The sequence below is a fragment of the Girardinichthys multiradiatus genome, chromosome 22, assembly GCF_021462225.1.
Source record: "Girardinichthys multiradiatus isolate DD_20200921_A chromosome 22, DD_fGirMul_XY1, whole genome shotgun sequence".
Taxonomy (NCBI): Eukaryota; Metazoa; Chordata; class Actinopteri; order Cyprinodontiformes; family Goodeidae; genus Girardinichthys; species Girardinichthys multiradiatus.
Genome location: NC_061814.1, coordinates 12,900,477 through 13,022,372, shown reverse-complemented (window position 1 = coordinate 13,022,372; position 121,896 = coordinate 12,900,477). Strand labels below are relative to the sequence as shown.

The 121,896-nt window shown below is 38.4% G+C and overlaps 5 protein-coding genes across 8 annotated transcripts; 3 read left to right on the top strand and 2 right to left on the bottom strand.

Annotated features, from left to right (window-relative positions):
* The first annotated feature begins 461 nt into the window (after positions 1–461).
* Positions 462–40,768, top strand: ppp3r1a (protein phosphatase 3, regulatory subunit B, alpha a). The gene is made up of 6 exons (XM_047351746.1): positions 462–740; positions 13,902–13,941; positions 32,525–32,701; positions 34,014–34,073; positions 34,497–34,681; positions 38,514–40,768. Exons 1-6 carry the CDS (start codon positions 738–740, stop codon positions 38,559–38,561), a joined length of 513 nt encoding a protein of 170 aa, XP_047207702.1. The 5' UTR covers positions 462–737; the 3' UTR covers positions 38,562–40,768.
* A 4,210-nt stretch (positions 40,769–44,978) lies between these two features.
* Positions 44,979–47,672, bottom strand: pno1 (partner of NOB1 homolog). Its single transcript, XM_047351138.1, has 7 exons — positions 47,383–47,672; positions 46,322–46,468; positions 46,116–46,199; positions 45,733–45,793; positions 45,502–45,619; positions 45,331–45,401; positions 44,979–45,232 (listed from the first exon to the last, which is right to left on the bottom strand). Exons 1-7 carry the CDS (start codon positions 47,578–47,580, stop codon positions 45,165–45,167), a joined length of 747 nt encoding a protein of 248 aa, XP_047207094.1. The 5' UTR covers positions 47,581–47,672; the 3' UTR covers positions 44,979–45,164.
* Positions 47,673–47,851: 179 nt separating this feature from the next.
* On the top strand, positions 47,852–53,483 carry dnaaf10 (dynein axonemal assembly factor 10). Its single transcript, XM_047351137.1, has 8 exons — positions 47,852–48,147; positions 49,179–49,279; positions 49,536–49,666; positions 49,785–49,886; positions 50,661–50,776; positions 51,622–51,756; positions 52,315–52,412; positions 52,881–53,483. The coding sequence occupies exons 1-8, from the start codon at positions 47,962–47,964 to the stop codon at positions 53,086–53,088; spliced, it is 1,077 nt and encodes a 358-aa protein (XP_047207093.1). The 5' UTR covers positions 47,852–47,961; the 3' UTR covers positions 53,089–53,483.
* Positions 53,484–53,501: 18 nt separating this feature from the next.
* LOC124858857 lies at positions 53,502–73,929 on the bottom strand. Of its 3 annotated transcripts, XM_047351133.1 has the most exons (20): positions 73,645–73,929; positions 73,353–73,560; positions 73,035–73,201; positions 72,620–72,750; positions 71,635–71,801; positions 70,018–70,103; positions 69,674–69,754; positions 68,694–68,808; positions 64,116–64,291; positions 63,636–63,857; positions 62,845–63,047; positions 61,693–61,815; positions 61,322–61,459; positions 60,179–60,428; positions 59,853–60,054; positions 59,500–59,713; positions 58,220–58,347; positions 56,161–56,315; positions 54,286–54,508; positions 53,502–53,713 (listed from the first exon to the last, which is right to left on the bottom strand). In XM_047351133.1, exons 1-20 carry the CDS (start codon positions 73,801–73,803, stop codon positions 53,574–53,576), a joined length of 3,288 nt encoding a protein of 1,095 aa, XP_047207089.1. In that variant the 5' UTR covers positions 73,804–73,929; the 3' UTR covers positions 53,502–53,573. The 3 variants fall into 3 exon arrangements, with proteins under 3 accessions (XP_047207089.1, XP_047207091.1, XP_047207092.1); XM_047351135.1 differs by lacking the exons at positions 53,502–53,713; positions 58,220–58,347 and having other exon boundaries at positions 54,366–54,508; XM_047351136.1 differs by lacking the exons at positions 53,502–53,713; positions 54,286–54,508; positions 59,500–59,713 and having other exon boundaries at positions 56,167–56,315.
* A 237-nt stretch (positions 73,930–74,166) lies between these two features.
* On the top strand, positions 74,167–79,754 carry c1d (C1D nuclear receptor corepressor). Of its 2 annotated transcripts, XM_047351140.1 has the most exons (6): positions 74,167–74,313; positions 74,525–74,660; positions 76,053–76,119; positions 76,352–76,407; positions 76,482–76,724; positions 78,913–79,754. In XM_047351140.1, exons 2-5 carry the CDS (start codon positions 74,529–74,531, stop codon positions 76,683–76,685), a joined length of 459 nt encoding a protein of 152 aa, XP_047207096.1. In that variant the 5' UTR covers positions 74,167–74,313; positions 74,525–74,528; the 3' UTR covers positions 76,686–76,724; positions 78,913–79,754. The 2 variants fall into 2 exon arrangements, with proteins under 2 accessions (XP_047207096.1, XP_047207095.1); XM_047351139.1 differs by lacking the exon at positions 78,913–79,754 and having other exon boundaries at positions 74,168–74,313; positions 76,482–77,126.
* Positions 79,755–121,896: the final 42,142 nt, after the last annotated feature.

Genomic DNA, 121,896 nt, shown 5'->3' with positions numbered 1-121,896 from the left:
AGGATGATTGATTACTAATTTTATTTATGGGTCAAATAACGCAGCCACATTCTTAAAATGAAAAAGCATTTCTGGAAATGCTTTTTCATTTTCAAATTTTACATTTCAAATTGAATTCTGGTATCTATTTGCTGGGGTACATTTTAAAAAATAAATTTCAAATGTCTTTTTCATTTTAATTTAGTGAAGGAATGAGCAGTCTTGAAGAAGAAAATGCAAATGCAAATAGGATGATTGATTACTAATTTCATTTATGAGTCAAACAATGCAGCCACATTCTTAAAATGAAAAAGCATTTCTGAAAATGCTTTTTCATTTGAAATATGGTAACGATTTGCTTCCATATCAAAGTGGCGTCTACGTATTTAACGTCTACGATAAAGAAAAAAACATGCAGCTTGTAGTACCCGGATGTACAGTACTGCCGCACCTCCCCCCTTGGCAGTCTCCCTCCGCCCCTCCGCCACCGCCTGCTTGTCAAACCGAACCTCCTCCTCCGCTTACTGTCCCCTCCCAGCGGCTCTCACTCCCTTCGCCACTGCAGTGAAAGCCTCGGTAACGGAGAGACGGCGAGGAGAGTCTGAAAGCTGGGTACAAATCCAGGACCAGACCTCAGAAGAGGCACTACTGTCGTGTTGTTTTTTTGTATCGTTCCCCTCAGCTCGGCGGCCCGCTGACTCTTCCTGTTTCACCTCTTTTCCGTTCACATCGCCTGAATTTCATCATCGACCCGCAAGATGGTAAGCAGCAGAAGCAACGGCTCCTATTTTCAGCCTCCGCCGACTGGTAAACACACCAGTTGGCGGGCCTGTGGGCTAATATGTCGAATAATGTGGCGTTTTCACAGCTTCTTTTCCGCCATGAGTGTTTCGCTTTGAGTGAATGGTCGAGAGACGTCGAGCTTTGGCGAGGAGGAAACGCTTTTCTTCCCTACTTTGGCTCCAATACCCCAGGGCTGTGCTGACAGTAGCCTGCAGCTTGTGGCCCAGATATTTCTCATCCCTTCTCGACATAGCCCACACTCTTATTAGCAAGCAGGGCCTCGCAAATTAGTTTTAGTGACAAAAATGCACGCTTATCAGGTCTGGGTTGGCGGTTAATTGTGGCACATTTTTACCCAGCGACCAGAAAAATGCACCGACTACTCATGAAGTGTTTCAGCTCTGCATTAAATAAAAGCGATATTTATTTCCATATAGGAAGTTTGACGTTGTGTATGAAGTTGCTGCATTATATTATGATATAGCATATGCTAACTAATACGTTGAGGCTTTTTTTTTTTTTTTTTTTTACAATCAATTTACAACGATTTTTAGGGAAGCTGACATAGCAGGCCATAGGATTGCTACACTGCCACACACCGCCTGTAGTAACCGTCAGGCAATCAATCTGCATATCTGAGCACATGTACAAACATCTTTAAATGCATTATAACCCTAAACATAATGAACTTTTAACCATAAAAAATGCTATTTATCTGCACAACATAGAAACACAAATGGCAAACTCACAAGCGTTGAGTAAAGTACAAAAAAAAAAAAAAAAAAAAAAGCGACATTGACTTTGTAGTAAAAACGGCTAAATTAGCTGGTTGGTATTTTAAAAATGGTTAGAAACTCACAATGTTTCAGTCTATAAACGTATTAAAATGCTTCTATGCACTTTAAAAAAAAAATGATAAGTCATAGCAAATCGATTAATGTCAGGGACGCAGGCTTTTGTGCATAAGTCGATATATTTTGAAAATTCTTCATTTATTAGGGAAGAGTTCAATTCTGAAGTAAAATTTGAACTGAATTATTCTCATCACAGTTCTTTTTTTCTAAATAAAAGAAAGATGAATTCAGTTTTTTCTCTGGCTTGTAGACCATCTTAGATGGGGTCAAACATCGAAGCTGCAAAAATACTGAAGTTTAACCAGATTATATAACACCAAACACTTTTGTTTTAGCACACATAGATCAAACGTTTCAGAAATCAGAAACTATTATATGTTTAGTGTAAAATATTTAGTTTAGGTTTGAGCAGTTTAAGTATTTTAAACCAAAGGAGTCCAAAAGTGTAGTCTAGGTTCTTAAAACAGTGAAATTGTCATTTTGTCAAGTGCTGAATTAGATGACAACTTCAGTGCTGGCTCATTGGTTTGCTGTTGTTGCTAATGTATTAGCCAGTATAACTGAAATGGTTTCAGTAAGCAACATTTAACTCTGTAATATTTTAAGACTCTTCTGACCAATCGACTTTGACCTTGTTCAGCTTTGTGTTTTCACCGCTTCTAAAGAAACTATCCATGGCCAAAGTCCATGATCTGTTCTGTCTCGGCACGAGAGAAAATGCAGAAAATCTGGGCTCACTCTGTTGGAAATACACCTGTCCTGAGGTGGCACATGCGTCCAAGGTGCTTTTGTAGGTGCTCACACATTGAAGTAGTGCTACCGTAGAAGAAGAGCTCTGTTTTGGACAGATTGCATTTAACTTGCTGGCTGATATTGAAGATAAAACTGTCCTACCAACTTCCTGTAGTGCATTGTAGTTCTCAATGCTGGGTTTTGTACTGTTTTCTAGGTAATGATGATAGGTTAGTTGTCACCTTTTGAATTAAAAAAGCTGTTTATGGTTCAACCTAACTTCAGCACAAAGCTCTGAATCTTAAGGGGCAACATGTGATGCATAACAAAAATCAGTGAGATTTTGTTACATGCTGATTGCACAATGTTTGATTGCTGAGTGTAAACATGGATGAGACGTCTTTGGTTGGTAAATGTTTTTAATGTAATGATCTTACTAAGAACTATTAAGGAAACTCTTGTTATATGCATAAAATTTAAGGTTTGCAAAGGCTTCAGCATTTTCTTTCTCAGGTTTTCACACATCATTTCAATAGATAATAAAAACAAGCCAGCTACGCAACAACCAATAGATGATGAGCTATGTCTTCAGCAGAATAAATATTGAAACATCGTCCAGTTGTATAAATAAATAAGACATTAAAGAAAAAGAATGGGTGGGTCATACTTATGAATGTGTCTTTGCACAAAAAAGGAAAGGCTCAGCATATGAGGAATTGGTATTCCTTGCGTGGCTGAATATGGTTGGAAAACCATCTCTAAAACGTGGTCTACACCAGACCACAGTCAGATGGTAGATGTGAAACTGTTTTACCATGAGAAGAAGATGAGCAGGCCTTCTTGGCAACAAGAGCTGCTCAATATATATTGGATCATAGTTGTCATTGCAGTGTCAAATATCAAGATCTACTTTTTTTCAAGTTACATGCATTTCACATGCAAGTAGGTGGACTTTACCTGCCCTTACACCCCCACACTGGTATAGACTTTAATGTCTAATATGCTTAAGCTCTAGGACAATGGTGGAGATGACACATTGTTGGAAAACATAAGGAAGACTGAGGAAAATATGGGTTAATTGCAACTTATATGGTTATCATATATTGAACTATATTGTAATTGCATGTTTTACCAATACTGATCAGCCCTGCTCTGCTCTGTAGAGAGATCATTGATGTTCATGAGAAAAATGCTGAGGATTTTTTTTCTCCTTCTCTTCTTTTCTTGATTAACATCAATGAAACACCGAATATAAAATCTTGGGGTGGATTCCTGTTGCACAAAGGCGCAGATAGCTTATCATTGTGGTTGAAACCAAATCAGCAGTACCTCCACTGAATTTAAAAGGGAAAATATGTTGACAGAGTCATAGCATGGACAGTTTTACATTTACTATGAAACTTTCTAGATTTTGTATAAAAACGATCTAAATCATCGAGTTTATACAGATGCTAAATTCATTTTTACGTTTACTTGGTTAGATCCAGATAAAATCATTAATTTTTCCTGTCATCATCAAGTAGTGCCAGCTAATATATCCAGATTGAGGATAGGAACTTGCAGTTGCTTAAGCATGTAGTGGAATGATCTGATGCTCAGGGGACCATATGCTGCCTGGCATTCAAGCACCACCCACATACGGATTTAACTGTAGCTAATGTTAAAGAGATGAAAGCCACAGAGAAGCTCCAGCACAAGTAATGATCAACACTATGTGATCCACACGGCACCTCCAATCAGCCCACTGGATCTGGATTTATTTCTCCTTGCTGGTCACTCCGTCTCTGCAGTCTTCAGGGCTGGGACCAGCAGTCTCTGGCATTGGCTAAAACCCTACATAATTCCATCAGTAAACATCTAGTTGTCTGCTCTTCCAGGGTTCGTGCGCAACGAATAATTCAAGCACCGTTTAAGGGGTTTGTTGAGGCCAGCCTGTCTTTGTGTCTGGTTTCAGGAGGATGTGTTGTTGATGTGTGGAAAAAAAAAAAAAAAAAGTTCAGCTCTACTGTAAAATGTTTTAGAAATAGGACTGGATATAAAAATGTTCTTACAGCTGTCCAGAAGCAGAATTTATGGGAGTTTGATGGGCATCTTTAGCTTTCCTTGCATGACACGACTTAAACAACCTCTTCAAGCAAAATGATACCATTTATTGTTCATTTCCTGCTAAATGTGTTGCTTCTATTAGGATGTAAAATATAAACAATACATAAGTAAGACTAAAATGAGATGAATAACTACTGTATAAACACTTTCTTTAATCTGACATACCTTCTTATGGATATTATGTTTAAAAAAATCACACAGTAACACTACTAATAGAGGAGAAATGTAAGGTCCCTGTCTAATAACATTTTAATAATCTATTTACTGTGTGGATAGCAGTAACCTACATGGAGGCTCTGCTTGATTATGCAAAACCCTGTAACTTTGCTATATTTTTGAGTAAACAGACACAATCCCCAACTTGGCTGGAATTAAAAAGGATCTTTTTTTTAAATTGTTTTATTTTTTTACAGAATAAGTAGCTCTGATTGTGCTAAAGTATCCAAGTGTTATTGTTGCCTTCCACTAATGATGCTTCTCATCTAAACCCTGAGTCCCTGGTAAGACACCAAGTCTTATTTTGTCTCCGACAGTCTTATCCGTGACTTCACAGAGGAAGCTAGTAATAAGGTTCTGACATTGTTTGGTTTACAGAATATTTTGAGGTCTTTAAAACCTTTGTAGAAAGGCCTGAGTCAGTGTAGGAAATGGCTGAGAGGATTAGCCCTGCTGGAGCTCCTAAAGGTGGTGCAGTTCTTCAACGTACACACAGAAAAATCACACATGCGTCCACTAACGGTGAGAAGAGACGGTATAGCTGAAAGAACACCCATCCTGGCAATAACGCATGTCAAGATCAGAAACTGAACTTTGTAAAAAGACAATGCAGGGTTAACCTGTGAGATTCAACATTTATTCAGACAGTCTAATAACTATAATATTCAGCTGCTAGTTAGTCTGGGTTTTTTAGCCATATAAGGGAAAAAAGGTAAAAGTAACTTAGTATTTAATGGAAAACAGAGCCCTGCTTTCTGTGACTCTTAATGGGTTCAGCATGTTTATCATAAAGCCCTCCTTTAAGGGTTAGCTCGGTATTCTCAGACCCGTTTGTGTGGGGGTGGTGTTTAGTTCTGTTATCCCTGGTCTAGAGGAGTAAGCCAGAAAAGATGGGAGAAAGTTCTCGACAAATTCATCTTTTTCAGATCACAGATGTTGTGGCTTTCAAGTCAGATATTATTTGCATATTCAGTAGAAAACAGACAGCAAAAATACATACTAACATATTAAGGTCTACAGTATGTAATTGTGTACAAAGACAGAAGGTTGAGTTTGAGCATCCTGCTACAACAGCCTTTTGATTTGTGGCTTTTAAGTTTTCTTTTAAATCTTTTTTCCCTTTTTATAATTGTTTTTTTATTTTTTATTATTTTACAACTAGTTTTATTTTGAACTAAATGCAATTGGTAACAATGTTTTTTAACTTAGTTTAAAGTTTTTTTTTATTATTGTATTTTACTATTTCTAAATAAGTTTGGCAAATATTTAGATATATTAAATGTTTAGGTTGCCTGTAGCAACCTACCCTGCTGTTGTAGTTGATCACTGAAGAAAATATAATACAAAATGAGCAGAAAGAGAGAAATAATACAGGGCTGCTGGTGAATACATTTGCTTGAACCAGGTCCTTGTTTACACTGTATAAAATGATTTGTATGCATCAGATCCATGTTTGTTTTGAAACAATTCATTTTAGTATGCAAGGATTCTTTTTTTTTTTTCCTCAGTAGTAACATGTATTTATATCAACATCAAATGGAAGTGCAAAGTGAGAAATTCTAATTGCACAACTAAATCAAAGGTACATTCTTCAATAAAGGATAAGAACACTTATACTAAATGGAACCTTGTCTACTGTATTGCCAAACAGGGAAGTGACCCTTTTAAATGATATGTTTCTCTAAAGGACTGAATTATCCCCTACTTATTGGTTTTGCCCTAATTAAGGAAATTAAAATACTCAAAAGGTCCCAGTTCTGATGTTGCGGTATCAAAAATGGTATAGAGTATTTTACTTAGTCTCTGTATCGGGTTCAAAATGTTCTTATTGTGACAACCCTACCACACTTAAGGTAAATGAAGCATCACTCAGACTCTATGCAGGACATGGGTTACGGACTTCATCAGTGTGTCTTATTGCTTCATATATAGCATTAAAAACAACAGACCACCACCACAGCTTGGGTTGGGAGAGTGATGGATGCCTTTCTCCTAGTGTTTATTACTCTGTTAATTTGCCTGCTACAGTGTTCAATAAAGTCTTTTGTGCTTGGCACTCCAGCTTTTCAGCAAAGAGCGATAATATCCATATTTACTGCAGTATTTTAGACAAGATTTGTTTTGTTAAGAAAACCAATTTAAGAATTATGAAATGGTCACTGTGTACTGCCAGTTTGTTTTGGCATTGATGTTTGCAGTCTAAACTCGGAATGTCTTCCTATAGCTTATTTTCTCTTGTTTAATGTTTTTGTAAAACAATCGGCTCCCTCCAAGTCATTTTGGGGATCAGGAATTCCGATTTAAAGAGTTTAATTTCTGTTCAGGATGCTGGGATTGATTGGTCGATGCATTCAATTGGCCTGATATAAGATTTAGTGTCTTTTGAAGTTTTTGTTCTGGATTGACAGATCATTTTGGATGTATTGTGGTTTATTTTACAGGGACCCCATTCTGGTAAAAAATAATTTTAATATCTTGGAGTCAATTTGCAATATTTCATGACCAATATTTCATCTTCTTTATAGTACAAAGAATTAAAAAGATAGTTACGTGCTGCTAGTCAGGTATTTATTTTCAGCCATTTGATTTCCTATTATATTTTCTTAAAAAAAAAAAAAAAAGAGGAGAACACAAAGGTTCAGGAAAGTACTCCAGCTCTGCAGCCGCACTGTAATAGTCTTTCATGTTACGAGTCCTGCAGGTCTATAATTAGCTGGGTTTTTGGGTCGGCTGCAGTGTTGCGACTGAACCAGCCACTTTGCAAGACTCTTCATTATGCAAAATGTGTTTTGTGTGCTGTGGCCTAATTGATTTTGAATGAAGCATGCATTATTGATGAGTCCTGGGGCGTTTTTAGGGTCATTGGGGGCTTTAGCCCAAATCCAAAATATTTGGATTTCAATAAGACAATTTATAGGTAATTTAAAATTAAAATAATAGAGGACATATTGTACCAGTTCTCTGTCTCGGCTGGTTTTAGACTGAATGTAAATTATTGTGAATCAAACAAAAAGGGTTTGCAATAAATTTACTTTTAATTTTTGTTAGAAGCTGAATGAAGGACAAGGAGAAACAGAGTTCAGGCCTGATGAAAAACCATTTTGCTGAAGCAAATAATGACACATTTTGAGGTATTTAGAAAAGAACTTAATCTGAATTTTTGCTGACAAAAGTTTTTCTTAAACTCAGAGATGTTTTCTTTGGGCCAGATAAATGTGCTTCTTTTGTTATCTACATAAATTACCTTTTTTAAACGTTACATTCTCATCAAAGTGTTCCACTCCTGAGGCTCCATTGTCTTTATTCTTATATTTCAAAAAAAGGAAAGTGATATAAAGTTGATTTTCCTAAATCTTAGACATTTATGCTATTATGCCAAGAGCTTTTGAAACATTTTATTAAAATTGTTCCTTCTTTTATGAACCTGTTCTCTTTTATCGCCATCTTTTCAGCCGTTTCATTCCACTTCTGAAGAAATTTGTCCTGCCAAAAATAATAGAAACATTTTACAACCCAGTCTTTTGTTCTGCATGTGAGACATTAGTGCAGTTCTTTCTATTAAACACTTTGAGAGGAAACGGTGTTAAGTTGTGGTGTTTAAAATAGAGCATAGAGCCTCATCCTGGACCTTATCAGTACTAATATTATAGTTATTAATAATTGTATTCATATGGTATGTATGTCTCGCCTTCAGTAAAACTGTATCCTTGTTTAATGAGTTTAGTTTTTATAATATTACATGTGTAATTCAGAAATATAAAATAGTTAACTAATCAACCTGTGATTAATTGCAATGATTTATTTCTTAATTGTGCTGCATCTTTAAACCCAGAGCTGTATGTTTAGAATCAGCACAGAAGATATGAAAGATAACAGGGAGGCTTACCTTTACATTTCTACTACGTCTTACTGGAACCAGGAGATATTTTCCTGGTTTATTGAGCAACACTTTTTTCTGTCTACATGTAGAACTGGACTATAAGACTTGCTGCAGCCATGAGATCAATGTGTTGATCTGAAGGACCTTTAATGTGTTCAGCTACGTTAGGATTAAATGCTTTTATTTTGAAGTAAAGGACCAGATATTTTCACATTATGATGCAAATCCTGCTAGAAGCTCACAGAGAAGGTAGCTGCTGTTTTCTATCACAGACAGATCATTTAACTTCACCTGTAGCTCAGGTGAAAGTTCCTCATCATGACCCTGAAGATGCTCTTTAGAGTGAACCTCCACCTCATGTCTTGCTGGGTGAATCAGTGATTATCTGTAACTTACAATTAGCCCATTCCAAGTCAGCATTCAGGTTTTACCGCTATCTTCATCTGAGTTATACTGCTCTGCTTCCACCTTTTCTTGAACACACACCCACCAGGCTCCCACTCTTCGGTTGTCCCTGCGGTTGCTCTGAAATGAACCTGTTCGAGCCGCTCAGTGTTACTTTTCTGGTAATGAAGAAGGCAGGTCGACCTGGAGTGAACTGCTGTTCTGGACTTCTCCAGAATGGCTGTGCGCGTAGTGCGCAAATAAGTATTTTTTGTCTTCTCCTTTTAACTCATTGTCAGGTTAAGTGGAGCGGGACGTGATTATATGGAACACAGTTGAAAAAATCAGTTTTTAAATCAAAATGTGAAGTCCAACACCATTTTGTGGCTGCATCTTTTTAATACTTCTAAATTTCTTCTATCAAGAAGTCCGGGGCTGTTTAGGAAACATTCGGGGCGGAAGCCCAGGTCTAACTACGCGCCTGGGTATGTTTGTAGTTTATGTGAATAATTTACCTGAACCAAGTTCAATTTATTTTGGATTTTCTGTCAAATAGATACATACAGCCCTGCTAACGCCCCGGAAGCCCAGCTCTAACTACGCGCCTGGATGAGTCCATCTCTTTCTGCCTCTGTCCTCTGTATGCAAGAAAGAACTTATTCCATCTGTGCATCACATACATGGAGGGGGGGTGGTACATGAAGACAGAGTAAGAAGTAAAGAAGAGTTACTCCTTGATGGCCACAGAAAAGAACAAACACCTTGGTCAATAAACCCGTAATCCCTCAAACCAAATCTCCTTTGCCCTAAGTCTCTTCACCTGCAGAGACCCTGCAGTTGACTCTTAAACAAGAATGAACGTCTGGGGTGTAGTTAGGAGCAAAGATAATCAAAGCTCATTTAACCTCTGTGTTTTTAGGGTTATAATTAAAGTTTTAAAATTACATGAGGGTGCATAATGAATCACTCTTGGTGCATTGTGCTCTTGCATTGTAAGAGTTCATTATTTGTCCTTGCAAAAAACACTGACCTAGTTTTTTTTTTTTTACTAAATTCTCTTGACTTTAATTTGTGATGAGAGCTCCGATTTGTAAATAATTAAAAAAAAGTAAAATCAAATGACTTAAGTCCACAAAAGCTTGAGATGTTGATATGTGTTGTCAAAACTGAGATGTTGTATTTCACAGCATGGCATATTTTAGCTTACTGAGCTCCACAGCAGAGGAAAAACATAAGGACCTTTCTATGTTGAGGTCAATAAATCATCACATTGTCACTATAACAGGGCAGCGAGAACAAAAAGACACCCAAATGTGATACTAGTGGTGCTGTGTGGCACACGTCGTGCTACTCCGGAACTCTTGAACTGGCTGTGCCCAGCCAGCATGAAGTTGTTTCACAGAGGAAACCCGTATACATGTCAACCACTGATCTGTGCACTAGTGGCTGACTCCGCTATCCCGATAGGGTGTCAAATGCTAAGGTGCTGGTTAATCCTATGTCACCTCTTTCTCCTCGTTGCTCTTAAAATACCACAACTTCTGTGTGGCAAGCCTTCCTCTTTGTTGCAGCACCAAGAAGAACCAATACGACATAGCTGGCCCTTTTAGACCTGATCTGTCACAGAACAGTTCATTTTGGTATTTATTTTTTGTTGATATTAGCTTTATTTGCACTTATATTGATTCAACCTTTACTTGATCATGGATCTGCTTCTGTTAGATCTGGATGAAATTGTTGCCTTTACCTGTTCTTTTTGTATTAAAGATATTTATTTGAAACAATTTTTGAAATTGAACTCTGCTCAAAAGACTGTTTCCCTGGAATCAGGAGCTGCTGTCCTTCTTTGGACCTGGCTGAAAGAAACCTTGCTGCACATTTGCCAATAGAAATTCAATTTGGCATTCCTTAAAGGAGCAATCGATTGCTCGCCGGCATGGGGGTTCTCTCACTTGGCTTCAGGAAAGGTATCCCATCAATCCCACCACTTTGGAAAAGGCTCTTCTTATTGGCTCCTGCAAAAATGTTCAGCCTCACTCTGCCACCAACCTGACCACCTTAGGTGACACTGCAGTGTTGGATGAAATGGGATGCTGATGTGAACGTTGAACAGAAGCCAGTATCACACAAAGGAATTGTTTCTTTAGAGAGCCTCTGTTTTGCTCCTTACAGATTGGTACAGTATAATCGCTTTGAAAAAAAAAAAACAATACTCTAGAATAGTATTAGGGTAATATATTGAAAACAGCATGAAGGAAATTAAAATTAAAATCTGAATTGAATAGACTTCATTTGTAGCTTTTTATTACATTTGGCTTAAATGTGGTAAATTGGAAATAATAAGATTATCAATAAATTGCTTGTAATTATTTGAGGCCCATAGATCAGCCAACCTTTCATAAACATTGTCAAATACAAAGTAATTATTTCTGTATATTTTTTAAATGCATTAAACTAGAAAAACACATTTTTGTAATTAATTTGTGTCATTCCCCCATGAATTAATGGTAATTAATGCGACTTAAAATTGTCAGAACACTGTCTGGATCAGTTTGTACCATCAGTCTATACCCAGCCATAACCATTTTATCCTCTTACTTTCATTTTGTGACCATTTCTATTTGTATTTTGATGAATATTTGAGATAAAAAAAAATCATAGGACTACTTGTCTCACCCATTTCTTTTTCTCAAGCTTTCATATTTACTCCCAGTTCTGTTGATTGTGGCTCTCTGAGTCGGCCTGTTCGCTTCTAGGAACTATGAGAGAATATGATCTCTGATTAAGTCAAAATAACTGAGGAGGAAGAAATTATTTAGGTCCCATAACCATATATCTTCACAGTAGACTGAGAAAGAACAAAAAAAAACAAAAAACAATTTAAATCATTGGTTGTCAAAAGAGCATACGAAACGGGTAATATGCATGGTTGATATGAAACTTCTTGTAGCAGAGGCCTTTAACGTACCCAGAAAGATGAGGTTGGAAAACACTAGCGCTGTAAAAGTGCAACATGCAAAAGGGTGGAATGATCTTCGCCCCCCAGCACAACAACTAACCTTTTGTTATGAAAATCCAAATTCTTATCTGCAGATCTTTCTCTCAGAGATACCATCAGTGGCCGGCCTGTATCCATCTTACAAACATCCTTGTTATTCGGGACTGTTGACAATTTTTAGTTATATATATTTTTTTAAACAATCTTCTCAATACAGGATCAACAGTTACAGTTAACGTTTTCAATATCTTCCTCTGATTGCATGTCCAAATATATCCCTTTTTAAGTTTTAGAACAATTCAACAGCTCGGTGTGGTTCGGTAGTTGCCTGTCATCAAAGTCCAGTTTCTGTCTGGTCCCAGTTTCTGCTTTAGATAAATTATAAATCATCATGGCATAAACAAAACAAACTTGTTGTAAAACAACACAGTGATGATTGTGGTGTTCAAGTTGCATTACTTCCTGATGTTGATGGCAAAACAGCCACTTGCTTAACAAAATGACAGTCATGTAGATTTATTTGCGTTTGTGCACTTTAATGACTATTTGAGAATCAGCACATATCTTTTGACAGAACGTAGTCTTGGAAAGTTTGTTTTAAGTGCCAGCATAAAGGTAATATGAATATTTGAAGCTATTAAAACTCAGGAGCTTTTCTCTTGTATGCAAAATATGCTAGAACACGTGGCAGTTATTTAGCATTATTACATAAATAACATGAATTAAATGCAACACAGGCACAGTGCATTAATTTGGCACATGGACCTTGGTGTAACATCTTTAGGATTTATGTTAAGTCACATATTAAATTATTCGAAATAAAGAAATGCCACTAAAGTAAAGTACTACATTATTTGTATACTCATAGGCCATCTGACCTGTTGGTGCTACTCTTATAAAAGGCATGTTTGCTATTCAAATGAATCCACGTTCTGTTTTTCAGCCAGTAGCTGTGTTTTCAATAAAATGTTTTAAAAGCACTTTGTGTGTGTGTGTGTACACGATTAATCTACACCATTTCAAAAGATGCATCATGCAACAAGATGTTTTGTTTTTGCAGTGCCAACACCTTACAACACCTGTGTGAATTCAGCAATGATTGCTATAAAAATAGACTAGACTTGACTTTACTTAAAGACTTTAAGCTCCACAACTCTAACGATATATAATTGAGCAATAAACCTCATTTGCAAAACATACTGTGTCATTTTTTTAAAACAAATTTGCCCCAAAATTAAAAGTTTGCATGCAGAAAAAAGTGGATTGTTGCACAAAAATGGCAGAAATGATTCAGTGCTTAAAAAGTAGAGCTCAAAGTTCTTGCTTTGAATGGCTAAAAATTCAAGACTGTAACATTAATGTCTTTAAGGTATGTTGATGGTAATTTCAAATTAAGCTTTCCGGTCAGGTTAGATTTTTATGTTTCATTGGTTCTAACAATGAAGTGAAGGCATAAATATTCTTGGGAACCTAATTAGACCAAGAACAAACTAACTGAAAATGAAGAAAGACGTTTTGACTATAAATTCTCATCCATCTAAGCTGCGAAAGCACTGCTGTCCATTCCTGGACTTTAGTTTGTACCCTATTATAAAGTCTTTAACAGTCCCAAATATTTTCAATGTAGGTGAAAATATAGCCTGTCTTTATTTATTTTTTTTGTTAAACAGGAAATTATATCAACAAACTGTTCTTCAGTCATTGCTATGCAACAAATGTTCTGTTTGTCTTGCATGGTATAAATGAACTGTAAAATCAGCCGTGCATTCGGTTGCTTCCTCATCAACCAGTGTGACCACCTAAATAAGATGAGAGGTTTTCGCTGTTTGAACACTCAGAGTAAAGAGCATTACCTGACAAAGTTTAATGTGAGGGACAGAAATGTACAGATCGTTAGGTTGAAAGCATAAAATCTTACCCTAAAATTCAGTATTTTTTTGGTTAACTCTATTTATTCTTTATTTCCCAGGGAAATGAAGCCAGTTACCCCCTGGAGATGTGCTCACATTGTAAGTATTTTTTGCTTAATCCAATTGTCTTGAGCTTTGTCTGAACAGTTGATTGACCAGATTCCAGAAATTGATATTTTTCTGGGTCAGTCTGAAAACTTGGATCTTTTCATGGTGCATTAAACACGTGTCACTTAATAGAGACACACTGAGCCTGAATGCATGGCATTTAAATAATGAGCTAACATTTGTTGCAGTTCTCTGTAAATATTGCATTACCAGTGATGATCTATATGTTCTATATAACTGTGATTAACTTCGGTTGCATTTTATTAGTTTAGTTTTAAACATGTTTTATTTGAAAGTTGTGTTATTCAATAGATGTTAATATTTCCATAATATTAAGGTTGTTTAAAAACCACAACCACCGTTGGACATGACAGATACTGACATTTTACACCCAGTTAGATCATTTGTTTTGTGTAGATATGGAAGCCAACCTTCCTGTCTTTGCCTACTCCACTTGTTACATAACTTCACACAGCAGACTGATACTCTGCTGCTCTCTCAGCATCAGCAGAACACGCAAACTAATATTATATTGTTTTGTTGTTGGTCATCACGGCCCCAGATTTTGCTACCACGTTTAAAGCGAAGGGTGTTCTTCTGCTTTTCTGTTGACTCTTTTTGTTTTCATACAATCTGTGCTCGTCTTGAGGGATGGGGAACGTTTTTATGATTTGTAAAACCAGTACAAAGGTTACCATAGCCTTATTTTCCACTGGGCATCCTGTTAAGTGTAGAAAAAATCTTGATGAGGACCATACATGATATCTGGGTTGGTTGAGTAAAGCTAGGAAAAATGAACACATTTCTTTTTTGTTGCTTGACCTTTTCCCCCTCCACCAAATGATGAAGGAATTTGGAGTTGCACCACAAATTGTTATTAGCAACATATACAAACTAGCAGCAGTTTGCAATGAATAAATTAAACAAGAGTAGTTAAGATGGCTCAACACAACTAACATTTTGGGTTTTCCAAATTCAAAATACCACTTTGAATGACTACTGCAGTCTCAAAATTATTGAACCCCTTCACAGCCAGAATCTTTAGTTCTAGGTCATCAGCATGCCTCCTGTTCAGCAATGTTCTTGGGCTTGCGTCTTTGTCAAATCCCAGCTGAGATTTTTAACAGAGTTCAAAGCAGATGACCTGTGATGGCTGCTCTGGTGTCCTGCAGGACTTCTTCTAAAGCAAAGCTTTGGTGGACTTTAAGGTATGCCTGGGATCATCGTCCTGTTTAAATGTTCAGTGACGCCTAAGCTTTGGCTTCCTCAGATGGCATTGCATGCTCTTCCAAATTTCCTGCTGTTTTAATTGAAACAAGAGCTGCACAATCAATCGAATCCCAATCAGCATTTTAATTTCAATGCACCTTTTGTCATGGACTACATGGACGCGATATTTGGGAGGCTATAAAATTGTTGGTGCCATTTGGATGGACCCTGTGTATTTTTTTTATTTTTTTTTGCACAGACCTGGGGCTGTTCTTGGTCACAGAGAGGCTAACTGTCAGAGTGTGGGGGGGTGTGTTTGTTATTATGGAAATTATGGTTACTTTTTTACCATTGTAGTATTCAACTATAACATTACAGACTATATTTATCTAATATTGTGCAGGTCTGACTGAATCCATCTTACCTTTCACACGCTGCAGGTTTCCAGTATTAGAGCAAACACATGCCATCACCAGCTTCATTCTTCCTGCAGATACAACTAATCTAAAGACCCAAGAAGTTTTATTTTTTTATATTTTTTTTATTCATTGCTCTACTTAACAGAATCCCAAAACCTCTATGGTTTATTTATATTTAGAGGTGTATATTTATTTATAGTCGGACATGACTTTTCTTGGAGCAGTAGTGGTGTACGCCTTGGAGTTTAGGCATGGAGCCCTTCAGGGTTTAGTGCGTGCCTTACTGTCTTCCTCTTTCTGCCACATCCAGGTAACTCTTCCAGGGATTTTCAGGGACTTCGCTTTCCGTTTTAGTCATTTTCCTTGTTTTGGCAAGTTAATTGTTCTGAACATTTTGAATAATTCTCGACCACATTTCTAACAACAGTGAAAAGTTACAGTGAAACGTTCAGGCATTTGATTCACTCTTTCTCAAGCAATTTATGAAGTCCTACATTTGTAGTTGTGGCGCCCTTATTGAGATTTCTGTTCACGGGGCTGAATACTTTTAAGACTGTAGGATCATTAAACGTAGGATTTGGTGTTGAATATGGATAAAATCCTCTATTAGGTTTATTTAGGTATTGTATATTTTCTAAGGTAATTTGTTCATTGCAAACACCTAAACAAAGTTACATTTATGGTAATAAATGTAACTTGCAGTGTGGGTTGAATAATTTAGGTACATCTGTTATTTCTCTGTATTGGTTATAATGTCCTCCGAAAGTCTTGCCTCCTCTTTGTGCTGCAGAACATACTTTTTACAACTGGACATACAATTTCTGCATGTGTTTAATGAGCACTGGGATACTGACTGCTCCCTCTGTAGTGTAGGTGGACCGCGGCACTCTATAGATTGCCTTCATTTATTTACACAATCTACAGTTTTTACATAAGGGGTTTGACAATAGCTGCAGAGATAGTTGGTGCCACAATTTTAAAAGGTATGTAGGAGGCAGAGGTTTTTTACAATATGGTTTTGGATCAATACACTTGACAACTAAGTTGAATAATTCATATTTTTTGTGTCTTTTTTTGTAGCTTTAGAATTTGTGTAACACCAACTTATGTACTCACAATTCTGTTATAGATTTAGATGCCTTTCAAAAGTAATCATATCACTTTTTTATGTACATTTTTAGGTGAAGGGCTCAAACATATTACAGAATATTTTTTTTTAAAACAGGCTGAACATGAAAAGCCAACCAACGCACCAGAAAGCTCAAAGGTAAACCTTTGGAGAAACTGAAAGCAGGGTTTGGCTATACAGCAACTTTCCAAGCTTTAAACATCACAGAAAGCACTGCTCAATCATCTGAAAATAGAAAGTGTATGGCACACCACCTTGGTTGATTTCACTCTTCCACTCTGCGCTCTCCTGTGTTATTTAGAAAATAAATTAGAAGAATATTAACTTGACTGTCCACCCTGCTCCTACAAAAAAAGCAATACAAGGAGACAGCTGACGTTTCTGTGTTCCTGCTCCTCTTGTGTGCGTCTGACACAGCTTCACATCAAGACTTAAATAGACATGTTCCTCTGCCATAAGTTGGAATCAATGTGGTTCTTCTACCAAGCAGTAAATTGGTACCGCGTACAGACGTTTAATAATTAACTACATGTCTTGATTTTCTCTGGGGGTTGCGGGCGGTCCTGTTGGCAGGAGAGGGGGCCTTATCTTGGAAAATTGTAGGGGGAAACGCAGGGATAGGCAATGAGAGCATTATTCAGAGCACGAGCCAAATGGCCCATGATAGCTCTGGAGGAGCTGTGCAGATTGGCAGCTCAGGTGAGTGAATCTGTTGATAGAATAGTTGTGCACTCCACAAATCTGGCGTTTTATGGAGGAGTGGCAAAAAGAAAGTTCTTTAAAGTTCTGTTTGCAGATGTAGAGGACGCAGCAAATGCATACAGAAGGTGGTTATCAGGTCAGATGAGGCAAAAATAGAACACTGTATTGTGGAAAACAATGGCTGCACATCACCATCCCCCATGGTGAAACCCCTTCCATGATGGTGGCATCATAAAGTGGAAAAAGATTTTCTTCAGTAGAGATGGGGAAACTGGTCAGAGTTGATGGGAAAACGGATGACTGATTCATACTCGAAGAAAACCCGTTAGCAGCTGTAGAAGACATGAACATGGGGTAAAGGTTTGCCTTCAAACAGGACGGTGACACAAAGCATACAGCCAGAGCTACAATAGGAAGGTTTAAATCAAACATATCAATGTGTAAGAATGGTGTAGTCAAAGCCTAGTCTTACATCCAACATTGCCAATGTTGGATGACTAAATGCAAATTCACCCAACTTTTTTTTTTCACATATTTGAAATGTTCCTTCCACGTCACGTTGATGCAGTACTTTGTGTTGGTTCATCACATTAAATCCCTATAAAATACAATGAAGTTTGTGGTTGTAACATAGCAGAATGTCCAAATGGTCAAGAAATAGACTCACTGTTTCACAGCACAAGGACACAATAACCTTTTGAAGGTAATATGCTTTGGTAAAGTGAGCAGGGCTGTGAACAGAACAACACTCTGGCTTGTCCATACTTAGTGAGGGACAGGACCTTGGCCGGCCTGGCCTTCCAGGCATCCCCCTGGATTAGGCCGCCGCAGAGAGGGGAGGTGGATTCAAGTGATGCATGACAGTACACTTAACTAAACAAGGCCCTTAGACTTCTGCTTCTAAGTTTTATTTTTGATTATCATGTTGGTTCTTCTCTCTCCGAGTTCATCTTTTTGGTCTTGGTCCATTCTTATATAGTCCTGTGCCGTGATTTCTTTTTTTCTAAAATGTGCTATAAGGGCCTTTAATCCAATTGTTTAAAGGCAAGTAGAAAAATCTAAATACCTTAATTTTAGAGTTTTCCTGATAGGGTACTAATGGGTAGGTTTAGAGTGTTAGACGGTTTGTAACGAAGACGTCCATTAAACAATTTAGACAGTACTAGATAATTTTTTTGGATTCAGAAGATACTTTCCTGCCTTTCTATCATGTTTCCTAGATATCCTTACCCTTTTCTCTTTTTTTTTTTACCGTCTTCTGCTGGCTATCTAACCCATGACTGGCTGAACAGCTGTTCAACTTCTCAAAGTCTCGGACAGGCAGTCACCGACTGAAGAAATTATCGCTGGCCTGCTGGTTAAAGAGATTTGTTCTTCTGCAGGTTACTGTACCAGTAAATTCTCGTTCGCAGTCCCCTCCGCTCTGTTTATTGATGTCCACCAGATAAACATGAATGTTTGTTTTTGTTTTTTGTGCGCATCACCTCGATTTGACTGATTGTGAAAAAGGCAGAATCTTTGAAGCCCTGTTTTTGGCAGCGCAGTACTGTACCATCACTGGCAGAATTTAATAGCCTACTGGTATTAACATGCATATTTTGGCATAAAAGATGCACCTCCACACATTTTCAGCACACACTTTGCTGAAAAGCATGCCCACTCAGGCCCTGAATGCACGGTGCTCTGAAAGAAATGCAGCAGCAGGCCTGAAAGCACTGCAGCTCGGGCTGCGGCCACCCAAAATAAAAAATAAACAGCGGGCAGCTTGTTGGAGTTCCTTGTTGCTAGGGGTTTCCCTGAGGGTGGGGCCACTGATGGAGGGGTAGGTCGGGGGTTTTCTGATGACTGTACAGCTATAAATACACACCATCAATGTTGTGCCCTGCTGTGTCCTCAGCTCGGTCTATGCAAGCAAACTGTATGTTATCAGAGCAGACGGCACAATCTGCCTAATGCACAAAGTGCTGGAGCTGTAGTATACAATCCAGGTTATACAGCCTTGTGTCACTACTAGCCTGTATGAGATAAGACTTAGTTAGTGTGTCAGGCTTGTGTGTGAGTTGCTTTATTTAGCCTCAGAAATGGCCTCATTCTGAAATCCAGGGTCTGTTCAGTGCAAACGTTGTTAAGCCAACTCAAACTGGTCATTTGGTTTGAATTTTTAACCCTTAAAAGAGTTTTAACTGCAGGGTGTGGCCAAAAATGTTTTTTTTTTTTGCATATACTTACATCACCATAAGTGTGTTAAATTGAAGGTTTCAACCTCAACCAAATTGGCTACCTAGTCTTAGTATGGACTAAGACATGCAATGAAATGAAATGTATTGCCAGTTTCTGATCATTGACATAAAGAATTTAACCCGTTTAGACTTTTCTTTCAGGATTATCATCTAAGATGAGCATTTAAATAAAAAGTTTTTGCCTTCCTCCAATGAGTATTTTCTAAAGTAAATGCAAAATAATTACAGGTTTGACATTTTCAAATGTCTTTTGCAGCTTAAATGTGAAGGTGCTTTTGCTTTTCAATAATTGTAATTGTAACACTGAAAAAAAGACTGCTGGATGCCTTGCGCATCTCATTTACTACAAGATTCATACAGCATATTTATTATGTTGTCTAAATGGTGAAAATGTGTTTGAGTGGCATATTTAACATAGATTTGTATAAAGATTATACTTTTTTTGTACAGCTCTTGCATCTGGTTAATTGCCAACTCACTGACAGAACCTGCAGATGAATGCACTCTTGTTTAGCTTATTCCAGCCTCTAATTCCTTTTTAGATCAGAGTTATAAGAGGACCTGGGGTTTTTAAACTGGGTCTAATTTAGATAACAAACAAAGCATCTAAATTCTTATTTTTGTGAATTTCTACAAACAATATAAGGTATCACAGATGAGAAACTGTGCTTTAAAGAATATGCATTTGGTGTTTGACAGTTTAGTCCAAATTTAAGGGAACTTAATGTTATAGATTTTTATTTTAGCTGATATTAGGTCGGATGATAAAAATAAGTAGAGGTCATTGCAATGCTGAATGGGAAGCGATCTACAGCATTGTTTTTTATGAATTGTGAAACATACACATAACCCTAATTAGGTAATGATTTTTGGTTTAAAACAGGTGGTGAAAACAATCTTGGAGCCTAAGTCTGGAATCTTAACCTGGACACTTCTTGGCACCTCGGGACAAATATATTGTCTATGTTGAATCCCATCTGTCCCCTTCAGTATGACCACTACACCCTCATTTATTCAATCCAGCTCCATTATACTAATTGGCACAGTGTCATGTGTCAAACCTGTGCAATTACTGAGCTGTGCATGTTGACCCACCGCCATGCCTTATCTTGGATGCTTGGAAAGCAATATACAGCAACACGGTTATTTTCAGTAACACACCAACTTTAATGTGGCTTCCGATTTCCGACACTCATCTCGATTCAGGTTAGCTGCGCTAATGGAGTCACATGTCTCCATCAATGTGCAGGGTGAACTGTTCAAGGGCTTAGCATGCTTAGGAGGGCACAATCATTAATGACACTTTTGGGAACATTGGGTTTTTATAATTTACTCGAACACGGCAAGTGGACACTGATTTACTGCACGCCTGGCTGTTCTGCTTTTTAACGATTGGTCTCAGCTAGCTGGCTGTTGCACGGTTAAGCTTCGCTAAAGGTTGTTGATGTGTGCCAGTTGAGAAAGACCGGCATTGATCTTGCTGATTCATGTTGTAAATGATCAGCCATTCTTTCAGAGATTTTCAGATGACTCGCAGGGGCCTCAGCCCTGTTACTGTCACTTCTACAGTAATTCATAAAAAATAAAAATAAAAAACTTTTCAGACTGTGCCACCTTCAGAGGCTGATGGCATCTACATATGTATGGGTTTTCATGCATTTCCCTCCTGAGCAATTGTTTAAGTGTTCCTTTTCAGTGTGTTTGTGCCTGCGTGTATCTGTGTGTGGATGTGGGCTACCTTGGGGGCTAATGGGTTCCTGTTGCCTAGTAACGCTGTTGTGGGTGCATACAGCATTTATGAAAGAGTGTGTCTACGCTGTGTGTTAGACTATATGAGATTATCATAATCATCTCACAGTTACATCGGGTGTCCCTCAGAGCTTCTCATTAACATGGCAGTGTGAGGAGGCTCTGACGATGCAAAGCTTTCCCGTTCCTTCCTGCACTAAATGAAATCTCAGCTTTAAGTGGATCATTCTAGCATGTGTTATATTAGATTAAACTTTATAAACATTCTATAATGCAAAGCATCGTGTTACATTAAAGTTATACTGGACAGAAAGGATATCTTAATTAAATGACAACAGCTGCATTTGACAGCTTATGCATTTTACTTTGCAGCTTCACCATGCTGCCACCCTTGTCTATAGCTAAAGGGTGAAACCTGACGCTGAGGTTAAAAACACGTCCGTCTTCTCTCTCCTCAGGTTTATGTAGGAGGTACGTGATCAACAGTGGGTTTGTTTTGCATATTAAATCTGTTTGTCAAGCCTCTCTTGTTTCGCTGTGAAAATCAAGGAAAAGAGGCGACAGCAGACCACCAATGCATACTATTAAAGGTATTCAGTACGATAGTCATATTCTTCTTAACCCCCTCTGCTTTGCAGTTTTTTGTTTTTTTTTTGAGCAGGTGTTGTGACAGAAAAAAAAATCACAGCACATCTCCTACATTTCCTGGCTCTCACATCTAGCTGTCACCTTTTCATCAGACTTCTTTTCAGGAACACATCTGTCTCTAAAATTCAGAGAATTAAGCCTTTTTTTTACTGGAAGTTATTTGTAGCTGTGGCAGTTTTTTATAACATGTCTTGCACCACATATTTAGATTTTTGGTTGCATTGAGCAGGAGGGCAGCCTTAGTTTTAACCTGAACAATAGAAAGACTTGGGTTAACATTTGTTGAACGGCAGGAAGAACTTGCATTAGTGCATCAGGTGGTTGAATCAAACATGCTAGTGTTTTTCTGTCTTAGCCAGCAGCTATGAGACAGTTCTGCTATATTTGTCACTTTTATTCATTAGTATATTTGTGTAGGGACCACTCCAAAGTGTGAACTATTACCGTACACTTCAGCATTAAAACCTACACCGTTTTTGCACTGATCTCCTGTAGCTGGGATTTTGCTTATGTAAAACATTACATATATGTAAGAAAATAATTAAAATGCAATAAAAAAAAAAAAAGCTTAAACACTTAAGGCTCCCACAGAATTGGGCATACTGTGAGCAGCGATAAAATCAAATGTTGTTGTAGCTCATATTATGCAGGTTTCTTCCGAGGCTGTTATAGATCCTGATGGCTGTGGGGAGGAAGGATCTCCTGTAGCAGTCTGCCTTGCAGCAGATCTGAAGAAACCTCTGACTGTTGTTGTAGGACAGTCTCATTAAGAGGATGCTCAGAGTTCTCCATAATGTTCTTCATTTTATGATGAATCCTTCTTTGTACAATGATCTCCAGAGGTTCAAGAGGAGTCCTCAGAACAGAGCCAGCCTTCTTTGTTAGCTTGTTGAGCTTTTTTAAGTCCCTGGCTCTGATGCTGCTACTCCCAGTCGACATGAAGACATGCAGCTACTTGCTGCAAACACCGAAGGACCTAAGCTTTCTCAAGAAGTACAGTCTGCTCTGTAATCCATCTCCACTTAAGTCTGTTGTCCAGGTGATCACCGAGTTATTTATACTCCTGCACCACCTCCACTTCTTCTTCCATGATGGAAATAGTGTTTGACCTATTCCTGTTTCTCTTAAAATCTACAATCATCTCCTTTGTTTTATTCACGTTCAAGAGGAGATGATTGTTTCCACACCATGCCACAAAGCGGTCCACCAGCTCCCTGTACCCATCTTCTTGTCCATCTCCGATCCACCCCACGACTGCAGAATCTCCCAAGTATTTCTGCAGATGACAGGAGCCTCTCTTGTACTGGAAGTCTGAGGTGTACAGAGTGAAAAGGAATGGTGAGAGTACAGTCCCCAGAGATGCTCCTGTGCTGCTGACTACCTGGTTAGACACACAACCCTTCAGTCAAGTATTGGGTAGTCTCTGACAAAGCAAATCAGGTTGAATTGTGTTAAATGCACTGGAGAAATCAAAGAACATGATCCTCACAGTGCTGCTGGCTTTGTCCAGATGACGGTGGGTTTGTTGAAGCTTGTGTATGATGGCATCTTCAACTCCAACTCCACAACGATAAGCAAACTGAAGGAGGTCCTGATAGTTTGTTTGCTTATTCAGGTGAGCCAACGTGAGTCTCTCTAGGACCTTCATGATGTGGGATGTTAGGGCATCAGGTCTATAGTCATTGAGGACTGATGGGTGAGTTTTATTTGGTACCAGAACAAGACAGGAGGTCTTCCACAACTCTAGAACCTCTTTCTTGGCCAAGCTAAGTTTGAAGAGGTGCTACAGAATCCCATGGCCTTAATCTGTTTAATCTTTCCAGTTATTCTTAAATTTTTCTGCCATGGCTTCACGGGACGAGGAAGAATGGCTAATTTACCTTGTTATGGAATAACAAAAGAAAAAGAAGCGGGTATATATGGCCATTAAACCAGACTTGGGACGAAGAAGAGGAATACACCTGTCAATGTGGCACAGAAAGTGGCATTGACGCTGTTCATCCTGGTGACTGGTTGCTCAGAGTGGTGTCTCACACATAAAACAGTTTATTGTGAAGACTTTTTTTCCACCAAACAGTTTACTGTGACATTAAGTACATAGTCGTAAGAATTGAGCTGTGTGCAAACATGTTTGGTTTGCCCGGGTGCCTTTATTGAGACCCAATGATACTATATGATAATAGCAATCATTCCTGACCACAAAATAGATAAACTAATCCAGATAAATCTTAAGTTTCATGTCAGTTCAGTTTCAGTTCTGGAGGTAAGATGTTCACATGTGGAACAATAAGGTCACCAAATATCCAAGGAATCTGTTTATTGTGTTCAATTACTTGTGATTTAATGGACTTGCTGTTGAAGATGTTAATGCCCAGATTGCATATCATCCTCTGTCTTGATTATTGTAGGTGCTATTTTTTACAAAACAGGTTTTACAGCCAAAAAAAAAAAAAACATGTATGCATGGAAGTATTTTCAGCATGAAATTGTAAACAGACTCTGATTAGTCTGAATATGCCAGGGCTGCAGCTGTCAAAAAAAAGATTAGTAACAGAGTACCAAGTAATCCCTATAATACTGTTATTTACATTTATTATACCAGATGTTCCCAGTATTTTTTTTCTTGTTTTTTATTTTTTTTATTTCTTGAAGCCCCCGTGTTTAAAAGTACAGCAACTTCAGAATTCAATTCTGCATCTACAGTCCATGTATCATTTATATATCATTCTTGTTTCAGAACATTTTTATTCTGTGAAATTGCTAGTCAACTTTTTAAGTTTTCTGGTTGTCTAGTAAAAGGCTTTAGTTCTTCTCATTAGGTGTAGAAGTCTTTTTTTGCATGATGGTTGTTGGTCTTGTAATTATTATGATTATATTATTTAATATTAATATTTTATTAAATAATAATTTGGTCTAAATGTTGCCCTGTGAATACCAGTCCAATAAGGCGGTGTTATTAGGACAATAGTGAAAGGGATGAGCCAAGCTCTGGCATTACTGAACAGCAAAACTCTGCATACACATGGAATAAATGTGCACAATTTCTTAAAATACAAGAATATATTAACAAAAATAAGTCAACTCAAAGTCAAACATATTCCAATCAACAAACTCGATAATATCCTAGAGCAATCCAACTAAAACTACCAAGCAAAATGAAAGAATAAGGAAGACTACTGAAATCTATATACAATATGAACAAGATATTCAAAGATGGTTAACCATGACAAAAAGAGTGATGCAACATTACCATTCAGTGTTAGCTGGGTTTTCTCAACACAAACAAAACCAAACTTCATGAAATAAATATTCATATTATTTCATCCTAAACTAATCTTCTCTGCCCAAACATCACCTCTTATGTGAACTGTGCTGAGGAAAAGTTGTCCTGTGGGCAGCCAGCTAAACTACGGTCCCGATACCTCTACTTCAGGTCGTGGGGGAAAACCACCTCAATTAGAGCTGCTGTGGGGAGTTCTTTGGGTACAAGCTGCTCCTGTAGGCCTCAGAAGAGAATATCAAGCTTGTGTCAATTATCCCCTTTTTATGAATGAATGCTGGGTACTCGAACAGCAAATCATTACTTAACTTTGTTGGATACAATCGACATGATTGTAGTCTCTTTGGATCCAACGATTCTTCAAAGTGAGAGCCTTACTCGCCCGTGAGTTTCAAGGCCTTCAGCTGACTCTTGTTCTGGTCCCTCCATTAGCCACTTTCTGCAGCTGGAATGACACCGAGCAGAGGGGGAAAGGTGTCTTTGGGTCAAAGATTCCAGTTCTGACTCCTCCTCTTCCTGGCTTGAGCTGGAAGTAGGGTAATGCGATTAATTTTGAAACTTCCAGGAAAGTTCATACTGGCCTTTTATGTTGTAACCCATGTCTGGGATCCCAACAGTCTAATAGTAAAGATTGCTTATGTGCACTGGTAAGGCCAGCCATTTCTGGAAACAAAAATTCATCGGTCTGCTTTTGATGATGTTGCAAGATTGTGCTGAGCTAACTCAGTTTACAGATCATTTCTTTTGTTCAACATGACAACTGAAATGTGTAGTTATGTAAAATAAACCAAGCATTGAGTCAGATTTTACCTCAAACATTTTGTAATATGCATTCAAGGAATCTATTGCCTTATTTAAAACTTACTGCTGTAGTAAATGCACCATATCCACTGCCCTAATGATAAGTTTCTCTTGGCTCAGCTGGATTCCACATGGTTCTCGGATGCTGGCAGACATGAGGCTTGCTGGATTGAGACTGAAAAAGGGACCCGAGGTGTAGAAGGCTGTCGTCTTTGCTCTCATGAATAATACATGTACCTACACTCTTGGCAGCTTCTGCCATCAATAAGGGATCTGGTCACTGGGCTCAGATGTTCTCTGCACAATAGCTGTATCAAATGTGCATCAAAAATGTGTTTTGTTTTCCCCCTTCTGCACTTCAGTATAACTCTGACCTGATGGTGTCGCACAAAAAGAAATTTCTGTTTTGACGGTGCTGCAGGTTTTGAAAGATTTATTTTGTGGGCATTTTTACATGAGGCACATAAAGTTAGGCATATTTACAAATATATGGGTTTAATTGTTATATCAATAAACCCAACAGTTTTATTCATGGCAAACTGATTCATTAACTCATGGTTAAATGTCCCCCCAAAAAAGGAGTAGTCATTACTACTTACAGTACAGCAACATTGCTGAAGGTATTTTGTTAAGTAAGGCTTAGGAACTGGTTAAATCTTTTAAGAAACATGGTTTTTTTTCACTTTGCATTCAGGCTAACTAACAGTTGATTACATGCGAAATCACTCTAGTAGTCCCAGTTTGTCTGCTCATCAAACTAGCGTTTCACATACTTGCAAGAACATGTAAACACAGCTTTGTTAATACAAGCCAGCACTTGTCAGTAAAGTCCACACCTCAACTACAAGCAAAGCAAATATCAGTATATTCTTACATACATTTAAAGCTGTAGTTCTGATAGTAGCTCCACTTCCCTCTGATATATTTAGATCCATAACTGACTTCTAATGTCCAAAGACAGTTTTGTTAAGATTTTCTATAATATATGTTTAGGGGCAGTCACACATGCTAAGAAAGTAACTATCTAAAGTTAACCGGTTAAATACCAGTGTTATGAGCAAACTTCTTGTTTCATAGAGAGTATGTTTTTGTTGTGGTTTTTATCTGATAAAAAACAATCGCCCCTATGTAGGAATATTGAACTTGTCGGTAATGTTCAGCTATGCAGGACCCAAGAGTAAAGATACCAGCCGCTGTGGGTGCGGCTCGTGACGTAGAGGTAGAGCATGCGACCCAAGTAGGAATGCCTCAGACCTCAATGTAGATGTCCTGGGTTCGAGCCCTGACCCGGTGAGACCTTTCCTGCATGTCTTTCTTCTCTCTCCACTTCTCTGTTTGTTTACAGAGAGGTTTACTCTGTTTTCACAAACAGAGTAAAGGTTTCAAAAATCGCAAACTCTTTTAAAGGATCTAATTGGTTTACAATAATTCGGTCAAGGTTTGAGCGGTCCCTATATTGATGCTTGTTTACTTTACTCTAACGGGGTCTTAATCCCAAAAGCCAATGAATAACCCCCTGCTGCGTTTTCACAAAGAGGATCCAGGTTTGGTCCCTCTCAAACTGTTCTAAGCAATCTTTGTTCAGTCTAAAATGATCCTGTTCAGGTTTAATCTCTATGGATTTGTAGACGTTAAATTACAACATAAATGATCAAAGGCTGATCTCATTAAAAAACGATAGTGGTGTAGTGCTGATGGGAAGCACCAAAGCAAATGCCAACTTTGGTACAGTTAACCAGTCAGAATATTTTTACAGTGGTTCACATCTTTTCTCCTGTCTGTTTGGTTTTTCTTAAGGAGTATTCAAAATGCTAAAAGACAAACGGTTTAAATGCGCTTCAGACTTCTTGAGTGTTGTGAGCCAGTCCCACAAGCAGTTTGAGCAGATTCTGTCTGCACAGTCAGTGAAGCAGGAAGTACTCCCTTTAATTCAAAATAAGGGCTTCAAACATGGACACGGTGTCGAGCTTTAAACCATTAGGACAAAATATCAGGGTGTTTCTAAATATAATGAGATTCTGTGTCACAAGACATCTCGCCTCTATGAAGCGGTAACATTCAACAGGTGGAGGTGATTTAAACACTGTTGCAGAGAAGTAACTTTGGAAATATTCCTGTATAGATTCTGAATCATTTTTCATTTTTTTTTATCTTAACCTTGTATAAAAGAAAATTCCAATTGGAGTGAATCTAAGCCTATGCAACTTAAAACTTCAATTGTGTTCAATTCCAACAATCCTCAAGCCATGATGAATGTTATGATTAATTATGAACCAGAAGCAAATGTGTTCAGAACCTAAACTACAACAAACGTTTTTATATTCCTGTTTGAACCTGAAGGTCTGTTCCAGCCTATTCGTGTGTGGTTTGCATGTTCTTTCCGGATGCTCGGGTTTCTACAAACAGTCTGAAAACTTGCTAGTTTGGGAAATTATAAATAGCTTTCTGGTATGACTGTGTTAATGTTGTCTTGTGCGTTTCTGCGCTGTCCTGTAATGGACTGTGCAGGGTGTAACATTTTAATGCCACATTTAACATTTATTGCCTTAAATAGTTACATGCCTTGCCAGTCCAGTGCCAGCACATGCAGTTATGAATTATTCATAAATCCAGTTTAGTTTGCAGAACATCTGAAAATCACTCTGTGAGGCATGAACAACTGACTGAGTTCTGTTCATAGATTAAACAAAGAACTTCTCTCTTTCTGGATGGACAACATTGAGATTATTTTTCAACTCTTTCCCTTTGGTTTGGCTGGGAATGATGAAATCTGCGCAAACTGCACTGGTAGGATTGGGTTCATCATATGTTTGTCTGCCCGGCTGGGAATTACTCCCCGCATTAGTGATGGGTTAGGCTCTGCAAATGCCTGCAGGATATTTTATTCCAAAAACTTTTCTTTAACAACAAGCCTCCTGAATGACAAAATGTGACCTGGACCAGTTTTTACTGGTTTTAGTCACAGCTTGCTTCCACATGTTTATAGCCAGCAAATTATTTAGAAATCCTTGCACTGCTCTCACATATGGTTTAGGTTTGCTGCACCCATACAGAATACTAGTAGACACCAAAAAGCATATTTTAATTAAAAATGCGCATTCTCTGAGCCACTCTAATCAGCAGATGCTTTATGTTAAGACAGAGGAAGCTTAAATTTTAATCCAGTTAAATGAAGATTTGCACCTAAATAACAAAAGAAATAAAAATAAAAAAGTGGCCATAGTATGTTTTATAGGTGACGAACTATACCTAAAATTACTTTGACCGGTAGCTTTAAAGTTTTGCTCCCCTCACTCGAACATGTGATTTATCCCCATACCTCCTGATTTAGTAGGAAGTGCTTTTAATGCACGTTAATGATTTGAACCGCAGGCCTGCCCTGAGTTGCTCAGCCGTTGCTACAGCATATGAGAGGAATTCAACAACGCGCTTATGGACACTTGCACTTCAAGTTGGAAAAGGACACATCTAGTAGTACAACAGGCTTTGATTTACAATACCAAATCTGTATCCGTAACATCGATACTCCATGTACGGGCTCAGCTGTTAGGAGCTAAGCTGGTGTCATCTGCTGTGAACAGGAAACAGGAGGCTGCTGATAAGAAAGCGTTTCGTGACAAAGAAGAGCTTCTTGTTCAGCTCTAATAACCATACCTAGTAAACACAGACACCCTGGCGGGACAAATCTCATTTTAAAAGCGGGTGCTCGTTTGTACATGTAGTTCCCCTTTTAAATTAAAATAATTTGGTGACCTTACTATTAATAATTGTTTTATTTGTGCAAATGTAATGGAAATAAGATACAGAGAGATGAGTAGTGATTGTTAGGTGAAGTGCCTTGCTTGCTACTAAAGGCATAAAGGAAATATTTTAAACAAATTAAAATAGGTTTTATGTTTGATAGAAACATTTTATTTCCTTTTTCTTGACAGATGTGCTTGTTTTTCTAGAAATGCTTTTTAATAGCTGCACTGTATTTCAGGCCTGTTGCTTTAATCAATTAGGTTGTTGGATTATCAAATAATCTACCACTTTATTGTTTGATCATATACAGGGAAAGAACAAAGAAAAGTGATGTAATTTTCCACCACTAGACATTGTATCAGGTTTACCTGTCGAGGCCATAAATATAAAAATTGTGTTTTAAAAGCATTTTATTGGACACGGTGATAACATGTACGCTGCAAGGTGAGGAGTCCTCTTATGGTCACGCTCTGAACTATTGCGTACTTGACTGCTGGGCAAGCACAGGATTAAAAAAAATGAATTTAAAAATCAAAGCGAAGGCACTGCTTTTTAATGTTCAAATTGCAACCAAAACAAGTTGGATTTTTTTTTTTCACTAGCATCCTATTCCAAAAATCTCAAATTCTTTACTTCATTTTGCTTTTGTATTTTTGACATTTTCTCAAAATAATAGTTTTGCATGTACTGATGCTGCGAAAAATCTTAAATTGCAATAGTTATAATATCCATGTGAGGGTTTATAGGCTTTGGTTCGCTTAGAGTTTACTGCGAGGAACTGAACCACCCCAAAAAGTTACAAATTAACAAACTCATCAACTGATTCATCTGAAACTAAGTGTACTTGAAGTATGAAAACTCCTATAGAGATCTCAACTGTCGCCCAAAGGTTTGATAGCAAAGTCAAAAAAGATCATGGTGTCTTCTCAGAATGTAATTATCGGGTATTTTTGTTTTTTTATATATTTTGCGGCACTAGAGACCTTTATTTTTCAATTTTTCCGACAGTGGGCAAAGGTCTCCGGGTCCGGGACTCAAACCCGGGACGGCCGCTTCGAGATTTGTACCCTCTATAAATGGGTCGTGTGCTCAACCCCTCGGGTATGTTTCTTATATGTTCTCATAATTAACCCTCTCTGGTTTTAACAGCCAGCAACTATACGATACATCTTTATTATGCACTAAAGTTATGACTCGATAACCCTAAAGCTAAGGCCTTTTTTTATTTTGTTAGTCATTTTTCAACCTATTCTTACCAACGTGTTGTTTTGAAATGGTTTACCTGTATTGGCCTTGCTTCCAACTTTTTGACCTGTAGTGCATTAGGTGGCTCAAAATGAGTTTATTGTAAATCTGACCTAAACCTTTGGCCGTCCTAAGTTTCTCTCTCTCAGTCCGTCTTTCTCACACGCTCTCTCTCCTTCCTCCACTTCTCCTCCAACACTTGCAGATTAGTCATGGATCCGATGTAGCTGTGCTCGAGTGCTGAAACGCAGGGCACCACGCACAACCGGTGTTCTCCTTCTCTGGCTTCGCTTCATGTCAGAAAACAGCAGAGTCCTACGACTACAGCCTCGCGTCTGGTTTAAATCACACCTGTTTGAACATTAAAGGCTGAAAGGTGATTTGAGCAGTTCTCATCGACCATATCGAAGCATTGTTAGTAGGCACCTGTCATAACGTGGACCTCCTGGAACCTTTGGCTTCTTTTTCTGCTCTGATTTGTTGGTGTTTAAAATCAGTCTTATCAGCGCCTGTCATGTTCTTGTGGAGCTCAGTTAACTTGATCAGAACCAGAATGAACTGAATTGTGGGCCTCATAAATTAGCCACACCTATCTCTTAAACATTAATAGCTCGTGTAATTTAGGGCCCCAGTTTAAAGCACATAAGGTGATAGTTTGTGGTTGGCTGGTGTGATCATGTGACTGTGTGAATGAGCTTATATAGTAATTAACTACAGACAGCGTTGTTGCTTCTGGATTACTCCATGCTTATTGCAAAGCATATCAGCCTGGGAGGTGAGGCTTTTTCTTCATGGCACGAGAACAAAAGATCCAAACGGCGTCTAATAAAGACGCGCCAGTCAACCACAAAGGCTGTAAGTTTGCAGAATTCAGGTACCTCCTCACAATTTAGCAATCTGTTTCCCTGTTGCTTTCCCGCTGCAGCAGTACTGTCAGATTTCTCTGGTTTGGTTTCCTTTCATGTTTGCAGTCCAGCAAGCGGAGGGTTTTCAATGGTTGCTAAGAGCAGAAAGAGATGTGCTGTGGGTTGTGCGGTTCTGTGGTTTGAAGCTGTCTGTTTCAGGTCTGCGCCAGTCGGAAACATCGTCAGTGATCCGTTTGTGAAAATTCAACTTCTAAAATTTATGACTTAACATTTATGCACGTTTCTTCTTTTTTTTAATGAAATTATGTGGTTAAACGTCTAGTTTAGTTTCTGTTTAACATGTCTTCATAATGTTGCTCTGATTCATATTCAGATAAAAAGGCACAGGGCTATCAGGACAGTGTATATCTAACACTTTCACGCATCACAGCTCATAACAGTTTTGATAATCAAGAAGATCATCTAGAACTTTGGTCAGATGTCCAGATAGAAATTGTCTCATCCAGATCTTTTCTCTCTCTTTTGTTTTTCTCTTTGTTCAGTCGATGCTGATGAGATTAAGAGGCTAGGGAAGAGGTTTAAGAAACTCGACCTAGATAACTCGGGCTCACTCAGCGTGGAGGAATTCATGTCTCTGCCGGAGCTGCAACAGAACCCGCTGGTGCAGAGGGTTATCGACATATTCGACACGGATGGGAACGGAGAGGTAGACTTTAAAGGTAAGCCTTTAACCCTGCTGCAGTGTTTAATGGCTGCTTCTCAACTCTACTGCTGTTATTGGTCTTATGTTCCAGAATGAAGTTGATTTGCACCAACCTTGAGTTGTATCTGTCATGAAATATGGTTTTCTGTGACTGAAATGGAAGGGTGTGCTTAATGTATCGGGTTAAATATTTCTCTAATGCTAAGTGTACACCTCAAGAGTCTCATGTCTTTGTATATGGGCTAAATGAAAGCTAACAGTAGAATCAGTCTAGAAATGCTGCACACGTTTCTCAGGACAGGAGATGTGTTGTAGAAATGAACAGTTTCTCTGCATGTCTGATGCTTTCTTTCTAACGAGAGCACTTTAGAGGATCTATTTGAGTGTACGTTCTTTTAGTCTTGGAAGGCATAGAATAGAGAGAAATATGTTTATGGTTAGTTGTATGGCTGGTAGCTGTTGATAGTAACCACAGTAATGAGCAAATCCCACTCACTGTTTTCCTTTGAATGTTCTCAACTCTGTAGGGAACCTAGGATTCTTGTAATGACCAAATCAAGAATGGAAACACATAATTTTAACATTTAAATTGAATACACTGTAAAACATTTCACATATTTTTTTGGTTATGTTGTTGATTTCATTTAAGGAATTAGTTTTTTTTTCCGTTTATGAAAACAATGTCAGTGTACCCATTGATGTTCACAATGAAAGCACACAATAAGAGTCTGTATCGGTCGCTGCGGCTTCCTGTCTGTCGGGGATGATTGTTTCAGCCTGACAGATGTGTGGAAGAGCCCTTGGTACAGGACAACACATGGCTGACAAGCCTTCATGGATATTAATATTTACAACCATCAATGGAAAGGACTCAGTTTATGAAGCAGGAGAACTTCCGTCTGTAAGTTTTATCCAAACAGGAATAACTGGAACTGCAAAGAAAACATGTGAGCTAAATTATCTACGGGTCATATCAAAACAGACAGGAGGGAAGCTAATACTATTAATACCTATTACTCAATTATTCCTATTCAATTAAAATTCTCTATTAAACTGTTGACATTTAGTCACATGATGATTGAAACTTCTAAGGTGAAGGTTTTGGGGTTATTTGGTAAAGCTAGGAATTCAAAATAGTTCAAAGCAATTTGTAAAACTCTAAAAAATAAAACTGCTAACCTAGGACCAGTTCAGTTGTGTGAAATAATTTCCACATCTGAGTCTGTATTGATCTTTGAGTTTCTTAAAGAAACAGTAAGGAAGTGGAACTAGATTTCCAAGTCTATGACCATATAGTGGAGCCTAAAGGATTTTCTTCTTCTTCTCAGAGTTTATTGAAGGAGTCTCACAGTTCAGCGTCAAGGGTGACAAAGAACAGAAACTGCGATGTAAGTAAAGCTCCTTATGCATTATTTTCACATGTGACCAAAGGTTTCTCTGCTTGTTTAGGCCATCTTATCACCAAGCCACATGTTTGTTTTACTGCTGAAAAGGACACTTTTATATTCTGTGTTCCTGTCCTCCTTTTAAAACTGCCTTAACCTACCGGTGCAACTGGGAACAAAATCCAATCCAAGAAAACTTAACATTTATCTAAGATAAATGTTAAGTTTAAGCTTAGTTCTGCTGCTATTTTCTTGGCAGTATAGCTAATTTGAAAATGTTTAGGTGAATTTGAGGTATCAGTACTTTTATTCTACCCTCAAAGATGCGTTTCTCAACAGTATGTAATATCTGTTACTCAGTGTTTGCATATAACTAACCTTCACTTTCCCTTTCCTTGTCCCTTCATGCCATGTGCTGGACCACAGTTGCTTTCAGGATTTACGACATGGACAAGGACGGCTACATCTCCAATGGCGAGCTCTTCCAAGTGCTGAAGATGATGGTGGGCAACAACTTGAAGGACACACAGCTCCAGCAGATCGTGGACAAGACCATTATAAATGCAGACAAGGATGGAGACGGCAGGATATCCTTTGAGGAGTTCTGTGCAGTAAGTCGACGCTCTCCTGGGGTATTTATGGGGGCAGTGACATTTCTGCTGATGCTGCCGGTTGTGGAGGCGGTAAAAGGTCAAAGGGGAAAGAAATCTCTGCAAAGACCGCTTGTTTGCACTGAGGCTCAGCAGCTCCGGGTTTCAGTTTCAGTGAGTGAACACTGCTTATGTGGGAGGAGCTGTGTCATCCAACAATCCTGAGGTCTGCTGTGATGAGACTTATCTGCTCTGTGGAGAGGCTGTTTGAAATCAGTGCAGCGAAGCACAATTTCTATACTGTCAGAGTGATTTATACTCCAGCCTTCTTGTGGAAATTAAAAGTACACCATCTACTTTCAGATCACAGGGGCAAACAAAGTTGTTTGAACACAGTGGGTGTTCTCGTTTGAAAAGCCACATCCAACCAACCTGTCTCTTGGTGGCCCCCAGAGGAACCAGTTTTCCTCTGAGCCAGTTTCTGACATGAAAGGCTCCATATCTGGCTCTGACAGACACAAGGCCCACATTTGACAGGTAGATCTCCAGAGCCTTGAACTAAAATGGCTCTCCATGTATTTTTGGAAGGGTGCAGGAGAAGCATTTGCAGCTCAAACATTTTGTGCTTGTAGCCGTTTTTGATTCTGCTTGAAGAGTGTTGGCAGTAAAACAAGGATGGAGTATTTACAGTAAGATTCCCCTACTTCATGGTTCTGTTTGAACACGTGCTGCTTCTCCGTCATGGCTTACAGCGACACTAACAGCGCCTCACAAAGGTCTTTCACACGTTGTCACATTACTTCCACAAACTGTGATGTATTTTATTGGGGTTGTATGTGATATACTGTGATAACAGATAAGTACATCAATGTGGAGTGGATGGAAAGGAAGGCATGGATTTCAAAATTGTTTCTGAACAAAAACCTGACGATTGCCCCTTTTTATTCTGATTGACCTAAATAAAATTGAATGCCGCTGCTTTCTGAATTCACTTTATTGGTAAATAGCCCAACATCGTTTAATTTAATCGTAGTATAAATATTCTGCACCCCATAAAACTGGCCTTTTATGGAAGAGTGGCATAAAGTTGCGAGAAAGCCATAAAGGTCCAATTTGTCGGTTGATATAAGCAGAAGTAGTGGATCTGTTCAAATGAAACCAGAATTGAAGTAGAAATGCATATCGCCCTGCATAACCCTCCATTCTCACAGCGGAAGGTGGTGGTGGCAGCATCATGCTGTGGGGGTGCTTTACTCTCATCAGTGTTCAGACAGAAAAGTCTAGAACTTCAACATTTCTCACATTTGGGTAACTGTGGATAAATAAACATTGAAGATAAAAGAAATATCCAGTCTTTTCCTTATTGCATTATCCCAAAGACAAAAATCGGAATTTCTAAAAGGTAAAGGGCTTTTTGCATTGATTTCTGTTTAGATGATGACTTTTTATCTTTTTTTTTTTTAGTTACTAACAGATACACTCTATCATTTAATTAAAAAAAACAACAAAGGAATAATTTGACAATTTCTTTTAGCTTTTAAATACCCAAGGTTGGCAATCTGTTATCAATTTAGATCCCAAACAAAGCATTTTAATTGCTCTATCTGGGAATTTTGGGAAATAAATGCATTACTAATAAAACTGAGAGATAATCTAGAACAATCTGTCCAGATTTTTTTTCCCCTATTCATCTAAATTTGTCCAGATACCACACAGTTGGATTGTAAACCAGCTCAAGCAATGTGTTATTTCATGATTTAGGGTTTAAAAGCAAACAATGGTAAAACCTATCCCAAATGTTTTGTAATCAAATATCCATAATGTTATCAACGATTGATGTAAAAATGTAGAATTGAGTTTGAAAAAGTCTGGAATATTGAAACAGAAAATTAGTAGGAACCCTCTCTAATGAGAGGACATATCCCGAAAGACTTAGAGCGGGAATTGCATCAAAAGGTGGTTCTACAAAGTATTGACTAACAGGGGCTTAATAGTAAGTTATGTCACTTTTCAGATGGATCGTTTTCTTTCCACTTCATACTTGCGCGCTACTTTGAGGCCGCCTGTCACATAAAATCCCAGTAAAATACAACCTGGTAAAATGGAAAAGAGACATTACAGATGTTGCCTTGGTAAATCAACATGTCCTCATGAAACGACCTGTTTTAAACAGTGGGGTCCAGAAATGAACGCCCTAAAATATGTACTACTACCTGTTCTTTATAATGTTTTAAACGTTTGCAGACATGAAGTCAGACATGCCTGAAGTAAAGACTCTCAGCTTTAATTTGAAAGTAATGGCCTCAAATGAAAATACAGTGTGAAACAGCTTTTTATTAAGAGCGCAAAGGACAAATAATGTCCTCATTTGAAATGACCTTGTTATAGATATAGATATGTAGCTCTTAATTGAGTTTATATTAGCTGGAAGAACTGTTTGAAGTTGCAGGAAGTTTGGCTTTAGTGTTTTTCTATAGATGACCAGCATGCACAGGTACAAACATTACCACAGCACCTTACAAACTGGGCCTGCGAGGTCTTAAAAACTCATAGGTCCAAAATTTACTCATCATAGTTAAAGGCCTTAGAGTCTTAAATACATCCAGATTTCTCACATTAGATTTTATTTAGAACTGAAGGGTTTCTTCATTCTTTTTATTCATTCATTGATGAACTCATTTTGTTAGAAATGGACTGGCTGCATTCATTTGTTCTTTTTGTCATAGTTTTGGAAGAGGAATTTAGGTGTTGTTAAGCTGTAGCAAAACCACAAGGATTATGATGTTGGGCAAACGGCCTCGTTGAAGAAATAAAACGTTGGAGCATCTTTGTCCTTCTCTATGAACCAATAAAATAACTCTGCTCCTGAAGCTGGCTTATAGCTTGGGGCAGACACGTTAAGGAGCCAACCCCCGGGGTCACATCTGGTCCTTGATTCAATTCTATCAGGTTAAATTCTGTTTTATATGCATTGCAACTACAAATCCCAGGATGCACTGGAACAGCCAGCCTGGCGCCTCTCGCCACTCTGTTATATGCACAGGCTTGTTACGTGGCCCTTCTAGCGAGGGGAGTTCCTGCCTCAAGTTGAAGAATCTCGGGGTCTTGTTCATGAGTGAGGGGAGAATGGACGGGGAGGCCGACAGATCCATTGGGGTGAAGAAAAAGTCCCATCTACATTCCTACCTTCATATCATAAATTTGGGTAATGACTGAACGAACGAGATCCCAGATGCAAGCGACTGAACAAAGCTTCCTCTGGTGGGTGGTCGGGCACTCCCTTGCAGATGGGGTGAGGAGCTCAGAGTAGATCCGCTGCTTCTCCACATCGAGAGGAGTCAGCTGAGGTGGAACACCTCCTTCGGGAGGCATGTCCCACCGAGAGGAAGCCCAGGAGATGGTGCAGGACACGCTGGAGGGGACTATGTTTCTCAACTGGCATGGCAACGCCTTGGGCGTCCCCCAGAGGAACTGGAGGAGGTGTTTGGGGAGAGTGATATCTGGGTGTCTCTGCTGGAATTGAAAAGACCCTAAAAAGTCTTAAACCTTTCTAAAAATTGCAGAAAAACTTCCACTCTGTTTTAAAGTGACGTTACCTTTTTCAGTACGATGTTTGATGCACTTTTACTATCACATACTTTAGCCAGTTGACCAGCAATGCACAGCACCAAGTGGGGGAGGGTGAAGCAGTTGTGTATTCACATCTTACAGTTTGGCCGTTACTATCTTTAAACTGAAGCCCAGACTCTGGATTTAATGACTCATAATGGGTAAAAGCTCCAACGTAAAGGCGTTGGTGTTAAAATGTTTCTCGTCTAACCTGCGGTCTGTCTCTTGCTCCTCCCTCCTGCAGGTGGTTGGCGGCCTCGATATACACAAAAAGATGGTGGTGGACGTGTGAGCGCCCTCCGCTTGCTGAATCCCCCTCCTCGCCCTCAACACTCACTATCTCCACCATCTCCGAAGATCTGCTCAGGACGTCTGGCAAAACGCTTTCTGTGTAACTCAATGGAAGTATTCTCTCTCTATGTCTCTCTGTGAAGCCGCTTTTTCTTTTCTGTTTCAAAAAACCGCGGGCCTCGCGAAGCCAACTTTGAAGTGTTATCGAACTGTAAATCCGCAATAACCCGGTCGTAGCACTTTAAGAGACTGAAGGACACCCATTTGTCATTTGCAAGAGCATCTCTGGTTGTGGAAGAGAAGGCAGGGAGGGGTTAGAGGAGGGCGCAGAGAAGAGGCTGGTTGGCTTGTTCATATTTCATCCTTTTTTTTCTTTTGTTAATTGTCATTTTTGATATTTATTTTTGTTGTCTTTTATAAAGAAAAAAAATACAACTATATATCTGCTTTTTTTTTTTGTTTTAGAGGAAGTGTGTAGTGTATTTACACGTGCAGCAGTACAGCTAGAAAGTAGGGTATGAAGTGCCAACCAGAACATATCCAGAACCAGTTCAAGTTATTAACTATCATCACTGCATTCATTCACACGGGGAAACCCGGAGGGCGAGGCATCGTTAATAAAAAAACAAAATTTCAAAACGATAATTTCTTTTTTTTTTTTTTTGCCGTCTGTTTGTTGTTGGGTTTTTTTTTCGCTCATGCGCGCAGTTTGAATTGACCAGTAAAGCTTCGAATCACTCTTAGCAATGCTTTTCATCGGCTTTCTTTTTTTTCCCAATAGGATTGCTAGTTTTATTTATACGTAAGAATGTGTTTATTTTGTTGGACATCATCCGTGTTTCCTGTCATGAAATTCTAGCTAGGTTAAATTAATGCCAAGAAAATGTCTTTCCAGATAAAAAAAAAAAAAAAAAGGATAAAAAAAATCATGGCTGCAAACTGATGCATGGTTTACTCTTGAAGAAGCATTGTGCATCCAAAACACAATTTCCAATGCAAAGATTAGCTCAGCACTCGCTAATGAACTGTAGTGGAATCATGACTCGTTTCCAGGTGTCTCTGTGATGTTAGCAGACCATGCTGGATAACCTTGGCAAAGAACCGGGAGGGATTAATTGTGAGATCACAGGCTGTGTGTGAGGATGAAGCAATTTAAAGGACTTACCTGCAGGCAGCAGTTTTTGATTTAAACAGATATGTGTATATTAGGTAATCAACGTGAGCTCATCTTGTCGGACAGCAGGAGGAGGCAGCCTTTGCATCCAAAGCATCTCAGTGCAGTACAGGACGGGGTCAATTCCCTTCAACTCAAAAACACTTAACCTTAGCACGTTAGCATGATCAGTGTGCAATGGCGTTAGACTAGTTTATATCTGGAGCGTGTATGTTTCAAAAGTTGGCTTCCACTCCCACTTTCTCTCACAACCATGTTAAATGTAAAATTCAGAAATTTTATTTGTTCAATTCCAAGGGGAAAATGCGTCCTACTATAAACAGCATTGGGATACATGTCCGTTTTGCTTTGGAGGCCAACTGCTAGTTTTAACAGGATTTTTCAGTCAGATCTGGAGTGCTCTCTTGTTCCCCATCCCTGAGCTCTGCACGGCTTGGGCCTCCCTGTGCTTGCATGACATGGAAGTATATTTTTTGTTGTGCATGTAGATCAATTTTGAAATAAAACTCTTGTTTACACATGGATGGTGATGTTAATATATTTAAGAATTTTATGGTATACAATATGGATGTTGCCAAACTTTGGTAAATGTACACATATTATGAGCGGTAATCCAAATGAACTGAACTACATGTAACTTTTTTGTATTTTACCCGGGTCAGCGAGATGCTTCGATTCCAGTAAAAGTCGCATATCTGATCCTGTCTCAAACTGCCACACACTGTACTCAGCTTAAAGGGGAAAATTGTTTTTTTTTGTTTTTTTTTTCTTTTGTATATAAGTATTTGTTAAATGCAGTTCTGGCTCTCTGTTCTCTGTATAGATCAGACCGCGCTTTAGTTTGTAAGTGCTACTTTTCTTTGAGGGAATTGGGTTCTTTTTAGCTTGCGTGGGAATATCTGAAAAGATTTAAGTTTGAGAACCTTTTTTTTTCCTTTTCTGCATGCTGCATATTATGCTGTGGGACTGTTGGAAACTTGATACTGTATGAAAATAAAATAAAATTTAAATAAACTTTGAAATGTTGAAAGTAACAACACTTTTCCATCCTCCTCATTCCTGTTTCTAAAATTTAGAATTTTAAAACACCTTAGGTTGAATCAGGGGTGTTTTTAGAGTCATTGGGGGCTTTAGCCCAAATCCAAAATATTTATAGGTAATTTAAAATTAAAATAATAGAGGACATATTGTACTAGTTCTCTGTCTCGGCTGGTTTTAGACTGAATGTAAATTATTGTGAATCAAACAAAAAGGGTTTGCAATAAATTTACTTTTTATTTTTGTTAGAAGCTGAATGAAGGACAAGGAGAAACAGAGTTCAGGCCTGATGAAAAACCATTTTGCTGAAGCAAATAATGACACATTTTGAGGTATTTAGAAAAGAACTTAATCTGAATTTTTGCTGACAAAAGTTTTTCTTAAACTCAAGAGATGTTTTTCTTTGGGCCAGATAAATGTGCTTCTTTTGTCATCTACATAAATTACCTTTTTTAAACGTTAAATTGTCTTCAAAGTGTTCCACTCCTGAGGCTCCATTGTCTTTATTCTTATATTTCAAAAAAAGGAAAGTGATATAAAGTTGATTTTCCTAAATCTTAGACATTTATGTTATTATGCCAAGAGCTTTTGAAACATTTTATTAAAATTGTTCCTTCTTTTATGAACCTGTTCTCTTTTATCGCCATCTTTTCAGCCGTTTCATTCCACTTCTGAAGAAATTTGTCCTGCCAAAAATAATAATAGAAACATTTTACAACCCAGTCTTTTGTTCTGCATGTGAGACATTAGTGCAGTTCTTTCTATTAAACACTTTGAGAGGAAACGGTGTTAAGTTGTGGTGTTTAAAATAGAGCATAGAGCCTCATCCTGGACCTTATCAGTTCTAATATTATAGTTATTAATAATTGTATTCATATGGTATGTATGTCTCACCTTCAGTAAAACTGTATCCTTGTTTAATGAGTTTAGTTTTTATAATATTACATGTGTAATTCAGAAATATAAAATAGTTAACTAATCAACCTGTGATTAATTGCAATGATTTATTTCTTAATTATGCTGCATCTTTAAACCCAGAGCTGTATGTTTAGAATCAGCACAGAAGATATGAAAGATAACAGGGAGGCTTACCTTTACATTTCTACTACGTCTTACTGGAACCAGGAGATATTTTCCTGGTTTATTGAGCAACACTTTTTTCTGTCTACATGTAGAACTGGACTATAAGACTTGCTGCAGCCATGAGATCAACGTGTTGATCTGAAGGACCTTTTAATGTGTTCAGCTACGTTAGGATTAAATGCTTTTATTTTGAAGTAAAGGACCAGATATTTTCACATTATGATGCAAATCCCGCTAGAAGCTCACAGAGAAGGTAGCTGCTGTTTTCTATCACAGACACATCATTTAACTTCACCTGTAGCTCAGGTGAAAGTTCCTCATCATGACCCTGAAGATGCTCTTTAGAGTGAACCTCCACCTCATGTCTTGCTGGGTGAATCAGTGATTATCTGTAACTTACAATTAGCCCATTCCAAGTCAGCATTCAGGTTTTACCGCTATCTTCATCTGAGTTATACCGCTCTGCTTCCACTTTTTCTTGAACACACACCCACCAGGCTCCCACTCTTCGGTTGTCCCTGCGGTTGCTCTGAAATGAACCTGTTCGAGCCGCTCAGTGTTACTTTTCTGGTAATGAAGAAGGCAGGTCGACCTGGAGTGAACTGCTGTTCTGGACTTCTCCAGAATGGCTGTGCGCGTAGTGCGCAAATAAGTATTTTTTGTCTTCTCCTTTTAACTCATTGTCAGGTTAGGTGGAGCGGGACGTGATTATATGGAACACAGTTGAAAAAATCTGTTTTTAAATCAAAATGTGAAGTCCAACACCATTTTTGTGGTGGATCCAAAATGTTCTATGTACATCCTTGAGCCTGTATTTATAGGTTTGAGCCTTGTGTGGTTTTGAATCGCACACATTCATTAGTTTATCATGCCACCCTGAAAACAAGGGTTTAAATCAGAATCAGCTTTATTGCCAAGTTCGTACATACAAACAAGGAATTTGACTCCAGTACACTTTGCTCTTTTGTTCTGTTTTTACATTACAGAATATACAAATTTACAATTTACAATGTACACATATCTAATAAAAAAGGTGCATTTGCAACATCTGTATGCTGTTGTTCTGTACTCTATTGAATGTTCATCAGAGAAACAGCCTGGGGGAAGAAACTGTCTTTGTGGCAGCTGGTTTTAGTGAACAGTGCTCTGTAGCGGTGGCCTGAAGGTAAAACTCTAAACAGTTTATGTGCAGGGTGTGTGGGGTCTGCAGATATATTAGCAGCTCTTTTCCTGACCCTAGACCTGTATAAGTCCTGGATGGAGGGAAGATCAGCCCTGATTATTCTCTCTGCAGTCCTGATTATTCGTTGCAGTCTGGACCTGTCCTGTTTTGTGGATGAGCCAAACCACACTGAGATGGATGAAGACAGGGCAGACTGAATGATGGCAGTGTAGAAGATGACCAGCAGCTCCTGTGGAAGGTTGACCTTCTTGAGTTGCCTCAGGAAGTACAGTCTCTGCTGGGCCTTCTTTCGAACAGTGTTTATGTGTGAAGACCATCTCAGGTCCTCAGAAATGGTGGTTCCTAAGAACCTGAAGTGGTCCATGACCGATACAGTGTTGTTGAGGATGGTGAGGGGGGTGTATGGGGGTGGTGTTCTCCGAAAGTCCACCACCATTTCCACAGTCTTGAGTGGGTTGAGTTGAAGGTAGTTCTGACCGCACCAGTGTACCAGCCGATCCACCTGCTCTCTGTATGCAGACTCATCACCGTCCTGGATCAGTCCAATGACAGTGGTGTCGTTTGCAAACTTAAGGAGTTTCACGGACGAGTCCGATGAGGTGCAGTCATTTGTGTACAGAGAGAAGAGGAGTGGGGATAGAACACATCCCTGGGGGGCACCAGTAGTTATTGATCTGGATCAGGAGAAGATGCTCCCCAGTCTCACCTGCTGCTGTCGGTCTGTCAGGAAGCTGTTGATCCACTGACAGGTGGAGGCTGGGACGTTGAGCTGGGTGAGCTTCTGGTGGAGGATGTCTGGTGTGATGGTATTGAAGGCCGAGCTGAAGTCTACAAACAGGATCCTGGCGTACGTCCCTGGGTGGTCGAGATGTTGCAGAATGAAGTGTTAAATGTTAAAAAAAAAGCTCATAGTGAGTTGCATTCATACTTATTAGTTCATTTTCTCCCTAGAACAGTAAATGATTCAAGTATGTGATCATAAACAAATGAGGAAACCAGGCTACATGTATGAAAAGTTCAACCAACATGCTGCTGTAGCAAGTAGATATCCCACATGTAGACAGTCATAGGCATGTCCTGTCATGTTTCATCTACAGCAGTGTTACATGATGATTCAATCATGACTATCAACTGTAAACTCCCCAACACCCAGTCACTTCAGAAATACTAACAATCTGAAGCGTGTATTTAGGATAAGAGTCACATAATCCTGATTTAAACTAACTTTCAGCATTTTCTTTGGAAGTTGACTCATGGTGCTGTAATTCCTTTTATGCAAGTTCAAATGCTGCATTATTTAAAGTCAAAGTGTCTATTTGTTGTTTCTCGGTTTGCACTACAACGTTTGACTACAAATGAAAGAACTTTAATCCATTAGGGTTCTCTTCAAAAATGTTGGGTACAGTTATGAGAAACAGTAAAAAGATCCTTTGACGGCCATTATGCTCTAACATATTTAGACGTATGGATGCCTTATCAATTTTAACAATACTGACAAATTCAGTCTGAAGAATCTGAAATCAGCCATTCCACTGTCTGAAGAAAAAACACTCTACAAGTGGACCTTCAGCTACAAACATGTCTAGGTCTGGCTCTCCAACTACGCTCGCCCTGAAGTAAAAAAAAATAAGACCTACAATGTAATCACAGGACCTACAGAAGGCTACTTTCAATAGAATCAGACATTAAACACATTTAGAATTAATTGGGACGTGCATAAAAGAAACCTTTGGTCTCTAAGACCAACATGAAGGCCAGATTGGAGTTTGTAACAAACCATCTGTAAAAAAACAAAATCACTGATGAAGCAGAACTTGACCCAGCAGCTTTACACGTACTCAAATATACCAGAAAATCCAACGATGCCTGGCTGAGTACTAAGTCCTGGGCCCAGTGCAACCCCCACCCCATGTGTCCTTCACAGAAATAGACCACCTTGCTTGTTTTTTCATTTTTATTTATATAACTCATACTTTCTGTTACCCACTTTGCAGTACTGTGTTCATAAACTACAACATGCATGTCAGACAGTTGATCAGAAAGACATGAAGGTTCTGCCCCAAATTGCAGTCCATGACCTCAGTTCCAGGAAGGGAGCAGAGAAACTCCGGAGAAGCCAATCAGTTTCAGAATCTCTCCGCAGTCCTGCTGGCCACCACTCTGATGTTACCATAAACCTTTGATGGTGGACTTCCTGTGGAGATGAGGTTTTAAAAGTTATTTGCAGCATTAATGTGAATTTACAGAGTTCTGATTGAAATGTTAAAAATCACTGGATGATCAGCTGTTTACCTAAAATCAGGTTACATATTGCTGTTCGGGCCATCTTGATATTCTGAAAAGAACCCAAAATGTGGATTTTCCTGTTGAGAGATGTGTAGAGATGATTAGTTTGTAAAAAAAAAAAAAAAAAATTTATTTCACATTTATCAAAAATGTTGGTTTAACAATGAGGACACATACGTCTCTGCGAGAACAATACGAGTCTTTGTCACATTCTCAATGGTGAATTTAGTTTTTCCTCCCTTCCCTGCTATTCTTCCGATGGCCCTCGATAAGTGGTCGCCTTTCAGTGGTTTTACTGCAGAAAGAATAAACAGTTAAATCTGCAGGGGAGAAAAGGAGGGAAGAAAAAAAGAAAAAGGTGCACAGAGTATGAAAGCAGATATCAGTCCTCTGGTGTTACAATCTCACCGTCTGTGACATCAAAGCTTTCAAGGAAAAGCTCATCTAATCTGATGAGAGCCATGGCATCCTGGGAAGAGGAAGGGCGATTGTTACATCACTGGCAGAAATCCAACAAGTTATAGATTGAGAACTGCATGCAGTAGTGCTTCACATTTAAGTGTCTTCTAAAAAAAACTTTTAAAAAGTACACCAACAATAACAAAAAAACGGGGTCAATGTCAAAACGGAGAATTATTGGCTTGATTCCAGCCAATCAATACTAAGGATTTAATCCCAAACATGTCTTGCACTGATTGCTAACTTTAATTAAAATACATGCTTAAATATTTAGTTTGTCCTGAGCTGTCCTTCTGCAAAACTAAGAATGTGTTCATCAACCCTTTACTCACTTCGACCTGGAATCCTAGAACGAATGCTTTAACAAAATCTGCTGCTTTTGTGAGGGCGCCGATATCCTGCGTTTCTTTGCACGTCTGAAAAATAAAATACACGCAACAGACAGATCTGTAAACGCAACGTTGAAGAAGAAAAAAAAAAAAACACTTAACAATATTACTTTAAATCAGTGTTACCAAAATGTTTTGGGGAAACTTACTTTGATTTCCACATTCCTGGTTTTGAGGTTGAATCGTACTTGAAGCTGTAGGTTTTCTACGATGGGAGTGAAAATCTTCAGCCAGTTTTCCTTCAATGGGGTGTATCTGTGAGCTGGAACTGCAATTTTACGCATCTCATCTGGACCCTGAGTCACACACAGTACAATTAACATTACCCACCGCATGAAGGCATAAACAGAAACATTTCAAATAAGGCCAACTTCAAAATAAGGTAAAACTCTGTGGTAAATATATATCACTTATTAAACTCAAATATAATAATTCCACTTTGCATTTGAGAGACATTCAGATGAACAACAAATACAAGAGTCAACATATGCCACACCTTATCCTACATGTTGTATTTACATGTTTACGAGTTTTTAGTTGTCAAGAGACACAACGAGATGATTACATGTTTGGTTACTTGGATAAATAAGAATTAGGAAGAAAATGAACTTATGTTGAGTGAAGATAGATAAATAGCTAAAAATACTAAATCTAGAAACTAAAATTGTTTTATTTTGAAACACTAATTTTCTCACACTGTTTAAAAAGGAAATTGTTAAAGCAAGAAAACATTAGTGCTCATAGTAGCAAATCAACGAACTCTAATTAGGAGAGAGAGGAAAACTTGTCAGCAACACCAAAAGGACGAAGACGAGGATAAAAATAACCCAGAGAGAGAATTTAGGTGTGCTCATATTTATCAAAATAGTAAATATAAAATCTCTAATGTTTTGCTGCCGACGCATCAAAACTGCTTATTACATTGGTGTCACTGATGCTTGTATAAATCTTTCATTGTTTTAATCCGTCTGTTCTGATAGTGACGTCATCACTTTAAGGAAGTTAACACACATTTCTTAAATATGAACGCTGAACGCTCAAGCGACAGGTAAATATAACGCACGATGTACGCATGCGCTAGGCAGCTTCTACTTAAAGGGAAAGCACACAAAACAACTTGGTAGAGAATTAAAATAACAATGCTAGTGAAAGTAGTACATACTTTTTTACATTGATGTGATACACAAAAATGCAGATAGATGGTAATTACCCGTAACTTGTCTCCGGAGATCGGTGGAAACTGCGGCCGTTTGATGGCCACGCTCTCCTCCGTGTCCATGTCCACTCCGCTCTGCTCACGTTTACGTTTCTGGGTCTTTTTAGATTTCACCTTCGTAAACGCCTCTGCTCCATCTTTATTCTCCGTGCTCACTTCAACGTCTACAGGTGGAGTTTTTTCAGTGTCCATCTCTCAAAAATGTGTTTTAAAGTTCGGTTACCCACAGAAAACTGGACGAGACTGTGGCCACAGAGGCATGAGGTGCGACGTGAAGGACCCAAACAGCTGCGTCATCGACGCCTGAAGAGTGAAAACATTCTTGAACACGTTCAAGACTTAGCAAAAACTTTAAATATGTCACTATTATTTAGTTTAATCTATAACTGTTTTTATCCTAATTATGTATTTCTCTGAGTATACGATATTTACTTAACAACATAAATATGCAGTCAGGCATATCCGCGGACAGCAACAGGCTCTGACGTGTGGGAGGTTTCTTTATTTTGTTTTGGCGTGGAGATGTCTTTTTATTAAATAGATTCTCTGCCATTTTACAAAGTATTTCAAAAGATGTCCTCGCCCCTTTCGAAGCCCCAGATTATCGCACACATCCAGAAGAGTCTGAACTACACGGTGTTTGACAGCAAATGGATTCCGTGCAGCGCCAAGTTTGTCTGCCTGGGGAACTTCGCCAGAGGAACAGGGGTGATTCAAATATATGAAGTGCAACACGGGGAGGCTCAGCTCATAAAAGAGGTAGTGTAATCACTTATGCTGGGCATTTTTTGTTCAAAAATAATCTTATGAACAGACTATCCAAAGATTCCAAGCGGGGATTCTAGAAAGCTCTGGCTCGCTTGTATCCATGGTTACAGCCAGAAAGATTGTAGGCAGGAAATGTCCGTCCACCGGGTTGATAGGGGGGAGTTCACTGCAGAAACAAGGTGATACAGTGTGACTGCTATGGTCTGTAGAAAGGAAACAATAATAGCTAATTAAGCTAGTTATTCGTGGTTTTCAGTGTGTTTTATTGTGAGTTTATGTGAAAGACCACTGCAAAGTTAGAAATTAAATTGCTTGAACTAAACCATTACACTGTAGCTTTGGTTGTATGTTTAGGGTTGTTGCTGGACGGTGAACCCACGCCCCAGTTTTTACAGCCTCCAGCAGGTTTCCCCTGGATTGCTCTGTAATTAGTTCCATCGTCCTATAAACTCTGATCAGTATCTCTGCACCTGCCAAAGAAAATATCCACACAGCCTGATGCTGCCACCACCATGCGTGGGAGTGGTGGTCACCAAACATAGCGTTGTGCATGCTGGCCAAGAAGTTAAATGTTGGTATCATCTGACCAGATCACCTTCTGTGCTGGGCCTCCTACATGGCTTGTGGCAAGTTGCAAACAGAACCTCTTTGGCTTTATTTAAAAAAGCAAAAAAGTTTTTTTCCTTGCCACTCTTCCATGAAGGTCAGAGTGCACGGAAAAGCTGTACTGTCTACAGATTATCAGACCTGAGCTGTGGATCTCTGCAGCTCCTACAAAGCTACAGTGGGCCTCTTGGTTTCTTCTCTGCCCAAACGGTCAGCTTAGGTGGATGGCTTGATATGGTTGCAGGTATGCTGTACTCCTAGGATTTATGGTTGTAACATGTCACAATGTGTAATAACTCAGGATTCACTGTACATTTGTTTGTCTTTATAATGTTCCTTGATATTTTAGTTTCTCACCTTTTTTTTATTTGTCCCATTCTTGGAGCTAAACCATCTCTTTACTTCCCATGTTTCAGGTGGAGAAACCTAAACCCATAAAGTGTGGGACGTTTGGGGCTGCCTCTCTTCAACAAAGACACATAGCAACCGGAGATTTTGATGGAAATCTCCACATATGGTATTTCATCTAGGTCTACTTATACCAAACTGTATGTGTATTCCTAGTTGTACAGTGAAATTAAATACTAAAGTCATGTTTTGGTAAATCTCAGTGAAAATCTAGGTTTTTTTTTTTCTCTAATTTTAAATTGTTAAACTCTTAAGGATCACTTCTGTTAATAATGACAAAGATGAGTGCTGAGGTAAAAGTTAGTTCATCGAGGCAATGTCAGACCCAATATCACATGTAGTGCACAAATCTCTCACATCCACAGGAATCTTGAAGCACCTGATGTGCCAGTATACACTACAAAGGCCCATAAAGAGATAGTGAACAGCATCGATGGGGTTGGTGGCCTTGGAATTGGTGATGGTGCTCCTGAGATAGTCACAGGAAGTAGAGACGGTAAGAACAACTTTAATCGTGTTCTCTTTATAAAGAAAGTCTTAATAGCTCTGAGATAAAGATGATTTAAAAATGGGACTGAAAGAAAATACTTTTTTTTTTCTGCTGGGTTTTGCAGGGACTGTAAAGGTGTGGGATCCCAGGCAGAAGGATTTACCAGTGGCCAACATGGAGCCTGTGGGAGGAGAGACCAGGAGGGACTGCTGGACTGTTGCATTTGGTAACTAAAATATCACTGAGTTCAAGTACAGATAATATGTGGCAAAAATATGTAATATCTTTTTGTTAGATGTTCATTCATCTATTCTGTAGTTAAAGAAAAAACATCAAAACTACCGTACCTTGTAAAAGTATTCATATCCCTTGAACTTTAACATTTTGTCATGATATAACCACAAACGTCAACTATTGGGAATTTACATGGAAACCAACAGAGTTGTGCAAAGTTGTGAAGTGGAAGGAAAAGGGGAAAGGATGTGATTTATGGTTTTAAAAACTGCTTACAAATAAAAATCTGAAAGCTGTGGCATATATATGTTTTAACCCTGCCTCACTCTGATATACCTAAAGGAAGCTAGTGCAGCCAAGAAGTCACCTACACTATTCAGATTCACAATGTGCTACTTTGTGTTGGTCTGTCTTATACAAAGGTTTGTCATAAGGGACAAAAGTGGTTATGAGTGCTTTTGTAACACACTGTGTGTAATTTAACAGTCTTTTTTATAAAACAATGAAATATCCTTAATGGATGATGTTTTTTGCAAATTAAAAAGAAAAGTTACATTTTTACACTGTTTTCTTTCGTTTTTGCGAAAAAGGCTCCTTCATATTAAACGGAGGATAAACTGTGGCACTGTTAGGGAAATCACAGCTCAGTAAGGACCTGAAAGTGTTTGTCCACTACTGTATTTAGGGCCATGAAACCTTGGTTGATATTTATGTCTGTTTTCAGTGATCTTCTGGGGATTTCAGATGTATCTAATGTCAATTTTAGGCCACGCCTTCAATGATCAAGACCGATGTGTGTGTGCTGGCTATGACAACGGCGACATTAAACTCTTCGACTTGCGGAATATGTCTCTCCGATGGGAAACCAACATTAAAAATGGGGTGAGGTGGAAACATTAGTGTGAAAATCCCTTACAAGGAATATGACATACAGATACTTTTTCTAGCAGCCAATGTTTCACCACAGCAAGAAAATTACTTCAACCTTAGAGATGTTGGACATAACAATATAGTTCCATGCACTCCTGACCCTGAATGTCATAAATTTGGGTCTATTAATCTTTAGTTTGAACTGCTCCGTTATTGGTGTAGAATGATTATACAACAAACAACTTCAATGAATTATATAAGTAAGAATTTGATGCTCAAGTTTTAATTTGAATTCTCCAATCCCCACATGTTCCATAGCATGTTGCACCTTGCCAACATAGTTTCTGTAGCCATCAACAAGCTTCTGCCATAACTTTGGCTGGGATACTTGACTGCTCTTATTGGGAGACTTGATAGAGGTCAGTTAGTCTTTAGCAACATTACCAGATTGTCAACAGAGTTGAGGTCAAGGCTGTGGAGATGCCATTTGAGAAGCTAAAAACAACCAGACTTATCCATTCCAAACCCCGTTCAGGTGTGAGGTTAGAAATCATTATTTTCAGAGATTACAGTCCACAGTTGTCCGGGGTACCATTCCCAGCCCGAGGATAAAATTTAATTTGCAGCAAAACCAGCCTTTCAGTCATAACTGAACATTAAAACATCATTTAGACGACATATAAACCCTCAGGGAGCTGAATGCTCCCATCAGGTGTGATACTAAATGTAAAAAAAACTGCACTGCTTTGATTGTTCAGCTGCTGCTGTTATTCACTCCCTATTGGATCTAGATGCTCTATCTGTCTGTACGTGGTTGAAGTGGAACCTGATTTTGGTTTTTCTTGCAATCTGAACAGGTGTGCTGTGTGGAGTTTGACAGAAAGGACATCAACATAAACAAGCTGGTGGCCACCTCACTAGAAGGAAAATTCCACGTCTTTGACATGAGGACTCAGCACCCCACCAAGGGCTTCGCCTCCATTTCCGAAAAGGTGATTATCAAGGGTGGAGCGGGAAGCGTGGATGTTTGGCTTATATTTCTGAGGGGGAAAAAATGTCAAAAGAATATTGTCTTCATTATTATTCCCCCAGTTGTTTGATTAGGAGGGAAACTGGCCTGTGTGTTGATTTGAGCGTTTTCACAGCTGGAAGCATTTTCGGGGTCGTGTTTGTCTAAGTGTGGCCTTTTTGTGGGAAAATGTGGGAAAAATACACTCGGTGCACAGCCATCTCAACAACTGTCTGTAAGGCCAGAGACATCAGGGGTTTCAGCTTTGGAAATATTTGTCCAAGGTTTAACAGTTAGTACATTAATGTCTGAGGTTGCAACAGGAGTTTTGGTACAAGAAAACATCTGCAAATCAAAAACTAGACTCAGAAAATAGAACAATTTATTATATTATATTTTAAATGTGTAACCCATTATTGGTGGATTTTAGTAGAAACTGTTTTATTCATGAGATAAAAAAGAGACACCCTAACCGGCATGATCACACTGATATTTTAGCTGCTTTTTTATGAAGTAAACAATCTTTCTTTTTTTATTTTAGGCTCACAAATCAACCATCTGGCAGGTGAGACATTTACCACAGAACAGAGACATCTTTATGACTGCAGGGGGAGCAGGCAACCTACATCTGTGGAAGTAGTAAGTAATCAAAGATTAATCTGAAGCTGGAGCAAATTGATTAATTGCGCTGGGCAAAAATTTTCATACCCCATTCACATTTTTGTTTTTACTTTAGAGCAAAAAACATATTCATGTGTTAGAATGTCCCAGTCAAAGTCCAGACCTAAATCCAGCTGGCCAGAGCTTGTGCTATTTTGCAACCTCAAAAGAAATGTTCTATAAAGTATTGACTCTGAGGGGCTCAATACATGTGTGTAGCATCGGATTTTTATTTCTAAAGAAATGTGAAAAACTCAAAAATCATTTTTCTCTCCCTTCACAATTATTTACTACTTTGTGTTAATCCATCACATACAATCCCGAAATAATACACTGATGTTTTTTGTTGCAGTACGATAAAAGTAAAAACAAGTTCAACAGGTGTACAGTTTTTCAAGGCATTGTTAGTACCAATCCCATTTGTTTTGTTTAAAATCGTATTTCCAGTGAGTATCCTGCTCAGAGAAGCAGGAAGGACTCTGATGGCGTGGATGTAGGCGTAGGTGGCTCCGTCAACCTCTTACAGAACGTCACTCTGTCCACCCAGCCAATCGCCAGCCTCGACTGGAGCCCCGACAAGCAGGGCCTATGCCTGTGTTCGGGCTTTGACCAGTCTGTCCGCGTGCTCATCGTCACAAAACTCAACGTGGCGTAACAAAAGGAGACTGCAGGATGGGCCAAAGGAGTAGATCTGTGAGGGAAAACATCTGAAAATTACAGCGGCTGAACTCTTTCATCAGGCGCAAACTGTTTCCAGTGTTGGCAGTTGGATACATTTAGTTTGCCTTGAGTGAAATGGGAAAATATTGTTTGAGTCAAGTTGTTTCGTCTGTAAAGGAAAAGCCTAAGAATGTGTAGAGAATATAATCCTGCAGTGCACAGAAGTACTAATATTATCCCATATGAAGAAGACTTATTATCTAGGTTGGTTTCTGTCTGAGGCTTCCTGAAATGCCTGTTTTTTGTCCAGCTACGCTGGTTGTATTTTGTTAAAGTGTTTAGTTCTGACATGACTCTGTTTTCAGATTAAAAGCGTTGAAGGGAAATAGATTTATCAGCACAATTAAATAAAGGCAAATGTCTTTATGAGCACAGCACAAGACAAGACAACCTGAGAGGTAAAGGCAGTGCAAGCATTTCTCAGATCCAGCATTTGAATTTGAAGAAGTCCTGCAGGTCTGGGTCGTCCTCCTGTCTGTCGTTGATTTTTGCGTAGACGCTCTTCAGCAGTGCGGTCTTTGACTTTTCATCCAAAATGTCCATATATTTCTCTATGCAACCTGAGAATGAAGCCACAGATTTCCTGCTTCAAACGTAATAACATTACCACATGAATGCAAACTATGAAACAAGTTGTGTTGCTCAAACCACATTTTAACTCATTTCAATCTGAAGAGGCACAACAAATGCATGCATTGTACAGACATTGTATTTAAACTTGTAAGGAAAACACACGTTCCTCTTACGGTATTCAGACCCTTATGAATCTTTTCACATTTCACCACTATAGATTCCACTGTATTTTACTGAGATTTTATGAGAAACCACAAGATATTGCATAAATGTAAATTGGAAAGAAAACGACGCATGGTTTTTGGTGTGTACATTGATGCACTATGCATCATTTTGTTTCCACTTTACAATTTTGCACCATTTTGTGCTCTGTCAAATAAAATTCCAATAAAATACATTGAAGTTTGTGGCCGTTGCCTGATAAAATGTGAAAAAGTTAAAAGGATTGTGAATATTTCTGTAAGGTACAGCACATAATCTACATTTCCAAAAGTACTGCTTCAGATTTCTTTCAGGTCTAATTAAATAGGCTTGTAATAGTTATGATCATTATAATTACTTAGCCCCATGACTTTCCCGTATGCAGTCAGACTAGGGCCCAGCTGTGGGTGGTCGTACTGCTCCTGTGACATCAGCAGGCGGACCATCTCCCCGGTGATGAAGGCGTCATCAAAACTCTGCTCGGCCACAGGCTTCATAGGGAACCTGCAGTACACGTCCACCGCAGCCTGAGGGTCGGTGGGCTCCAGCAGCTGCACAAGCTCAATGTAAGCATCATGGATCTGTCACCCAAAATGCCAGTTTAGATATTTTTTATATTTTTTTATTAAGAAATGACATTGTGCCTATGCTATAATCTTCAGCCTTTGTACATTTCAGTGTTAGACATGCAACCACTCGGATATTATAGTATATAATATAGTGTATTTTATGAACAAGTTGTTGTTTTCTGATCCAGACAAAACCATGAGAATTACTGACTGAGAAAGGAGTTGTGTCCACTGCAGGGTTCTTATGCAGTCTACAAAAGTCTGGAAATTAATTTCAATCATTTCCAGCTCTGGATAAGTATTGAAAAAAGAACAGTTGGGAGAATTATTTGTATTTCCAGATTTATTACTTATCCTCTTATCAAAATGTTCAATTTTTCCTTCCCTCCATACATCCTTCTTTTCTCCCTCCCTCATGTCCTTCCTTCCTTGTTCTCTTTCTTGTGCCTTTACTTCTTTGATTCCTTGTGTCTGTCCTGCTAGCTTTGTCTTAACCCCCTGCTTTCTGTCCATCCTTCCTACCTAGTGTCCTTCCTCCACTCTATTCTTTTGTGTCCTACCGCCATGCCTTCCTAGTGTCCCTCCTTCTTTCCTTCTTTGCTCCTTTTCTTGCTTCCTCTCCTGTGTTCTTCCCCCCTTGTGTCCTTCATTCATTCTCAGCACAATTAAATAAAGGAGAACATGGAGTTATTGGCAGCAATAGCTCAGTCAATATCTCCATGTTCTCCTTCTGGAGTTGTTACACTTGGCCTGTCTGTCTCCTAGACTGAAGCAAATGAATGAATTATTGCTGTGACTAACAGCGTTCACTGTTTTTATCCTTTAGATTTTACAACTAGCTCAGAGCTTAATATTCTCCTCAACATAGAAAGTACTTCTTAGACCAGTGCTTCCCTTTTTTGTGTGTGTGCTTGGTCTTCTCAAACTCCAAGTCAGGATGGTCATGCAAAACGAGCCAGGTTCTGCTAGAAGTTTCCTCCTGGTAAAGGGGAGTTCTCCTTTTAAATGCTTGTTCAGGAGGGGGGATTGTTGTAAAGTCAGTTACTTGATACAACTGGCTGAGATTGCTTGGATAGAACGCTTTGAGTAATAAGCTGAATTTGACTGCATTGTTTGATAGTTATGATCAAATTGCAATGTATGCAAGTGACTGTCAGTCTGTCTGGATGGTTTGAATGAATTAACTGTATATTTTGGTATATCAATTGGATTTATTTTGTAAAATTCGTTTGAGATGGCATTTGTTGTGATTAGGCACTATATAAATATATCAAACCCTGCCGCGACGCTGCAAGGAGAAGTGGGTTTAGACAATGGATGAATGAGTTGAAACCGAATTCCTTCTTTCCTTTCTTGTCTTTTTATATTCTTTCCCTTCCTTCCTTCTTAGTGTGCTCTTATCCACTGCAGAAATACGTAAAATCTCGGTAAACTTGGGTATTTTATATTTTAAAATAAAAGACTAAGAACTTTGTAAAGTTAAGTCTGAAAAAGTCTTGAATTTCTACATCCAAAATATGTAGGAACCTTGAAGCAAATGAATGAATTATTGCTGTGACTAACACTGTTGGGTGGGGAAGTAATTGTATCTTAAAACCAGTACAAGATGAACTGCGAAAGCTTTGGGGGAACGCCCAAAACAAACACTTCAGATAACAACTGACCCCTGGAGCCATGGCGATGACCTCTTGGTAGAGCTGTTTTGCCTGATCCTGGGTGTCTGCAGAGCGTGAGAGCGCCCGAGCCAGCCCCAGCCATGATACATGAGACCTGCAATTCAATGGGCCTGACGCGCTGCCTGTGTTTCCTACTGAAGGGACTACACACATAACACTGAGTTATAGATTAGGTTTCACTGGGACAAAAACAAAAAGTTTGCCTTTTTTCACTTTTTGACATACAGTGCCTTGCGAAAGTATTCGGCCCCCTTAAACTTTTCAACCTTTTGCCACATTTCAGGCTTCAAACATAAAGATATAAAATTCAACTTTTTTGTGAAGAATCAACAACAAGTGGGACACAATCATGAAGTGGAATAAAATTTAATGGATGTGTCAAACGTTTTTAACAAATAAAAAACTGAAAAGTGGGGCGTGCAATATTATTCGGACCCTTTACTTTCATTGCAGCAAACTCATTCCAGAAGTTCAGTGAGGATCTCTGAATGATCCAATGTTGTCCCAAATGACTGATGACAATAAATAGAATCCACTTGTGTATAATCAGGTCTCCATATAAATGCCCCTGCTCTGTGATAGTCTCAGGGTTCTGTTCAAAGCGCAGAGAGCATCATGAAGACCAAGGAACACACCAGGCAGGTCCGAGATACTGTTGTGGAGAAGTCAGACCACTGCAAATCTACCAAGACCTGGCCGTCCCTGTAAACTTTCATCTGGAACCAGGAGAAGACTGATCAGAGATGCAGCCAAGAGGCCCATGATCACTCTAGATGAACTGCAGAGATCTACAGCTGAGGTGGGAGAGTCTGTCCATAGGACAACAATCAGTCGTACAATGCACAAATCTGGCCTTTATGGAAGAGTGGCAAGAAGAAAGCCATTTCTCAAAGATATCCATAAAAAGTCTCGTTTAAAGTTTGCTACAAGCCACCTGGGAGACACAACAAACATGTGGAAGAAGGTGCTCTGGTCAGATGAAACCAAAATCAAACTGTTTGGCCACAATGCAAAACGATATGTTGGTGTAAAAGCAACACAGCTCAGCACCCTGAACACACCATCCCCACTGTCAAACATGGTGGTGGCAGCATCATGGTTTGGGTCTGCTTTTCGTCAGCAGGGACAGGGAAGATGGTCAAAATTGATGGGAAGATGGATGGGGCCAAATACAGGACCATTCTGGAAGAAAACCTGTTGGAGTCTGCAAGAGACCTGAGACTGGGACGGAGATTTATCTTCCAACAAGACAATGATCCAAAACATAAAACCAAATCTACAATGGAATGGTTCACAAATAAATGTATCCAGGTGTTGGAATGGCCAAGTCAAAGTCCAGACCTGAATCCAATCGAGAATCTGTGGAAAGAGCTGAAGACTGCTGTTCATGAACGCTCTCCATCCAACCTCACTGAGCTCGAGCTGTTTTGCAAGGAAGAATGGGCAAGAATTTCAGTCTCTCAATGTGCAAAACTGATAGAGACATACCCCAAGCGACTTGCAGCTGTAATTGCAGCAAAAGGTGGCGCTACAAAATATTAACTTAAGGGGGCTGAATAATTTTGCACGCCCCACTTTTCAGTTTTTTATTTGTCAAAAAAGTTTGACACATCCAATAAATTTCATTCCACTTCACAATTGTGTCCCACTTGTTGTTGATTCTTCTCAAAAAATTCGAATTTTCTATCTTTATGTTTGAAGCCTGAAATGTGGCAAGAGGATGACCAGTTCAAGGGGGCCGAATACTTTCGCAAGGCACTGTATGAGTTCCAACATCTAAAAAGGGGTTAGGTATTGCTTGTAATCGGTGGCCTTGTCAGTATATTTCACAGATTATAAATTATAAAGGAAACCGTAAAAACTTGTTATACATTTCTTTGATCATCATACACTGTAACTTCACACAATTTGAATATAAAGCTCTCCTTTTCATTATCTACTGGGTTCTGTGTGGACTCCTCTTAGATGATTCATATAATCCTCAGTTTTCTTGTTTCTGCTTTTAAGATTATACCAAGAAAAAGTGGTTTAACTTGACATGGCTTACCCGTTGCAGGCATAACAACCTTGGGACTACAATCCTGTTCAGGCTTGTTAGCAGGGAGCTTGGATTTAGTACCGTTGCTGCAAGGTTCAGTTGACTTATTTGGTTTAGCAGCTGCACCTGGTCTCCCCCTACAGGAGAAAAGGTGTAATGCAAATCACAAAGCAAAAAAAAAAAACCAAAACATCTTCCTGCCAGTTATTTTATTTCTTTTATAAAGACTGTATTCACTCACAGAAAACAGTTATCTTCATTGTGATGGTAAAGCTTTTTTTTTTTTTGATAAAATTGAACTTTGAATTTGCCCTTTGAACTGGTGTAACCCTGAACTGTTATGTTTATGCAGACGAAAAGGAAGACACCTTAAAAGACTGAATTTGCAGAGTAATCCTAGTTTATAAATATGGATATATAAAAAGACTAAATAGACAGCACTCCTCACACTTATTGGTACCCCTGATAAAGATGTGTAAAACAACCTTAAAACAATTGTATCTTTTATTGCAGTAATGTAATCGAACACTGAACAAGTTAGAAAAATCTAACTATTAACTTGAGTAAATATATTCTTTTTTCAAAATCACCAGTGACATAATTATTGGCAACCCTGCTTTCTTCAGCCCACATCCCAGATTTTCTATAGGATTTAGGTCTTCTGACTGAAATTGTGTTGACGTGGCCATGTGTTTTTGATCATTATTGTGTAAAAAGACTAAGTGATGACTGATTTTTGTTTCAGCAGAGACTACCCGATTGTTATAAATTAAATTATATTCAACCTTTTTTTTTTTTTTTTTTTAAGGAAATCCGTTAAAGTCCATTTTTGAGGGATACATGGCAATGTCTTGGTATTTTAGAGTCCATTATAGCCTGAGTGCTACTCTGTTGGACAGGCCACGGTAAAAAAAAAAAAAAAAAAAAGAGTACATGATGCCATGCAAACACAAGGCTGGAAGAAAAACTGACCCACCATACCCAACAGTGGGCATGAGGTGCTTTTCTACATATTCAGTATTTGGCACCAAATCCACAAGTGCATGTTGCTGAAAAGCTCAATCTATATTAAAATATAAATAATGTTAATCTTTTCCCCAAAGAATGAATTTACTTAAATTAAAAGTTTTCTTTTTTTACTTCTTAGTTTGAGATTATGCTACAGCAGTAGCAGAATAAGTTATTAAGGCATTTATTTTAATGCATCTTAAACATCTTTAGCAGGAATGCATTACAGGTGTGGAGTGCACACCAGAAACATCCACAACCAACAATATGAAAAAGCATACTTGACTGTAAGAGTCTTAGTTGGAAGCTGAGCCATATTCCCTCTTCTGACGGGGCCTGCCATGGCACCCGGGCAGGGTTTGGACACAGAGGCCCGTCTCTGATTTGGACCTCCTCTAGCCTGCATGGCACCTCTTTTTGTCATGCATTGAGAGCTGGGATGTGTGGCTTCCTCCTTGTTTTGAGCCTCCAGATGCTCCTGCCACCATTTCTGTTCTACGCAAATGGAACGGTTACTTTGAGCTGTAAATTCAAATGTTTAACAAAGCCCCCTACTGCCAATAGTTAACTGGAATCTTAGACTTACTCTGTCTCTCTGATTTATTTATTCTAAAGGTGGAAAGTGCAGACTCACTTCTTAGCTGTTCAGGTGGGTCTCCACTCTGAGCTTTGTCTTCCAGCCCAATGCTGGCCTGGAAGCTGAGGCGGGCATTGCTTAGGACTTCATTTGACCCGTCCAAGTTTGGGTTGTTGTCATATTGCGCCAACTGGGCCACACCAAGGTGACACAGAGCACGGCTGTCCCGTGGTGATGTAACTACTGCGAGCTGGCATGTCTGTGTAAGGTTGGAGAAAATTACATGTCTGAGCTCTGGTGACCATTAACAATCAATATATGGAAATCATATGTGTCCTAAATGTTATAAAACAACAGCTCAAATAAATGTGAAAAACTCTTACTCTCTCCTGCATATCCAGCAGCTCCTGGCAAGGGTAGATGGCGGTCAGACTGATGAGAGCTGTGAGGGCCTGGCACCTCTTCTGCACCAGGGACTGCCTGTCGATAGTCGCCTTAGCCCAGCCTTCACCCTGCTGGATCAGTCTCTGCAGCAGGGCGAAGTGGGCATGCAGCAGCACCCACTCCAGCTGCCTGCTCACCTCGCTGTGACACACACACTGACTCACACTCTGGGCAGCCAGCACTGCTACACTGAAGTATTCCAGCACAAGGACAGGGAAAGACATTTAGTTTTTCTTATTTAGTGTTTAGAAATGAAACATGGATTATAAAGAGCCTGCAGAGAACTTTTCCACCTTTAATCGTACAACCAGAAGCTTCAACAATTTTTTTAGGGAATTAATTTGACAGACCAAAACAAAATAGAGTATAATTATGAAGAAGAAGAAAAGGATTAATCATTTTTTTACTTTTGTACTAATTAAAATCTGAAAAGTGTGGAGTGCATTTGAATTTGGCCTCCCTGTAGCCAAACATTTGTAGAATTACCCAGGCAGCCTCTTTTGTCTATAACCAGCTTTCAAATCTAAAGACTGAAATCTCTGGACATTATTTCTTGCAAAAAAATCTCAAGCTTAGGGAGACTGGATGGACAAAATCTGTGCAAGTCTTTTGCAGCCTCTAAAAAGTTGTCTTCCAGGACTGCCCTTGCTAAAGAAAAACACCCCAGCACCATTATACTGCCACCAACATCTCTAACAAACCTCTGAGGCATTCACAAAACAAATCCTAAGATTAAATTACACACAGGTAGTCCCTATGTACTAATTAGGGACTTTTCAAAGCAATTGATTGAGTGGATTTTATTTAGGGGCATCAGAGTAAAGAGGGCTGAATACATATGCACACACTTTTTTGTTTTTTTTTACTTGTAAAAAAACAAATAAATTATGTATTTTTTTCCACTTCACAGTTATTACTGCTACTTTAAGTTGATCTATAATATAAAATCCCATAAATCAGTTGAAGTTTGTGGTTGTAATGTGACGTAATGTGGAAAAGCTCAAATAGTAGGATTTGTTTTTGCAAGTGCTACACTCATGTGTGATTCTGAACAGCTCAGAATGTTTTCATAAGAAACCTACATGTGATACACCTGTTCAGGAGTCATGGACTTCTCAGACAACATGGTCTTCTGCTGCAGCTTCCCAAGGGTGAGAAGCCCTCGCAGAAACTGTGCATTCAGGCCACACAGAAGGTCTGATGGATCCTGCTTCACCTGTCTGCCGAGGAAATCGTGAAATGAGAAGTACACACGAAATGTGCTAACAAGATCTCCAATCTCTACATTTGTAAAACAAAAAGCTACAGATTCTGAATAAAAATCCCTTCCTATTCTCCTTCCTGCAGGGCTGAACAGAACATCCTGATACATTTCACATGCTGTCATGACCTCACACTCACTGAATGCATCCACCTCCGCCACACACTCAAACAAAACACACACTTAACAAACCTCTTGCTACAGCGTTGGCTGACAAAGTGCTCCAGTCCCTGATGTAGGAATAGTGCAGCCTCCTTCTCTGTGCCCTCACAGACTTTCTGCTCCTGCTGCAACAGAGCCAGTCCTGTGAAGAATCTGGGAAAAGAAAACAAATCTAAGCACACACTGTTGATGCTAAAGACAAAACTAAAAGCGAGACTTTAGATGTAGTGCTTTGCAATAGTAATTATAAGCCTTACACGGATTTCAAAGGGAAGGGTTCGGGTGGAGGTTTATTCAAGAACATTAGTTAATAAACAGCATCCTGTACTCCTAGGAACACAGCAGGCAGGTCAGGAATGAAGCAGGGTTGGATTATAAAACAGTATCCTAAGCTTTAAACATCTCATGCAGAACTGTTTAAACCATCATCCAAAAATGGAAGGAGTACAGCACAACTGCAAACCTACACCGACTCAGGGTGTGACAGGCAGGGCAAGAAGACCAGCCATGAGGCCCATGGTAAGTCTGAAGGAGCAGCAGAGATCCACTGCTCAGGTGTGAGAATGGAGGTAAAGGGAGAATGCATTGGAGGGGTCAACTTCCAGAAGGAAAACAACCTTTGACATTGAGCTACAGCCTGTAAATGTGCAAAGATGGTTCTACCATTTATACATTTTGTCCACTAAACAATTATTGAGTGAATATTAATATTTATATTTGGATGCAGTAGTTGTTAGGCTCCTATAATTCAGGTGTTATGCATTCAAACTCTTCTAGCCAATGAAATATTAAGCGGTTGGGTCTTTCATTGTCTTTTATGCCATTGTCAGAAATGTATCTTAGTTACCTAGATGTGGAAGCCCAATGAGAAAAAAGTGAGGAAAATGTGGGTTAATTGCATATTATACTGCTATTGTAATATTCAAAAGTAATGTTGGAATTTCCTGTTTTTCTAATATTGTATAGCCCTTTTTGATTCAGAAAACATTAATCATACTCTAACCCTTAGTTTCTTCCATGAGAGGATGCTATCCTTCTGTATCATTTCAATCACTGACTACCTGTGTGCTTCAATCCTTCTCTACATAAAGGATCCCATGTCAAAAACCTGTTAGTGCTGTGGATATCCCGTTAATTACAGTCATTAGTGTTACAGCTTTAACAGGACTTCTGAGAGCTGACCTGAGTTCAGGGTGCAGGGGTCGCAGTGCCAGCCCGGTCTGAATGTGCTGCAGAGCTTCCCTGCTTCTTCCCTGAAGCAGCAGAAGTCTTCCTACATGGAGGCTGAACTCCCAGCTGTCCGGACCCAAAGACCAGGCATCAAGATACTTCATGAGGGCTCGATATATGTAGCTCTCATCATCTTGCATCACTGCATTGCGATCCTGAAACAACAATCCCCCAAGTCACTCATACACTACTGTTTACACCATAGAAAAAAAGTCAGTGCCAAAAAAAATCAAAAAATGTTGGCATTTTTAGAAAGAAGACATTGATAAGTGGTTAAGTTAGCATTTGTGCTCATCAGTATTTTTTTTAATTTATTTAGCTCTTTCTAATGTCAGTCAGTCATTTTCTACCACTTATTCCATAGTGGGTTGTGGGGGAGCTGGTGCCTATCTCCAGCAGTCTATGGGCAAGAGGCGGGGTACACCCTGGACAGGTCGCCAGTCCATCGCAGGGCAACACACAAACAACCATGCACACACTCATTCATACACCTAAGGGCAATTTAGTTTGACCAATTAACCTAACAGGCATGTCTTTGGACTGTGGGAGGAAGCCGGAGTACCCAGTGAGAACCCACGCATGCACGGGGAGAACATGCAAACTCCATGCAGATAGACCCCCCGGCCAGGAATCAAACCCAGGACCTTCTTGCTGCAAGGCACCACCATGCAGCCCCCTCTTTCTAATGTTTTTTAGTATAATAGCACCAGTTTTTGAAGAGTTGTAAAGTGAGACAGAGTTACCTTTCCAGCACTCTTGGACAGCCACATGTAAAGGGTCTGCACATAGTCAGATTTGACAGACTGTCCTTGCTCTTTCAGCAGGTGATACTCCTTATCCAAGGCCTGCAGCTGGTTCTCCACAGTGGGCGTACCAAGAAGGCCATGCAGCTTACACACAGCCAGGATGTCATCCTGATGGGCTGATGACTTGGCATCACTTAATTCCTCACTGTCCTTATCAGACTAGAGATGATGAAATAAAAGAGAGTACGCCACGTTTTTCTGCCATTGTAGAATTCAGCAACATAAAGCTTCATAAAACGACGAGAACTCTGTGTCCATCGTGAAAAATGCAATTCAGCACTTCTTTCCATATTTGAAACTGTTTTTGTGCATTAATACTGAGCTTTTCAGAACAGATTAAATAGATAATATGTTAGCAGTTTAAATAAAAACAATGTATGCAATTTATCAAGCTGCAAAAAACCTTCCAAAAAGTACCTTTCTCTGAAGGCCGTAAATCTCTGTGGCATTGTGCTGCTCCTCCAAAACGAGACCCAGCAGATAGTGGAGCCTGGCATTTCTGGGACTAAGTGCTACACCTGATGCATAATAAGAAGCCGCCTGCTCCAGACTGAGCAGAAGAGACTCCACATTCTCATTCTTCATCCGGTCCCCTGCAGAAAAGGTAAAAAGAGACACTAAAGTGCATGGTGCTGCGTATTTACACATTAGCTAACAAAATTGCAAGTGTGATGTATTTTATTAGAATTTTATGTGAGCCACACATTAAAATGAGCACATATTTGTGAAGTGGAAGTTAAAGGTTACTTACTTTTCAAAATTTATCGTAAAAATAGAAATATGTGCCCTCCCCCGAGTCAATATATTAGGACAACCTTATGCTGAACGTACAGCTTTCTTTTGGGGTATGTCTCTACGAAGTTTGAAAATCTAGACAGAAAGTGTTGCTGATTCTTCCTAGCCAGATAGCTTAAGCTCAGTATGATTAGATGGAGAGCATCTATGAGTACCAACGTTTAATTTCTTCCACTGATTCTCAGTTGGATTTAGGTCTGGACTTTGACTGGACCATTCTAATAAAAGTATATGCTCTGATCTAAACCATTCCACTGTAGCTCTGGTGACATGTTTAGGGTCGCAGTTCTGCTGGAAGGTGAATCCTGCCCCAGTCTGAAACTTTTTGCAGCCTATAGCGGGTTTTGTTCCAGGATTGCTCTGGATATATACCTTTATCCATCTTCTTATCAACTCCAACCCTGTTATCAGTTTCTGGTAAATAAAAGGATTCCCAAAGGATAATGCCTCCACCACCATGTTTCACCTATTTTATACCTCTGAGTCTATCAGTCATTCCTTATGCTATGTTCAAACTGACAAGGCAATTAATTGCAATGTATTTTATTAAGGGGCTATAGATTAAAGGGGGCTGAATTTAAATGGTTGTGACAGTTGTCAGATGTTTATTTTGAAACTTTGAAAAGCATGCAGCCGCTATTCATGTCACTTCACAGTTATGGTCGACCGTGGCGATGGCGGCAGGGGTTCGTCTTGTAACCGGTGGGTTGCCGATTCGAGCCCCCGCTATGTCTGTCTCAGTTGTTGTGTCCTTGGGCAAAACACTTCACCAGCCTTGCTTGCTGATGGTGGTCAGAGGGCTTGGTGTATGGCAGCCTCACTTTTGCCAGTGTGCCCCAAGGCAGCTGTGGCTACAATGTAGCTTACCACTGTCAGTGTGTGAATGTGTGTATGAATGGGTGGATGACTGAATGTAGTGTGAAGCTCTTTGGGGTCTCTGGGGACTTGATCAAGCGCTATTCAAGTACAAGCCATTTACCATTTGTCATATAATATGAATACATTTCCATAGCACTTGAGTGTATTTCCAACAAAAAACAATCAAAGTATATAATGTTATTGTCTTTAATTGGCATGCGGGAGTGGATTTATTTTAAAAACATAAAATAGTTTAGTAGTTGCCTGATTGAATCATATGAGAATGAGGATTAATAAACCTTATGAATTCAGTTTTGTATTTTCATGATATAGGAAATATTTGGGAACATGGTATATAAACTCATAGCATGTAGAGTAAAAATACAATGAATAAACACGTTTTTACATTGCATATTTAATCTGTGTTTAAGTAGCATGACACGGTCTTTTTGTTTTGCAGCAATATGACCCACAAGGTTAAACTGAGCATCTCTTTAAGCCACTCGGCCTCTTACAAAACAAAGCTCCTGCTTATGTTTTAAGATGTCTGTCTCTCTCACTATATCACTGGATTGTTTGTTATTTCTCTGTTCAGTTTCAGTGACTCTTATTCGGTTGCCTGGGATCAGTCTAAAATGTCACTTCTGTGAGTCATCAAACAATTATCAAGGCACACGTAGCTGAAAAAAAGAGGAACCCGAGCAGTAACTCGAGTCCCTGGCATGTTAGAAGAAAGAGGATGTCTCAGAGACGACCACAAATGCACCCATTTACATATATTTTTTAATAGCTGCGTTGAGATGAGATGCACAGTTGGAGCCAACACACGAACAAAGGCACAAGTGGAAATCCAGCTAGTAAAACAGGATGTTTTAGTGCAGTTTCTCTCTGATATTCTTTTTTATCAAGATCAGATTAAACCATATAAATGACTCATTTTATAAAAGTAAAAGCATGGATTTAGGAAATATATTAACAATGTGGAAAATTGGAAAACGTTTTATTTCATTCTTATTGCATTTTCATTTATTGTTGTGAGAAATGCTGAAGAAAATGGGAAAAACTGTTTTGCAGAGAATATGTTTAGGCAGGTGTGTTTAAGGTACTATGCTGTTCCTGAATAACGTAGGTCTACTTGATTGGCACCCGCCACCACCACCTCACATTCTCTAGTGACCGCAACGTTGCTATTTATAACATAGAGTTTACAACACACTGTCTTTATCTCTGTCGCTGGGCAGGTAGGCTTTTCCCTTCGTGACTAGACTGTTAACTGATCCCAGGGACCACCCCTAGGTGAGGGAGGGGTATTTTGTGACCATGTTTTGTTACATATACCCTGTTACTCCTTTTAATAAATGAGAAAATCCTGCGTTTTGCATACATGTTGGTGTCCGGTTTATCTCCCTCTGCAGGGATTTGGTCAAGAGCCGCACATATGGAGTCTAGGACTATAATCAGATAGTTGATTAGGGATTGAGAATCTGGTCTGGGACCATCCTTTAATTTTCTATAAATATCACACAATGCACCATACACTTACTGGCAAAATCTACAATTTGACTTGAATAACATTGCTATTAACACAATTATTGACACCCCTAACCATACCTACAAGATACATGTTAATGAAGCATTTTCTTAGTTTATAGTAATTAGTAATCACAACTTTTATATGAGGTTTTCCTTATGAAAATCATGTGAAAATTAGGCTAATTTCTTTTAGACAACCTTCAAATTGGGAAAGACAAGAGAACATGCCATTCAGGCAAGGCACACGTGTGCTCATCTTCATAAATCCAGAAAGAAAACGACAAAATACAAGGCTGTGAAAAAGTGTTTGCCCCTAACCAATTTCTTCTTTGTTGCTTTTTAGTCACACACTTTCAGATCATCAAACTAATTTTAATATCTGACCAAGATACCCTATGTGAAAAACTCCATTTAAAGTTTTTATAAAACTCAGTTCACTTTCACAAGGCACACCCAGGCCTAAAAACTGGCAGACCTGTAGAATCAAGAAAATTACTTAAGTAGGGCCTGTCTGACAACCTGAAGTAGGCTAAAAGATTTCAAAACGCAACACATGAAGCACTGATCTAAAGAAATGCAAAAACAAATGAGAAACAAACATCTATCAGTCTATTATAGGTTACAATTACATTTCTAAGGCGTTCAGAATCCAGCAAACTACAAAAGGAGCCATATCCATAAATGGAGAAAACATGGAACAGGGGTGAACCCTCCCAGGAGTGGCTGGCCAACCAAAATTACGCAGAGAGCTCATAGCCGACTCATCAAGGAACTCAAAAAATAATCCAGAACAACATCTAAAACGCTGTAGGCCTCACTAGCATCAGTTAAGGTCAGTGTTCATGATTCAGCAATAATAAAGAGACTGGGCTAAAATGGCATCTGAGGGAGAGGTCAAGGGTGAAAACCACTATTAACCGTTAAGAACACAAAGGCCACAACACATCTTGACAATCCCCAAGAACTTTGAGAAAATATTCAACATTGAACTTTTAAGACTATGTGTGTCCAGTTACGTCTGGTGTAAAACTAACAGCATTTGAGAAAAATAACATCATACCAACAGCAAAACATGTTGGTGGTACTGTGATGGTCTTGGTATAATGTGGCAGGATAATGATCCAAAGCACACCAGCAAGTCCACTTCTGAATGGCAAAAAACCCCAAAAAAACAGAATTAAGGTTTTGGGGTGGCCTAGTCAAAGTTTGGACATAAATTTAATTGAGATGCTGAGACATAATTTTAAACATGCTATTCATGCTCAAAAATCCTCCGATGTGAATAAAAAAAAAAAAAAACAGTTGCAAGAATGGGACAAAAATCCTCCACCATGTGTAAAAGATTAAATGACAGTTGTGGCCACCAAGGGGTACACCCAGTGTTTAGGTTTAGAGGGCAAATACTGTTTGACTTAGGGTCAGGTTGATTAGGATAGTGTTTTTTACCTAATTATGAAATTATAATTTGAAAACTGCTTTTTTTTTTTTCACTCAGGCTGTCTTTGATATTAAAATTTACCTGCGACAAAAAAGCAAAGGCATAAGAAATCTGCATTTATTTTTTGCAATATTGATGCTACCTGGCCATAAATGCCTCCACATAGATTAAGAATAATAATTAAAATGTTTAAAACATGTGAAAGTAAGACAAACAAGGCTAGACCCAAGCTCTTCTTGCCAACATGCGCAGTAAGGACGACAATAACGAAGGTATGAAACATATCCAAAACTCAATGTTAGAGAACCAAAGACTGGCATCTCAGTGTTACTTCGCTTACATCTTCTTGGCCTATATTGATGAAAACATACCTGGTTTTAGTCGGTGTTTGCTGTAGTGGTTCAGATGCTCCTCAGCCAGGGCACACAGTTTATCCACACTGTACTCCTCTCCTGTCATTTGGAGTCTCTTCTCCCAGTTACGCACCTGTAGTAAACAAACAAAACAGGCCAAGCCATCAAGCCTAAAAACAAAGCAGAGTGACTCAATAAACTCATAATGGTGACTTTGATCCAGCATGTGGATACAGAGAATGTGGTGAAGTTGATGTATAATATTACAGTGATGATGGAAAAAAAGATTTCAAATTTCTGAATAATTTCTGCTCACTCCCCTTAAGATTCACCCGCAGCATTTTAAATCAGGTTAAGGTCTGAACTTTGACTAGGCCGCTGCAACACAGTTTACGTCCTCTTTCGTACATTCTGTTATAGATTGGCTGCTGTGTTTAGAGCTACTAGCAGCTTCTGTTTTATAATTCAAACATTTAAAAATAAAAGAGTTTATCAGACTGATTGATTGATTGATTGATTGATTGATTTTATATACTATATTGCCGCAGGTATTGGGTCACCCATTTAAACCATTGAATACAGGTGTTGCAACCACTTCAGTGGCCACAGGTGTATAAGATTCAGCTCCTAGGTGTGGAAACTGCTTCTACAAACATTTGTGAAAGAATGGTTCACTCTCAAGAGCTCTAAGTGTGGTAGAACGGAAGAGAATAGTTGAAGCTGCTATAGCTGCAAATGGTGGGCCAACTTTGAATTAAATCCTATGGATTAAGAGTAGGTTGTCACTCCAATTTATGTATGTGTAAAGCCAATTGACCCAATACTTTGACAATATGTTACGTGTGTGCATAGAAAAATCAGAAGCAGCAACATAAGTAAAACACATTGTGATGAAGATGGATATACCTTTTTTCAATTTACATTTTGTTTGCAAAGGAACAAAACAGTACATTTCTGTAAAATGAGTGGATTATAGACAGAAAGCAGGAGAAAATTACCTTACAAACATGCTTTGTCTCTATGTCAAAACCTCCAGATGTTTCAAAGTGCTCCTTATACCAGTTGGTCTCTGTTACATCCTGAAAGAACAACACTGATTTTATTAATAGTGAGACTGAAAAAAAGATTCCAGAAATTGAGTTATAAAGGCAATTTATTACAGTTAAAAACAGTTATCAACAACACATTACAAAACCAAACACATACAAATGTAGTGTGAAGGTTAAAGCAGCACTGAGAGGCTGTGAGAGGAGCCCTGACTTGTAAATAAAGGATGAGCAGAGTCAGGGTCAACAGCAACGATTCTGGCACTGCTGAGCTATGCTTCATCTTTTATTTTAACCTTTGCATCCAGGTCCCCTGTGGGTTTGTGTGGACAGTCCAGGGTGTGTGGCCCGAGTTCTGATAGCTGCATCACGCTGTCACATCCTATTTAAAACAAACATTAAAGAAAAAATAAACCACACATTTTGGGAGATGCACATACAACTACAGGGGTGTTTTAATTCCACTTAAGATTAGAAGGAAATGTGGCAATGTACTGCAAATCTTTTATTTAACAACATTACAGAATTAACCTGCCTTTACATATACAAACAGCATTATGAAAGGAAAATCCTTACTAGATGACAGAGGTGATAGAAACAGTATATCCCCATGGTAGCTGGGTACAACATGTTTAGTTAAGTAATAATATCCCTTTCATGAATGCAACATAATCTTTGTCTACAGTACCACCATGTTACATGATATTATAGGTTGGGTAAAGAGGAGAGGTTAGAGCACCTAGCACATTAACTATGTTGTTATTTAAGCACCTGTAATGGGTAAAGCTACTCTCCAGGTTGGAATAAGTACATAAATCTCTTATGATTCAAGAAGTAACAGTGAATTCTTTATTATTTATTACCTGAAAGCATATTTACAGCCTCTAAAAGTCCCAAATGTGAAATGTATGGGGTAAGAACGCTGTCAAAAACAACGTGTATGTAAAGACGGAAATGTGTGCATATTTGTCAATAGTTGTGCATAAGTAAAATCCAAAAGAGGTATTGTATATTTTCTCTATAAGAATACAAAATAAAATGTTACAACTTCAAGAAATTACAAACACAAAGTTCAAGTTTACAGTTGTGGTTTATTCTTTATGAATACAATATGCTATAACAGTTTGTGAATATGATTTATTTTCTTTGAGAATACGAAGTTACATCAGCGACTTGGTGTCACGTGATCTCAGGCTCAGAATATAGCGGGTGGAGTTATACAATGATGTACAGTAGGTGGCAGTATGACCTCTGAATTTGTTGCGAACCGCCAGCAGAAGAAGAAGCAGCAGCACTAGCGCCAAAAGAACGGACCAAGAAACTACGGTACAAAGCCAAGTAGTGTTAAAAAGTTTATATATGTTTTAATGTCGTTAAAAATGTGCTCTTGGTCCGTCATCTTAGCACTAGTGCTGCTACTTCTTCTTCTCTTCTTCTGCTGGCGGTTCGCAACAAATTCCGAGGTGCATAGCGCCACCTACTGTACATCATTGTATAACTCCACCCACTATATTCTGAGCCTGAGATCACGTGACACCAAGTCGCTGATGTAACTTCGTATTCTCAAAGAAAATAAATCGTATTCACAAACTGTTATAGCATATTGTATTCATAAAAAATAAACCACAACTGTAAACTTGAACTTTGTGTTTGTAATTTCTTGAAGTTGTAACATTTTATTTCGTATTTTTATATAGAAAATATACAATACCTCTTTTGGATTTTACTTATGCACAATTATTGACTAATATGCACACATTTCCGTCTTTACATTCACGTTGTTTTTGACAGCGTTCTTACCCCATAGAAATGTCTCATTGGTTTTAAGCAGAATGTTGCTCAGACATCTTCAGCTCAGCTAAGAAATAGCTTATGTTCAAAGATTTTCTGGAATTTGAGGCTCAAAATTTTACCTCTGTAATGAAAGAAACACTGGACCAGAGCTGCAGACATCTTTTTATCAAGGTCCAGTTCCACGACCTTCCAGCCATCTCCCAGTGGACAACCGCTAAGTGGGTCGAACCTTGATCGTCGGGCCAGCATCTCAATGAAAGGCCTTGAGAAGGTGCTCTTTGGGTTACTGCAAAACAGTATCAGATTCACGTTTATGTACTTAATATTTGCTGCAGTGAGTTTGTGCGTGGAGGGGGTGGGGGTTAAGAAGGCAGTTATGGTCAGAAGCCTCCATACACTTGTCCTTGGAGACCTGAACAAGGACGAGGTGCCAGGATGTTGTGTGCTGTGTGTGGCTCTCCCTGACACTTTAACAGGTGTCTGCCTGTTAAATAAATAAAAAAATGTTCAATTGCCAGAATGTATTGCTTCTTCAAACTGATCTCTGCTGCTCATCACAGAAATGCATTTTTCTTCCAAATGTGACGAGTTAAGGGGGAAAAAAAAAAGGCTTTCTAACCGCCTTGTTAACAACACAGAAATAATCAACCAAACACAAATTTTCTTCCTTTTTGTTGCAAAGTATGTTTGAGCCTGCATGTAAGATTCTGACCCTGTGTGACTTTAGAGGAAATCCACAACAAATTAAATTCCTGTTCATAAAATTCACATAAGTTGTATTATCATTTCCCCCTGATAAGAAGGTTCAAGGAGATCTTTAAAATGCCAGTGGGTTATGCGAATGTGTGGTTGGATCTATGTGTATTTAAAACAGAGACAAAAACATCAAAAATGAACTAAAAAGAAAGCATAATTGTTGTCAAGGTTTATTTAGTTGTCTGTTTAATTGTAATATTAGCAACATCTGTTCTCAGTGATTGGTAGCTAGTGACATGTTTGTGCTAATATTACAATATGTGAAGCACTTTTTTAATGAAACTTTCTGAATAAATATTATTAAAGTTATGATCCTTACTGGAGCTAAAATTTCTCATAAGGTCTCACCTGTGGTGGACAGACACAGGCCTGTAAAGAGCACTGAGGGACACCGGGCATTCATAATCCAGCTGCTGCTTTCCTTCAGTGAAGGTCACAGCCACGGGAATCAGCTCCCGCGTCACCAACACGGTGTACAACTGCAAAGACATGACCATTATTTAATAATAAACGCACCAGAGTCTCATGACACTTGAACGACCTTAAAAAAAATAAAATAAATCAAACTGCTGGAAGCTTATGTCGTCCTATTTATTGATGGGGAGCAACATAAAGCGGACAGAGCCTTTCAAACTGAACAGATTTTTAAAGTGATTAAGGGGATAACGAGGCGAACGGTAACAATATAAACATACGTATGCATTTAAATCAGTATAAGAACTGCACATGTCATATTTGGTAATCTACCCGAGCGTTTTCGTACCTGTGAAACGCTGCCATCTGCTGAGCGGACAGAGACCTCCACCAGCGTGTCTCCAAAATGCAGCGGCACAGGTTGGCAGCTGCTCTCACCATTAACTGTGACTTTAATGAGGCTGTCCGGAACCTTGGGACGAAGCGTTACTACATTACAATAAAAGGGGGCAAAACCTGCAGGAAGATAAAACAAGGACTTACTTGAAACTGTAAAATAAAAACAAACAAACATAATAATAATAACAATACGATTTTACATGCAACACAGAAATCATTATCAAAGGACATCAACAGCTTTCATGAGAATAATAAGACATTTACTTACTGCTGTATTCGTGGACTTTGGTAGTAAAGGGTGGGTAAAGTGGAATATCCTCTTCCAGAGACAGATCCGTGAGCTCTGAGATCTTTCCTGATAGCTTAGTGATTTCCACACTGTATTTCTTCACAGTCCCATCCTCGGCCACTACTTCAATTTCTACTCTGTTCATCCCATCCTTCAGATTAACGGTGCAGGAACGGTCACCAGACAGCTGAAACACAAGAATACTCAAACTGAAATGGAAAGAAAGACAACAACAATAAATGCTTTTAAGTCTATCTAGAGCAACGCTCACAATGCTGTATGATGCTCCACAATCACTGGTGCTCAGGTCCAGAGTCACATTGCTGACATTGCTCTCCACTGTCACTTTGTAGTCTGTAACCAGTGGTGAGAAGGTTGGATGGAGCTTCCCAGCAGAGATAGAGAGCTTCTCCAAATCACAGTTGTCCATGATTCAAGCCTTCCTTGTTTATCAGGACTGTCTGCAGCAGCACCCCTCGACAAAACTAAACAGCTCTTCTCTTTAACACATAATGACGTTCCAGGTTACCAAGACAACGACAGCACCTCTCTTCGGTTTCTATTATTGTTTCCCTACAGTGTATCTTTTTAAACTCACCTTACTATTTACGTTTTAGAATTTCTAAAAATTCCAGCTTTGAGCGTTTTATTTCATTTTTATTTTGGTACTCATGTTTTACGTTTGTACACGTCAAAATACGTTAGAATGACTGCAAGACACGCAAGAACATAGACGACATCTAATAAGTCTGGAAAAAAACAATTTAACTAATATAAACAACGTAAAATAACAACAGAAAGACGCTAAAGCCGCGAACGAGCGCACAGTGACCGACAGTGCCGCCTTCCAAACGGCAGGCGGCAGTAGAGAACGTGGAAAGGATTTTATTCTATTGTTCACTTCCTGTCTGCGGGTTAGAACGTGGAGCATCCTGAAAAGGTAAATACAATCATTTCAGTAGTGTCTAATGAACTAACCATAGAGTCTGTTTACAGTTTGTAGTTGTAGTAAACATTTCCCCCCATCTGTTTTTGTGTTTAAACATTTATCCCCTGTTAGCTGCGTTTGGAAACCATCTAAGTAGCTACTTGGCTAGCTAGACAGCATTGTTGAGCGGGGATTTCTGAACGTTTAGGACTTATCTTTGTAGGAAAATGGAAGCGACTACCGAGGAGTATCCGCAGGAGATAGACGAACAGCTGACCACCTTCAATTCTTCGGTGAATGCGGTGAAAACCATGCTGGAAAAGCTGATGTCCATGTCCAGGAACGACCTGATGCAGAAGGTGACGCTTGTTGACATCCATAGTCTTCATTTGTACCAAATCAAAGCCACAGTTTAACATAGAAAATAACGATACTTGTCACATGCATTTAAAGAATCAGGCGGGCCACCTTCAAATTTGTGGTATTTGATGGTATAATGTTTTAAACACGCACACACACATACATAGAATACTCACAAAACATTACGAGTATTCGGCTTTCGCGTGAAATTCCAGGGTGGACCTAAAATGCAGTATAACCTTTACAGGTGAACTTAATGTGACCTTCTCTAAACCTTTGAATGCACAAGTCCAACTGTTCAAGGTTTCAGTCCTTTTTGCACAACCTGCTGTTCTTTACAATGAAGCTTAATGTCGAAGTTCACAACAGGTGTTTGATCCATGAATCAACCAATACATTTCCAGGTTCAATCAGAATTAGTATTGAAACAGTCCTTCTCATCATGCTGTTCATATTGACTTTTTCAGACCAAGAGTTGAACCTCATAACTCATCAACAGTACCTTGCCATTGCAAGGCTTCAGACCGGAGGTTCTTAAAAAGAAGTGGCCACTGAGGTTAAAGTGTCACAGAGAGTCATCAGCAGTTTGCAACAGAGATATAGAGAGACTGGAAGAGTCACAGAAAGGCATAGGAGTGGACATCCTTTGACCACATCCCACACTGATGACCTCTTTATTGCGAAGAGTGCCCTGTGTAACCGCATGACGAATGCTACTCAACTCCAGGCACATTTTAGGGATATTAGAGGCAACCAAGTGTCATGTCAGACCATTTGAAACCGTTTACATCAGCCTGGTCTGCGTGTAGAGGACCTGCAAGGGTACCTCACCACACCTACAGGCGCAATGATCACCGTTTCATCATGTACGGTTCAGCGTGACTGCGCTGAATGAGGCACCAGTGGGCCTCAGTGCTGTTCTCTGATGAAAGTCTGTTCAAGTTGAGCAGAAATGATGGCCGCAAACAATGAGACATCAAGGAGAGCGCTATGCATCAGCCGCTGTTTTCACCAGATGAGCCCTTGGTGGCGATGGTGGTGTTACAGTGTGGGCAGGTGTGCCTAGTCAATACAGAACTGCCCTGCACTTTGTGAATATGCCCATTCTATCTGAATTACATCATTAATCCTGTCATTGTGCCCCTGCATGAACAACATAGACCTAACTTCATCTTCATAGATGACACTGCTGACAACACTCATTAGGGATCTGATAATGGCTAAATTTATGTGTACAAAATCATATACATGCTGTTCGAAAAAGCATCAGATTTTTACGTTTCTGTCCAGCCGGTCACCGGTCAGGGTCGGTTAGAATGAAAATTCCCATGATTCCCCCTGCTATTTATCTATTTCGGGTGAAATAACCGTCACTACTTGTTTCTTTGCAGCTGGATCCTTTGGACCAGGCCAAGCTGGATCTGATGTCTGTCTATACTCTTAATTCATTGTTCTGGAGTAAGTCATTTCTTTATTTGTTTGTTTTTGTTTATAAATGTTTTTATCATGTTGACTTGATAGAATGTAAAACCAATGCCCAGTATTGTATGAATCTCTTACGTAGAAGTAGCCTATTACATCTATGCACTGCCCGGTGTAGGCTATACAAATATCAGCATCTTTTGCAGGCACTATTGTTGCAGTTTTTGTTCGGGGAAGAAATGGCGTTAACTTCCATTGTTGTCTGCAGTGTACTTGGTGACACAAGGGATAAACCCAAGAGAACATGGAATCAAACAGGAGCTGGTATGTGCTTTAACATTTTAAAACTGGCTGTGTCCACGATGATCTTGTAATTACCCTCATTCGGTTTTCAATAGGAGCGCATAAGGACTTACATGAACAGAGTCAAAGAGATCACTGACAAGAAGAAAGCCGCACGTCTAGACAAAGGAGCTGCTTCACGTTTCCTGAGGAATGCCCTTTATGATCCCGAGGACAAAGAGATTAAAAAAGCAGCATCCAAGAAGGCAGCTGATACGGCCTCTGAAGTTCCACGCAGAAAACGGCCCAAACAGAGCTGATCCTCCAGTGTGTCCTGAATAGGGGTGATGGATACTGAAGTAAATATTCAAACTGCAACGCTAGTTTTAAAGATAAGATGGCAAATATTTGTCCCACTTTGGTGGAGTTTCTTGGAATTCAATCTTTGGACAGCGATGGCCTTGAGCCAATCCTCCAGTGTTCACTGGATGTTTTTGAGATAAAAGCAAAAAGCTTTTTCATCTCCTCAAGCTGTGCTGCTGTTGGGACATTACTTCATATCTCTTTGCTTATTACTGATGCCATCTTTTTAATTTGTGATTGTTTTTTTTATATATATTCATTGTTTTTCCTGTTAATTCTTAAATCCACAGAAAATATTTTTGATGATCGGGGTTCAGGTGCTTGTTTTGTGCTTTTTGGCCCACATGTTTATTTATGCCTGAAACCCCCAAATAATACAAACAAGTCATAGAATTTTATTGGTTGAAGTGGTTTTATTTTTGTACTTTAATATCCAACCTTTAGGTTTGCAGATTCCATATTTAGGACAAACAGTTTCCAATCAGTGGCAATATATAAACGTTAATGCCTTAGAAATTATATGATATATAGGGAAGCCCAAAACTATTCATACTCCATGCAGACCAGGGTTAAAAGTAATCTTTTAATTTTAGCAAGATGTTTCTTCTGGCTGGCCCTAGTAGTAGCATCGGAGTGGCTCAGGTTCAATTCAATAGAGAACCTGTGAAGGGAACTAAAGATTAGGGTGATTGCAATGAGGCCTTCTGACCTCAAAGACTTGGAGCTCAGTGCAAAAAAAAAAAGAAGAAGAAACATTTAAAAAGCTGATAAGCAAATATAAAAATGCTTTGGTGTTCTGCCAATAAAGCTTTTTTAGTTGATGCCCAAGAAGGTTATGAAATGTTTTTGACATTTCTGAAATAAAATGGAAATAAAAACAAATAATTTAGTTTTTCAAAATTGATACTCCATTGTCTTCTAATCTTTTGAGGGAGACGTAATTGTGGGATTATCATGGAAAATTGCGATGAAGATATTGATTGTGATAACCGTACATTTTTCTGACTTTTGTCTTTACAAAATGTCTCTAAAGCTCTTAGTGAGCTTTAGTATCTCAGGTTTGATAAAATATAATTGGCTTAAAGAGCAGTTAAGAGTTCTTCCAATGGGCCCAATACATTATTGATGCGCAGAGTGTGGCTGCATGACTCTTGAAATATAGTATCCTACCAAATACTGCACTCAAGCAGTCCTTTTCCATTGTAATACTGCACACAATGACACTGCAAGAATGTTTGTGATTCTATATATTGTGTAGATCTAATTTACTAGGCTACAGGTCATTTTCTATTTTAAGATTCTCTTAAAGACCAGGATGTAGATTCCCAGAAAACATCATGTAGACTTATTACCTGTGGTGGGTAATGTTTGTTTACTGTGACTAGCCGTTGAATCTATGGTCCACTAATGCTTTACTTTTTCTAAGATTGGGTTTGGACTCTACCAGTTGTTCTCGATGAGAGATTGTTCACTCTGCAGTGGAAAGAAATCAAAGTATTTTGATACAGGCATGGCGAGATCATGCAGACTAAGTAGAAAAAGCTTAAATTATAAATTGGAGTTTTTTGCTATGAGGCAACAGGAAACCTTCACACCACCATTCACTTCCTAGATTCTCAGTTATAAGTCATAAAAGCTGTAAAAAACAAGATTTCAGTCATCAGTGGAAGCAGAAATGCTGCAGAAGGTTGGCTGGGAGCAGCTGGAGGCTCAGTGTTCGGTTAACGGACTCAACAGCAAACAGAAGAGAGTGATGGAGCTGTTTGAAAGATGCTGCCCGCTAAACAACATCTGGCCATTATAGATTATGGTACATCCTAATTAATGTGTCTTGTAAAAGTATTCACTCCCTTTGAAACTTTTCACATTACAAACTGAAACTACAATGTAATGTGTTAGAATTGTATGAATCTAGAGAAATACAAAGCAATGCGGGATTATGAAGTGGAAGGGATACGCGATTTTTAATCTTTTTTTTTTACAACCTGGAAAGCGCCGCATGTGTTGCGTTCACCTCCCCAGAGTCAGTACTTTGTGGAACCTCCTTTTTCTGCAGTTACAGTCTACCAGCTTTGCACATCTACAATGTTTGGCCATTTTTCTTTTCAGAGGAAACAGAGAGCTCTGACTGACTGGTTGTTCCACTTTTAAGTGTTTTTCAGATTCCAACTGGTTTTGTTTCAGGATCACACTGGATTTAGCTCGCTGAACACATCATCAACACAGAGAACAAGCAAACTCCATGCAGAGAGACCCCCGGCCAGGAATCGACCCTCTTGCTGCAAGGCAACAGTGCTACCAAGTGCACCACCGTGCAGTTTGCCTCCATGACTAGTAGTTGTCTTGTTGGCAGATTCTCCATCATCAGCTGTGGATCTCTGCAGCTCCTCCAGAGTTACCAGGGACCAGACTGATTAATGCGCTCCTCACCTAACAGCGTTGGCCGATTGCTCAAAGCTTAGGATATGGTGTTATAGCATTGCCTGCTTTAAGCTAACCCCCAAACTTTATCCTTGACCAGTCTGCTGTTGTATTTGTGTCTTCATTAAGTATTATTTACTTTTATACGGTTCAAACTGAATTTTTACAAGCCACATTAAAAATGTTGCAAAAAAAATTCATTTTATCAGACTTAGGTCATGCTTATGTACGTAATTTGTAGATTATTATGATGCTCTGCTTTCTGGTTCTCCTAAAAGAAGTTGAGCTCCATTACATCTACTTCAGAGCTTAGCAGCTAGAATGCTGACGAGGACAAAGGGAGCTCACGTCACAGGGTTTTGAAAGTCTCTGCATCGGCAACCTTTCCATTTTAGAACGGATGTGTTCTTACTGGTGTTTAATACCCTTAGTGGTCGTAGCCCACAAGTTATTAGAGTTGCGCATCAAAATCACCACTGATTTTGACGCGGGGGAGCTGGTGCCTATCTCCAGCAGTCTATGGGCGAAAGGCGGGGTACACCCTGGACAGGTCGCCAGTCCATCGCAGGACAACACACAAACAACCATGCACACACACTCATTCATACACCTAAGGGCAATTTAGAGTGACCAATTAACCTAACAGGCATGTCTTTGGACTGTGGGAGGAAGCCAGAGTACCTGGTGAGAACCCACGCATGCACAGGGAGAACATGCAAACTCCATGCAGATAGACCCCCGGCCAGGAATCGAACCCAGGACCTTCTTGCTGCAAGGCAACAGTGCTACCAACTGCGCCACCGTGCAGAGTTTATCTGTTCTTTCTTTCTAGGTGAAACGACCAAAGGAGCTACATCCATTAACATTTAAAATGAAAGATGACAAACAAAATTCTTCCCCTTTTCAGAACCAGAATTTTTTTGTGTATTTTTGTTATCAGTTATGGAGGGGAAGGCAACGTTAATTGTGTGTCTGCAAGTCAAATCAATGAGTCCTCTGTGTAATAAGAGAGTGACAAAGAACCACTGCTAAATCCACAAAAAGAAACCGAAGATCAATTTTCGGCCACTCCTCGGTGAGCAGTGGTCTCAGTCTGGCCACCCCTATGAAAATGTTCTGGCATTGCCAGGGCAGCCAGACTGCGCAGGTCTTCTGGAAAGGGTCTTTGGGTTGGTACCTGGAATGAAAACTAAAACATAGGATGAGGCGTCTTTCTCCTGCTACATCCCTCAGCTGTGAAACAGCCTTCCTGAAGACCCGTGGAAACAAATTTATGTAGATTATTAAGGAAAGACTAGAGATGTTTCCTTACTAATCAGCATGATTGTGTTTCCACAGTTCCCATCCCCTATAAGATGATCCACATGGCACTGTCTTTCAGTGTTTAACCCTTTCTCTCTCCTAGACATGGGAATTGACTGAACTTAACTGTGACTAACTCTATGTTCTCTCTTTCAAACTCTAACCTTGAAAACTGGCTCAGAGTTTATCTGTTCTTTCTTTCTAGGTGAAATGACCAAAGGAGCTACATCCATTAACATTTATTTTTCCTTCCCATAGAAAGTACTCCTGGATCAGTGCTTCTGTGTTCTTTTTGTGTCTCTGCTCTGTTCTCTCAAACCCCCAGTCGGTTGTGGCAGATGGCCGCTCACACTGAGCCTGGTTCTGGTTCTGCTGGAGGTTTCTTCCTGTTAAAAGGGAGTTTTTCCTCTCCGCTGTCGCTACATGCATGCTCAGTATGAGGGATTGCTGCAAAGTCAACGCCAGTGACTGTCCACTGTCTCTACATGCTCATCCAGGAGGAGTGAATGCTGCAAGTCACTGACTGGATGCAATCTGCTGGGTTTCCTTAGACAGAAAAACGTTTTATCCAATTTGAATAAATAACTGAGTCTGACTGCACTGTTCAATTTGTTAAGATTAACTGGAATGTATGAACCTGACTGTTGTGAAGTGCCTTGAGACGACATGTGTTGTGAATTGGCGCTATATAAATAAAACTGAATTGATTTGAAAGTATAATTAGTTGATTTATCTCTGTTTAAATTCCTTGTCTTAATATAGCTAATATTATTTGTTTTGTCTTAGTTTACTTAGTTTGATTATTTTAATCTGTGCCTTTAGTGGTTCCATGTCTATCCTTTTGTTTTTTACCTCTGTAAAACCCTTTGTGTTATATAGTGCTCTATAAATAAAGTTTGCTTTATTGAATGATAATGTTCTCTAACAAACCTCTGAGGACTTTGTTGAAAAACTATGTTCACACTAAGACTAAATTACACACAGGTTGACTTTATTTACTTATTACATGATGTCTAAAGGCTTGTTTCCACTACATATAATATTAAGGGGTATTAGACTATAGAGGGCTTAGCACAAATGCACCCCACACCTTTCCGATGTTTTAGTTTTAACATATTTTGAAAATACAACATTTTGCTTAAACTTTACTGCTATGCTTGCCTTTATGGTGGTCCATTACAGAAAACCCCTATAACATACTAAAGATTTTGGTTGTATTGTGACAAAAATGCGGAAAAATGTACTATATGTGAATATTTTTATGAGGCAATGCAGATCAAGCAGTTTGAAATTAGCCAGTCAATATTGGGGTTAAAACTGTGACCTCTCCAATTGCACAGTGGTAACCTTTGGAAACAGCGCTGTCACTGCAGCTTGAATGGATAAGTGCAGGCTGTAATCGCACTTCCTCTTATAAAAACCAATATCACTTCTGATAAAGACAGCCATAGTTTTCTTTTTGCAATTTTCAGCTGGACAAGTGAGATCTTAATCTTAATGTTCCACGAATCATTGCATCCCTCTAATCAAGGCCAGGAAACGGTAAGCCAGTGAGTTCAATTTGCTGGAATGCATCTTTTTCATCATCTTTCCCATTCTTATCCACTCAGTATCCAAGAATGACATTTGTTTAGCCCAGACTCCCCTCTCAGTTCTGTTTGCATTTTCCACAAAGTTGTTGTTTTTAACTCCATTCAGAGACCTGCTTCAAACTCTGCCTGATGAACTGCTCTGTCTGCATGTTGCAAAAATACAATGGAGGTTTTTTTTTTTTCCATTTCCTGGCTCCTTCTTGAAATCTTACCCTTTCCCTGCACTCTTGTACACATGTGCTCGCTATAAAGGAGTTAGGTCATCGTTTTCGAGCATATTTGAACAAACAATCTGTAATGTTGAAATTGTGAAGACTAACAAGCTCCAACCTCTGGGTTTGTCCCATGGCTGCTTATTTATGCTGTTTGTGAGCTCATCTGAACGGTGGACGTTTAGATTATGTGACCTCCTGGGACGAAATGAAGGTATTCACAGTCCTCTTTGAAGATGGATCTGAAAGCAAACTGCATTGACCTGCTTTAAGCAGCAAATTCTTTAAAATTCACTTGTCAACTGGAGTTTAATTTTGGCACATAATTGCCTTTAAAAAAACATTGGTTTAAACAAATCAGTGGTACATTTATGTTTTTCTGTTTCAGTTTAGAAAGAAAAAAATTTGAAACAATCAACATTTAAGTTAAAGAAAACGACTAAGATCCAGTGTTTATTTTTGACCAATCATGTCACCCTGAGTCACATTTAAAAGCTTTTAATCATACGGGTTTGTTTTAATCAGGCTGATTCTTTAAGGTGCCAACATTCAAAGTTCATTACAGTTTAATGCATTAAATGCGCATGGCAAAGAATCCTGCGTCTTTGTCTTTGCACGAAGCAAATTGTTATTTAAGTATTGTTTATTTATTCAGACGACAAAGAAAAATAATCTAACTTTGGTGGAGAAAGCAACGAAACATTGGATAGCGAAAGGTTGAAATGTTGCACTCATTGAAAAGAATCACTTTATGTCCATGAGACTAAAGTGAAAAATAGCAATTAAACTGGCAGTTTCTGTTGCTAACCTAAAATTCATCACATTCACATACTAGAAATTGAAAATAAATAGAAACATTTGTTTTAATCTGTCTGAACTGCAATGAAGTACATTGTCATCTGTGCATCGTGGGACCTTCCAATGAATAAATGTAATGAACTACCAACCAAACTCCAAGAATGGTGATAAGGTTGAATTTAGTCATGTGAGGTAGGCAGACGATATTTAAATATAGAATACAGAAAAAAAAAGTCTTTTCTTTTAATGACTTTTGTTTATTTGTATCTTATGAACTGGCAATTTTTGTTGATCTTTTCTCGTAACATACAAACAAAAACACAATGACTCTTTGTATTGTAACAATTGCAGACCCTTGTGATAGATCAACACAAACAGTGCATAATTGTGAAGTGAAATGAAATGTATGGTCCAAAAATATTTTATAGATAAACATTTTAAGTGAGTTGTCTGAGTCTTCTGCTCCTTTACTCTGATACCCCTGAACAAAATCTATTGCAACCAGTTATTTTCAGGAGTTTCCTAAATAGAAGAAAATGTCCACTTTAGTGTTACTTAATCCTAATATGAATCCAGCTGTTCTATGAAGGTTTCAGAGGTTTGTTAGAAAACATTAGTGAACAAACAGAATCATGAAGACCAAGGAAAACAGCAAACAAGTCAGGGAGAAAATTGGGGAGACAGTTAAAGGCAGGGTTACATTGTGAAACAAACCCAATCTTTGAACTTCATATGGAACATTATTTGATCCATTATCCAAAAATGGAAAGATTATGACACTACTAACCCGACATAAACATAAACCTAAACTGACAGACAGGGGATGGAGAGCATTAATCAGATAAGCAGCCCAGAAACCCATTGAGGAGCTGCAGAGATCCAAGACATGTGGGAGACTCTGTTGGAAAAAAGCCACTGGTTGAGCACGCTGCAAATTGGACCTTTCTGTAGGCAAACCAACATACAAAATGATTTGTGTGGAGGAAACTAATACTCTACAACAGCAAGTCTGTCTGAACACACCATTCCCATGGTGAAACATGGTAGTGGCGGCATCATGTTGTGGGGATATTGGTCAGAGTTGAAGGAACGATGATTAGATCTAAATACAGGACTGACCCAAGGCTGCAAACGACTTGAGATAAACTTTCCAACACAACCTTAAACATACAGCCAGTGCTGCAACAGAACAGTTTCAGTTAAATTATGTGTTGGCCCAGTAAAAATCTTGACTTTATAACAATATAAGAATATGTGGGAAGACTTAAAAGTTGATGCTCTAAGACACTTTCCATCCAATCTGACGTGAGATATTTAGCAAAGACAAAACAGCAAACAGTTTTTCTTTAGATGTGCAGCTGTAACTGCTCGTCCAGGTTCTGTAAAGTTTAGACCACAGGTAGCTCAATACATCTCTACACCATATTTCTCTGATTCGGATTTAAAAAATGTTTAAAAAAATCTTTTATCTATCTCCTTCTACTTTACAATCTAACTAAAATACGTAGAAGTTTGGAGAAATGGCCAAAATATTTACAAGTTCAAGATATATGAATACTTTTGCAATGTATTAATTTTTAACATGAATTAATATTATATCAACATTGTGTTGCTTCTCTTTTTGGTTTCACAAAACATCTACGATGATTATCTGAAACTTGTTTCAGCCAAGATCTTCTGTGTTTTTTTTCCTCCAGAATCCATTGAACCGACAAACGCGGTAGCGCCTGGACAAGTTCGAACACAAAAGAAAACAAAGCTCTGATTGTATAGCACTTTACATTCCTGCAGGGTTTTGGCCATAAATAGAAAGACATTGACGGTATGCTAAAAACATGCGCAAGGAGGCCTTGAACCCTTATCACTAAACCCATCACATCATCATCATCAAGCTTCATTTAGTTTGCATACTGTACGCTACCCTTCTGTCGCCTGTGTGTTTAATTTATGGAGAAAATGAAATCTAATACAAGTAAATGTTGGCCTCTCATTCATCAAAGTGGAAAAGATTTCTGTGTGAGTATGTGATATTTTCTTTTCCACTGCTGACTGCGATCATGGATCCTAAATTTCAATGTGTTTATTTCTAAAAGTGATTCCAAACAACTTTACATTAATAAAAATCTTTTCTAACATAGTTTAGATTGTCCTTTTCCCAGGTGCAGACCAGCTTTCTGATGACATCACCAACTTGCTGACTCTGTAAATACCTCATCTATTTATTGTGACCTACGGCTTACCTCTGTTGTAATCCCGTTTTTTACATTTCTTGAGCACAACGTAGCAGTCCATATGGCTGCAATGTGAAATCAGGGTTTTTCCACTTTAAAACCATGGCCTTCCGATGCACAAAGCTCCGGGATAACCGTCCAGCCATCAAAGAGCTGAACATCCAGTATAACCACCTCTGAATCCCTTGCACTCATAGCACACGTGCACACGCACAGGAGATGTCAAGCAGCTGCAAACACACAGTTTAAAAAGCGGGAAAATGCTCACAGCTACACACGCGGAGAGACGTACAAAGGCACACAGAAAATAGCTTGCATGTGCTTATGTGAACACTTGGAGTTGATTGGAGGTGCATAATGGATTGGATGCCCCTCATAATTCCTGGGACGGCCTTTTCCTCTTGCTCCACACAGAGGCGGATGAGACCACAGCTGTTTGGACATAAATTTCCAGAGGAATGCCTTAAGTCTGAGCCCTCAGCGTAAGGAGCATGACTAAAGATTCCTCTCTATATGACAAATGATCTGCTTCAGGACTTTTTTGTGTGTGTGTGTCTGTAGAGAAGAAAAAAAAACTGCTTCGTGTGCAGACACGCAAAGTCACCGAAAGGCAGTTTCTCTTACCTGTGCACGATGGCTACATGAAACATATGTAGCCATGTGCAGGAGGAGCTGTGTTGCAGACAACGGAGACTTCACTATGTTTGCTGTTTGTGGAGGATTCAGCAGCTGGACAGCCCCACAAAAAAGTCAGACGTTCCTTGCAGTAGCTCAAGTCGTGTTGGCAAATAAGCATTCAGGTTTATAGAAATGTCTTGGTCAGATTTAGTTGCATGCAACTTGCAGGATGTTAAAAACAACTATATGTCTTCATTAGTAAATTTTGAGGGTCTCAATGATTATATTGCCCAGCTTTCATTTTGAGAGCGTATATAATCTCAGCTTGCAAAGTAGTGCCACTCATGAGTTATAAAACTATAGAAATGTATTCTCCAGAGGTAAACATGGTGGATATTTATGCATTCAAACTATATCATATGAATTCTTGACACACAAAGACAATAAAACACTTAATTGAAAGTATATTTTTTTTATTATTAAAGTGAAAAGTTATGTGATGTGCTTTTAGGGGTTTTGTTGATTTGCATAAAATATCCTTTTCATTTCTTTGAATAATATTCTTACACTTTTCCAAAAAGGACAAATACTTTCTTTTACTTTTACTTGTTGCAGTTGCAAACAAGAAAAAAGACCAAGCTCTCAGAAAAAATCAGCTGTTTCTCTGCAGCGCTTTTCCCTACAACCTAAGTTTCCTGTTTTTCCTGTGATAAAATAACAGTTTAACGGCACATCAATAACCCCTCTCATCTCTTTTGCCTTGTGCATTCAGAGCCGAGGTTTATATCTAGCGTGGAGCCGGAAGAGCTGAGGGGCTTGATGTGAGTGCCCAGGGCTAACGGGAGCGCTGGGTACTGTAAAGTGATGAGGGGGCCTCTGCTTTTTTTTTTTTACGATGATGTGAATGATGTAGCATGAGAGGATAAAATACTACACCGGACTGCTGGGGAAGTGGAGAGATTATGCGTTGTGCAGCATTTGTATCATTTACAAGACTTTCTTTTTTGGCTTATTTAAGATTTTATCGCATCTGATAAGCATTTACCTCTTAACTGTTTTATTGATTTGTCCAGTTTGGAGGTAACAGGGCAATTATGATGAGCTGAAGGTTACAGACACATCCTTGTGTAAAAATGTATGTATGTGAGAATTATGTGAAATAAACAAGTAGAGGACTCTTAGCGATTTGACTTTCTTTTCTTTTGCATAGCCTCTAGTTTATGTTAGAAAATGAAACTTAAATCTAGCTTTAATTTCTAATCTTCAACAGCAGGACATATTTATCAAGTTCAGGATAGGTTAAAAATATCATTCCACAGAAATGGCTGTGCTTCATTGGGTTTATAAAATTAATTTAGCAATAAGTAATAATGACTCTGCTTTAGGAATTTTTCTAGATTTAAATAAAGATTTTCACGTTGTCAGTCACAACATTGACAATATATAATTAAGTCAGTTATTATAAGATGTGGGATTATACATGGATCTATTTTGGGACAAAGTTTGTTAAGTAAATTTACAAATGATTTTGTCTGGTGCATTAGCTTCTTTGTTTCTGTTTACGGTTTTTTATGTCCTGATGTCTAAAACCAATGCATATCGTGAAAATGATGGGAAATCCAGCTCTCTGATGACACAGAGCCCATTTACAAGTTTCTTTGCGGTGCTCATAGACAGAAATCTAAGACAGATTAATTATATTTATTTTGTCTAAAGTAAAATTTCCAAATCTGTTGGGATTATTTGTAGACTGTATTTTGGTTAATCAGAAATGTTTAATAACTCTTTACTGTAGTTTGATGTTATCTAATAATTTTGATATTATCTAATAGGAAGCTTTGTATCCTACTCATGTTTCTAAATTATTTGTTTTGCAATATCTATTTTATTCCATTTGAATCCTTATAATTTTGTGTACAAGTGAATATTTCAATTATTTATTTGATATATATATTTTTCTCTTGCTCCTTTAAAGCTGCTTAATGATATGGAAGTAAATCAACTGCACCTTTCACTTTTTCATACTAAACTTAATCACTTTTTCATTCATTACAGGGGGGCACAGTTATGGAACAGTTATATTAAATTTTCACTAAGACAGGAAATGCTTATTAAGTGAAACATGATTATTACAATTGTTCTGTTTTTGGTGTTTAGTTTTTTAAAATATTATGTGATGGTACACATTAAAATTAGGTGCATTTAATTTTAATTTAGACTGTTTCATTTGATTCCTTTTACTCCTGTTGTGTGGAATTAAATCTTTCTTGTCCTTTTTTCCTTCTGGTGGAAGGAAAGCATTGTTTTTTTAAATTTCTAAAGTACATTTTTTGTAAATATATGGTGCTTTTAACTGTGCAAATTAAAAATAAAGTATTTTATATAACTGAACTTATAATAAGGATTAGATTGGATTAAACAAAATACCAGATAACAGCTACATCAATGAGACGCAATGATTTGTTCAATATACTGAGCAATATTTGATGTCTTTGGCAAAATCTTTGATAGAGAAATGATTAAATTCAACATGTAAAATCAAAGACAGGAATCCCTACTTCACTTGAATTAAGGTATGGTTAGAGGTTCACCACAGCAGCCACAAGGGAGCAGTCAAACACTGCACTTCGAACCCTCTTAGCCCACTCAGCCATGAGTGGCAAGCTGAGGTTTACTTTCCCCCTCACCGCAGAGCAGATCAGAGAAGATTAGCCCGCGCCTGGCCAGTAATCGCCCTTATCACACGGGAAAACGACAACAATGCTGGGAGTTTAATGACTGAAGTAATTGTTGTGGAAGTCCTGCGTTATGCTGCGGTGGGTTGATGAATGACAACCGCAATGCACCGTGCTGTGCGGAGATTGCTGCTGCATGTTGTTATTTAAACCCATTTTTTATAGTTGCAACTTTACCCCGAAGTTGTTTAGCCAAGGGAGTGAGTGCATTTCAAAGAGAAGAGGTTTTATATTTACAGCAAAACAAAATCACCTCTCAGTCCTATGAATTAAAGCTTTGAACGTTTTGCAAACATTATCATAAACGCGGATAAATGCTGATTGCAAAAGGTGAACATTTTATATGTCAACATTTAATAGTTGGAAGTACATGACTTTTCATAGTTGATGTACTTTTCCATAAAATGACATATAATATTATTTCAAAATATGCTTGGTATTCCTTGGCTATGTGCTTAAACCGCAACTGCAAATCTGCATGAGGTATAATCAGCACGAGTTGAGTAGAAGTTGACTGTTTATTTAAGACTTTCAATACACCTCTGTGCGTTATGATCTGCTGAAATCCCATTAAAAACAAAACAAAAGAAAAATTAAACCTGGGTGCAGGTTCTACTTGCTACAGGCAGCATGGGCCAATCTTAAACTAACACACCACCACTTCATGCTTGGATTGACATCAATTGGACAGATTTGTCTGCTGTTGTGAATCTGTCTACTCAAACTATGTGTTTATACAGCAGACCTGTTGCAACTTAAAGGAGCAGTTCAGAATTATTGAAGTGAAGTCCAGTTAAAACATTACAAGGAGCTAATGTCTTACATGCAGTACATATTTTTCTTGGTGTCTTCATTTAGTATAAATCCAGATTCGCTTTTTGTTCTTAGCAGCTGAAGCTAAAGTTCAGACAAAAGGACATCCATAGCATTTGCTATCAGAGTAATTTTGTAATATAAAAATAAAGTTTTCTATTAGGCAGTTACTCTGACTGGACTCTTAACATGTTCTGTTCTCAGTTTGTGTTTCACACTGGAAGATCACTGGCTGTGGACTGCCTCCAATCTCCATTAGGAGTTAGGAATGGTCTGTATTACGTTACGGTAGCTGGAGTCTAGACTGTCACTCTCATGTCACTTTTTTGCTCCAAGCCTTAAAGATAAATAAGGGAAAGAGGCTCCACAATATGCAGCCTCATCTGATAAGAGAGATTGTAAAAGGATCTCCTCATGTCTTCTCCAAACTAGCATGAAAACACAGCTCTAGGGTCTGATATAGCAAAGACTGACAAAAGGTCCGTGGGTGTTGACTGAAGTGGCTTCGCTGCTCTACACAAATATGATTTGTGTATGTTTGTTGTGGAGCAATGAAGTTCAGCTTTTAAAATTAAACCTAACCATCATAGAAAAATTGTAATTTCTCTTTATTTACACCAGGAAATAGTAGCTAATAGTAGGTAAAAATCTTGGAAAACAGGACTGAACTGATTTATTTGATCTGACCTGTGCAAAAAAAAAACAAAAAAAAACTGTGAGAAACCTTCCAGAGCAGCCAGAGTAGGAAATGCCAGACATAATGTCAGAGGCCTGCTTTATCCTATTATGGCAAATCGAAGCAGAATGTGTCATTAGCTAATCGAGTGCCGGTTCCTCCTCCTCTCATAACAGCAGGCAGAGAGGGCAGCCTCTGTCCCGAGTGCTGTAGCCTTCAAAGACACCCATTATACTTCAATTGATGGTAAACAGTGGTTCCCAAAAATGATGGTCTCTAAAGTTTAAAGCAACATCATTTATCAAACCCTGCCAGCCTGTGCAGGTGTGACCCCATTCCCACAGCCACATCTACACTGGGGGCGAGTGGGAAAGCATAACCAAAGTGCACGTGCACTGCAAGTGTGGTAGATAAATCTATACACATATTTTCTTTTAACTTAAAAAAGCAGTGTGTTTGGAGGTAGGAGCATTTTAAAGCTAAACCCAGCTACAAACCTTGAATTTTAACACACAAATGTAAAAAGGAGAGTCTTCAACCACCAGCATCCAAATCCTGAGGTTTGCTGCAGGGTGGAAAAGACGCAGGATTTTAAGCCTGTTTAGGAAAACATCAGCTTGTGTTGAAATATGCTTCTGGTAGTGAATTTGGAGTTCAGAGTAAAAGGATTAAGAGCAAATAACCACCCGCACACATTTTCACAATAAGCCATCCATTTTTGGATGGCATATTGATAACTTAACACTGATCACACTCTTTTCTTTTCACACTTTCTTTAGAATATGTTTGCAGACTCTGTGGACTACTCTGGTCTTCCTAAAACAGACATTCACGCCATTAATTTTCATGACTTTATGCAACAGATGGTCCTCCAAATTTATTACTCATACACATTTTTTTGGATGCTGAACAACTATTAAACATCAATAATCTTTGACACTGGTTTGCACTTGAGATTTGGTGAATATTTGTGCCAAGTTGTGGAAAAAAAGGGAGTATAAAGTCGTTAGTCATCCAGATTCTTTCCCAGTTTCCACAGATTCTGTGCTTTCCTCCATTTGGAAGTCAATTTAATTTAGTGTCTCATAGTGCCATGGGTGAATAACTTTTTTCATGTTGCACTCCCCATTGGTTGTAAAGAATATGGGTGTAATGACAGCTTTATGCAAGTCTGAATGGTTTTCCTTCAAAGATGTACACTAAATAGGCAAAACATAAAAATGGTAAGGCAGCGTAGTACATTAGACCTCCATTCTATCCCCTGAACAGCAGTGCAAGTTCTCGAGTTGCAGAAAAACAGAAGCAAAAAAGCACTGTTGAAATGTATGGTCTTGAGTAACACAGTAACCACCTCAAGAATTGTTATTGTTGATATGGTTTCCACATCTAACAAAGTGACATAGTGACAATCAACATTACTTAACTACAGAGCTCCTAAAGGGACATTAAATATAAAAAAAAAAGGTTCTTGCACGCACCAGATACTTTCTCCAATTCATTGTGTAACTCACAGAGTGTTTCGGATTACTGTGTAAATAACAGACTTATTTGTGCTATATTTGTAGTTTGGGCTGCAATACAATGATATTGCTGTGTTGCTTACCAGACATCACCGTTATGTTGTACGAACAACACTTTAAACGAGTCTTGAAGTCCTGCGGTCTGTGTGTGAAAGGCACATGTTAAAGTATCTGTGCGCACCAGAAAGTTTTTTAAATTTTTTTTTTTCCCCTTAATGTCCCTTTACATACTTAACAACTAAAGGTTGTTTAAAAGAAAACATTTGCATATGTTGGAGTAATAACGTTTTAATGCTAGGTGCTTATGACAATCACCAACTTTTCTCTCAGAAAGTTCTTGATCTAGATGGATGGCAAAGCTTCTATCAGACATAAAGTTGTTAATATGGCAATATTTTGAGTAGTTTTTGACAAAATGTGCATTTTTGCTGAATTCTTTAAATTGCGCTTTATTACTGTGTTCATCTTTAGTGCAGGGTCTTGACAGTAGAAATGACTAATATCTCATAAATGTGCTTTTATAGCAAGGCAAAACATGTTGTTAGGCCATAATAAACTGTAACACTAACATACATGTTTATGTATTATTTCTAAGACAATGCATTATACGTTAAAGTTCAGATATTATTATATTAGTATATGAAATAGCAGTTTTTTCTTTGTCCATTTACCTTGTGATGCAGCATTTATTCAGATATTTAAAGAATCCGTGTAGCCTAATATCACAGTACTTCTTCTGTCACAACTAAAATGTCTGTACAAACACGCTGCCAACAGCTGTGAGCTTCCAAATGTGTAACTTTGTTGTTATCTGTGTGTGAAAGCTTTATCAAATGCATATCTTCTGTTCAGTTTAATTAAAGCAGGCCGTGTCAACAGAACTCATGGAGGTCAAGGTGATTGAGACGGCTGAGCAGGAGGAAAATCAATGAGATTGGCTCCCACAGAGCATATTGACCACTGGTCAAACACAGACTATTGATCCACATGTTTACAGTGGAAGTGTAGTTAACAGTGGAGCTCATAAACTAGATTTACATTACTTCTCAAAGTTCTGCTTGAGCTCTACATCTTTCCATATTTTCAAAATCTGATTTATTTTAATTCTTCCTTTTAATATTAGTTTAGTCGAATTTTAAAGGATTTTGAGTTGGGTTAATGTAAAATGTGTCTGAATTATGAAACACTACAGTGCCTTGCAAACATATTCCCACCCCTTGAATTATTTTTACGTTTTGTTTTTTACAAAAACAAACTTAATGGGGGGAGGGCGCTATTCTTTAATTAGGTGACTTCTAAAGGTAATCAGCTGCACTCGTTCATTCAGTGGTATCAGAGAAAAAGGGATGTATGAAAACGCATTGCACTTTCAGATTTGTATTTGAAAACACTTTTGAAAAAATATGTCATTTTCTTTTCACTTTACAAGTAGGCACAACTTTGTGTTGGTCTATCACTTGAAATTCCAAATACAGAATAAGGATTGTGGTTAAGATGACAAATTTAGAAAAAGTTCAGGGAGTATGAATACTTTTGCAGGCCCCTGTAGTTGTTTATGATCATAACAAATACAAGCAAGCTACTACTACAGCAATTCAGCCGCAGCACAACCAGCCATGGAGGCCTGACTATCATTAGGTCCCCCAACACTCAGAACGACTTCTGGTTTTATTTTATTGGGACTTTGCAAACCTTCTTGGAAGAGGAAGCCAAGTGATGCAAAAATGGTATTAAAACACCTGAAATTCTAATGCAGGCCCTCAGCATTTATTAGAATATTGAGGGTGGGTAAAGTTGGACAGTTTGATGATGTCAGGAGATCAAGCAACAGCCAGAGAAAGAGAGAGACAGACTAGCAGTAGTAGGCTCGCTTCACCCCTCCAACCCTCCTCGTAAAAACATAAGATAATTATTAAGAAAACAAAGAGAGGACTACAGCGACCCATACAGTGTGCCAACGCACACAGATCCCCGGCAGAGTAATTGTGCGTAAGCTATTTGGGCTGAAAACAGCATGATTTGGTGATCTTTCTTGAGCACAGCCAAACAGAATGAACAACAGCTGTTCTCTGAGACGGGCTCTGAAAACAAGCTCAAGAAAAGATTCCCTCTCTCTCTCTGTGTGCTTTTCTCCTCTCAGTGTGCTGATAGACATTAGTCAAAACAGTTTTTCATATCCTGCTGCTTTCAAATGAAAAAAACTCAACACTATTTACACTGTGGGATTGTTATTTTGTGTTTTTGCTAATCCAGAAGTAACTCGTAAGAGGTTTTTTATCACCAACATTAACAACCAAAGCTCATAAAGGCTTGGCTGTACAACAGCACTACCACTGCCAGTGAAGCTCAGGAGCTGGGCGGGGTGAGCAGGAGGTGAAACATGGTTTTGAATGGGCCCTGGACGTTTCTGTATTGCCTTCTGTCATACATGATTAAGTTATACAATCCAAGAGGCTTTTGTGTATCCCCTGTGCTTTTCGGATCTCTACACAGTATCAAAAATGATCTCTGTCCAGCACAGCTGAGCGTATTGCTTCCAATCTCACTTTACATTTGGAGCGCTGAGGAAAGTGTCTCTGGGAATTCAACAATACCCTGCAGATCGGTGCGGACAACTTGTTGGAGAGCCATGTTTTGAATTGGTTCTGGAGCTGAAGCGTTAACCTTAGCGGGACGGTGAGGTTCCGTTCGATTTCTGACAGAATCCAAACCACTGATGTCAGCTCCTGAGAAATGGTGGTAAAGGCAAATCAAAGAGTCATTGATGTTGCTGTGCCTGAGTTGAGTTAGTGCGTGGTGGGCCGGTGGTGGTGAAATTAGTTCTGGTGAAAGTTTGTAGATTAGCCGTTTGTGGACTTTATTTGTCTTCTTCTGTTAGAATTGTGGATTAACTGTTGGTTAAAACTAAATGCAAAAATATACACAACTTGACAGTAACTGACAGTGGTTCAGTTTAAAAAAAAATTGCATCAGATAATTGAGGTGAGAAAAAGAATATGTGAGTTTGTCCAGTCCGGGAGTGTTTTTCTCCACTGGACACACAAAATACTCCTTTCTTTGTCTTTTACATAAAATGGACTCTCATAAGTCAATTATTTATTTGTATGTGTGTGTTTTGAGGTGCCTGTGTATTGGAAAGAGACCTTGTAATCACACCCGTGCTGATTAACGGCTATGTTAAGTACAAGATTGCTTTGTGCTGTCAAAGTCCTGCAATCTCCAGACCCACAACATTCCTCTGGTGCATGCTCAGCTGCTTTAGGTCACATGCAGAAATACCATGGATACAAACACACACACACACACACACACACACACACACACATACACACGCACACATACACACGCACACACGTGTAGGGACGTAGAAAGAAAATACATGGCAACAATTAGAATTAATAGCCAAATATTATAACTACAATCTATGTACTTATAGTTAAGATTAAGCTCTAGTAAAAAATGCAGTGAATCATGTTTTAATCAGCATGTATCGTGTTTTTCTTATCATCTTAAGTATCAGTTGTAAACACAAAACCTGCCAATTGCTTCCAGCTTTTTAAACAGATAAAACGATTCTGGACTAACTTTGACAATAATGTGCAGATCAAGTTGCAAAACGCACCAATGATTTACAAAGAAAAGCTCCTTGTTTAGGTTGATTTCAGTTTAACCAAGCAGTTCCAATTATGGAAAAAGATTTTAAGATTAATGTAATGGATGGAAAAGCTGATAAAGTGAGCCAAAATGCAATCACACCTGGCTTATTTTAAGCTCAAAATAGCTGGTAAATGTATGTCTTTATCTTCTAAAAGATAAGCAATGTTTTAGCTACTTTTCTAAGAAATACACAGACAGGCTGTGATGGGTACAAAGCAGAAAGGAAAGAAATCAGAGGTGTCAGATCTCTAATCATGGTTTCAGGGTACTCTGTAAAGTGTATTAAAAATGAAAAAAACAAAAATCCACTATATTGCCAAAAGTTTTGGGTCACACCACCAGATGAATGAACACCAGCGTTCCAGTCACTTCCATGGCTGCAGTGTGGAGAATTTGACTGGTCTCAACCTTCTTGAACACCTTTGGGATGAATTAGAGTAGAGGCTGCTTTTCTGGTTTTCTGATCTAACTATGAAGACACTCCTAAACCTTGTGGAAGAAATTTTCTAGAAAAGTTAAAATTGCTATTGCTGGAAACAATGGTTCCATCAACAAATGTGACTTCATAGATTAAGAATGAGATGTCATCAAAGTTCATGTACATGTACAAGTAGACAGACATACTTTGGCAACATAATGTATATCAGCAGATATTTATTGTAAATAATATTAAATTAGTTTGTTATTGTGCTTCTTTTACAGCATTTTGAAGCATTAAATTACAAACTCTTGATATAAGAAATAGCTTAAAATAAGCTTTTATTTCTGGATATGGATTCAGATTGTGACTTTATATGTTCTTAATATATTTCCTTATGTTTGTGTGTGTTTTGTTATCCTTTGTTTTGTTTGTTTGTGTTAGCGTCTTATTTTTTGGCGTCTCTCTCTTTAGTTGACTGGAATAGCAATACGAATAATTTCGTTTTGGTCTTTTTAATTTTTCATTGCCCAATTATAAAGGATTATTATCTTCTTTAAGTTTGTGTGTTTTCAAAGATAATTTTATTTCAAAGATGACAGCCAGGAGTGATATAAAAAACTTATCATAAAGAAACAAATATTAGGACAACATCCGAGTTAGATCTATCAGCTGGTCCATATTTTTATGTTCGTTGTATTGAGGTTTGACACGACACTTACTGGCTTCAGCAAAGTGTGTCGGGTGAAACACCAACACACTTCAAGGCCAGCAGAGTGGGTTAATGATTTATGGATGAGGGTGTGGGACCACCCAGAGACTGGGGCCTCTCACAGCTGCTTAACATGGTCGTTCAGGAGAACACACACACACACACCTGCACTGATAAAAATGTGTATTTTAAAGCAAGCCTACACATTGGGGACAAGTTTGTTTGGATAGATTCAGTTCGAACAGCAGTAAAGTGAAGCAACTACATGGAACTATAGTGTGCAGTGGAAAAGTATGTCACTGTTAAATGCTTTGGATCAACAAACAAAACATGCCTAAATATAAAAGGCAGTTATAAATGATGACTTTGTTTATTAAAGGTGAAAAAAGCTTTCGAAACCAACCTGGCCCAATGTGAAAGACCCACCTTTGGAGGCAACAACTGTCTGTAAGGATTTGTGTTAACGGGCAATCAGTCTCTACATCACTGTGGAGGAATTTTATCTTTGTATGTAAGCATGACCATGCTGTGGTATGTTTAGGGTAAGCAGCTCAATCAGACTTTGACTAGCCCAAATTCATGGTTCCATCAACTACGACAAGTCGCCCAGGTACCAAAGCAGCCCCAGACTGTCGCACCTCTACCTCTATGTTCGACTGTAGGTATAATGGTCGTTTTCTGAATTTATGCCAAATGAAGCAGAACACACCCTCTTATCTCCTTAATCCACATATTTTCCCAAAAATCTTGGGGATCAACATGATGTTTGTTGGCGAATGTGAGAAGGCTGATTTGTTAGCTGTTTTGGTCAGCTGTGGTTTTCACCTTATTACCCCTAATGGTTACCAGTGTCGCCGAGGCTCCTTCCTATTGTTGAATCATGAACACTTACCTTCCCAGAGGGTAATGAGGTCTGCAGAGCTTTAGATGTTCTCCTGAGTTGTTTTGTGACCTCCTGGATGAATTGTTGATGCAGTATTGAAGTCATTTTGTCTGACCAGCCACTCCAGGGAAGGTTCACCACTGTCCCATGTTTTCACCATTTTATGGACAACAGCTCTCATTGTGGTTCACTGGAGTCCCAAAGCCTTCAAGATGGATAGATTGTTTCTCATCTGTTCTAGAATTACATTAGATCAGGAATGGCGTCTTACTTTTTCAGATCTTTTAGCCTACTTCATGTTGCCAGGCAGGTTCCATTTAAGTGATTTCTTGACTTTAGAAGTCTGGCAGTAATCAGGCCTAGCTGTGACAAGTGAAAGTGAACAAAACAAAAGTGGTTAATTGCAGTTAAGAAATGATTTAACCAGTAGGGGAAATATCTTTTCACTTAAGACAAGGTTGGTTTGGATGGCTTTTTTCTCTTCATTAATGAAAGCTCATACATCATCAGTTGTCACCAATTTTTTATTTTCTTTTTATTGAAATGCCATCAATAAGCAGGTATATTTTGTGTAATTTATCTCTTTTACAATGGCGATTGAGCAATCAACGGCATTTTAAATTGGGTTTTAAAAGAATGATAATATTTTTACCATTTTATGCTTGTTCCTGATCATCAACAATAATGCCAAATTTGACCCAAGGAGTTCCTGTCACTGTTATTTTGTAGATCAGAAGTAAAACGGTTTGGGGACGCCTTCTTTAAAGAGATACGATTAGAAAAAGCTCACAAATCCTCTAAATGTTTTCTTTAATAATAGAAAATCCAAAATACCCTGAGTCAGGCTACTATAAACATGCTAGAATTTACAGCAGAGACCATAATTAAGAACAGAGGACTTCTAGGATTGGTTTTCAGGACATTTTATTCTTCATAATCCATCAAATCTATTTAGTTCAAATGTTTTGAGTTAATATGGAATCACAAAAGCTGACTTTGAGAATATTATCCATGTTAAACCGAAAAGTAGCACCCAGTTTACCATTACACCCTGCTTACAATCGCACAGATCGGAAAAGCATGACAGGATGGACTTGTAATCTTCAAAACCTCTAACAATGGAGCATAGGCACAAATATGTCTATGCTCACATTTCACCCTGGCATGCACATTAGAGGTACAACAAGAGGTGGTTTTCTGATCGCTGGACCTCCTTTGGATAGGATAGAAAGGGGCTGATCTCTGTATGGTGGAATCCAATCGCTCCTCCAGTGATAGAATACCCAGACAGTACACCTGCTTCTTTTCATGCTGGTGCTTTCCAGTAGACGAGGGATCATATCTGTGGGGAGAGGGATGGGGATTAACTTTTCCAAAAAGAAAAGACAAGGACGGGAGGTTTAGATCACTCTTTTCTTGAAACCAACGCATATTAGCTCCAGGCTACTTTCTCATCCTCTTATCCCCTGGCATCTTAAGGGCTGCACTGAAGAAAAGTGGTTAAAAAAAAAACGTAATTTGAGTCTCTTCTTTGCCTGTGCAAGTGTGTGTGTGTGTGTGTGAGGGAATAAATGTTTGGTGTGGTAAGTGTGGATGTGTTTACTTTGACATGTGATTTTGAATATCTGTTGGCAGTAATGTTTTTATTGTGCCAATAGAATAACCAGTTTTGCATTTACAATATTCATACCTTTTAACTGTGCAGATTTCTCATGTCACAAACACAAACCTCAATGTAATTTTATGTGACAGGCCAACACAAAATAGTGTATCATCGTAAAATTAAAACACAATCATGCAAGATTTTACACATTTTTGTAAATTAACAACTGAAAGTTTGGCATCCAGTGATATTCAGCCTCAAATATGATATCCCCAAATGAAATCTAGCACAACCTATTGTCCTCAGAAGTCACCTAATTTGTAAATAAAATGTGAATAAGTTAAATGGACACTCTTTTAAGGCACTGCAATTCTGTGTGTTCTGTACATTTATTCTAAGAAGGTTTTATCTGTCTATGCATGCATGCTAGTTATGGTTCAGGCATGTCCAACGTCACATATAGGTGCATGGTTCAGGGTTTATTTTGTTTTCTTTAAAAGTGAGAAAGGAGATACAGAGTTTCAACAAATTTTACTTTTTAAATTCTATACTTTTCCAGACTCCACAGTCCAATTTATTTATGAATTGAGATTAGATATTCCCTGGTGAATTATCACTATCTTTCTTCAAAAGAAATCATGAAAATACAGTGCTGAAACTGGCTTCCAATTCTGCAGTGTGGCAAAGGGGTGTTTCCCTCACTTGGCATCTGGACAAACGTAGTTCAGTTAATATACATAATACACTGGAATCTGGACAGGACTTATCTACAGATCATTTCAGTCACAGCTTCTGATCAATAATGCCTTCATTTCACAAAAATAGGTATATGAAAGCTTATGCATTGTTATGAATCTGTACCAAACCCAGTTTAATTACCTTGGGTTTAGAACTCAGTAAAATGTCTTGTAGGCCTTTTTTTTAAATCAGCATTTATAGATCTTTTAGTGACAAAAAAACAAAATCATTAAGAAAACCAAAGGTGTTTATCTACTTAAAAGTGACGCAAAACCCTGTATACAATTCACCATTGCTGAGTTCTGTGGAGGTCATTCCGGAGTTACTTGTCATGCACTTGCCAAGAAGACATGTGGTAGAACAGTTCTGTGGTTCTGTCTGGTTGTATTTTTACCAAACTAACAGATATATAACCAGGACGTGAGCTGGCCAAAGTTTTGAAACACAGACATAAATTACTGTTAAAGAAATCTGGGGTTAGCAAACACAGCTAATGGTCCTTATTACTGCTGACTGGAGCTGGGTTTGTAGAACCAGCGAACATTAGAGGAGCCTGTTTGAACTGAACCTGCTTCATATTACAGACTTCCATTGTATATGTGGGAAAATGTGGTCACGTGGTTTGTCTGAGATTAAACCAGTCTGTAAGTCTACATGTCTTTGTCCGAGCAGTGAGAATGCTTTTTCCATGTAATAAAAAGTATAATCTAAATACTGTTAGCAAGTTCAAAGCCCCGCTTATCTTGACCCCTCCGTGTCACTCATCACATGCAGCAGCGAGTTTATTTTCTCTTCCCCGTGCTCCGAATAGTGCTAAACTCCTTGAGTTAACATGAGCCTCCCGCTTTGTTGTGAGTGTATTAATTATGAAACTTTAACCACAACCAGATTGCAGCGAAGGGGAATAGACCATGTGTCCAAGTGCTCAGAATCATAAATAGAAAATGAGTGATACTAGCAAAAGAAATGAGTCAAGCAAATGCCACATGCTTGTTTGTGGAGTTATAGCTATGACTTGAATTTTGAATTTGTGGAATTTGACAGTTTTCTTTTAAATCAAAGTGAAATCCATCCATCCATCCATCCATCCATCCATCCATCCATCCATCCATCCATCCATCCATCCATCCATCCATCCATCCATCTCCAGCAGTCACTAAGGGCAAGTGGGGAGCACCTTGGATAGATCAATTGAAATTCAACGTGTTTGAAATTTTAAAGTTTATTATTTTTCTTATTTTTCACATCAGTGATATATTAAACACAAGTTGATTACTATAATTTTTGATAAAATAAATAAAAACAATTGGCCATGTCAAACCATTCTGTTTGCTTGTCTGTTTGGACAGAAATTAAAGTTTTGAGAGGAAATAAACTTATTTTTATGCTTGAGACAACTTCCATGACAGCCACATAAAGTTTCTGCTGTCACAGAACAAAATCTGTTTTTTTTTTAACTAATTACCATCTGAAACTGGCTAAAATATAGCCAGTTTTGACCCTGAATTTAAAGACATAGAAAACTTGTTCTGCATATAAATAGCATGATGATATATGTGACATTTATGCAAGAATGCACCTGACTATGTGAGCTTGCACAGATGTAAATCGTGGGAGCCTTTACGCACAGCATGTCTGAGTGAAATCTATCTTCTATACTCTTCTGTGTCTTCACGGGAAGCTGTCATCCACCTCTTTGATGCTAACTAATGATGGACCAAGCTGCTCTCCGAAACCCTACTAAATGTCACTCCCTGTGACTTGGGTTTCACCCTTGTTAAGTTGCTCTCAATTCACCGTGCTGCACTTGTCTCTGCTGGGTAAGCACTCAGCTTCCACAGGCTTTCTGCCTTCGCCTACGATACATTTGGATGCACATGGACATAAACATTTTTCCTATGTACTGAGAGACAGGCTATAATTGATGATAATTAAAAGATGGATTTTATTTTTTTTATCAGGCATAAAATTACAATTTTGAGCATTCAGCATCAAGTAAAAGAAATGTGAAATGTGTAGTAAAGCTTCCTGGCATTACCAGTAAGTCATTAAATGTATAGTTAAGAAATGTTTGAAATCAGTATTTGGTCAATTACCTGTAATAGAAATTTGTCATACACAGTGAACTTGTAAATCACTGCTTTAGAAATCTCTGAAGCAGTGAAAGTGAGAAAACATGGCTGCATCTAGCTGAATCTTGCAATTAAAAACAAGTATAACTAAAAATGTTCATATTTGTGCCACTATATTGGCAGAAATTAACTATTTACACTGTAGCACGTTAGGTTTTTTGCTGTTTTCTCAGCCAAAAAGCATCTTTGTATTACTACATAAAAGCATATCTAATCCAGCCTATCATCTGATTTCCAAACAACCACAAGACCTTGATAACGTTGCACAAATGACAGCCGGTTGCAAAACCCAAAAGTGAACATCATGATGGATGAACCGCAGCAGATTGATACAGCCGGCAGCCTCCAACATTTTAACATTGTCATTGGGACACAGACGTTTGGCTGAAAAAACAGTGACAAACTCAACTATGGTACCGTTCGAACGTTTTGTCGATGAGTATCCAATTATGTAGAATTGCATGTAATGTAAGATTTTTTGATACACATTCATCTACAGGGGTTGGACAATGAAACTGAAACACCTTGTTTTAGACCACAATAATTTATTAGTATGGTGTAGGGCCTCCTTTTGCAGCCAATACAGCGTCAATTCGTCTTGGGAATGACATATACAAGTCCTGCACAGTGGTCAGAGAGATTTTAAGCCATTCTTCTTGCAGGATAGTGGCCAGGTCACTACGTGATACTGGTGGAGGAAAACGTTTCCTGACTCGCTCCTCCAAAACACCCCAAAGTGGCTCAATAATATTTAGATCTGGTGACTGTGCAGGCCATGGGAGATGTTCAACTTCACTTTCATGTTCATCAAACCAATCTTTCACCAGTCTTGCTGTGTGTATTGGTGCATTTTCATCCTGATACATGGCACTTCCTTCAGGATACAATGTTTGAACCATTGGATGCACATGGTGCTCAAGAATGGTTCGGTAGTCCTTGGCAGTGACGCGCCCATCTAGCACAAGTATTGGGCCAAGGGAATGCCATGATATGGCAGCCCAAACCATCACTGATCCACACCCATGTTTCACTCTGGGCATGCAACAGTCTGGGTAGTACGCTTCTTTGGGGCTTCTCCACACCGTAACTCTCCCGGATGTGGGGAAAACAGTAAAGGTGGACTCATCAGAGAACAATACATGTTTCACATTGTCCACAGCTCAAGATTTGCGCTCCTTGCACCATTGAAACCGACGTTTGGCATTGGCATGAGTGACCAAAGGTTTGGCTATAGCAGCCCGGCCGTGTATATTGACCCTGTGGAGTTCCCAACGGACAGTTCTGGTTGAAACAGGAGAGTTGAGGTGGACATTTAATTCTGCCGTGATTTGGGCAGCCGTGGTTTTATGTTTTTTTGGATACAATCCGGCTTAGCACCCGAACATCCCTTTCAGACATCTTCCTCTTGCATCCACAGTTAATAGTGTTGGATGTGGTTCGTCCTTCTTGGTGGTATGCTAATATTACCCTGGATACCGTGGCTCTTGATACATTACAAAGACTTGCTGTCTTGGTCACAGATACGCCAGCAAGACGTGCACCAACCTCTTTTGAACTCTGGTATGTCACCCATAATGTTGTGTGTATTTCAATAGTTTGAGCAAAACTGTGCTCTTACCCTGCTAATTGAACCTTCACACTCTGCTTTTACTGGTGCAATGTGCAATCAATGAAGACTGGCTACCAGGCTGGTCCAATTTAACCATGAAACCTCCCACACTAAAATGACAGGTGTTTCAGTTTCATTGTCCAACCCCTGTATATATACATACCTTTCCTTTAGATCATCGATTATTAGAGAAATGGTGTTTCTGTTATGATACAAGGAGGCCATTTGTATATCTAAGATATTTCATCTTTTTCTGTAAACAGGACTTCACACTTATTGGAAGTCAATTGGACTTATAACCATTATTCCACCGGAGAAAGAAAAATGTTGTTGCAGTTGACTGCAAGAATATATATATACAGATATGGAGCAGTTGAATTCAAGTAAACACCAGCATAATAAATCCTAATGTGTTCTGTTTTGTCTAAACGGAAGATACGGCAAGCTGATATCATCCTGCGTTGTTCTTAGGTAATAACAGATCTCCGTTTTAGAATTTATTATATGTAAATAAACCTAAATTTAAAATATGAAAAATGGAGGGTATGTGATTTTATTATCTAGAGGAAAAAAGGAGGCTGAGCCCTGCTGTTTACGTGAGATAAACTCTAATCAGGCAGTGTTTGATGTTGTACGCACATATCATTATCATGCATATGTGTGTCTATGAGTTCAGTCGTTAAATATTCATCAGAGAGCGTCATTGTTTTTGGAGGGCTACATATGGGGTAATTAGGGCAATAGTTTATGTCCACACAAACAACTGCCTCCTGGAGCTGAGGGACTCAGCTTTAATGTCAAACAGACAGAGCCATTGTGTCTGCAGGTCTTTCTGCATGCCTGTCAGTTAGCGTCAGACAAATGTACATGTTGTATGTGCGCACATATGTGTGTTTGTAATGTGAAACAGGCAATGTCGGGAGTAAGCATTTACATGTGTATATATGTGTGTGTGTCTTGATGTGTGAGTGTTTGTTAGGATAGGAGGACGGGGACTCCAAGTTAAATGTGAAACAGACATTGGCAATGCCTCAGGGGGACAGAGGTGGCATGACCATCCAAATGGCACCCTGGGGAGGAAGAATCCATCCACAGCCACCAGTTACTGAGTGTGTGCGTGTGGGTGTGTTCATGTTTGTGTGTGTATGTGCATGCAAAACTGAGTTGCTAGAAAAGTCAGGTGATACATTTGTGCTTTTTACCACCTGTATTCTTCAAAAAGAAAAAGAATAATCTGATGAATGAAAAAGTAACCACATTAGTATTTAGATCTGTTTTACAGGGATTTGATCCAGTTTAGGAAATTTTTAGACAAAAAATATTTCTTGGTTACTGGTATTTATTTGTTTTTTATCCACATTTAAACAACAGCATAGTAAATTCATTGTCAGTGATCTATTGTAAAGAGTAACTTCACTCAAATACTGTGCTTAAATGGACATCAGAGTTTAGTGACTGATTTGTAATTTTATCATAGTTCTCAATTTTGATTGGTTACCAATTTTACACTGTTAGATGTATTAAATTATTCATCTTTCAGCGTTAAGAAGTCTTTCTGTGGTAAATGGTCATTAATTATTCATATTCGGAGTGGATGTGACATCACATTGGGTGTGAGAGAGGAGTTACTGTGATTTAGGTCTAAAGAAAACTATTAGTTTAATAGGATTGCATAATTAGTGGTTGACATTTAAAGCTGTCTATGGCATCCATTATTAGCAACTGGTGCAGTTTGGTAACTGACTAGGAACAGATTTTCAAAAGATTGCTAGCATGTCCAAATCCTTTGTTTTCCATAAATAGGTGATTAAAAAACTCAAAAGAATAAAATTGAGAACTTTGCTGTGATTATATGTAGCCTTTTTGTTTTCTGCTGAAGTCCACCTCTCTTTCATAGCAGACATGCCTCCATAGTAAATAGTTTCCTCCTAAATAATTTAAATCTTTTCTTGATTTCTTTGACTTCATTTTGAACACCTTACTGGTATTGAAATAAATAACCATAAGTCCTTTTGAAGTCTTCTAAAAAACCTTCTCACCAAAGACTGTTGTTACTAATGCAAACTAGCTGCTCAGCTATGGATAGATAAGTAACTGAAACACATAACAGATTTCTTAGGTTTCTGGCTTGCCAATCACTGGTCATGATGAAAACTGACTGATTTTGATCATCAGACAATTTGTCAATGCATCCCTGTACATAGGTTCAATTTTAGGAAACTGTACAAATCTATGTTTTAGTCTTTTGATAACAGATAATTAGGGTGTCTGAAGTAACTATTAGCAAAAAGATTCACGACAAAAACCACTAGAAGACTGATTGGACACAAGTTAGACAGGCAACCATACACACACCCAGCGGTGGATAATCCAGGTCCAGAAAGTAAAAATCCTGTACAGAGATTAGTTCCAACCATTTCCATTTCCATCTCCACAACATAGAAAGGGACTAATCACCTGGTTAAGTTAACGGGATGAAGGAAAACTAGGCAGGGTTTTTACTTTCTGGACTGGGATTGTCCACCTCTGCACACACCTAAGGGAAATTGAAAATGTCTAACTATCTTTTATTATCAGAGAAAAACATGAATTTAATTGCCTTCTACCAGCAAGCAGGCCATTGCTTGAGGGTTATCCGGTATTATTTGTGTCTGAATTTCTTTGTATTCCTGCTTAATGCTGTAGCAGAGATCATATATAGGCTACATTCCTAATTTTAAGTCAGTCAGTCAGTTATTTTCTACTGCTTATTCCATAGTGGGTCACGGGGGAGCTGGTGCCTATCTCCAGCAGTCTATGGCAGGGTACAGCCTGGACAGGTCGCCAGTCCATCGCAGGCTAATTTTAACTCTATTCCTTAAAATTAGTTGCTGTGGAAAAAATTTTTGTTGAAGAGTTTCACTCTTTCTCTTTGGAATTTTAACCAACTCCTTTTTATCCCAACCCTCCTTCTAAATATCTTCAAAATAACTGAATATCTTTCAACTTCTTGACATATTCTTATGATTATTCCACCACTTATTTTAGAGTTTTGAGCTGACTCTGTCAAAATTATTGGACAAACATACCTTGTCTCCCCCTCGCTTTCTTTCCCACAAACTTTCCGTTCGGAATGTCCCAGCTCAGTAGCACCACATCATCTGCAACAAATGAATATGCATTTTTCTTTTTTGCTTTGCATTTTTTGCCTTCTTTCAACAAAAAAGAACATGCATTTAAAAGCCCACCTAACTGAAAACCCTCCACTTCACTATACATGGAAATTCAGCAAATTAGGTTTAGAGAAAGAATGGCTGGGAAAGTTTAACCTTAATGGAGACTACAAGAACAATTTTGATACATTTTTATGGCAAGTAAAGAACATTTGACTTTTTGTACGAGACTTTTTAACTCATTTTTAATAAGATGAAAAACTAGGATACTATATAAATACCAATTTTATTCCCAGACCTTGGCAGTCCTTATACAATTGATCCAACAAATGTACATTACATACATAAATGTATAATAATCCATAAATAAATCGTTAAAAATGTAGTCTGTAAAGCTGACATAAGTATGCTTTAATGATGCTTTAATTTCCTCATCAACAACCTAATTTAATTAATTAGGTTGTAGATGTGGACTTATGAGAACCTAAAATATTTAAATGTTTATGTGAACATCAGGACATTTAATGTCCAAAGAATATGTTTTATTTTGAATAAATGCATTTTAGTGTGATTCTGTCTTGAATTTTTGGTATCTTTAGTTTCATATTCCATTGTAGGTGTTGAATTTCACATTCCGGTGTGTGTTTGTGCATGTTTTAGTGTGTGTCCTGTGGATTTATTGACATTTACCTTCACCAGAACATCCACAAACAGCTCCCAAGGCCTTTTCATCATTCCCCACTGCCCTGCATAAATTGCAGGGCAGTGGGGAATGATGAACCTACCCCAGCTTCCTCTGCTTAGGAAAAACTCGTCACAGTGCATGTAACCAAGTGACAATGGGCTTTCCAAAAATATGTACACAAAATGGAAATGGTTATTCTTCACATCATCAATCTGGAGTGCGTGCTTTTGTTTATTGGCAACAACTTGGCCACCACAAATCAGATCAAAACTGGGAAAAAGTGCAAACAAAAGGGAGAAGGACGGAGCCCAGAGACAATAAATGAGAGCAAAAGTGGTCTTTGTATTTTGCCATAAAAATCAAAGGCAAAGTGGTCTTAGGGTGAATGCTACTACCTGATCTATTTTATTGTATTTCACAATCTTTCTGTAGTCTGTTTCATTCCACTGTAAAATCTTACCAGTATTTATTATCCTTTTCTTCTTTGCTTTTTACCTGCCAAACCCAAGGTTTCTTGCCTGTTTTATAAAATTCCTTGCTAATGTTTTTGCGCAAAGACCAAAGGACTCAAAAAGTTACAGAACCAAGATTCCAAAATGTGTATTTATACAACTTGTGTGACAATGTTTGGTACATTCAGTCATCATGCAAGTAATGCCAGTATATTAATTCATGTAGATCCTGGAAATAAAACTTTGCTATTTATTTCTACTTATATAAAATTGTCAGCAAGATTCATAAAACAGAAGCTTGAGAAATCACCCTTCACACAATCCCATGTGATGACCTGAGTAAAGTCCTTTCATGCCAGTGGAAACACGAGCCCCCACCAGCTGGTACCTCGGTAGCAGTCTGGTCATCATCCTTGACACATACACTAAACACAGTCATGTTTCTATCACTACAGAGGACACTGGGTGATTGACATTATCTGACCAGTTAAAGCATATCCACTTCTTTACAAGCATTTAGATGCACTCCTAAATGTGCTGGTAATTATGGTGACTTTCTTTTTGTCCTAAAAAGGAAAACTGGTGCGAACAGTGTAACAGTGTCAGCCGATAAACCCACCACACACATGTTCACACCCTGAGGCATGTGAATACATGACCATGCAGCAAGCAGTCAAACACCCACGAATTCTGGGTCTACACATAAAACCATTTAGAAGACATTTATCTACACTTTCTAAATCTGTGCTTTTACATGAACCGATTGTGCATTTGGGTTGAGGGTGAAAAAATTGTGCTATTGTCATTTTTGTGAGAATCTGCTGAACATTTAGTTTAACGACTGCTGACAATCTTGAATGACAAATGACAGAGTAATACTAGAAGAATGCATTCTTTAATTCTAGAGAGAATGACCTTCTTTTTTCTGATTTGTTTCCATGCCTTTAATGCAGCTGTCTTCAATTGTTTAACCCATTCTCAAGTTCAGGGGATGACATACTAGGCTTTCACCAAAGCCTCTTTGTCTCTCAGATATGAGCATGATCTCATATCACATCAAAGCATTTGTTTATTGGCCACAATAAGACCCCAATAGTCCCTAAATACTATTATAAAGTGTTGATTAATTAACAAGGAACAAGGCACGTATAAAGATTGTTGTCCAGCGATGTCTCAAACCCCTCTTTGCCTCATTGTTTCTGTATATAGACTTGACTAAATTCCTTTCATATTTGTACAACAACTAACTGGTTGGGTTTAGGCATCACAGCCACTTGATGGTTTTTAGCGGTTAGTTATTTGGTTATATTTATACTCTATGTTGCAGCTTTACATTTATACATTACAGCTGTTTTGTTAATTTTTGCAGCATTGCAGCTACTTGATTAGGTTGAGCAATTGGATCTATCTGGTTACATTTATGCACTGCAGCTTCTGTAGTTGGTCAAGGCAAGGCAGCTACATGGTGAAGTTTAAGCCTCATCCCTAACTTGTTCTTTTTATGTTTGGCAGCTAACTGGTACGTTAATCCATCACAGCTTCCTCCGTAGGTTTAGGCATCATTGCTTCTTGGTTAGGTTTAAACAATAGAGCTACTTAGGTTTCAGTTTTGGGCTTTGTTTCTACTTGGTTAGATTTAAGCACCACAACTAACCTGTTATGTTTAGATATTACATCTGGGTGGGTTTATGCCTCAAAGCTGACATGTTAAAGTTAGGCATCATGGCTACTCTGTCGGGTGTAGAGTTCAGCTGTGGATTGCTAAAATTTCTCCTGTGGTCAATGTTTGAGAGGAAATGTGCTTATTGGAGAGGTTTTTACATCAATTTTTTTATGACAGGTAATACCAAATACCTTAATATCAAACTTTTTATTTGCCCTCTCACATTTCTCATATCTCAATTTAATTTCTGTTTTGTTTTTTTAGCACTATGAATGAAAATTCCAATGTAAATCACATATCTGGATATTCCCTTTCAGAGTATTTATTTGCTTAAATGATAAAAAGAAAACATAAAGAAATAGTCCACCCATGTATATTCAAATGTCCATTTCACACTTGCTCAACTGAAATATTTTTGGGCAAAAAGTTTATCAGTGTCTAAATATTGCTCTACACTTTACAGTCCCTAAACAGTTCACTAGGAGTAAGTAGAATAATTGGCGGTCTTGCTTTTGTTTGTCTCTTTTATGTTGCACATCAACTTAAGAATTACATTAAATGTCAAATATAATAAAAAGTTCTGAACCTGTCAGAGTTCCTCAGTACTCAGTGACACACATGGTACAAGGGAAACCAAACTCACATGCTGTATGAAGTTTCACATTGGTAAACTGCGCCATAAATTTTATTGACCACTTTTCTTTTCATCCTCATACACTGTTTTGACTATGCAAAACAATAAGTGAAATTCAAGCACCACATAAGTCATAAAATCCAAAAAGCTGCTGCTTGCATTGCTGTTGTCTCTGTTTTGGTTCCAAGTCTGACCAGAGCAAGTGGATCTGATTTCAATCTCCAGATACTTTTGCATCAGCCAGGGCTTTCATTGTCGAGGGAGGGCTGAATACAAGGCGTGCAAAAAACATTGAAAGATGGAATTTGATATGCCATATGACATTTTCTTCCCCCAAACTCAAAGTACACATGCTCTCTCAAACCGACAAGCACTCACAGACATACGAATGTCTCTATATATATGAGCGACTTCTGTCTTATATTTACTCTCTCTCTCTCTCTCTCTCTCTCTCTCTCTCTATATATATATATATATATATATGTATATATATATATATATGTGTATATATATATATATATATATATATATATATATATATATATATATATATATATATATATAGTGCGCATCCAGACATGCTGCATATTTGCACAGTAATATAACTACATTCACTGCCTGCCCGTCTGCTAGAAAGTCATGGCCCTTTTCCAGAGACAATCCTTCACTGTTTCCTCCAGTCTGCTAATTGGCTTTAGCCAAACCCAGCCCACTGGCTTGAGTCAAGAACAATTAAAAACTCCATTTAGACTTATGCAGTGAGCACATAGGCTCCCACGGAGAGTGACTACCCACATCAGCCCACATCATCTGAGTGTAATTTTAATACTTCAGGCGGCTTTCCGTGTTTATTTGAATGTGGCAAGACTTGAAAGGGTTCGTGAACCGGACTGTGAAAATTCCTTTTTGATCGCACAAATGCCTAGCTTTGCCCTTTAAATAAATACCTGACTCAGAAAATATTCGCTTTCAGAGCGGGCTGTTTGTTGTTTGAGTTTTCTGAGGCTGAAACCGGGTTAAAAAGTTTCAATCTTTGTTTTTAAAAGCACGCTTTTCAAAAGGAAGCCTGATGGAGTTAATAACGTCACTTCACAAATAAACTATCTTCATCCTCCATCTGAGTGAATTGGCTCAATCCTCCAGAGCACGGGAAGTTTTCTGACAGGTAATTAACTTCTGCCCAAACAGTCAATTTTACAACGTACCGCAAAATACTTGAATGACAACATAGAGGAGAAGTGGAAAAAACGGACTTTGTAAGAAACGTCTGATTATGGTTGATTTTATCAAAGCTACTTTGGGTTTGTTTTTGTCATTTGTAAAGCAGTGGATAAAAAAAGGATCTAAAATATATTTTGCCATATTTTGAAATAGAGATTTCTGATTAAGGTGGCATTTTACTGTGGTAAGAACGTCACATTTCGCCTCAGTGTGTCAGACCCCGTGTTTGTCCTCTGTTTAATATAAAATGCAGGTCTTAATTACTTTAGTCTTTTTTACTGATGATTTACCCTTGAAACCAGTTCAGATAAGAGTCCAGAAACTCCATAATAGCATGGATGTCAACAATAATGACCTGCATGAATACATTCATACATACTATGTTTTGTATCATTATCCCACTTAAGACCCAATGGTGACATAGGTTTTGCTTTCAGGCACTGCACACTGCATCTTTATTTAAAGTCTCCTTGTATTTCAAAGGGTTTATTATGTCAATAAAAGCAACTGAGTTCTCAATACTTTTGGTGGAGAAACAGGCCAACAGCATCACAGATCCTTGAACATACTGAACAGTGGGCATCATGTGCTTTTTCCACATGTTCATCCTTTTTTCACATCAAACCAATGTGGAATGTGTGTTGCTGAAAACAAACTGAAACTCATTCTTAGTCTCATCTGACCAAAACAGAATTCCAATTAAAGTCCAAGGAAAGTTTAACAAACTTCACATGCTTATGTTTGTGATTGTAGGACAGAAAAGGTCTCTCTCCCATGCCTTCCAAACAGGACACGCACAAGACAAACATTTCAAAACCGAAACAGAGAACAAAGTAGTCAATAGGGTTTTCAAAACCACATCAACATTTTTCTTAAAAGGTTCAGAAATAATTATAACCTATTACAACACTTGTTTTCTCCATTATTCATGCTTTGGTGCCATGGTTACGCTCGTCGTTTTGTCTTTCAAGATGGCCGGTGGGAATATTTTGTGAAGTCATTGGAAACACCCAATGGAAACAGAAACTATTTTGACAACCCTACTCCCAAACAAGCCACTGGTATGTTGTGTCTAATGCTCGCTGTGAAGACTTGGTGACCAAACGATGCCACTGTTTGCTGCAGTTCAGAACAGTAGGTTTTTTGTTTTACTTCTCTTACCATCCTGGTCTGCGCGTGAAGACACGCTGAAGATGGCTGCTCATTAAACTTATTGTAATGGATAAAAGAAATGACTTCTGTGTCATATTTACATTCCAATGAAACAAAAACACATGGATTACTAATTAGACGTTCCTAGAGACTTGGATGCACTTGAACAACGTTAAGTAAAAGGTAAAAAATGCTTCAGTTATATTAATTTTAAAGGGATTTTTAGGGGTACCAGTTACTTTGTCACAGTGTTTTTGTTAAAAACAATTACTTCTTAAGATGGGATTTGTTCACTCAATGAGGAAATGTACTGAAATTAAAGGTTGGGTCTTTTATTGTGAAAAAAATATTTTTGCCTGTGACTAAAGAGTGCAAACACATGGTAAAAAGTTTATATTTGGCCATAATCCATCTTGATGTGGAAAGAGTTGTGTCTGAACAACAAGGAGTTGATGATTCTGATTCTGATTGTTCTTGCTTGACAAATAATAAAATCTCAACATAATAGCAGATGTTGTTAACTTGACAACTTTACTTATGCTTGTTGGGTTATTTTTTTCTGCATTTGTAGATTTGATCAGTATTATTAATTGAAGAGCAAGCAACATTTAGTTAAATGCATTTTCATCAGGCTTAAAAGACACCAGAGGAAAAATCCTGACCTAATAGAGTCAGCTTAAGTCAATACACTAATATAGATATGGCATAAAGATCTACTGCGTGTGGCTGTATGTGTGTGTTTAGAATATATGAGGTGTTTTTGGAGATGAGCCTTGCGTGCCAGGGCCTGCAGCAGGTGCTGGACATCTCTGGTGTGCAGTGTCCTGGTATGTGCTGGGGGGGAGGGTGGTTGGGTAAGAGGTATCATCATTCTCCCTCATCGTCTCAGCTTTCTCCACCTCTCCTTTCTATAAATAAAAACAGCAGCATGGATCTGTTGAACCAGAGGCCATCTTTTTGGGTGACCTCTCATTTCAATTCGATAATAGTTACAGTTATTTTGAAGAGGAGATTTGCATATAATAATAATCCTAGATCTTCAGTTACATTCATTAAATATGGTCAGTGCAGTTTTGGGGCATTTTGGTAAGCTAGACACATCTTGAAGGGTCACACAAGATTAAACTAACCTCGATAAATATTTGTTTCTGTTTTTTGTGAACACTGTGGGTTTTTATCGGCTTTTAAGAAAATATTATTTTGCTGTATTTGGAAATGTATTTGGAAATGTATTTGGAAATGCTCCTGGTCTGAGCCTTTTAAAAGATGTTGCTGCTGAAGCTGAATCCCATTTTCTGGTACTACCCCTAAACCCTCTCACTCACGGTCTCACGGAGTAGAGTTTAAAATTTTCCGCTGTGAAATCAGACACTCTCTCAAGAAGCCATTACATCACGAGTTGTCACCAATTCCTTTTGCTTAAACAGATGCAAGATTAATATACTCATAAATGTCATGTAAACCTTTACCCATCCAGCAATAAATGTTGGCATCATGGTCATGCTTTTGTGCTGATAAAGCTGCTGCTATACTGTTTCTTCTCTTCTGACGTACGTTCTCGTATGTAAAAACCTTCATTGGTCTTAACTTGATGAAATCAATCATCAAGGCCTGTCACATCTGTGAACTATGTATATCATTTATACTTTGTTTAGCAGGGTTTTTCCTACCACCCCTCTCTGAAGGTAAAGTCATTTTATTTTCTACATGGTGCCCGTTCACAACAAGTCCTTCAAGTGAACGTTCCTATTGAACGGGTTTAGACCTTTTCATTTTACGGAACAAATATGCATCTTATTCAAACATCTTTCTTCATGGTTACACTTTACAGTTATCCTCTACTCTCTGTATTGTGCACAGCAGAGCTCTATCCTGATGTGGGCACATACACTGGGACGCACTAGGCATCCTCCGATTACAGTTTTCAAGATACTGGTTGAAATGAATAAACTTTAACCTGGAGTACTAAACATGCAATATTTGGTTTTAAGTGAATACTTTTTTCTAGTGTCCCCTTGCATTAAAGTTAGCCGTCCTCCACATAATTTGGAAAGAAAAATGTATTCTCAGTATATAACACTATGAAAAAATTAACCATATTTTGCTATTCCCATTGTATCTAGTTAAACAATTGAGTTAAATATTACAATAATAAAAACAATTATTAGCCTGTTTATAAGGATTTTATGACTTAGGTCAAACTGTGAACATATAGTGCTAGAATACGCTAGCTACCCAGCAGATAAAGCCTAATGTTATCTTAAGTGATTTGAGTTAAAGAAATATGTCAGCAATTTCTTGTGTGCACTTGTGTGTTTGTGTAGATACATAAGTCTAATCTGCAGCCAGGATAGAGTCATTAAATTGATTGTTGTAGTCTTATTTTTGTAGATATTTTTTTTCTCTTGTTGTAAACAGTAATGAAACTATTGCTTTTTGCTTGTAATGTTTACAGACACATTCAATACATTTGAATATTGTTGAAAATTTCATTTCAGTAACTTAATTAACTAACTGAAACACATTATATAGAGAAATTACACACAGACTGGTGTTTTTTCAAGCCTTTATTTCTGCTAAATATGATAATTCTTCACCTACTGCTAATGAAAAAATGACATTCAAAATTAGAATACTACATCAGACTAACAAAAAACAAAAAACCTATGGTACACAAGAATAATAAACAAGTGAATCAAACATAATAAAAATAAATCACAGAAAAAATATGGAATTCTGGGTGGATGAGTTACTTTTTTAAGTTGTGATACACTACGTCAAACAGCATAAAAAATACTTTAAAAAAAGGGTGCGGCAATGGAGTTGTTCCGATCCCATCAGATCTAATGAAGTAATGTCAGGAATAGCTTTCATCCATCTTTGCAACTATAAGCATTTTGTGTGGTCACATTTTAAAATATGGTGGTGATATTGATTTACAGTTTAACAATATTTTTAAGTTGAAATGTTTTTTTTTATTTGTTCAGAAATATGAGCTTAATGGAAAGTATTTGTATTACTTGCTTAAATGTTTTTATTTTCAAAAGGAATTTTTATTTCTGACAAAGGAGCCTCATTATAACATGTAATTTATTGAATATAACTGTTTTTAACTAAGTTCTGATGAAAAGCATTCCCATTCCTTGGGTTACTGATTTCAATAGGCTGAATGCTGTTCAGTAAATGTTCTTGTGAGCTAAAACCCTTCAAAACAACAAGGATATTTCATTTCGCCTCTGGAAGTTTTGTTATGAAGTGCAGGAGAATAACAAAATCCCCTTCCTTTCCTCCTCTCAACCATCCCCCATTAATCACACCTGCATCTCTAGCTCTCCCTCAACTTCTTTTCCACTCCCACACCTTCTTTTTCCTCCTTTTCCTCTCTGACGTCCTCATCTCCCACCTCTAGTAATGGAATATATGTCTTCGCTCAGCCCTTTGTTTCCCAAGCGAAAATGGGGATGGAGCCAAGATTGAACTTCAGGAGATGGTGGGAACTTCATCAAACTAAGAGGAAACTCCACATATTGTGTTACTTTTTAGCTCCAGATGTATTACAGTGTATGGATTCACATTGGGGCCTTTTATTGTGCTGTGCATTTATTGCAGAATGGGGCTAATGTACAAATATATATTTGGCTCTGCAGGAAAGAAAAATGTGAAAATGTGATGGTGTTCCAGAAGAACATCAACATGTTCTTACCAAAAGTGGTATATGGGTAATGTTTTCAAATCTATCCTGATTTTTCCTTAGGCCAAATTTAACCTATGAACATTTTATAAATCATCGTTTACACCTGTTAGTGTCAAAATGTTAAATTAATCAAACACAAAGTGCTTTTGTTTTGAAGAATCTGGTATTAATGAATCAACAGCTGTCAATTCCTGTTGTCAAATTATCCACTGCTTACTTCACTAGAGAGACTGGGGGCTTTTCTTCTCCTTAATCAGAGTAACAGGATTTGTAAGATTATGTGGAAGCCATGCTCTAAACCTGCATTTTAACCTTTTTTGTCAATTCTGAAGATGAGAGATGTTCCTAGGTCTGCTGCAAATTACAAAATAAAGAGTGAGGCACATGTGGTAAGTGAATGAGTGAACATGTCGAATCTCTGAAAGAACAATACCGGAAGTTATTTTATTCTGAAAAGTGGGAGGTGTCTTTTGGAATTAGTGCGTTTATGAGCAAAGAATAAGACCTTGGAGGTGAGTCAAATTTCATACAAAGATCAGTTTAAAACACATATATAGTTTGAAAGACATGCCAAGTCATGCTGAAAATGTGACGTCAGAAGACTGTTGGTCACTGATTGGTAGGGAACGGCGTCACTAGTCACAGCATATTATAATAACTAATATCTCTAACGGTTAAATTGTTGTAAGCTAGGCTTATTGTGTCTATGACCACTATAGCAAGCTAGCATTAGGTAGCTTTAGTGTACCCTCACAGGTCCTCCAGCTCATATCCTTTAGTTTTAGACACCTCCATGGCTGAATACAAGGCGTTAATGTGGAAAACAAAATCTTGAAAGACCATTTGAAAGACAAGCGAATTTTTTTTTCAAGGACTCGTCTTGAAGTTTATAGGAAAACATTGCTTCTTGGAAGCAAAACATAAAGACATAAGTGACCTAATGGTTCATTGTGTGTACAGTATATCTGTGTTAATAACAGTTTTCAGGCCTTAAATCCATTATGATTTACTACATGAAATAAATTTTTTTTTTTGCCTTTTGTACATTTGTACTTAACAAGGTAAAGAAGAGTGAATGGCAGTCTCCTTAACTTGAAACCATTCAAGTGGACTTCACCGACATCTAGTAAATAGAGTTCCTTATAAGGTCAGAAAATCTTTTTTACTATTTTCCTGTCCTGTGACTGATTGCTGCACCGACTGTCTGTACTTGTCTGGGACAGCAGGACCTTGTTGGCTTTGCTCCGCCTTTGGCTTCAGCTCCAGTTCATGTCAAAGTCAGAGCAAGATGGAGGGCAGATTTGTCAGGCGGCTGTAAAATGCTATTACAGTGGAGTGAGGACAGGGCTGAAAGCATAGCATAGCTGTAGCTCATCGACTAACATCTTAACTCCCCCTTTTTCATCCCTGTAAATCAGGCTGGTCAGGGGCTTAAGTGCCTGACACAGCCAAGGGACACACCATTTAGACATTGTTGAAGTGGAGGGGGGTGGGGGTGCAACAGAGAAGACAGAGTTGTTTCATTGCACATAATATTTGCACTGAACTTGCTCTGATGTACTGTGAAATATGAACTCTTTAATTTACGAATGGAACAACAGCACCGTTTTGCTTGAACATCATCAACAGCGTGGCTGGCGCTCATAACATTTGAGACTAAGCCTGCTGCACAATTGATTTGATATAAATAAGTGAGAGTGGGCTGCCATTTATGTTAATATTGGAAGCAAACCATGGAAATGTCACATTTTTAATATAAAGGTAGTACATACTTTACACTCTGTCTTACCCCATTTTTTTCTATGCATCTATACTAAGAGTAGCTTTTTTGTAAGGCTTACTTTACAATGATGCATCAAAGACTTCAGCACTGCATTGACCCGGTTGTTCATAAAATACCTATTGATACACTATTGAAAATAGATAGAACTTTCCTATACTCTGCTAGATAGGTTCAGATCTGACCCTGCAGATCAGGTCTACTTTACATCATATGTCAATTGTAAATCAGAATAAACAAAGATCACATGTGGGATTCCTCAAAGCTACATTATTGGTCAATTTTCATTTAATAAATATATCCTCTCTAGCTCAAGTTATGGAATACTACAACTCTTAACATATGTATGCTGATGACACACACCCTTATTCTTCTCAGCACATGATCACAGTTCATTGCAGTCAATAGATCAGTGTGTCCAAATCAATTTGTACATGGGTTACAGTTTCCTCCAGCTTAATGCAAACAGGCAGAAGTCCTTGTTTTAGTCCCAAAAATGCAAGGTTAAAGATCAATACAACCAAACTAAATACGGCTATTAATCACAAAGCATGAACGAGACCTAAGTGTAGGTATAAACTCACACACACAACATCCACATAATGTCTGTTACTAAATCAGCCTACTCCCACAATAAAACATAGCTAGAATAAAGGGTTTCCTTTTAATTCAGAACATAGGAAAATTGGGGCATGCTTTTATTTAATCAGAATCAGCTTTATTGCCAAGTTCGTGCATACAAACAAGGAATTTGACTCCGGTACACTTTGCTCTTTTGTTCTGTTTTTGCATTACAGAATATACAAATTTACAATTTACAATGTACAATATACACATAGCTAATAGAAAAGGTGCATTTGCAACATCTGTATGCTGTTGTTCTGTACTCTATTGAATGTTCATCAGAGAGCTCAGTGAACCTCGGATCAATGAAAGATAGTGAAAAAAACCCAAGAGAGGACTCTCTGATGTTGAGAAGGTCCTCTCTACTGAATGAGACCACAGGATTGTGGCCCGACACCACAGAACTGTGGCTCGAAAAACATAAAAACATAAAAACACACAAAATACAAAAACAAAGAGAGAGCGAATGTTAATCATTGGGTGTCTGTAAAAAACCGTGCAACTGCAGATCATTCTAAATGTTGCTGACAAAGTTCTGACCAACACCAAATGTCACACTAGTATTGAAATCGCTGCACTGCCTCACTGTTTGAACACTGTTTCCCATAAAGACGGGATAAAAGGGCAGAGAGATTTTAAAATATAGAGCACTGAATAGTAAAGGGGTTAAACACATGTGCTATGATAGATGCTAATGTGGATGCTGAGGCTGAAACAAGCAGTGGCACGGATGATAATCATCTTTAGAACGTAAACCAGTATGAATCTTTTTATATTTGATTTTGATGTTTTTTATTTGATTGACTTGATTATTTATTCAATTTGCCACTGGTAAATGCTGTATTCTGCTACAGCTGCCTCAGTTATGTGACCCACCAATTCAGTCGTCATAAATTAATCTTAGGAATCCACTGTTAAACACATGAAGCACTCTTCAAAGTTTGTAAACAGAACCTAATTTTGTGAATTGCGAACAACCTAATCTGGTGCTGCATTCACTACAACACACCACTCCCTTTATGCTGTAATTCAAAGCATACCTTGGATTATGTTTCATGTACTGTAAGGCGGTCAACCATATTCAGCAATACTCCGTTCTGTAGACTAGCGCATAATGTTTCCATGTAAAATACTCAGAATGCAGAAGTTGGTTTACTGCCAGGTTGAAACTGATCCAGTGAAATCAGGACTTGAAATGAAATAGCAAAACTAGCTGTGCCATTTTGTTCTATAGAGGGTGGGCAATATGTAATGTTTAAATATTTAAATCCAAACAAAGACCTTTTAGTTTTCTGAACAAATAATTCTTATTAACCCTGATAAAGTAAAGAAAATAACTCTTGTCTTTGTGTCTAAAGTAAAGATAATTACTTATGACATTGTATTATTATGATAATCTTCAAATAACACTGTAAGATCCTGCAGACGTTCTATCAGTAATAGAACAAACACCTGATAAAGGGTTCTGTATAACTCTTTTTTTCAGTCAGTGAACAACACACTCCCTAAAATTATAATCCACCACACTTCAACTGCTGATAAAGGTTTTTCCACTATTACATGAAATCTTTTGACAGCCTATAAACAACAAGGGAGTTTCTTTCTGGATGTCGTCATTAGTCATAGAATCATAATTTAAAAACGGAGACAATTTCTTTTATTTAGTTTAAAAATAATTTCAATTTTAATGAAATGTGTTTTGTTTTTTATTAGAAAGTGAGAGAACAAAATGTTCCCTGTGTGATTTTGTGTCATGTATAACTTTCCCTGTTAACTTTGTTCAAAAATAATGAGATTTATATAACGGTTTACTTTTATACCGAGCTCTACATTCAAGCACTTAACCCCGCACTGGAGTTAACATGCTCATTTTTATTTTATATTTCATATTTTAAGTTGCCTCTAATGAAGATCAGTGAAGGTTTTTTGTTTTTCTGAAATTTCTGAAGTGCCAAATCCTTTTCAACACTTAGCCAGTAATGACCTCAGTGTTGCCATGTTCACCTCCCCCCCCACCATTTATTACCTGTGGAACATAAGAAATAATCAACTGACTTGTGCATTTGGGGGAGCTACGGCTTTTTTTTTATCATGGAGGTATGCAAGGTTGCACCACTTGATTGTGCCCTGTAGCAAAGTAAATCTCTACTCCTGCACATAATATAGAATAGGGGCAGGGGAATTACTCTGAACTCACGTTTAATCTCGAGAGGGCTTGCAAGATTTCTCGTGTGAAATCTGAATGTTTGTGAGTGAAATCTGTTCGTGTGTGGTGTTTCTATGCTAGCCGTGTGGCTGGACTCCACACACTGTAGGACCAACCACTGTAGGATTTTTTATCATCGTCTATGGGATCTTTCAGGTTTTGAAAATCACCCGACAATTTTAAAATCCTGCCTTGTGAACCAGGCATTAGGTCGCAGTTGTTTCTATTTCAGCCAAAAAAACAACGGTTCTGGTTTGATCAAGAAGATCGAAAGATATATTTCCTTACTGGGCTTGCCAAAGAAAAGGCACTTCCAACAACTTTAAGAGTAACTGACTGCAAAAGGGAGGAATCACGTTTGCAATGGCGTTGAAAGTGATGTGAAATTTTTGGACAACTGACTGATTTACGTGAAGATAAAAAAAAGGCCTTGATTGAAAATAAATCTGTATCAGATCCTAACACTCAAGACTACATGTAGCCTATGCAAGTATGTTGTTTACAAATTTATGATAATTGGTGAAAAAAAAAAGTAAAACATACATGCTTTCTTGCTGTTGTGAACTAGGACGGCCTTTACAGAGTAAATTCATTTGAGCATCTGCATGGAAATCTGTTGAATTGTTGCAAAAATCATAGGGTTTGTATTTTGAGTTTTAAAGCAACAGTCCACTTTTAAAAGTAGTTTAGTAGCAATTTATTGGATTCCTATTGAAAAGATATCAGGATGCATTTCAACTTCTGTGACACCTGCCCTGTTTCGCAGGTAAAATGTTAAGCAGACATTTTTTTTAATGTAATCTGTGTGTAAGAAACAGCGCTGGTCTTTGAGAATATGATGCTCTTTGTTGTTTATTTGCATAATTACACATTTGTATGGGCAGATTTTACTCTAAAGACATACATACTGCCTCTTTTAAATATGGGTGTACCAAGTCAGCAATGAGACAGTATTATTTATCAGAGTAGAAGATCTGCCTTTGTGTGTAGTTTAAGGATTAGACAGGACTCACACATTTCCACAGTTTTTTTTCCTCATATTTAATGTGTTCATTCATTTCAATACAGGAAACTAAAAAGTGCTAATCAAGGACAGCAACCAGGGAGAAGAAACTTTTGTAGCTACAGTACAAAAGTTTCTAAACAGCATTTGAAATAATTGTCACACTGAAACCAAAGCGAGTGCAATAAAATGCACAATAATGAAATGTGTTCTCCAACTCTTTTCTTTCCTT

Coding starts and splice junctions, on each gene's coding strand:
- pno1 (XM_047351138.1), bottom strand. CDS start 47,580: ATGGACACTGAAAAAACTCCACCTGTAGACGTTGAAGTGAGCACGGAG. Junction 46,469..47,382: donor TCTCCGGAGACAAGTTACGG/GTAATTACCATC, acceptor TGTGTGACTCAG/GGTCCAGATGAGATGCGTAA. Junction 46,200..46,321: donor CCAGGAATGTGGAAATCAAA/GTAAGTTTCCCC, acceptor TTTATTTTTCAG/ACGTGCAAAGAAACGCAGGA.
- c1d (XM_047351140.1), top strand. CDS start 74,529: ATGGAAGCGACTACCGAGGAGTATCCGCAGGAGATAGACGAACAGCTG. Junction 76,120..76,351: donor TCTTAATTCATTGTTCTGGA/GTAAGTCATTTC, acceptor TGTTGTCTGCAG/TGTACTTGGTGACACAAGGG. Junction 76,408..76,481: donor ATGGAATCAAACAGGAGCTG/GTATGTGCTTTA, acceptor GGTTTTCAATAG/GAGCGCATAAGGACTTACAT.
- LOC124858857 (XM_047351133.1), bottom strand. CDS start 73,803: ATGGACAACTGTGATTTGGAGAAGCTCTCTATCTCTGCTGGGAAGCTC. Junction 73,202..73,352: donor CAAAGTCCACGAATACAGCA/GTAAGTAAATGT, acceptor ATCTTCCTGCAG/GTTTTGCCCCCTTTTATTGT. Junction 60,055..60,178: donor TGCTGGATATGCAGGAGAGA/GTAAGAGTTTTT, acceptor AACCTTACACAG/ACATGCCAGCTCGCAGTAGT.
- dnaaf10 (XM_047351137.1), top strand. CDS start 47,962: ATGTCCTCGCCCCTTTCGAAGCCCCAGATTATCGCACACATCCAGAAG. Junction 48,148..49,178: donor AGGCTCAGCTCATAAAAGAG/GTAGTGTAATCA, acceptor CCCATGTTTCAG/GTGGAGAAACCTAAACCCAT. Junction 50,777..51,621: donor AAACCAACATTAAAAATGGG/GTGAGGTGGAAA, acceptor CAATCTGAACAG/GTGTGCTGTGTGGAGTTTGA.
- ppp3r1a (XM_047351746.1), top strand. Junction 32,702..34,013: donor CGGAGAGGTAGACTTTAAAG/GTAAGCCTTTAA, acceptor TCTTCTTCTCAG/AGTTTATTGAAGGAGTCTCA. Junction 34,074..34,496: donor CAAAGAACAGAAACTGCGAT/GTAAGTAAAGCT, acceptor GCTGGACCACAG/TTGCTTTCAGGATTTACGAC.